The sequence below is a fragment of the Manis pentadactyla genome, chromosome 9, assembly GCF_030020395.1.
Source record: "Manis pentadactyla isolate mManPen7 chromosome 9, mManPen7.hap1, whole genome shotgun sequence".
NCBI classification, from domain to species: Eukaryota; Metazoa; Chordata; class Mammalia; order Pholidota; family Manidae; genus Manis; species Manis pentadactyla.
In genome coordinates, this window is record NC_080027.1 from 126,001,461 (window position 1) to 126,113,966 (window position 112,506).

The 112,506-nt window shown below is 58.7% G+C and overlaps 3 protein-coding genes and 1 long non-coding RNA gene across 9 annotated transcripts; 2 read left to right on the forward strand and 2 right to left on the reverse strand.

The window, feature by feature from the left end:
* The first annotated feature begins 13,880 nt into the window (after nucleotides 1-13,880).
* KIF21B (kinesin family member 21B) lies at nucleotides 13,881-59,978 on the forward strand. Its single transcript, XM_057508141.1, has 35 exons — nucleotides 13,881-14,157; nucleotides 26,717-26,939; nucleotides 27,216-27,398; nucleotides 29,425-29,574; nucleotides 29,654-29,788; nucleotides 30,169-30,336; nucleotides 30,660-30,775; nucleotides 30,999-31,194; nucleotides 32,257-32,446; nucleotides 33,151-33,214; nucleotides 33,309-33,527; nucleotides 33,896-33,977; nucleotides 34,351-34,447; nucleotides 35,176-35,367; nucleotides 36,975-37,174; nucleotides 40,360-40,467; nucleotides 40,995-41,063; nucleotides 41,456-41,688; nucleotides 41,885-42,032; nucleotides 42,275-42,469; nucleotides 42,559-42,660; nucleotides 43,749-43,914; nucleotides 44,100-44,151; nucleotides 44,333-44,390; nucleotides 45,095-45,300; nucleotides 45,378-45,452; nucleotides 47,063-47,176; nucleotides 48,822-48,860; nucleotides 50,686-50,822; nucleotides 51,698-51,878; nucleotides 52,970-53,134; nucleotides 53,441-53,558; nucleotides 54,250-54,420; nucleotides 54,891-55,090; nucleotides 56,097-59,978. Exons 1-35 carry the CDS (start codon nucleotides 14,117-14,119, stop codon nucleotides 56,149-56,151), a joined length of 4,848 nt encoding a protein of 1,615 aa, XP_057364124.1. The 5' UTR covers nucleotides 13,881-14,116; the 3' UTR covers nucleotides 56,152-59,978.
* A 3,145-nt stretch (nucleotides 59,979-63,123) lies between these two features.
* Nucleotides 63,124-88,901, reverse strand: LOC118924595 (maestro heat-like repeat-containing protein family member 7). The gene is made up of 22 exons (XM_036909481.2): nucleotides 87,958-88,901; nucleotides 85,872-85,936; nucleotides 85,426-85,548; nucleotides 85,233-85,312; nucleotides 84,729-84,858; nucleotides 84,083-84,169; nucleotides 81,150-81,257; nucleotides 80,642-80,777; nucleotides 79,888-79,976; nucleotides 78,643-78,792; nucleotides 76,820-76,974; nucleotides 71,425-71,563; nucleotides 70,802-70,977; nucleotides 70,172-70,309; nucleotides 69,960-70,074; nucleotides 68,675-68,839; nucleotides 67,918-68,094; nucleotides 67,442-67,600; nucleotides 66,309-66,410; nucleotides 64,667-64,769; nucleotides 64,110-64,169; nucleotides 63,124-63,400 (listed from the first exon to the last, which is right to left on the reverse strand). Exons 1-22 carry the CDS (start codon nucleotides 88,043-88,045, stop codon nucleotides 63,252-63,254), a joined length of 2,694 nt encoding a protein of 897 aa, XP_036765376.2. The 5' UTR covers nucleotides 88,046-88,901; the 3' UTR covers nucleotides 63,124-63,251.
* A 782-nt stretch (nucleotides 88,902-89,683) lies between these two features.
* On the reverse strand, nucleotides 89,684-108,595 carry INAVA (innate immunity activator). 6 transcript variants are annotated; one of them, XR_005029671.2, is made up of 11 exons: nucleotides 108,268-108,419; nucleotides 102,469-102,617; nucleotides 101,722-101,846; nucleotides 101,190-101,306; nucleotides 100,411-100,630; nucleotides 96,612-96,665; nucleotides 95,548-95,758; nucleotides 95,159-95,332; nucleotides 92,664-93,291; nucleotides 91,175-91,475; nucleotides 89,684-91,064 (listed from the first exon to the last, which is right to left on the reverse strand). XR_005029671.2 is itself a non-coding variant. In XM_036909475.2 (10 exons), the coding sequence occupies exons 2-10, from the start codon at nucleotides 102,521-102,523 to the stop codon at nucleotides 91,383-91,385; spliced, it is 1,677 nt and encodes a 558-aa protein (XP_036765370.2). In that variant the 5' UTR covers nucleotides 102,524-102,617; nucleotides 108,464-108,595; the 3' UTR covers nucleotides 89,684-91,382. The 6 variants fall into 6 exon arrangements, 5 of the variants coding, with proteins under 5 accessions (XP_036765370.2, XP_036765367.2, XP_036765369.2 ...); XM_036909475.2 differs by lacking the exon at nucleotides 108,268-108,419 and adding an exon at nucleotides 108,464-108,595 and having other exon boundaries at nucleotides 89,684-91,475; XM_036909472.2 differs by having other exon boundaries at nucleotides 89,684-91,475.
* Nucleotides 108,596-108,663: 68 nt separating this feature from the next.
* LOC130684988 (uncharacterized) lies at nucleotides 108,664-109,932 on the forward strand. Its single transcript, XR_008999464.1, has 2 exons — nucleotides 108,664-108,919; nucleotides 109,576-109,932. It is a non-coding gene; the product is annotated as an uncharacterized LOC130684988 (long non-coding RNA).
* Nucleotides 109,933-112,506: the final 2,574 nt, after the last annotated feature.

Here is a 112,506-nt window from a genome sequence, read left to right on the forward strand (position 1 = left end):
CACACATCCCAGGTCACGCCACAGCCAACCTGCTCAGAGCCCTCCGCCGCGCTCCGCCCGCGGCCTGCACCCTCCACTCACCGGCACCCGGTGATCACGAGGGCGGTGGCCGCCGTCGCCAAGCCCCTCCTGGGCGCCAGCTGCAGACATGATCCTATGCCGGGGTCTTAAAACCTCCTATTTGCAAAGCACTTTGACCGGCAATGCCGTTTCCCCCTCACTGCAGCCTCCGGAGGAAGGGGCCAGTTTCATTTTCAAGATGGCCTAGTGGAGGTGCAGACGGGTGACACGGCCGCCTGGAGCCACACAGCCAGTGAGAGCCTAGTTAGGACCCCCGGCCCGGGTGCCCTTTCCAACCTCGTGGGTGCTCTTTCCTGTGGTCACCCTTCCTTCCTTAAGCTTTGCCAAGCGCTGGCATTGCTATGGTGACCATACAGTTTCCTGGCAAACCCCGGCGGGGCTCCAGGCCTGCCCCAGGCTTCCGTCGACAGACAGGGCAGGGGGGCTCACGCTGGCTTGCTGGCTCCTGCAAATCCTGGTCCCGGCCTCCACTGGGCCCCCAGGCCTCCTGGGCCGGGTCGGGGCAGCTATTTCAACTCTCCTCTCTCCTCAAACCTCAACACCAGCAGCTTGTCCCCCGCTCCACCCCTCAACAGGGGCCTGGTTTCCTCCACGGAGAAATGGGGGCCGCCCCCCGGACCCACCTCAGCTCCTGCTACCAAGCTGAGGGGCTCACCTGCTCTTGTCTCCTGCTCCCCTCCTTCCTTCCTGCCCAGGAGAGGCTGGGCGTCCCCTCCAGCCAGCTGCTCGGACTACCCCAACCTCGGTGTCCTCTCCGTGCTCAGCCTCCTGCCTCCATCTGCATGGAACACCTCACCGTGTTCCCAGCTTCACGGCGTGACCTGCAGCGGTCCTGTCTGCCTACCCGGCGCCATCATTATCTGCCTATCGATCGATCAATCTGTCAACCTATATCTATTTATCCATCTTCTACCTATTGTCTATCCATCATTTCTCTCTGTCGTTTATATCTATCACCTATATTGTCTGTCTGTCTGTCTGTCTAGTCCGTGACTGAGGACCAAACCCCTTACCTCAGTCATCTCCTGGTCTACGTTTCTAAATCTACTTCCCGTTCCTTGACCCCCCGCCGTCTGCCCGCCGCCCTGCCCTGAAGCCGCGCTCACCAGTATCTCTACAACCTTGCTGCTAGCGCGGTGGCCCCCGGAAGTCCTTGTCTTGGTTTCTAGGCAGTGTTGGCCACAATCACCTCTCCTTCCTTCCTTCCTGACATGCCCGTGCCCCTTGGCTCTCCTGAATCTCCCCCTGCCTTCCCAGTGCCCGCACCTGCCGCTTCCCTGTGAGCGCCCCCTCGGCCGGCCGGCCTCTCAGGCGTGGGGGCCTCAGGGCTCTGGGCCCTTGATCCTTTCTCTCGCCCAGCCTCCCTGGGCGCCCTCAGCCGCTCTCAAGTCTTGCTTTCGTCTCTGTGTTGCTGATTCCCGAGGCCAGGTTGCCAGCCCCGATCCCCTCTAACCTCCAGATCACTGCATCCTCCTCCTAGACGACTGCCTACGTGTCCCACTTGTACCGAACACGCTTCATGTCCCGGTCTGACCTCATTTTCCTTTCCCACAGCCTACTGCTCCTCGGAGACGATCTCAGGACAACTCACTCCTTGTTCAAAGTCTGGGTGTTGTCCTGAATTCTACCCCACCCTCGCGCCCTGCCCCAAAGTTTTGCCCTCCTAAGTATTTCTTAAACCTGTCTTCATGCCCATTGTTACTTTCCTGATAAATTCAGTCATTTCATGCCTCATCTATTGCCACAGCCTCTGACCTGGCCCCTCAGCCTCCTCTCTTCTCTCCCTCCAATCTGTCTCTAATCTTCCTAAAAGGAGAAAACTATTATCTTATGTCCTCACTTAAAACCCTTAGAAGCACCCCAAAGCCCTCAGAGTGTCATGCAAAAACCCTTGCCGCTCTGCTTACAAGTCTTTCCCAGATCTGGCCCTCACGCGAGCTCTGTGCCCACACTCCCACTGTCCTGGGCCCTCACGCGAGCCCCGTGCCCACACTCCCACTGTCCTGGGCCCTCACGCGAGCCCCGTGCCCACACTCCCGCTGTCCTGCCCACCCTGGCCAGTGGGAGCTGCTCTCACCTCCCACCTCTCACTGGAAAACTTCCTAAACCTTCGACTGGGCTGATCCCTAGTCATCTTAGAAGTCTCAGTTTTGCTACTGTTTCCTGCAGAAAGTTTTCCCTGAATTCCCCCAAACTCTGCAGCCTGGCCCAGATAGCACACCTTTCCCCCATTACAGCAGGATCCTAACTGTTGTAACAGCTTGCTTATTGTTACCCTAGCCAGAGGCTAGGCTCTGTGAAAATGAGCAAATCCACCTGTTTGCAGTTATCCCCCAGCACTGAGTGCTTTTCAACACAGATTAGTGGCTCCCTGATAAATAAATGCAGGAAAATGCTGGGCGTGGGCCCTGCCCTTAGCTGGCTCACGGCTGGTGTGGCCTGCTCGGCTGGGTGGTCCCAGCCTCCTTGGCTGGCTGTCTAGGCCCAGGGGAAGCAGAAAGGAGAGCCAGCCTCCAAAGGCAGCAGGCTAGACCCCACCTGGGCTCTGCCCACAGAGCTGCCAATACTCTCCAGCTCCATCGGTTCCCCTCCAAGGGGAGATGGAATCATCCACCTCTCAGGAAGCTGAGAAGATTAAATAATGTGTGTAGAGAAAGCGAAAGTTCCTGTGGCCAGGATTCTTGCCTGACCCTGGTCGGCTTGCCCATTGCACACGTGTGGGCAACACATTATTACTGACTCTATATCGAGCTCTGCCCAGTGCTCTGGGTGATGCGGTGGCATGGCCGCTCAGCTGCAACGCTGCAGGAGAGCAGAGGCTGGAGTGGTGGCAGCACCGAGGACAGAGGCTGAGACGGCTGCGGGGGCAGAGAGGCCCAGAGGTGGAGACCGGCTTGCTGCGTGCAGACGCGCTCTGAGTGGACGGGATTCTAGCGCTTGACCTGCCTCCGTGGGAATAAAGTTGGGTGTAAACCCTTTCACCCCAAGAACATTCCATTGTCATTTTTTGGTGTTACCAAATCAAGAGTGAACTTGCCTGGGGCTGAAACCCACCAGTAAGACCATGTGGTGTGTACGTGAAAGTGCTTCACACGCTGCAGAGATGTAGAAGGTATTTTTATTTACAGGTGGGTTCTGAGCATCTTACATTAATAACTAACACATATAGGATACTAATTATATAGCAGCCTCTATTCCAAGTGTTCAGCATATACTAATTTATTTAATCCTCTGAAGAAAGAGGCATCGCCCTCATTTTGCAAACATGACAGGAGAGGCCAAGTAACCTGCCTGAGGCCACACGGCTGTGAGAGGGCCAAGGGGGGATTCAGCCCAGGCAACGCGGCATCAAGGCCCACGTCCTTAACGAACACTGTTTGCCAGGTGTGTGCATTCCTCCCAGCCTGACGGGCCCATACGGACACGCAGACTCTGCTCTCACCCTCTGGAAAAGTTCAGGCAGCTTCCTTTGCAGCTTGTAAGATGTCCTGATTTATCAGAATGTACAGAATCTTGCCCCTACCGCAGCTCACCTGAAGTAATGGACGGGTTTGTTCTTAGGGGGCTGCTAGGTGGTGCCTCAACAAAGCTTGAAAGGGACGAGTCACGGAAGGGTGAGGGCCCAGGAGGGATTAGGGCAGGCAGCTTTGGGGTGAGACCTGCCCCTCCTCTCTGCAAGACCATCTGACAGAGCAGGTGGTGGTGCCACCTTCTGTCCCCTGGGGGGGGGGGCACTGGTGGGGGGCATTATCTGCTGCTGCCAGTTTCCTGCACACTTGGGCCCAGCTGCTGGCTGGGGGTTCTGCCAGGAGGGGCAGGGGTACAGCTGATGGGAAGGAGGGGCTCAAAGCGACCTGCCAGGCCGCGGGGTCTAGAGGAGCCCTCCCATCTGGAAGGTGTGGCGCTCAGATGGAGGATCTCTGGGAAACCAAGGAGGGTGGGGCCCAGTTCCAGTCCTCCAGAGCAGGGAGGGGCTCCCAGGCCCAGGACTAGTGCCTTTCCAGGCCTGCTGCCCTGGCCGGAGTGAGCTAAAGGGGGGCTCTGGCAGCTCCCTGCAGCTGTTTGAGAGCGTGGTCTTGGAGCCAGACTCATTGGGATCTGATTCCTCCATGCTGTGATGTCAGGCAGTTAACCTGACCTCTGACCTTTTAAGCTGCTGCTCCACTTCTGTACAATGGGGGGATAATTCCTCTTTCTAGGCTGTTGGAAGGTGTGGCTGTGAGACGCTGTTGTTTTGGTTCTGTGAGAGCTGGCCTGCGAGAGCCAGACCTTTAAGACAGGAGGAAACTAACCTCAGGGGGTCCTGGGTCTCTTGGGGACAGTCAGGAAGCAGGGCAGCAAAGCTGACAGCCCCAGGATCTCTGCAGCAAGCTAGGCCCCTCACAGGCCCCACAGGTCCCACCACCAGCTCAGAAGGCACTACAGAAGGGGCCGCCGACCCAGAGCTGACCTTGATCCCTCTAACGTGTCACTCACGCGTCGGAGTGCCAGGCGACCCTCCCCACTCCACCGCAGGCCCTGCTGTCGTTTTACTGATGAGGCAGCCAAGGTGCAAGGTCCACAGCTGGTAGTGGCAGAGCTGGGATTTGTCCCCAGGCTTTCTAAGCCCGTCACGTCCTTCTCCTATGCCACACAGCTGTTCCTAGATGGAACTTAAAATCCAGTTTGGAAAACCAAGGAACAGAAGCGTGTTGAAGGAGATTTGCTATAAATATTGCAGGGGGAAATAATAATCTTGGTGTCACAGAATGTGGAATGTCAGAGCAGTACCTTGAGAAGATACGCACCCAGGTTCAGAGGCTTCAGAGGAGAACTGGCTGCTGTTTGCTTAAGTAAAATGAGCAGAAGAGGAGATTCCCTGGTGGTGAGAAAGGGAACTGAGACCCTGAGGAGGAGACAGCAGTGGACACCCAGGCCACCTGGTCAGTGAGCGGGGCCAGGAGGAGACCCCAGGCTCCCTCAGCCGGGCTTCAGGGAGGAGCCGGTGACGTGCAGGGGACAGCGAAGGGAAGCCCTGGCCTTGGGGAAGACCCGTACCCTACCGGCGTCGGGCCGCGCATGCTTTATAAATGCCTCTGTCCTCGGCTTCATCTGTCCAGCAGTGACAGCTAACATCAGCCAATCCCAGTTCATTTGGGGCCTTGACTGCTATGTCTCATTTAGTCTTCGCAACACCATCTGTAAAATAGGTGTCATTGAAATCCCTTCTGTGATGGACATGGAGGCTTAGAAAGGCTAAGTGCATTGCCCAAAGCCACGTGGCCAAGAAGTAGTGAAGCCAGGGGTCTAACAGGAGTCTGGACACTTCTTGAGCTGTTGACTTCTCGTATTATTGTGAGGATCGCACAACAATATCCTCACCCTGACCCCCCCCCCAGTCCCCACGTTGTCGCCGACTGATCTGGCCCAAGACCCTGTCCACACCCTGCCGAGCACCAGCCCACCCCCGCTCCCCCGCTCCGTCTTCACCCAGGCAGGCTCCCCTGCACCTGCACTCCACCTTTCTGTGCCCAGCGAGCCTCTCCCGGTCGCCTCGGCTCCACAGCGTCTCTGGCAAGCCCACTCTGATGGCCCCAGGAAGTGGGGCTGCTTCCTCCTTGCTCGCGTAGCATCTGCCACTTTCATCAGTGGTCACTGCCCTGTAGTGACTGGGAGGCTGCGGGTTGTTTTTCCCAAGTACCCCATGAGTTCCTCAAGAGCAGTGAGGCTGGCAACTTTGTATCCCCACCAAGGAAAACAGGGAGGGAGGGCAAATGCAAGCCGCCGCATCAGGTAAACTGCAAAACCATGCCTATCGGACTGAACCATTTGAAATTGCCAATATTCTACCCCTTTAGTCTACAAAGTGACGATTTGTGTTATTTAACCTACAATAATGAGGGTGGGTTTCCCCACTGTCCAGGGACACCCAGGCACCACCATGACCCCTCTGGGAGCAGGCACCCTGCTTGCTGTTTGAGGGCAGTTTACACAAATCCTTGTAGCTGGGAGTCCACCCGGCGTGGGCAGGGCTCTCGGGCAGTGTGCGGACCGCAGTGAATGGAGGGCTCCCAGGACCTGTCATCGCTCAGACATCCCCTCTGAGAGGGGACGTGGGATTTACTCCTTGCGGCCATGAGGTGGTCTGCAGGTGGGGGCCCAGCCCCCCAGCACCAGCCACTGTATGAGGTTGACTGTCTCCCAGGAGGACCCACTCATCTCCCCAGGGCACCCCTCATCTGGCCTTTGAGTCTTGGGGTTTGACCACCTTAGGGCCCCCCATTCTCTCTCCCCTTGGCCAGCCCCAGGTCAGGTTCGCAGCGGGGGGCAGCGGTACAGATGTCGGGCCTCTACCTCCAGGCTCCATCTCATCTGGGTCGTGACTTACAATGCTTGGCTCTGCCCGGCCCCGGCCTCCTCGCTGGGCCCTCCAATCCAGTTTGGAAATCAAAGAGGGAAAGAGGGTTCTTCTCTTGCTTGCCGGCGTCCTTTCTCTTCCTGTCCTGTTTCTCCTCAAGGCAAAGCATCTCCTCTGTCAATGGGCACGTGTGTCTGGAAATACGGGGGGTCGGGAAGAGGACACAGATTGATTTTTTTAAGAGATGATTTCACCTCAGGCCAGTGCAGGCTGTCATGGTCAAAGGGCCTTTGAAATTACCCTAAAACTGTCCCATGGGACTCGGTCCACACACTGCCCGTGGTGCCGGCATTCATTACCGCCCCATAAAACCCTCCGTCTGGTTGCATTTTTCCACAGTTGGCACTTTAGAGGTTAATCGTGTGTGCTCTCCCACCACTGCCCCCTTGCCAGTCTCCAACCGCTCCCCTCCCCCCACAACTCCTCCTATTTTTAAAGCGTTAAATGCTCATTTGCTGGCAGTTTGCTCTGCAGGGCCTGGCTGAGACAAGTATCTATTAAAATCCAAGGAAATTATGCATCCTTGGGGACAGAAATCAATAGCTGGTAGACAGGATGGGCCTGATTTTTAACTTAACCAGAGGGAAGGGGTTGAGCAGGGTGGCACATGAAGCAGGAGGAGGGCGGCCTCCCTGAGGCCCCGGCCAGGACTGCCTCAGAGGCCTCCTCCTGCTCACCAGGTCCGGGAGGGTCTCCACCCGCCCCATCCTCTCTCCCAGACCCCAGGCCTGAGGCTTCTCTTTTTTCCTCTCTCCTCCGGCTTTCCCAGCGTGGATCCCCGCTCAGACCTCTCCGTGGGCCTGCCTCTCCTGCTGAATGTCCACTTTCCCTCTCTGCACTCTCTAATTCCCCGCCACTGTCCCCCGTCTGGCGGAGGGAGGACCCTCAAGGAGCCCACAGGCCACATGGGGCAAGGCAGACGGCTCAGCTGCCCCTTAGGGGCCAGGACCCCAGTTGATTGTCTCGGGGACCAGGATAACTCAGCAGACACTCTGAACCTCTGCTGGAACAAACAAGTTGGAGCAAGTTACTTTTTTTTTAAACCCAGTTTACTGAGTTATAACTAATATATAATCAACTACACATATTCAAAGTGTGCAATTTGATTATTTCTGCAAGATGTATCAACCTGTGGACCCATCAGCCCCAGGGAGATAACAGGTATCTAACCACACCAGAGAACGTCTTGGTTCCTACCAGGAATCCTTCCTCTGCCCCTCCCAGCCTGCGGCCCCCGCCTCGCTCCTCCCCACTGCCTCTGCCCTGCCAGGCAGCCAGCGACCTGCTTCCTGACAACTGTAGACTGGTTTGCGTTTTCTAGACTTGAATCAATGGAATCACACAGTATGTGCTCTTTTTGATCTGGCTTCTTTCACTCAGCGTGATCATTTTGAGATTCATCCATGCCGCATCCGTGTATTGAGAGCCCATTTTTATTGCTGCACAGTTTTCCATCGTGCGCTAGACACAGTTTAGCCAGCCATTCATCTGTCGATGGACACGGGACATGTTTTCCAGTTTAGAGCTTTGACAAATAAAGCTGCTACGAACATTCGTGCGCACATCTTCCTGCGGGCCTGTGGCGGGGTGACAGGGCTCTGCTCATCTTTTTAGCTCAGAGGCTGCCAAGGCCCAGGTCCATCCTTCCTTCACTCGGTCCTACACGGGATGAAACAGGACATCAGCTTGCTTGTGTTTGAACTCTCCTCCATCCCTTGTGCAGTGAACCTGGGCAACTTTCCATGTCCTTTGTTTTGTGGGGATGATAATTTTTCCTACCTCCTGGGGGTGTTGTGAGCACTACATAAGATTATGGATTTGAAGCATTTAACACAGTGCCTGGCACAGTATTAGGAAATGAGAGCTGTTATGACTTTGCACATGCCTCTGAGATCCATGCAATCCAAAATTGTCTACCTCTAGGATCTCTGAGAAGTTGCCTGAGTGCTTTGTAGTGGCTCCATTTCAAAGAGGGGTAACAGAGTCCCTGGGGAAAGAGCGACTTGAATAGGGTCTCTCTGAGTTGTGGGTTAACACAGGTGTGTCCCCACACCCAGCTCAAGGACTGTCTCCTAGACAGGCAAAGGGCAGTGGAACTTGGAAGTGGCATAGGAAGGCCCTTGGAATTGTTCTAACTACTTCTCAAGAGTGGATCTTGAGGACCGTGGGGGATGGTCCAACACAGCTGACCAGGAGATTCTGAGCCTCCAGAGGGCTTATATGAAACCATGTTTGTTTAGTCAATGCCCAGGACCCAGCAATCTGGAAACAAGGCAAAGTCTTAGTAAAACTGCAAAGGCTGAGACAGGTGGGGGAGGAAAGCCTGCCTGTCCCCTTCTACCTGCCACGGGGCTCCATGGAGCCCAAGAGATCAGAACCCAAAGGGGCTTCTGGGTGTCTTAGATGGGCAGGTAGAATTCTGGAAGGCACGTGGGCCCTTTGGGGTCTTTACAGACCAGAGCTCTGAATTCTGGTTCTGCTCCTACTAACTATATCAGTTATGGTGGGGCAGGCTATGCCAGGGTACATATAAGCCCATAACTTCAGTGGCTTAACACAGTAAAAATTTATCACTTACACTGTATAAACAATGTGAAATTGTGTGAGGGTGCTAGCTTCCACCTGGAGGTGATATGTCAGCTTTGCATACATCGCATTGGTGGTCACATGACCAGAGCTGAGTCCTGTTGACATTTCACTGGTCAGACCAAGTCACGTGGCCTCAGTGAGTCTTCCTGCTCACATTTCACTGGTTGAAATAAGTCACAGGCCCCCAGCTAACATCAGAGGGAGGACATGCCATCCTGCCTTGTGCCAGAAGGCAGAGAACCGGAAATATTTGATAAACAGCCCTAATGATCACTACACTAGCCAAGTGACCTCTGAGCCCATTTCCTCTTCTGCAAAATGGGGACAATAACAGTATTTAGATCATAGATTGTTGTGAGGACTAACTGAGAAAACTGATAAAATACTCTTGGCACAGTGTAACACATAGGGTGAGTAAAATAAAATTCAGATGCCCCTCAGAGAGCCCCGGCTGAGGCTGAGACCAGGGGTATTTGTGAACTGCAGGGATTCAGCATGAGGCTCCTTGCTGCTTCTGCCAACATTTACCCCGGCTCCCGATGCCCAGCACTGAGTGACCGGCAGAGGCTGGGTGGACTCTCTGCAGATGGGCCTCCTCCCCACTCGCTGGAGCAACGAGGACCACTTGGGCCAGGCAACCTTGTTGCCACACCCCCTCCAGCCTGGTGTCATTCCTCTTCATATCTGAGACTTCCTATCCTTCAAGGGACTTCTTTATTATAAATTCACCCTGCTGTCCAGTTAGGGGATGGGGGCCCATTGAAGGAGGGACAGAAGATCCGTGGGAAATGTGAAGGAGATTGAATTAACGTCCACTTTGTGCTGAGCCTTGTGCAGGGTGCCGACCCAGGCTACCTCACTGCCACCTCCTAACAGGCCTGTGGGGAGGTCTGGGCACTGTCCTCACGTTGAGGTGAGGAAATTGACGCCTGGAGGAGTTAGTTACAGAGCTAGTAAGTGGCAAAGCTGGAATGTGAACCCACATCTCTGTGATTGGGAACACCATGCTTTGGCTTGTGGGCTGTCTTTTGTTCTGTTGCACAGACTTAACTTTTATTCAAACCATGAACTCACATGCAGCCCAAATCGATGTTTATTTGGGTCCTTTCACACTGTTGTGGAAAATTCCCTGCTCTGGGACTCCAGGGACCATCTCATAGTCCTTGCTCTCTAGCTTACTGTCCGACTTTGAACAAGTCTCTTGACCTCTCTGGGCCACAGTTTCTTAGCCTGGAAATGAAGCTGTTGAACTAGAGGGTCCTAGGGCTCTTCTCGACTCTAGGATTCTGTGACATTGAGAATTGCCTATCCCTGCCTCTGCCTTTGGCCCTAATCCTGTATTGGAAAACATCACAAAGTAGAATGTGGATGACGATCCCATGTTTAAGGTTACATGGAGTATTAATTAAGCCCTCATTAACATTTGAAACCAAAAATAGTGTTTTGTTTTTTTTAGACTGATGGGGTGTTTGTGATTCTCAGCAGTTCTCTTCTTCTTTGCTATTTATAACAAATTCTGGTTTCCTCTATGGCTAAGTCTGTCTCCTTTGTAACAGAGGAAGTCAGGCTGAGCCTGTGCCTGAGCTCAGATCTCTGAGGCTGCACCCCAGTTGGCCCCCTCTGACGTTCTGGGCTCCTGCTAGCAGGCAGAACTGGGCTCTATCTCCAGGTGGGCCCTAGAGGGTTTGGCTGGACTATCTGCCGGCAGGATGGGCTGATGCCTGCTCGCCCATGGAATGAAGCACAGCTGCTGGGGTGCAGCTGGGGGTTGGGACTGGAAGTCCAGAACTTTGTACTTTCCACCCCAGAACTACACATCACTGCTCAGATAGTTTCTGCAAATTCTGATGCCTGGTGCTAAACCTAAAGATAAAAGGTCTCAAGTTCAGGTCACTTCTAGAGACATTTCTAAGGCCTAAGGGTATTCTTAGGTGTTTTGACTTGTTACTATAGGGTTGCTTTTGAGAGCTGGCCATGAAGGAGAAAGCTGGGCCAGATGGCTGCCCCAAGTTGCTCCTGGAGTATTTTAACTACAGCAGTGTGGGAGCTTCCTGCCTTGGAGAGGGTCCCCCGCAACCCTCCCCCCAGGTTCCATCTGCCCAGACACCCACAACTCCTGTCAGGAGAAGTGATGGAGGCCTCAGATGCCTCAGGAAAAGAGCCTCAGCTCAGAAGAGTTGGGGCTCAAACTCCAGTCCAACTGGGGGGCTCAGGACCAAACACGGGGTAGTGTGTGTGTGTTTGCCTGCTTCTGTCAGGCAGAGAAGAAAGGGTTGGGCAGGGGGGTGAGGTCCATATAGGCAGCTGGTCCAGAGAAGCTTCAGGGTCAGGGAAGGAAAGAAGAGTAGCTAGGAGGGGGGGAGGGGGGGAAGTGGGGCTAACAACCCGGAGGAAGCACTGTGTGGAAGCTGGACTGAGGCTGAGGAGTGCAGGGATTGCCCCAGGCTTCCTCTGACCCGCCAGCCTAAAGCTCTGCATGCTGCAGATTAAGCATCTTTCCTACCACTTGGATCCCCATGTGACCTTTGCCCAGTAACCTCCTCACATCTGGGCCGCAGCACCCAGGAGTCAGATCCGGGCGTCTAGCTGCCTTGCTGCCCCCTGGTGGCCCAGAAGGGAGCTGCTTAGGTAGCTGCCACAGCTGCCTGGAGAGGCCCTGACCTCTAGGAGGTGCGCCTCGAGGCTTCTCCCCGCCTGGAGGGATGTGGGGCTTGTGGGCAAGGCCTGCAGCAGCTCTGGAGCCATTTCCCAGCAGTAAAGCTGTGACTCAGAGGGTCACCTACTCTCAAAAGTTAGAGGGGACCTCCTGGAGGCAGGAAACCAGACTCGAGTCCCAGAGAAGTCCAGTCTGGTGGTGGGAGAGCAGCTTTGCAAAATGCTGCATTATCACCCAGGAGGCCCAAACCTAAAGCAAAATCCTGGGCCAGAGCCCAGCCCCCTTCCTCCAGTCAGTTGCTTGGAAGTGGTCTGGGGAGTCTGGAACCAGACACATGAGTTCAAATTCTGGGTCTGTTGCTTATATGCTGGGTGAGGCTCAGTTTCCCCATCTGCAGAAATTGAAAAAGAATAACCTTGTGAGCAAGGTTAGAGAATGAAATGAGAATATTCATATAAAGTACCTTGTTTAAGTAGGCACTCCGGAAATATTAGTCTCCTCTCCACCTCTTATTTTGCATGCAAGATGGAGAGAGAATGTCCAGGATCTGACTGAATACTCGGCTGGCTTCCTGCTCTGAGAGGGGTGAGCAAAGGGCCCAGAAAGACCTGCCTCTAGGCTGAAACGATGATGAGAAGTGCAGGATTCCGCCAGGACCTCCTTCCCCTCCTCCACCGTTGGAGCACTGCAGGTAAAGCTCCTATTTTCCATCAGGATCAGGGAGAGGGGTGTTGATTTGCCCTTGAAATTATCTTTGTTTCTTGCTTTGACCTTACTAGGTCAGACCAAACAGGAATCCGGGCCACTGGATGGTCACTTATCTGTGGGGCTGGGTGGGGGAGAGAAGGCAGGGAGGAGGCACCAGCAGCCGCATCCTCAGACCCTAACCCACACCCTTGCCCGAATCTCTGGCTTGGTTTCATCACCTGAGGGTGATGCAAGAGCCCTGGTGTCGGGCCCGCCTTCCTCCCCTCCCCCAAGCACTTGGGTCCACATCTGGAGCTGCAGCTGGGTCCTCCTCCAGGGGAGGGGCTGGGTGAAGTGAGGGAGGGCAGGGAGGGCAGCTGGCGAGGCGCCCTGTGAATGGACCCACTGTTGGGAGCTGGGGGGCAGGGAGAAGGTGTCTGGGCTCAGAGGCAGGAGCCATGCAGCGGAAAGGGGATTCTGACTTCCATCCGCACTGGTGTCCTCCATCACCACCCTGAGTTTAAGGTCTCCGGGGCTCCCCTTGCCCTTTGTACCCACATAAAGGCAGCTACACTCCTCTGCCCCCTTCCCCACCCACCTTATCCGCATCCTCGACCCAGGTGCCTGGATTTGAGTGCCCACTTTGTTCCCTTGTCCCCGCAGGGCAGCTCAGGCCTCCCACACTGACCCTTTGCCCCCCAGGGCCACAACAAGCAGAGCGTGAGGAAGGCGCAGAGGGGTCATCTGTGGGTCTTAAAGGTCAGTGGAGCTGGACTTGTAGCAGAAGAGAGGGGCCATCTGGGCTAGGAGCCTGGTCAGAAACAACCGAAAGATGAACGTTAAAATGCAGGTTAGAGGTGGAAAGAATCTTAGACCCTAGCAAGAATCTCCTTCCAAAAAGGTCGAGAGTCCAGTGGAATAAACGCAGAAGGGAAACTTTCCGCGCGCTTTCAAAATATAAACCGCTAATCGCGGTGAGGTGCTTTGAAATGAAGCGCTCGCACCCGGGACACCTGGGTTCTTAGCCACCCTCAGCCACTGACTCCCCGTGTGACCTTGGGTGGTTCCTCTCCCGCGTCCCAGCTTCCTCATTTAGGAACTGGGGGTCCCATCGAGGCTAGGTTCTGCGACCCCGGGGACCCAGGCTCCGGCCGGGTCAGCTTCTCGGCCTCGTGTCCCGTCCTCCCCAGCCCTCCAACCCGCCAGCACCCCCAGCCGGCGGGTGGACGCGAGCCAAGGGGTCCCTTTAAAGGCCGAAGTCCCGCCCCCGCCGCTGCTTCGCGCCCTCGGTTGGTGGTTCCGAGAGGGGCGGGGCCCGGCGTGGGCTCCGCGGGGCTCGGGGGCGGGTCCTGGGCCGGCCCGGCCCCCGCCCCCTTTGTTCGCGCTGCGGCGGGAGGCGGCCGCCAGGGTGGGAGGTGTGCGCGCGCGTGTGCCGCGCCGTGGGGAGCGGCGGTCGCCCCGCGGGCTGTCAGCTCGCCCTGCGCCGCCGCCCGAGGGCGCGAGGAGGGACGCGGGCCCGGCCCCGGGGGCCCTCCCGGCCCGGCGAGCCCCTCTGCCCGCCGCCCGCGAGCATGTCACCTCCAGCGGCCGCGGCAGCCTCCGCCAGCAGCGCCCGCGCCTCCCGCAGCCGCCGCCGCCGCTGCCGCCCCGGGCACTGGCCCCCGGACCCCCGCGCCTGATCCGCGCCGGACCCTCGCCGGAGGACCATGGCTGGCCAGGGGGACTGCTGCGTCAAGGTGGCCGTCAGGTAGGAGCGCCGGCGCGGGGCGAGTGCGGCGGGGCTCGGGCTTTGTCTCGCGTGGGCGCGGGGCCCGGGGCCGCGGGCGCCCCTCCGCCCGGGCTGCGCACTCCCGGGGGAGCGGCCGGCGTGCGCCGCGCGCCGGTCCCGCTGCCGCAGGGGGATCCCTCGGCGGCCCCGTGGGCCCTGGAAGGTGGCTTTGTTTGGGTGGTAATTTCGGGCCCCACTCGGGAGCCTTTAATGATCAGAAAATCGAATAAACAAGGAAATCCGGTATTTCACACCCAGCCCTGGCCCCGCCGGAGCGTCTGTGTGTTTCCTCTTCGCCTCCCCACGGGGCTGCTGTCTCATACGGGGGTGTTGGAGGGGGGAAATCTGCCCCCATCCACCCTGGTGGGCTAGTCTGTGATCTTGGTCCAGCTAGGAAAGCAGCGCACCGACCCGGGGAGCCGGTTCCGCAGACAAAGATCGAGTGCGGGGATGCATGGAAGGGCTAGGATGGTGCCTGGCCTCCCTCGGGGCGCCAACGGCTTCTGGAGAGCCCGCTGCTGGCCATGCACCCCAAGAGAAGATGGGACTAGTGGGAGGGAAGAAGAGGGGTTTCTGAGGTGTTACCTCTGAGAGGGCAGGAGGGTGTGACACTGAGGCCCCCTCCTTAGACAGACATTCAGATAAAATTGAGTGGGGGAGGGCTGCGTGGACCTGTTTCCGAGATACCCTGACAGTTGAGGTGGGAGAGGACAGGACTGGGGGCTTCTACTGGGAGGGATACACAGAGGGGCGAGGCAGGAAATACTGCAAAGTTGAGCCGTCTGTCGTCTTTGTGTTGGGTGGGGATGCCTCACACCATGTGGCCCCTCCCTGTTTGTTTGGGTCTTTCTCTCTGAGAGGGGTCTGTGAGTGGGACAGTGCCCATCTGAGGCTGGTCGTCAAGGCAGGGGTGGTGGAGAAGACGGACGATCCATGTCTGCCCCAGCTCCGTGTGATGGCAGTGGAAGGGCGTCCAGGTCTAGGGTGGGTCTCTGAGGCAGGTCTCTAGATTCCCTGGGTTGCAGGTGACCCATATTCCAGGAGTCCAGGAGTCCAGGGAAGCCCCTCCAGACAGGATTGGAGGTGGCTATGGGAGAGCTTCTCCTTCCTGCCCCAGGGCAGATGCCCCAGCCACCTGGCCCACCCTCTGCAGTGAGGAGAGGGGGGTGGACAGCTCTGGGGGGAGGCGGGCTGAGAGAGGGAGACGGAGGTGCTTCCCACGCATGCATCCCAGGCTGTGCTCGGAGCATCACTTGAGCAGTCTTGGCCCCGAACAGCCTAAGAGACAAAGAGGAGCCCGCAGGTGCCTGGTGGGCTGGCTGGGGCGGGGCCAGGCTGCTGCTGGGGCTGACATTGCAGCAGGAGCCTGTGGAGGTCGGGGGGAGGGCTGCCCATGGATGGGGGAGGCAGTGAGAAATGTAAATATGACATCTGCAGCAGATTGGAGCCCAAGTGCCTCATAAAAGGGAAATGAAGCCCTGGCCCCCGCCCACTGTGAACCAGGGCTGGGAAGGAAGGGACTTGGGGTGCCCCTCCCATGGGGGCTGTCCTTTAGACTCCATCTTGCAGGAGAGCCAAACAAAGCCCCTCTGCCCCGGCCTGTGTCAGGGTCCCCATGCTGGACTGGGGCATTTTAAAGCGGTGGAAAGCCCCATGGGATGGGCACTTGGTGCAGAGGATTGTGGGAAGCTGGTGTCCCCTTCCCACCATAGCCACTATCACTGGAAGGATTTGGGGACCCGTCCCACAGAGAGGGGATTGTGCTGGCCCGCTGCACCCGGGTCCTCGGGGTGCCGGGAGTCAGCTCTGGTTCCCTCTCAGGCGGCCCTGGTGGGATCTGCACGCCCACTCCTTGCCTCCCGATGCCGACGTGGATGGAGGGGGGGAGATGTGAGCGTCAGGAGAGCCAGGCTTTTGGGGGCCCCTGGAAGGTGGGGACCTCACCCACTGGTCCCCTCCCACCCCAGCCTGAGCATCCAGCCCGGCACACGCCAGACCTCAATGGGCAGCCGGCCGTGGAAGGCAGACAATGCCTGGACAGAACCCAGTTTCTGATCAGAGCCGCCGATAGGACTGGACTAGGCTGGGGCTGGGGCTGGGGCGGGAGCGGATGGTGCCCCTGAAAGACTGGGGAGAGGACTCCCGCCTCACGAGTCCCCTTCAGCCCCCCATCCACACCCCCAGAAATCACTTGTCCCACCTCAAGGATGGGTTGGTGGCTGGAGTGGAGTACAGCCTTGCTGGGAAGAGCCAAGAATTTGGAATTGCCAAGGGCCTTGCCTAGAGCCAGGTTCAGCTGTTTTCCTGACGTCCTGGAAGTCCTTTCTTGTATCTAACTGAAATGCTTTCTGAGCCCCGTGAGCGTGGCTGTGAGCCCTGGGTCCAGCTCTGGAGCAGGAATGAGAGACTTGGTCTCGTGTGTGTGTGTGTGTGTGTGTGTGTGTGTGTGTGTGTGTGTGTGTGTGTGTGTGTGTGTGAGGGGTGTCTAGAGACCGTTAAGCCTAGGTGAGTGGGGCAGGCCCAGGCCCAGGCCCTGTGTTCCCCTTGGGAGGAGGACCAAAGCTGGCTGGCTGTGGGTGAACGCAGGGAAGGCAGGGCTGGGGAACAGCCGGAGGAGGAAACTTTCAGGACTTGGGGCTGTGGGACCAGAAAAGAAGGTCTAGGCCTGAGCAGACCTCCTAAGTCCCACCCCAGGCCTCCCCTGGAGTCTGGGCCATCTGTCCCTGACCCCACCTTTGCACCAAGAGATTCCCAGGCCACCCTGCCCTGGGCTCCCTCTACCTGGGGCTGGGAGTTGGGGGCGGTGGGAGCTGGGGGGAGGCGACGCTGAGCTGGGCCCTGCCCTGGGCTCCAGAAACCCAGGCCTGACTAATGGGGGAGAAGGTGAAGGGGTGGCTGCTAAGAAGTGCAGGCTGACAAAGTTGAAATTGGGGAAGGAAGCCAAGTCATGTGGCACATTCAAGACCCTTTCAAGTGCCTACGGTGAGGGGAGCCCTCAGTGTGGCCTCCTCCCCCCGCCTTATCTCTGCCAGGTTTCCTTAAGCTTCCTTCCTCCCGTCTGCTGGCGGGGGAGGGGCACCTGCAGGTCCCACGTCTGTCTGTGGGCACCACAGGGTTGGGCAGGGCTGGAAAGGGGACGCGGGTGCAGAAGCCCAAGGACCCGCGGGGCAGTGTCCGGCTGCACCCTGCCCTTCCCCGTCTGGGTTCTCTAGCTGCGCTCATTCTCCCTGCCCCCCACCAATGTTCAGGCTACTCTGAGATCTTGGCCAGTGTCTGCTTAGAGTTTGAATCAAGAGAATTGGTGGCTTGGAACAAAGAGACTGAAGAAGACAGAGAAAACTGTGTGAGGGTGGGGACACAGGGAGCCCAGAGAGTCCCACCGTCCGCTCTGACACAGCTGAGGCCAGTGCTGGTCAGTGCCCACGTGTGCCACGCTGCCCAGTCTATTGATCTGGGACACCGAGGCCCAGACAGGACTCTTGCGGGCTGTGCGGAGACCTGAGAATCTTGGTGGTAGCCTCCTGCTGCGCCAGAAGGGCTTATGTCATCACCAGGAAGTGGAGTAGTAACCACAGGCCCCGGAAACTGACCCCCTCCACCACCCAGCCGGCCTGCAGGATTGCTCTGAAGCTGATTGGGTCTCAGCCTCTGAAAGGCTCTCAGTAGAGGTGGGGTGGGGCAGGGGCCAGGGAAGTGGCAGAGGTGACAGGAGTCTGGCATCATTACTCTTACAGCCCTTGGGGCAAAGGGCAGGACTGGGGCCCACGAGACTCATACTGGCTGGGCCATGGGGCCCCTTTTTGGTCTGTTCTTCTGGACCTCGGTTTCACCGGCTGTGGACTATGAAAAGCTGGTTTGTGCTTATTCGTTCATTTGTGAAGACCAGTGGTTTGGGTGACATAAAAGGCAGTCTTTAAAGCGTCAACTCCTGAGGAGTCGAGTGTGGATAAAATGAGACACCTAAGAGGTGTCTCTCTGGCCTGGGCTGTAGTGGCTGTTGGGTAAATGAAGGCTTTGCCTCCAGCCCTCTCTCCTTCCCTTCCTCCCTCCACAGCAGAAAGCACACTGGGATGGAAAGGAGGCTGAATCAGGAGGTGGCGAGGCAGCAAGATTCACTGAGCACTCACTCTGGGTTTGGGGTCGTGCCTACATCATCCCACTGCACCCCACCGGAGCCCCGAGGGGTAACTGATGTCATTCTCACTGTACAGATGCGCCAACGCTCACAGCCAGTAAATGGAGGAGCTGCATTTGAACTCAGCACTCACTTCCAAGCACAGGCCCCTCATACTGCTCTAAACTGCTGAATTACGGGGCTAATTAGCTCTTTGCTGTGAGTCTCCATGCTTCAGCTTCCTTACTACACACAGCGGCCGTGACCGTGAACATGGGGAAGTGCGTAGAGGCATGTGGTGCTGTGCAGACCTGGGCAAGGGGAGGCAGTCTGGATTTCCTCCACGGGGCTGCTCATCACGGGATTGCCCGTCCCCACTGCGGTCCTAGCCCCTCGGCCATGCTGTTCAAACCTGGGCTCGGGGAGCTTCTCCCTTCCTGCTGGATAGGAGCCTCCTCCGGTCTGCCTTTCCTTAGACCCCTGCAGCCAGCCCTGGGGTTTGTTTTCCTGCCTGAATGCTACCCTGCCACTCTCTAGGAAGGAGGTTCTGGGGACAGCCAAGTCTCCTCTTGCTGGCCCTCTCCTCCTTGACCCATGACCCCTGACCAGTTAAAGGGCAGGGCCCCAGGAGTGCTGGGTCTCCTAGCCTCTCATTTGCCCTCTAGACCTGGCAGCCTGTTGGGGAGGAACAAGATGGGGCACCGGGAGGCTGCTGGCTGGGAGGAGAGGCTGCTCCCCTGCCCTGGGAGGGAAGCCGGGCTGGGATGGCGGCTGTCGGGATGGGCTTGGTGCGGCCCGTGGGGGCATGGCCTGCAACTGTATCCTGGCCTCTGGAATGCTCCCCCTTCACCCTGGCTGCTCTGGGGTTTGGAAGGCAGGCGTGCCGCGACCTCTTGCCCCTAGATACCTGAGTTCCTCCCCCACACCTTGCCCGATTGGTCCTACCTGAGACTGGGTCGGGGTGTACCGAGGGGAGCCTGGCAGCTGGGTCTGGGGCCCAGGGCCAGTGTGGCTGAGAGAGGCTCGCTGCCCACCCCTCCGACAGCTGCTCTCTGGCTGGTGCCTGTTGCTCTGCATTCCTCGGCAGGGCTGTGTCCCCAGGGCCAGTCCGCACTGAGCTGTGCCCCACCAGACGCAGATGCCGGTACAGCCCCCGGGCTCTGGGAGCTCCCGGCTGAGCCCTATTCCATGCATCTCCTGTCTCCTGGGAGGTCATGGGAACCCCTGCCAGATGCCCCGAGATGGGGGCGGGACGGTAAGAGCCGCACTGGAGCACAGCTGAGCAGGGCTTCCTGAGCTGCACGGCCCCTCTTCCCAGGCCCTGGTGACAGAGGAGGCTGACCGCAGACCAGGCTGGCTGGCGGCTCTGGAAGCTTCTCTCTGCTGCTCACAGCCAGGCTCAGTGCCCACAGCAGGCTGGGGGGCTGTCCAGCCTGGGACAGGGACCGGCCCCCTCTCAGCTTCTCCTCGGATCTCCATCGGGACTCCCGACCTCTTCCCACTCGGCCTGACTGCTTCCTCCACATGCCCGGGGTGCCCAGGGCACAGCAGAGACCCTGATGCCCTGGGGCCAGAACAAGGCTCTCCCCTGGTGCCCTGCCCTGTTGGGCTGCCTGTGCCTCCATTACTCAGAAGTCAGTGTGGCCAGGACTCTGGAACGAACTGAGTGAGAGAGGTCAAGGACATCCCCCTAGGAAGGAGTGAGGTCTGGGTTGGCACCCCAAGACTTCCTGTGGGTTTTCTCAGAGTGTCTGCACTCCTTCCCTCTGCTCCTGGGAGCGTGTTTAGGGGCAGAAGTCAGGCAGAGAGGGTTGATGGACCCCTTTCACCAGGCCTGCCTTAAACCCATGCCCTTCCACCCAACAATACAAAGCCATCTTGTTTGGGGGTTCAGAGCCAGCCAGGGTCTTTTCCCTGAGGGCAGCCTCAGGGGGGCTGGGCTGGGGGAGGGTCTGAGAGGCCAGGAGAGGATCCCGGGCTGCAGTGGCTCTCCCCACACCAGTCCCCTGCAGCTAAAAGGGCCAGCATCCCAATTTGGACCTCACCACCTTGTTTCAGAGAGGCCTGGCCTCCCTGGGAAGATGCCCTCTCTCTGCTCAGTCAGCTCAAAGGCCCCGGGTGTCTGGGAGCCAGACTCCCCTGAGAGAGCAGGGGTGTTGCTTCACCGCCTTCTCCAGAGCTGGCAGGCTGCCTTCGGAGAAGAGGATGCTCATTAGAGTGGGGGGCGTAGGCGCCCTCCTTCTGGCACAGGAGAGCGGCCTTCCTCTGATGACGGGGACGCAGCCTCCGGGCCCCCGGCCCCGTGCCCCTCCATGCCCCAGGCCTCAGCTTTCCCAGCTGCAGAATGGGAAGCAGGCCTTGGGACAGTGCTGGCAGCTGTTGGTGCCATCAGCCCCGAGATTCTCTGAGGCGTCATCCCCTCCGGTCCGGCCCCTTCCCGCCCTGGAGCGGGGCCCCTGAGTGGACGCAGCAGGATTGGCCAGAGGCAGGTTTGGTTTGAATTTCATCTCCACACCGTTACAAATTGCTTGACTTTGGGCTTGTTAAATTTCCGTAAAATAGGAAAATTGCTTCACAGGTTCTTCAAACCCCACAATATGTGTGTTCATGTATACAAATGAGCTGGACACACAGGTTCTCAAAAAATACTAGGTATCGTCCTTATCAGATGAGACATGGGCGTCGGGAATGCAAGGAAGAAGCACCAGTGGTGTTGGCGACTGTTTCCAAAGAACAAGATTCCACCGACTCCGGGCTCCCCTTTCCAGGGCTGAAGCATCTTTGCAGGCAGGAAATTCTTTTTGCCAGCGTATCTAAATCCCTCCTCTGCAGCGGAGCTCGCCTTTGATCAGCCTCTGCACTGATGAGGAGGAGCTGGCCCCTGGCGGCTCAGAGCGTGGCCAGGTGAGTCTGTGCCAGGCAGACTAGTAGCCATGGGCTCCTCCGTGTCTCCTGCTGCGCGCGCATGTGCGCGCGCACACACACACACACACACACACACACATACACACACACTCTGTCTCTCTCTCTCTCTCTCTGTCTCTCTCTCTCTCTGTCTCTCTCTCTTTCATGGTGGACGCTAACACAGCAGAGCTCCACGCCACCCCTTCTGCCCCAGGCATGCGTACTACCGGCAGGGCACGAGAGAGGAGGTCATGGAAATGAGGCAACCCCAGGCTTGGGGTCAGTGCACCCAGAGACAGGGTGATGAGCTTCCTCACTTCTCTACACCCCCTGAGCTGTCCCACCAGCCTCTGGGGGCTCCTTTTCAGGGTTCCAGAAAAGTATTAGGGACAGAAGGGAAGAACAGATAGGTTTATGCCCTGTGTTCTTCTTGGCGCTAATTATGTCGGTCGTCGGTCTGGCCGTCTGACGCGTGATTCTAGTCCAGGTCTCTGGTTCTTCTCAAAACCTCTGAGGTGGGGCCTGGGCGAGGGTGTCTCCCACCCTGGAAGTCCCCAGGGTGCAAATTACTCGCAGTTGGACAGCTATGCCCACCCCTTCTTCTGAGCTCTCCTTCTGAACGCAGTCTTCAGGGCTGATAGCTAGTAGAGGTGTCTTCCTGGAAGACCTTGTTACTTATCAGCTGTGGGACCTCGAGCCAAGCTGATATCCTCTGAGCCTTCATTTGTAACTCAGGGGCAACTATACTACCTTAGAACTAAATGATTTGTGTAACGATCTAATATGCAAAGCATCCCAGCTCCGGCGTCTAGCAAAGAGGCAGTCTTGCTCCATAAACGTGGGTGCTGTTGCTAATGGGGGAAGTTGAGTAAGCAGACGTGTAATGGGTCCCAGGTACCAGTAGCGAAATGGGTCAGGAACTGCAGCCCATACACTGTAATTGTGAGCATTTTCTAGGATTCCGGAACAGTTCTTGGTTAGTTATTTTAACATCACAGCGTGTTCCCTCTCCTGGGGAAGACTCTTCAAATGGGAAGAGCCTGGGGCTGCACCCTGAGGAGCTCAGGGTGCAGAGCTCCCGACTAAACGGGGGTCAGCTCCGTCAGAGCGCAGCCCGCCGAGTGGGTGGGACTAATTCACCCGAGAAGCTGAGCCAACCCCCGGGAGCTTAAGGTCACTGGTAGAGCCCCTGGGAGTGGCGGTGATTGGCTGGCTTTGTTCACACAAAGGCCACCGAGGATCCAGTGGGGCCAGGAGAGCCGGCCCTCCCCCGCCCCACCTAAGCCCTGGGGTGGGTGCAGGGCTCGGGCCTGTTCCCCTTGCAGTCTTTTCTCCTGGGCAGGCTTTCAGCATCCCCGGGCCTGCCTCCTGCCTGTGTCTTCTGCCCTCCCCTTCCGCCCTGTCCCCCTCACTCCCCAAAGAGCTGTGGCACCGCCGGGCTCAGCTCCTCCTGCAGCACTGCGCCTCCCCTGGACACCGCTCCGGGGCCTTTGTGCCACCCGAGTCTGGGGCGGTGGGGGAGGCTGTGAAACCTAGCGGGGAGCGGAGGGGGCGCGGCGCCCGGCACCCGTGCCAGATCCCGCCTCTGAAAAGCTCCGAGCCTCTCTCTTCCCGCGGCTCCCACCACCGCTCAGCCTGCGGGTTGCCAAGTGGCGAACAGACCGCGCTCTGTTCTGGGAGAGTCTGGGGGCCTTTCTGAGCGGGGCTGTCCTGTCCGCCGCCCCTTCCTCCCCGCAGGCCCTGGAGGAGGGAGAGGGTGTTGGGGGAGCTTGGGCTGAGGTGCCCGCGACTCAGGAGGGCTCTGGGCAGGAAGGCCATTGGATGCTCCCTCCGCAAAACTTCATTGACAAGAACAGGCCACTGGCCCTGGGCCTCAGTTTGCTGATTTGCGTTTTTCAAATATTGCATTGAATTATTATTTGTCTTCATTACTGAGTTTTTCCTGTCCCCGGAAACTTCGCACCTGAGGCCAGTGCCTCACTCGCTCACCCTAATCCTGGGTCTGGTCCCGGGTCAGTGGTTTACTCCCAAACCCTAGAAATGGGTTGCGTCCCTGCGCCCACCCCCAGGTTCCCGGGGGCCACGGGCTGCGAGGGGGCTTCCTCCTCTGGGCACGGTGGGGCTGGCAGAGGGCCACTGCCACTTTGAGGGCAACCCACAGAAGTGACTTCACCCCGGGCGGGACAAGGGCTGCTGACAGCCAGAGGGGGAGGTGATGGAGTCCTTAGAAAGCCAAGGCTGGGAAGGGGTCGCCTAGCCGCACCTGAGGGGGCAGCAGCTCTGAGCCACAGGGGGTCAGGGTACAGGCTTGTCGAGGACCCCGTCCTTATCTCCCTGCCCTCTCACCTCCCACCTGTGCGGGTTTGAATTCTCCACTGGGCAGGGAGTGGTGAGGAATGAGACCCTGTGTCTGCCCTGCTGGCCTGTGAGCCCGAGAAGGCAGGGCCAGCCTGGTGCCCATCTGGCACGTGACAAAGCATAGTGGCAGGACCCCTTCCACAGGGCCTCCCCGGCTCTAATGAAGGGGAAGGAAGTTTGTGGGTTTGGAGGTTGAGGTTCCCAGGTGGGAGGCAGCCGGAGAATGGGAGAACCTGCAGGCTTGTAGCCAGAGCAGGAGCCAGTGCTGGGCTCCAGCATGTTTACCGTGGGTGTGACTCAACCACTTCAGGCCTCCTCTTTCCCCTCTGGAAAATGGGCGCTGAAATCCCTAGCCCATGGCATTGGTGAAATAAGGCCGCCCGCGGCGGGTGCCTGGCCCTGCACTCGCTCATGGGAAGCATCCTCTCTGTCCTCAGTCTCCAGTCACGCGTGCACGTCCACTCCTGGCACTGACACGCTCGCTCCTGCAGGCCAGGTGCTGGGGCATGTAGTGACTCCCAGGGCCCGTGTCCTGTGTCCCCAGCTGGTACCCTTTCCTCTGGGTCAGACTGCCCACACCTGCACCCTACAGAGCACCCGGTGCTTAGACTGGGCCGCTGTGGGCCACACACCAGGATGCGGGGGCCAACGGAAGGTCCCAGGGTGAATGCCTGCTGACCCCTTAACTCCTGGACCCTAAAGCCCTGGAGTCGCCCTCTCTCCATCCCCTCTCCCAGCCTGCCCTCTGCTGCTCTCGTGTGCTGGCAGGTGACTCCACGGTGGCCTGGGGGCTGGCTCTAGCAGAAGAAGCTGCCCCCTCACTGAGGGGCTCTGACAGGGAGGCTGCTGCTCCCCCTCACTGCCCCTACTGTCTCCGGGGATCCTGATCTGATTTCCTCCAATCACCAGCATTGCCATCTGCCTGGGGTAATTAAATGGTACTTGAATTGGATCCAGAAATCTCATTGCAAGCAGCCCACGTGGTAGGGAGGGCATCTCTGATAGCTGACGCTAACCAGCAAAGCTGGAGGGTCCTCGGGGGCTGCCCAGGCAGACCTTCAGTTCACCTGGGTGCACTGGATGTCCTGGGCTGGAAGTGATTGTCCTGGGTCCCACAGGCCCAGGGGCAGAGCCAGGTCTGAGGTCTCAGGCAGCGCCAGAGCTCCAGGTTCCTGCCTGGCACCTTGTACATCACGCCGTGCCCTTCTGCGAGGCTGCTGCCTGCTCTCTCCCTTGGATACGGCACGCTGAGCCCTGCCCCTTAGTGACCCAGTGGCTCTGGAGCATTGAAGAGGCACCGCACACACTGCCGGGGTTCAAATCCTGCTCAGCCCCCGACTGTCTGTGAGTGGCTGGACAGTCACTTACCTACAAACAGGGGCAGCAGTATTCACCTGAGGACCGAGAGCCAGTAGATGGCAGCGCTGGGCCACGGCCTGGCACCCGGCACGTTTGTGTCGGTGGCCGCCCTGGGTGGTGGAGTGGGAAGCAGTGCTGGCCCTGGTGTCTTTCCGGAGGGTCTGGTTTCTGGTCTGAAGGCCCAGAGAACAGAGGAAGAATCGGCTGCCCCCCTCCCGGCCAGAGACAAGTTCCGGGGGAGGCTGAGGGCTGGGTTCGGATTTCAGCTTGGCCTGGGGTAGCTGGCATGGGTGGAAGGGATGGCGGCCTCCCAGGCTTCCATTCCTGTTGGCCTGTGAGGCTGTGAGGACCCCCTGACCTGTGCGGTCCTGTCCACACCCGGAGGAAGCACTTCTGAAGAAAGCCCAGACTGTATACGTGGGTGTGAACTGGGCCCGTGTAGTGAACTGCCCTACCTGACCCCCAGGCCCCTTTGACCCTCCCACGGCAAAGTGCAGGTAATGGGCTCAGGTGAGCACCTCCCCCGGCCTGCAGCCCTGAGTGAGCCTTGGGGCCTGGCGCACCCTGGGATCGGGACAGGAGGGTGCTGGGAGGCCCTGGCTCTGTGGCGGGGCACCTGGGCCCTGGGTGGGTGCTGGCCTGGCCTCTCACTCTTCTTCTTGGCTTAGGAAGCTGACAAGCAGCTCACTGTGGGTGCCCGGCTGACGGGGCTGCTTGTGTGAGCTCAGGAGCATTTAGCGCCTCACCCGTACCCCCTCACCAGCCCCACACCCGCCGCCGTTTGCCCTTTTACTTGGGGCATTTGGGAGGTGCTTTCCGCCCAGGCCTGCAGCGCATGCTCACTGAGTCACTCTTGGTTGCCATGGGGACCTGGTCCTGGCAATGGCTGCTTAGAAGAGGAGAAGGGGTGGCTGGAGAGAGACAGCCCTGTCTGTGGTTGCCTCCCCATCCAGCCCTGATGCCACTTTTCTTTCTCTTTACCAGGGAGCCCACCAGCATCAGGGGTGTGGTCCCTCCAGTGGCTGCCTGGTGTCCCTTCCAGCCAACATTTGGCGTGACACCATCTGGCAGGGCTGTGCGTGCTCAGGTCCCTTGGTGCCTGGGGAGGAGCCAGAGCCTGTGCCTGAGAATGTGCCCCCCCGGCTCTGGCATCCGGGGGGCTCCTGATCTGGAGGCCCCTCGCAGCCCCCCCAGGCCTTGACAGAGGCTCTGGGCTCCTCGGGAACTTGGTCCCACAGGAGCCCCCAGGCCTGTCCCTCTGCTCCCCACCTCGGTCCTGAGCTTTGCCTCCCCAGAAGGGGGCCAGCTGCCTCCTCTGTCTGTGTTGCGGGAGCCTGATGGGCTCCCTGTCCTGTCGGGAGCGTGAGCTTGGGTGCCAGACAGACGTGGGCCTGGCTCTGTCGTGCTCCGTTAGACAAGCATGAGCAGGTCGCTTAACTCTCTCTGTAGTTTCCTCCTCTGTAAAATCAGGCAAATGATATGTACCTCACAGGTTTATAATGATGAATACATTAATTCATTTATGTAAAATACTTTTAACACAGCTCTGATTATATAGAGCGTTCAATAAATGTTAACAACCGCTGCTTTTGGCTACCTTATTGCTGCTATTATCATTGTTGTGTTATTACAAAAGCTGCCCTTGTCCTCTGAGAGGGGCGTCCAAGCTTCCTTACCCTCGTGCTTGTCGGGGCTGGAGGGGCCTGAGGGAGGGGGGAGCTTGGCCGGCAGGGTAAGGGAGGGGGGCTCACAGGCACCCCCCGCGAGGCTCACCCAGGGCTCTCCCCATCCCATCCCGGGCAGGATCCGGCCCCAGCTGTCAAAGGAGAAGATTGAGGGCTGTCACATCTGTACCTCTGTCACCCCGGGGGAGCCCCAGGTCCTTCTGGGGAAGGACAAGGCCTTCACCTATGATTTTGTCTTCGACCTGGATACCTGGCAGGAACAGATCTATTCGACCTGTGTGAGCAAGCTCATCGAGGGCTGCTTTGAGGGCTACAATGCCACAGTGCTGGCCTATGGGCAGGTAAGCCACCACCTCCCCCACTGATGGCCAGTCCATCTCTGGTCTCCCCTGTCTGATGGGAAGGAGAGCCCCACCTTCAGACCAACCGAGGTGCCGCTCTTCTAGTTATCAGAGGGAGGCCGTCAGAGAAGGCTTCCACAGGGTGTAGCTTTGGGGGCAGCCAGGTGGGGATTCAGGCTGGAAGTAAACGGTGGGGGACTTCAGCCTAGGATCCAGGGCTTGCTTGCACCCCCAGAGGGTGCATGATAACACCATCCTTCCATCTCTGCCATGCAGACGGGGGCTGGGAAGACATATACCATGGGCACTGGCTTCGACGCAGCAACGTCGGAGGAGGAACAGGGCATCATCCCGAGGGCCATCGCGCACCTCTTTGGAGGCATTGCTGAGCGCAAACGCAAGGCACAGGAGCGGGGTGTGGCGGGGCCCGAGTTCAAAGTCAGTGCTCAGTTCCTGGAGGTACGTGGCCTTCGGGGGTGGGAGGGAGGCGGGGGACAGCGGGACCAGGGACACCGAGCTCCTCCAGACCAGCGGAATGAGCCTAGGGCGCCACGGAGGCCTCTGAGGGTGAGAAACGCCCTGCTGCTCGCAGTGGCCCAGCAAGAGCTGGAAGACCGCCTGGCAGGACTCTCTGGAGACCTCCTGCCCCAGATGGGGCTCGGGTCAGTGAGAACCCATAGGATCTCTTCAAGCCTGACTGAGTCCCGGCTCTGACACTTAGCCGCGTGACCTTTGGCGTGTCCTGTTACCGCTCTGCAAAATGGGGTGATAACATTCATTTCCTTAGGGGCTTGGGGAGGATGACGTGGAAGGAAGCACATGCCTGGCACAGAGTGAGACCTCTGGTTCTCACCCGTCCTCCTGGCCTCTGCTGGGTCCCCGCCCGGCCTCAGAGCAGCCTGCCCTGTCCCTCTCAGGTTGAGGTCCTTCCCAGCCCTCTCAATCTCCTCTGACCCCAGGGCCAGGAAGGTCCCCCAGAAGGGGACTTCCTTTGCCTCTGGCCCTCCGTCTCCCTGGGAGAGTGTCCGTGAGCTGAGGCCAGGGGCTGTGGCAGCTTGGGGCTTTGGGGGGCAGGAGGGGCCTATCAGGAGAGTCTCCAGGGAGGCAGGGGGACCAGGATGCCTCATGGGGGCCTGACTGGACCAGGCTCCTCCTCCAGGACACTTGAACAAGGCAGCCTCAGTTCCCAGCATCTGAAACCCCAGCCCACAAGCCCTCCTGGCCTGGGGCATTTGCTATGGGGCCACCCTGGGCTCTCAGCCCATTTGCCCTGTGCTCCGACTGTACCCAGATTGTCCTCTAGGGATGGAAGTGGCTCCAGCCCTCTCTAGGTCTTCCATGCCCCACCGCTGCCCACTGCCTGCCCAGTTACTCCCTGCTGTGTGCATAGGGCAGCTGCTCTCCCTTTAGGGGATCCTGTATTTTAGACTTGAGAGTCTTTGGCCTTCAGGATTTTGCTTCTGATAAAGTGACTGAATATGTGCATGTATGTGTGTGTGCACATGCATATGTGTATGTGCATGCATGTATGTGTGTTTGTATATGTACGTGTGTGTGCCCCAGTCTCTATAAGCTTTCTTATCTCTTTGTTGTCTGCCTTTGTAGACCCCCAAATTGCAGGCCAAAGGGTGAGCCACGAAGGGTTAAATGATGCTGCATGTCTGTCCTAACAGACAGACAGACACCATGGCACCCGTGTCTGCACCAGTCCCTTCCGTTTCCCCTTCCCCTTCCTGTGGGGTATTTCTGTCCCTTTAAAGCCATGAAACCTCAGATGTCCAGGGCTGCAGCCCGGCCCTGCCCCCCAGGACTGTGTTGGCCGTGGACGCAGCTGACCAGCCTTCCCCGCTCCCTCCTGTGAACATCCTAGCCCTTCAGCAGGTGACCTTTCCCTGCCAGGGGTGCCAAGGCTGCGGCCATCTGAAACAGGGTGACCGCTCCGGGCCGGGCCACCTCCCCCACAGTGCTCTCCCCAGGGGGCCCGGCCACAGCGGCCGTTCTCCGTGCCCACACCCTCCCTACCTGACTGGAGGCTGTCGCCTCCGTGCCCGGGGGCCATCGGGGTGCCGTCTCCACCGGGCCAGGCCCTTCCCCTCCCTCCTCTGGAGCCGCGTCCTACCCCCGCTTTCCCAGCCCTGTAACAAGCAGGGTCCGTGTCCATTATGGTGGGATCTTCACCTACATCTGCGACCCGAGTCCTCTCGTCTCCTTCAGGCCCCTTGCCCCCACCAGGACGGCTGAGTGCTGGCCCATGGGCTGTGGTGGAGCAGCCTCAGGATAGCTGGCCAGGCCAGCCACCACCCACCCCTGTCCAGGAGAAAGCATGGACTCCAGAACCCAGGGAGGCCTGGGGCCGGCCGGTCAACTCCCAGGGCCTCAGCGTCCACATCTGCAAAACGGACCTGGTTCATAAGCCAAAGAAAGCCCCGTGGGGCCCCCCGCCACGTGCCATACACACCCAGCAGCTGTTTCTTGCCCCGCACAGCTGTACAATGAGGAGATCCTTGACCTGTTCGACAGCACCCGGGACCCCGACACCCGCCACCGCAGGTCCAACATCAAGGTCCACGAGGACGGGAGTGGCGGCATCTACACCACCGGCGTCACTTCCCGCCTCATCAACTCCCAGGAGGAGGTGAGCGTGCCCTGACGGTCCGGGCGGGCGGGGGTGACCCGCAGCCGTCCCCAGCCCTCACACCTGCTCCCCTCCCCAGCTGGTCCAGTGCCTGAAGCAGGGCGCCCTGTCGCGCACCACAGCCAGCACCCAGATGAACGTGCAGAGCTCCCGCTCCCACGCCATCTTCACCATCCACGTGTGCCAGATGCGGGTGTGCACCCAGCCCGACCTGGTGAGGAGCCCGGGGGCCCAGGAGCCAGTGTGTTAGGGGGGCATCACAGGAGGGCAACGCGAGGAGGGGGCTGTGGATCTGTGGCCAGCAGACGTGGGTCTGAGGCTTGCCTCTGCCACTGTGGATTTTTCTTTTCTTTTTTCTTAAGCTTCAGTTACCTCCTCTGTGTGGTGGGGGTAACCCTGCCTCTGTCACTGTGAGGGTTATGCAGGCCGCGTGTAAGCTGTCAGGTGCTCTGCATGTGTGAGGGGCGAGGTCCCCTGCGGCTGTCCTGCCTCTTGGCCGAATCGCGGGCAGCATCCCTGTGGGGCAGGGCTGAGAGCAGAGGGGCAGCAAGGTGGGCAGGGGGCTGGCAAGTCAGACGCCCACCTGTGCTGCAGGTGAGTGAGGCGGTGATGGGGCTTCCTGAGGGCCCGGCTCCTGCAAGTGAGTATGAGACGCTCACTGCGAAGTTTCACTTTGTGGACCTGGCCGGCTCGGAGCGGCTGAAGCGGACGGGGGCCACCGGCGAGCGTGCCAAGGAGGGCATCTCCATCAACTGTGGCCTGGTAGGCACACAGCAGGTCCCAGCCCCAGGGGCCAGCAGGGCTCCACTCCAGACCCCTCTGCGGCCCTCCACCCCATGGCTGCCTGCTCCTCCAGCTGCTGGCCAGGGGCCCCCTGTGCGTCACTGTGGGGCCTTTGTCCTTCACCTGCCCCTTGTCCCCAACTTCCTGACCTCACCAGCTCTGCACATCTGCCTGTAAAGCCTCCCAGGGCGTCCGAGGGCTGCTTGGGTCAGCAAGGCAGGTGCGGAGGGCTCCGGCATTGTCCTGTCCCCACCCCCTCCCTCTGGGGGCGCCTCTCGAGTGCCAGGCTCTGTCTCCTGCAGCTGGCCTTGGGCAACGTGATCAGCGCCCTGGGGGACCAGAGCAAGAAGGTGGTGCACGTGCCCTACAGGGACTCCAAGCTCACTCGGCTCCTGCAGGACTCACTGGGGGGCAACAGGTACCCCCCAACCAACCGCTGGGGAAGGGCCGAGGGGCAGGAGCTTCCTGGGGAATTCCTGTGGGAGGGTTTAGGGCATGAAAGGCCAGTGGACAGGTGGGCCGTCCCGCTCCCCCCCCGTGGGCTTGGGAGATGGGCGCCTTGCGAATGGGGTGGGGGCAGGAAGTCTGCTCCAAGCTGATGCTTCTTCGAGCTAGTGGCGCATTCATCCCTCGCCCCCCAGCCAGACCGTCATGATCGCCTGCGTGAGCCCCTCAGACCGGGACTTCATGGAGACGCTCAACACACTCAAGTACGCCAACCGGGCCCGCAACATCAAGAACAAGGTGGTGGTGAACCAGGACAAGACCAGCCAGCAGATCAGTGCGCTGCGGGCCGAGATCGCACGCCTGCAGATGGAGCTGATGGAGTACAAGGCGGTGAGCTCGCTGCCGGCTCAGGGCCGCCAGTTCCTCAGCATCCTTCCCGCCTCTCCTCCCCGTCCCCGTTCCTCACAACGTCCTCATGCCTGGCACCAGGGGCTCATCTGGGTGAATCGAGCACAGCTGGAACTCTCAGGGTTGTAGAAAACTAAGAGAAAAAAGTGCACTGGGCTTCTGTTGCATAGATTGTATGCACAGGACAGCTGCTCTGCTGGGTGCTGTGTGTGTTGGACCAGATGAGCCTCCTAGACTCAGAATAATTGGTACAGAGTCAGAGTAGTTGATGGGGACCACGTGAGTAGTCCAGTGTGCTGGGGGCAAGGGTCCGGGCAGAGGAGAGAGGGCCTCCTGGAGGAGGGGGCTTTTTGGATGGATTTTGAAGAATGAGTGAGACCAGCAAGAGGAAGTGGAGCAGGCATCATAGGATGTGAACAAGTCGTGGACAAAGGAACAGAGATGGGAGAAAAGAGGGCCTCTTTGGGAAGAACTAATTCCATGTGACTAAGGCAGAAGTCACCAGCTAGTGGCCCTTGGCCTCAATCTGGCACACAAATGGGTCTTGCCCTTTATTTTGAAACTATGCAGTGTAGTTGCCAACCTTTCTGAAAACCAGGGAATTTCAGTTTTTCTTGAAAACCTTCAAGATCCAATAGCATGTGGCACTAACCGGCCGGAGTGGCGTGGTGGCCGCCCCTTTAGGCCAGGTCTGGGACTCTCAGCTCCAGCCGCCCACTCAGTCATCTTGCACCCGGGCTTCCTGGCTCACTCATGCCCACGCCTGGGCCCCTCGGGGCCCGGCCCTTGAGTTAGCGTTTACGGGCACGTGAAGATGAGGGGAGAAAGGCAGGTCAAGACATGATTGTGGGAGCTTGGGAGAGCTGCTCACAGAATTTGGCCTTCTGCGTTGTCAAGGGGAGCCATGTAAGGTTTCTGAGCATTGGGAGTACAGGAGGTGTTTTAGGAACCTTGAGGCAGGGGGACTGGCAGTGCCCACCATTATCCCCCATCCCCTTTCTGAGCTCTGGCACCTGACTGCTCCTTGCCTGCCCCTCTTCCCAGGGGAAGAGGGTGATTGGGGAGGATGGCACCGAGGGCTACAGTGACCTGTTCCGGGAGAATGCCATGCTGCAGAAGGAGAATGGGGCACTGCGTCTGCGGGTGAAGGCCATGCAGGAGGCCATCGACACCATCAACAACCGCGTCACCCACCTCATGAGCCAGGAGGCCAACATGCTACTGGCCAAGGCTGGTGAGTCGGGGTGCGCCAGGCCGGCCCAGAGCACCAGAGGGCTAGGGCCCCTCTCCCCGTACCGACCCTGGGGTATTGGGCGGGCTGGCCCAGCCAGTCAGTTCACAGATCAACTATTTTTATGCATTTTTTTGAATCGATTTTAAAGCTTTTTTCTATGACACAAGCATATGTACAGTAAAGGGTTAAGGTCCCTGTCACTGAACTCTCCACCGCACGTCCTCTCTGCTTCGCACAAGCAGTTGGCTGCGCGTTTCTTCACCCCTTTCCCTGTACATTTGCTCCACATGTGGATACACGTGCTTATATAGTCATGTGTGTGAATACATATAACGTTTCTTTTTCTGTGTATGAGGTCATCTGCTTTGTCCTCTGACTCCCCTTTTCACTCGGCATTAACTTTAGAGATCTCTCTGTGTTAAAACATATAAACCTACTTAATTCTTTTAAACCACAGTGTTACGCAGGTGGTGATGATGAATGATTCATCCTAATGGCCTCTGTTGACAGACATGCGGTTGTTTCCATTTCTCACTGTTCCCAGAAGCGCTTGTACACATCTGTGCGCGGGCACAAGTCTTTCCTTGATTCAGATTCCTTTTTGGAAGAGGCCTCAGTGTGTCCCCCCACTGGAGGCACAGACGCCCCGCCGCGGCCTGTGCAGAGCCAGAGGTGCTTACCGCCGCTTTCCTCCCCGGGCCCAGGTGACGGCAACGAGGCCATCGGCGCTCTGATCCAGAACTACATCCGGGAGATCGAGGAGCTCCGGTGAGTGAGCCCGCCTGCCCCGGGGGGCTGGAGGGCCGCGGCCGGGCGGGCCGAGGGCAAGGCTGGCTCACCGGGCGGCTCGCCGTGCCCGCAGGACCAAGCTCCTGGAGAGTGAGGCCATGAATGAGTCCCTCCGCCGCAGCCTCTCTCGAGCCTCGGCCCGGAGTCCCTACTCCCTGGGTGCACCTCCGGGTGCCCCGGCCTTCGGCGGCAGCCCAGGCAGCTCCATGGAGGACGCCTCTGAGGTGATCCGCAGGGCCAAGCAGGACCTGGAGCGGCTCAAGAAGAAGGAGGTCAGGCAGCGGAGGAAAAGGTGAGCGGAGTGCAGCCCCCTCCCCGAGACCCCACCCCAGGGGCTCCCCCGGAGGCCCCCAGGAGGGTGCTGCCTGTGTCCAGCAGAGCCGCTCAGGGTTCCGGGGACCTCACTGAGCACTCTGCTCAGCCTTTTGGGCAGAAGCCCCCCAGCTCCCTCTGATGCCCTTCTCTCCCTGAGAAGAGGGAGGGGGGATTACACAGGTCAACTCTGGGTGGGGGGCTAAGGAAGAGTGGCTGGCGTCTCTGCAGGCCAGGAACCCATGCAGGGTCCTCTGGACGGGACACTCCTGCCCACGTCTTCCACCCAGTCCCCTGCTCAAGGCGGGCGCAGTCCCCTAACCTGGCCTGTCCTTCACTCCTGCGCAGCCCGGAGAAGGAGGCCTTCAAAAAGAGGGCAAAGCTGCAGCAGGACAACAGTGAGGAGACAGATGATAACGAGGGCGAGGAGGTGAGGGGCCGCCCTGCCTCCGCCCCCGCAGGCTCAGCCCCACAGCTGGCTGGGTGGGGGCCCCATCCCGTCCTGTGCAGAGGGGGAGGGCTTACGTCTGCCTCCCATCGGTCCAAATGCTTGCCAGGGTCTGTTTGCCCTGTGGCCTCCCTCCCTCTGTGCCCACCCATCCCTCGGGGGCTCTCCGGAAGGATCCTGCCTGGCTGCTGGAGCGGGAGGTGGGCGGTACTCCCCCAGGAGGGGTGGGTGCCAACTGTGGCCGCCCCACGCCCCACCCTCCGGACGCACCTGCTGTGTCCTCGGCCTCGCCCCTGCCTCCGGGCTCCCTCCCCGGAGGCCAGGCGCTGCCTGATGGGTGCTTGGTGCCCAGGAGGAGGAGGAGCGAGAGGAGAGCGGCTGCGAGGAGGAGGAGGAGGACTCGGGCAGCGAGGAGAGCTTGGCGGACTCGGACTCTGACCCCGAGGAGAAGGGTGTGTGTGTCGGGCAGGGCCGCTGGGCTGCACTGGGCCAGAGAAGGCTCGGGACACCCCCACCCCCCCGGCTGGGAGGCCCTGGGCCACATGCCCCTGGGGAGGGTCAGGCCCTGCCTGTGTTCTCAGAGACAGTGGACACCCAAGGCCCAGAACTGCAGGGCATGAAAACAATAACAACATTGATGCTGGTGTGGCATCAGACTCTTACGAGCTGGGCACTCACCATATGCCAGGCGCTGTGCTGAGCTGATGCTGGGCCGGCTCGTGCAGCCCTCACTGCACCTCTGGGCCTATTGTTGGGGGCTCGCCCCAGAAGAGCGGCCCAGAGAGGCCGGTGACTCTCCCCGGGTGGTCCCGCTGGTTCCAAAACCCACTCTCTGCATGGGGGCGGCTGCCCACCAGCCCTGCTCGCCGCCGTCTCTGACCCACAGCCCTGCAGGTCCCTCAGTCCTCACTCCCTCCTCTCGCCTGCCGGCTCCCATGTCCCATCAAGACCGGGGGACGTTGGCCTCTGGGCCATGCCGAGACCCCCACCCAGCTCCTACACCCACCCCTGCGTTCTGGGGGCCAGCCTGTCCCTGGGGCGCCCCGCCTGGTAGGACCCCGCGCAGTGGGACCTGCTGCTGCCTGTCGCCTCTGGCCTCTGACTCTCATCCCGGCTCAGCGCCCACCCCCCCACCGCCCCTGGCCCCTGGCCCCGGGTCAAGCCTGTCTCTGCCCCGCAGAGGTGAACTTCCAGGCGGACCTGGCGGACCTGACCTGCGAGATCGAGATCAAGCAGAAGCTGATCGACGAGCTGGAGAACAGCCAGCGGCGGCTGCAGACGCTGAAGCACCAGTACGAGGAGAAGCTGGTTCTGCTGCAGAACAAGATCCGGGACACGCAGCTGGAGCGCGACCGCGTGCTGCGGAACCTCAGTGAGGCCCGCGCTCTGCCCTCTGCACCCCCCCCCCACCATCCCGAGAGGCCCCCCGGCCACAGGCCCCTGGAGCTCCACCTGGGCTCCCGGGCAAAGGCTTCTGGCCATCAGACTGCGACCCTTGACCCACAGTCCAAAGTCCTTCTGTCTAACCCAGTTCTATGCTACATTTTATTATTAATCATCTTAGGTATTAGAATCCTTGTCTCCCTGGGCGCATGACTGATGGTCCTCGGCTTCTTTCCTGCACTCAGCTCCTGGGGCATTTTCCTTCGAACCTAAGTACAAACTTCCCACCCTCTGCCTTCCTTGCACTGGCCTTCAGCCCTCACATCTGAGTGCTCGTCCGTCCGTTCACTCATTCAGGCGACAGCTGTTGACCCCATCTGGCAGAGCAGATCATTCTAGGTGCTAGAGATTGTGGAGCGAGCGAACCCCCTGCCGCGTGGGGCGTGCATTCTGGGGAGAGACAGGCGTGCAGAGATAAGCAGGAGCAGTGGCATGCCCAGTGGGGATGAGCATTAGGGAAGAGACACAGCAGGAAGGACAGGGGTGGGGCTGGCATTTTTAAAAGGATGGTCGTGGAGGACTTCAGCAAGGTGACATCTGGGCAGACGTGTAGGAGACGAAATGGTGTTAAAGCAGAGTGAGTGAGGGGAAGAGCATTCCAGGCCGAGGGAACAGAGGATGCCAGGGCCCCGAGGTGGGAGTGTGCGCAGCGTGTTGGTGCCAGACAGCTGGAAGATGGGGATGGGACAGCAGCAAAGACAGGCTCAGAGAAGAAATGTGGCACCCGGTCATGTCATTGTGAGGACATTGCCTTTCTCTGAGGGAGGTGGGAAGATGTGGGGTGTGGAGAGAGGGATGGGATGTAAACTTTAAAAGCATTTTGGAAAGACCACTGTAGCTGCTGGAGCAAAACAGAAGTAGAAGCTTGAGGCCAGTTAGGAAACTGTTCTAAGGGTTACAGTGGAAGGGCGTTTGGACAGATGGTGAAGCGGCAAGGAGTGGTGGGGCTCCGGATGTATTTTGAAGGTGGAGACATTGACCGGGTGGGGATGTGAGAGGAGAGCCAGGTAAGTCACCTTCTGGAAGGACACTGAGATGGGGAAGACTGCAGGGGTCACGGGGTAGAGACTGGGGGCTTGGTTCTGTGCCAGTTTGAGATGGCTGTTACACATCCGCATGGAGACGTCTGTTGGCAGGTCGGGTAGGAGAGGCCAAGGGCTGAGGATCAGTTTATTCCTTCTGCTCCGGCCAACATCACGCTAGCTCTTGCCCTTCCACTGGCCCCAACCCTTTCCTCTAATCATGGGTCAGAACCAAGCCAGCATGAGTGGCCCTCACGAAGTCCCACGGGAAGCTGGTGCCCTGGGGCCCAGAGATCTGGCGATGAAAATACCCCCTGAAGGTCCAGTGGAATATCAGAGCAGGAAGGGTCCTTGGGCATCTTCTAGTCTGAGCCCTTCATTGTTAAAATGAGGCAGTAGGTGCAGAGAGGGGCGTGGCTTGCCCAGGGTCATGCCCCCCACCTGCCGTCTGAGCCCCCGGCCGCCAGGAGCCCTCGGGGCCGTGGCGCTGACTGCTGCCTCTTGCTGCCCTCAGGCACCATGGAGTGCTACACCGAGGAGAAGGCCAACAAGATCAAGGCCGACTATGAGAAGAGGCTGCGGGAGATGAACCGGGACCTGCAGAAGCTGCAGGCCGCGCAGAAGGAGCACGCGCGGCTGCTGAAGAACCAGTCCCGCTATGAGAGGGAGCTCAAGAAGCTGCAGGCCGAGGTGGCCGAGATGAAGAAGGCCAAGGTAGGCCCAAGGGGGTGCCGTGGGGTGTCTCCTTAGAATCCAGTTAAAAGGAATCACTGCTGTCGGTGTGGACAGTCTTCTTGACACACAGCATTGCCCGGTTCAACCCTGTCCTGGGTCTGGACACCGTCCCTTTAGCCGAGTATGTTGTCCAGGGTGAAGCCACCTTCCCCCAGTGAGGGGCAGGTGGGCATCTCCAGGGGACACTGCTCAACACTGCCCCCTGTGGCGGGAAGCGCCACCACAGTTTCCAGCCTGCGCTAAGGGCACGTGGGTCTCATTTATGCGATCTTTGCCTGCAATAACGATAATAGCGCCAGGAAACGCAGTTTGAGTGCCTACTGGGGCTAGGCGCCTGACACTTAAGATCATGTTCAGTCCTAAGGAGGCCCTCATGAAAGAAGTCCAATCACTCCTCCGGTGTGCGCGGGAAAGCCAGTTCCGCTCCCCGTGGTGGTGCTGGGATCCGCGCCGGCCAGTGTGTGTTGTGCGCGGCGCAGTGCCTCCCCCTTCTGCCTGCTGTCACTCAGTATTCTAGTCTCGGGCGTGCCGCCCACCCTGAGGTCCTGGCTTCTGGGCTCCAGCCTTCCGCCTCCTCACTCCCCGGGTGTGCCTCCACTCCTGCCTGGAGCCCAGCAGGGCTGCTCTGTGCCCACCCTGTGCCCGCCCTCCCGTGGCCTTCCTGGCCACAGCCCCTGGTGTACCCCCGCTCTCCACAGCCCGGGCCAGTTCCCCTGGTAAAACCCAGCACTTGGCAGCCCCGGCCAGCTGGGGCGGCCTGGCCTCAGGAACTGGCACCAGAGAGGGGCACGCTGGGTACTTGGGGGAGGCAGTATGCATTCTGGGCACCACCGGGAGCTGGTCCTCCTTGTGGACTCAACCGGTGCTGCCCAGCGAGTGGGGGAAGGGGGTGATGCGTGATGGTGGCGCAGGTGCTGGGAGGACGGGCGTCCTCGGCAATCGGCCAGGCCCAGCCACCCCTCCTGGGCAGGCTGTCCCCAGCACGCCTGGGCCACAGGTCCAGGGCCTCCGTCAGCCTAACCAGGGTGGAGACGGGCCCCGGCTTGCTGTTCTCAGACGGGCCTGCCTGGAGCTGGCCCCAAACGGCCCGCCTCCTCCTGCTCCTCCCCTGTGTGGTGTTGAGACAGGGCTGCGGAGGTGGGGCTGAAGGGACTTGGGGCACCCTGGCGCCCTCTGGTGGTGCAGAAGGGAGCGACCGGTGGGCCTTTGGCTGGGGGTTGGGGTGGGGGCGCACGCATCTGAGGCCACTTCTGTGGCGGCTCCTGGGCCAGTCCTCACTCTGTGTCCCCTGGAGGTGCCCTGGCTGATAGCTCTGTGGGCGGCCCCTGCCTGTCCCAGCCAGGGACACCCCAGCTGCAGTGGCCCTACCGTAGATCGTCGTGAGGGAGGATCCTCGCATGGCCCGGAAGCCGGATGTCTGAAGGACAGAGGACGCGCGTGTGTCCCTGGGCTTCACTCTCCAGGTGGCTGGCGCTCTGCCCATAGCCTGTGCTCTCGTGAGCCAGGCTAGAGGTTGAAAAGAACCTTCCAGAGGTACCCCTGGGCTTCTGCTGGAAGGACAGAGTGTGCAGGAGCCATGGATTCTAACCAGATGCCATGAGAGCCAGCACCCCAGAGCCGCCACCCCTGCCCCCCGCCCCCACAGCGCAGCAGCAGGGCCCACGGAGTCACGGGACTCTGGGGTGCATCCACAGTCACCACGGTCCCTAGGAGGGGGAAACTGCTTACTTGCAATCCATGGTGGGATGCTGGGCTCACGTGCTGTGGCCCGTTTCAGCACTGTCGGTGCCTGCAGTGTGCCCGCCCTTCCTGAGACCGCTGCCTCTGTGATGACCTCCATAGAGGTCCAGGGCTGATGGGCAGATGGCCTTTGTCCAGGAGGACACAGTTCCTCCCCAGGAGCCTCTGACCCCTGACCCCAGAAGACACCTGCCATCTCAGATTTGCACGTGACATCTCTGGTGGGCTGGGGCTTCCAGTCCACTCTCGGCCATGTTGGGTTGGTGTGAGTCCTAGTCCTTTGGGAGAACGATCATTCTGGACCCCAGAGACCCGGCTGCAGTGGGCCCTCCTATTCTGCGTGGACGCCCCCAGCACAGCCTGACCTTCAAGGAAGAAGCCGACCCCGCCAGACCCCGGCCCTTGGAGCCTCCCTCCCTCCCACGCCATTGCCTCTCATGACTGTCCCCAGGCCATGCAGGCTGCTAACCTTCCTAGTGATGTCTGAGGCCTTGGTGGCAGAGATGGAACCACCCTCCACGTGATCATCACGCACCCAACCAGGGAAAGTGTCTACAGCCCTGCGTACGTTGCACTCTGGTGCTTCGGGCACCAGGACTTGGCGGGAGCACACGCCCCAGGTCCATGGCGCTCCGCCGCGTTGGGCCGACTGCAGCCACACTGATGGTGCTCTCTGTGCCTCCGGCCACCCCACTGAGGACTGTAGGCTCCAGGCTCTCTCTGTACCTGGTCACTCGCTTTGCTCTGAACTGCCATGGTCAGTCCCAGCCCTGGGACTGAAAGTAAGAGCCAGATCTTGGGGGCAAATGACCCGGGCTGGAAGTCTGGTCAGGCAATGCTGAGTCGTTGTGTGACTTTATGAGTGATAGTGTTATGACTCTTAAGTTGGTGTGTCTCTTTGAGGCTCGTTTCCTCTTATGAAACGGGGTGACAACACTGTTCTCGAATGACTGTCACGCAGACCATGCTGGGTGTGGGGCATGTTCTCCGTAAATGGTGCTGGCTTACATTGCTGTCCCTGCGAGCCTGGCCCTGACCTCACCCTCTGGGGGAGAGGGACGGGTTCCATCAGGTGGGATTACTTGCCTCCAGCAGTGCAGGTGGTCCTAGCATGGCCAGACCCAGAATGGGCTTTGGGTGAGGCCACAGGGGCTGAGACTTTCAGGGCAGTGGAGGCCCTTGCAGAGTGGTGGCACCTGCAGGCTGGGCTGGCAGTAAGGCCGCGCCTTCCAGCAGGTGGCCCAGGTGCTGGAGCAGCTCAAGTCTTGCAGGGAGAGGTCAGACCCCTCCCTCCAGACCCCCCGAGCCTGAGCCAGTGCTGCCTGGCAGCTTCCCCCTGCCCAGCGTCCTTGGAGCCGGCCACTCCCCGGAGGGTGTGAGCCGCCTGCCCAGCCCTGCCTCACAGCCGCCTCTGTGCGCCCCAGGTGGCCCTGATGAAGCAGATGCGGGAGGAGCAGCAGCGCCGGCGGCTGGTGGAGACCAAGAGGAACCGCGAGATCGCCCAGCTCAAGAAGGAGCAGCGGCGACAGGAGGTGAGGGGTGGCCAGCGAGGGTCCCTGAGCCTTCAGCCCCCACCGCCAGCCTCCCTGGTGCTGGGCTGCCCCTCCGGCCAAGCAGGCCCGGGCTCCCGCGCTCCTGAGTGGTGGAGGTCTCACCGGGGCAGAGCGCAGCACGGCGCAGAAGGGCAGGACCACTGAGGGTGTCCAGCCCCTGTGCTGTCCGGGGGAGGGTCTCCATCCCGGAGAGGGCAGGACCTTGCCCAGGGTCACCAGCAAGCCAGAGCTAGGACTGTGCGGCGTCCAGCCTTGAGTCCTCCGGTCCAGGGCTCCTTGCTCGTGGTGGGGAGAAGAGGACGGGCGAATTGCCTTTGCAGAGAAAGGGGCCTGCACTGTGACCCCTGGGAAAGGGAACCAAGCCCTTGGTCCCCTCTCATCAGCGAGAACGGCCCTGAAGCCCAGGCATTCACCCTTGGGGCTGGCCAGGCCTTCCTCATCCCAGCCTGGGCAGAACAGGCTTAGGTGTCTAAGGTGGTCCCCGGCGCCCCCTCCCTCACCTGCAGTTTCAGATCCGAGCTCTGGAGTCCCAGAAGCGGCAGCAGGAAATGGTGCTGAGGAGGAAAACCCAGGAGGTGAGCAGGGCCCCCACCTCCCGCGTGCACCTGCCCTGCTCCCCTCTGGCTTCTGCAGGTGGGGGGTGCGAGGCTAGCCTGCAGTCCCAGGTCTGGCTCCTCCGCTCAGCGAGTGGGCTTGTGAGGCCCGTGCAAGGGGCCTTTCTCAGCGAGAGAGCTGAGGCCCGCGGGCCGTCTGTAGGTGCCCGACCCACAGGCGTGAGATGTCACTTAAAAAGGGGAAGTCTCTTTGTGTCCCCACATGAGACAGACCCCTTGGCCCTCGCTCAGCCCCAGGCCCAGGCCGGGTTGGAGCAGCCCCTGTGTGCTGCCTGCCTTGCGCCCCCCCAGTCGGCGTTTCCGTGGGCTCCAGGACACCCCATTCACTGGGCCCCTCTTCTCTTGACCCCCAGGTTTCTGCTCTGAGGCGCCTGGCCAAGCCCATGTCCGAGCGGGTGGCGGGGCGCGCAGGGCCAAAGCCGCCCATGCTGGATTCGGGGGCCGAGGTCTCTGCCAGCACGACCTCGTCGGAGGCCGAGTCGGGTGCCCGCTCCGTCTCCAGCATCGTGCGCCAGTGGAACCGCAAAATCAACCACTTCTTGGGGGACCACCCTGGGCCCACTGTCAATGGCACCCGCCCCACCAGGTAAGGTGGGCAGGTGGTACCCTGGCCTGTGTAGGCAGAGGGGGTGGAAATGTGGGGGCGGGACCTGGGAGAGGCGAGCTCCAGGGAAGTGTGGCCCTGTGATGCGTCCCCAAGCCTGTCGGCTCCAGGTAGGAGCTCCGTGGAGCTGCGGGGGTCGAGACTGGTCCCATCCAATCCCCTTGGCCTTGTCTCCCAGAAAGAAGTTCCAGAAGAAAGGGGCCAGCCAGAGCTTCAGTAAGGCTGCGAGGCTCAAGTGGCAGTCACTGGAGCGCCGGATCATCGACATTGTCATGCAGAGGATGACCATCGTCAACCTGGAGGCCGACATGGAGCGGCTCATCAAGGTGGGCCCTGGTGGCCCGGGCGGCCTGGCCCCGGCCTCCCGTCCCCCCCACTTCCGCTCTGCCTGTCCGCCGCCACTGCTGACTTCTCTGGCTCTTCAGACCCGTCCGTGGCCCCTCTCCCCCTGCTCCCTGTGCCTGCCCTGGAAGCCAGAGGTGCAGGGGGTCCCCAGGGGCCGACCTCCAGGGAGCCGAGGGCGCAGCTGGGCAGCAGCCTGAGGCCTGTCCCCCACCCCCACCCCCAGAAAAGGGAGGAGCTCTTCCTCCTGCAGGAGAACCTGCGGAGGAAGCGGGAGCGGCTGCAGGCTGAGAGCCCCGAGGAGGAGAAGGGGCTGCAGGAGCTGGCTGAGGAGATCGAGGAGCTGGCGGCCAACATTGACTACATCAATGACAGCATCACGGACTGCCAGGCCACCATCGTGCAGCTGGAGGAGACCAAGGTGCCAGGCCGGGCCAGGGCCAGGGCGGAGGCCAGAGGGCCGCGTGGGTGGGCAGGGCAGCCGAGCAACGGGGTCTCCGCCTCCTGTAGGAGGAGCTGGACTCCACAGACACATCGGTGGTCATCAGCTCCTGCTCCCTGGCCGAGGCCCGCCTCCTGCTGGACAACTTCCTCAAGGCGTCCATCGACAAGGCGAGTGGCAGCACCCCCGCCCCCAGGCAGGGCCAGTGGGCACAGATGCCTCTGTGGGCTGCCCTCACGGTGCGGCCAGGGTCTGGTTCCTCCTGGCCTGCGGCATTTACAGGCTCGAGCAGGCTGCCTACCCCCGGGCCTCCTATTCCAGATAAAGCCGGGGTGATGACGGCTTATGACATGACTTTAATGAGATGATGCATGCAAGGGGCTTGGCGTGGCACCTGGCACAGAGCAGGGCTGGGCTTGAGTCTGCTGAATGCGGAGGGAGAAGTGTGTCTGTATGTTGGGGTGGGGCAGAGAGAGAGAGACAGACAGACAGACCGCGTTCCACCCAGAAATGTTTACACAGAACATCGGGTGTCCCCAGGTGTCCCGGGCTCCCCCCTTTCCCCGACAGCTGGCCAGAGGATGCGCCTCCTTCCCCTGGGGCCTGCGGCCTCTGGGGACAGACACCATCAGTGTGCACACAGTGTAACGGGAGGGGGTGGGGAAGCTGCCCTCCTGGTCCCCTCGGTGTCCCAGTGAGCTCTCCGCTCCGCTCCCTGTCTCGGGAGCACGTCAGGCTGCTGGCACGCACTGGGCAGCCCACACAGTGCAGCGGGATTGCCTCCAGTGTGGAGACCAAAGTCCGAGAGCAGGGTCCGGGCAGGGCCGGTTCCTGCCGAGCCCTCTCTGCTCGGCCTGTGCATGACTGTCACTCTATGCGTGGCTGTCCCTGTGTGGGGGTCTGTGTCCTAATGTCCTCTCGAAGGACACCAGTCATGTCGGTGACTTCATTTCACCTTGATTACCTCTTTAAAAACCATCCCCATATACAGTCACATTCTGAGGGCCTGGGGATTAGAGATTCAACATACGCATTTTGGGGGTCACAGTTTGGCCCAGACCACGCAATGTGTCCTAAGGTGGCCTCCACTAATACATGGACAGTGAAGGGGGTGGGAGGGCATCTCAGGTCTGGGCAGGCACAGGGGATGCCTAGGCCCCCCAAGGTGCCTTGCTGCAGGCGGGCTGCGTGGAGCAGTGCTGGGGTGGCCTCAGACCCCGGCAGGAAGGTGACCCTAGGACTTGCTCCCCACCCTCAGGGGCTGCAAGTGGCACAGAAGGAGGCCCAGATACGGCTGCTGGAGGGACGGCTGAGGCAGACAGACATAGCGGGCTCCTCTCAGAACCACCTGCTCCTGGGTGCCCTGCGCGAGAAGGCTGAGGCGCACCCTGAGCTGCAGGCCCTCATCTACAACGTGCAGCAGGGTACGTGGGCATGGGCAAGGGCTTGCAGCTCTAGGTGTCCCAGGCTCCCGGCTCCTCCCTCGGAGACCCTTGCTTCCCCGGAGGCATGCGTCTGCCCCAGTGGGTGAGATGTGGCGGGAAGGCCGTCCCACCTGCCCTCACCCTGCGGGAGCTCTCTCAGCCCTCCTGCCCCCTCCCTCCCACAGAGAACGGCTATGCCAGCACGGATGAGGAGGTCTCGGAATTCTCCGAGGGGAGGTGAGTTTCCCAGCTGGAGTGGGAAGCTGACTCTCAGCATGAACCTGGGGTGGGGGCTGGGGAGTCGCCAGAGGGTCCCAGGGCTAAGCCTGGGCTGGGGGCCCTTTGGGGCACATGCGTCTAAGGCCCAGAGAGCCAGAACGGCGGACATCAGAACCCAGAACCCTCTCTCCTTCCTTAGCTTCTCGCAGTCGTTCACCATGAAAGGCTCCACCAGCCACGATGACTTCAAGTTCAAGGTGAGCTGCTGCAGGGCGGGCCTCCCCACAGCCTGGCCCCCACCTTCCTGTGGCTTGGCCCCCACCCTGAGCCCGGACCCAGTATTGCCTCCCGTGGGAGGAGGTCCGAGAGGGACTTCGCCTGGAACTGGTGTGCTGCAGTGTGACCTGTTACAGCCCGTTCCTTCTGACGTGGGTGGAAGGAGGGAGAAGTGGCCGTGACACCATCCCAGCCAGGGGCCCTGCTTTCAGTAACCCTCCCCTGCCCCAACTCCAGACGCTGCCTTGTGCTGCAAGTCAAAGACCGACTCTAGACTGCTAGCTCTGCAGCATGCAGATCGCTGAGCCAACAGTGTGGGAGTCGGCGGCGGGCAGCTTCCCTACCAGCCTGAACCCAAACAGGATTTATTAGAGAGAGAACGGGAAAGGAACTGCAGAATGGGAACAGCGAAGGGCATGGTTTGTGGGTAAACTGGTTAGCTGGTGCCCGGCGAAGCAGCCGGTCTGGGCGTCCTGCGTTTGCACAGGCCAAACAGCAGCAGAACCATGCAGCTGCCTCGGGGTCTCCGGGAGCTCGAGAGGCGGTCCTGGTGCTGCTTGAGGGTTCCTCCTGCTCGCCGCTCCCCCTGGGCCAGTGGCGCCTTCCCGGGCTGGACTCTCCTCGCTGCCTGTCGCTGTGCATCCTGCTTGGGCAGGCCTGCCTACTGCAGCCCTTCCTTTCCCAGGGCGAGCCCAAGCTGTCTGGCCAGATGAAGGCGGTGTCGGCTGAGTGCCTGGGCCCCCCGCTGGACATCTCCACCAAGAATATCACCAAGTCCCTGGCTTCCCTCGTTGAGATCAAAGAGGACGGAGTGGGCTTCTCCATCCGTGACCCCTACTACCGGGACGAGGTCTCGCGCACCATCAGCCTGCCCACCAAAGGGAGCACTTTGTGAGGAGAGGGGCCAGGCCGTGGGGCAGGGTGGGCAGGGAGTCAGGTCTGGGCCTCACGGAGCCCTTGTGTTCCAGCCCCCGGCAGTCCCGAGGCACAGACACGTCCCCTCTGACCCGAAGGAAGTCGTATGACCGAGGGCAGCCTATCAGGTGAGAGCATGTTCCAGAGCCTGACCGGGTCGCTGCCCGTCCGGTCCCTGGACGCACGATTCACTGCATGTTCACCCACTTCCTGGGGCACCGTGTATGCCCTTTAGTCCTGGCCAGGCTGTCATCGGCTTCCCCTGCTGGTCCCCTCCCCAGCCTGTTGGGTGGGCTCCAATAAGCACCTTTGAACTGGGTGGCCAAGGCTGCTGCCAAAGATGGCCGGCTGACGGGCACCCCACCCTGGGGGCTGTCTTGTGGCTTGCGCTGGTGTTGTACTGATGTGCTCCAGCCCCTTTTCACTTCCACGGGTCCTTGGGAAACTTCAGCCCTTTCCAAAGTCTTGTCTTGTGAGAGGAGCAGAGGCTTAAAGGAAAATGATCGCATATCGGCCAAGCCTGCAGCTGCTCAGCCCCTTACAGGACCAGGCCCACAGAGCCTCTGCACAGCAGCTGGTGCCTCTGAGGGTCCTGCGGCCCCTGCACCTAAGCTTCTGAGAGGTTTGGTGGCTTGCCCCAGGTCACACAGCTAAATAGTGGAAGACCAGGGGCTCAAGATGACCTTGTCCACTGACCCGGCGGAAGGCGAGGGGCAGATGTGCTCAGCTCCCAGCCCAGCCTCCCGTCCAGGGCCCGGGCAGATGTGCATGCCAGTGGCTCACAGAGGGGCCTCTGGCAGGGAGGCCCTGCCAGGAAGTCTGTACACGTGGGGCCTCACGGGCCGTCCCTTCACCTGCTGAGAGAACACGCAAGTCGCGGTCAGAGGGATTTAGGCTGAGCTCCTGATGACTCTCCAGGGCGAGGGGGGTTGCGGCTAAGCCTAGTGATGGCTCTCCAAATAGGTGGATCTCGGGCTCCAGGAATGGCAGTGCGGCGAGGTCTTACACGCTTCCCCTGCGGCACAGCGGGGTCTCTGTCCCCACAGTAGTTCTGTCCCATAAAGTCGGGCTCTTGTGAGCCCCCAACATTTTCATCCACTGGTCAGTACGTGACCTTGTATGTGTTTCTATTTAAAGACACCTTGATATATATATATTGTTGGTTCACTGACATAAACTTGTCGCCAATGGCACGGTAACTCACGCCTGAATGAAGCCTTTCTAGCACGTTTTCTCCACAAGGCACATTGCAGCCTTCACGTGCTCACAGACACCAGATGGCATGTCAGTGCAATGCTTGGCTTCGTCTTAGATGGTGACGTCACCAGGAAAAAGCACAGAAGTGCAAAAAAGTGTGGCACTAAATAGACCACAGAAAGGCCACTTGTTTATAGAATGAGCCGCAGCAAGAGGGCAGACGGCCTCCTCGCTTGACCTTGGGGGGCATGTGTGCATTTGCAGACTCAGCTATTTGCAGCTCTCCTCTTACCTGCAAACGGCCCCAAAGCCCTGTGCGTGTGGTTTGGGGGTCACACCTACATCTCAGCGATCTGTGAATTCCCACCTGGGTCTGTGAACATAAGGGTGGACTGTTTAAGGACAGCCTCTGGGGCTCAGCTGGGAGTTGGGCTCTAGGCCGACCACTGGGGCAGAAGGTGGTGCTGGGAGCTCGGCGTGTGTGAGCCCACGGGGAGAGCTGTGGTCACTAATAGCTGCTGCTCTCTGTCCCACTCACTAGGTCCACAGATGTGGGGTTCACGCCCCCCTCGTCCCCTCCCACTCGGCCCCGTAATGACCGCAATGTATTCTCTCGTCTCACCAGTAATCAGAGCCAAGGGTCAGCGCTGGACAAGTAAGAGCCAGGGTGGGCCGGGGAGGGTGCTGACGGGGGAAGGGGCCTGTGGGCCTAGCTGCAGGCGGGTCTGGGGCAGCCAGACAGACCCTGACTGTGATATTCAGTGCCTCGGAGAGATGAGGCCCCGTGGCCCTGGCCTGACAGCCGACTGTGGACCCCTCCCTTCCGCCAGAGCATGCTGGGACTCAGGAGAGGGCAGAAGGAAGCCGCGGGGCCGGGGGCCAGGGGCCAGGGTCAGTCAGGTGGGAATGGCTGTGCACATCGGGCGCCCCAGAGGGCCACCCCAGAACACCCTCAAGGCCTCTGCTGCTGAATCCTTGATTCTTTGCATCTCCTCTGAGCCTCTTCCTTCCGCTTCAGCCACTCCCTGTCCCCAGCGGCCCTTCTGCATTCCAGCACAAAGAGACCCCCCTGACTACCCTCACGTGGCCAGGCCAGCTCAGCCTGTCCCTACAGCTCCCGTGGAGCTGCCAGGCCTGCAGTGGCATGGTGGACACTCACAGCAACCCACATGCAGAAGGCGCCCTCAGGCCGCACCTGCCTTCACACTGTGATCTCCCTGCCATGAGATGGTCTTCCCTATTTTACAGAAGAGGACACGAGGTTCAGAGAGGACCTGAGGATGGCCACCTAGAAAGTGGCAGAGCTGAGCCCAGAACCAGAGGTTCTGACAGACACCAGCATGTGTTCCTAACAGCAGGACTCTGCTTTGGGAGAGGGGGACCCCGACCTCCATGTGTTCCTCCCAGAGCTCCCTACCCTGCTGGGCCCCACCCCAGCCCCCCAGCTCTCTGCAGCCCCCAAGAGGGCCCCTCTCTTGACTCCCAGAAATCTCCTCTGCCCTGGGGACAGGGCGTCCTTCAGGGGCGCCCAGGCCAGAAAGCGATAGTCCTTGTGCCTGGTGCCTGACACCTGCTCATCCTGTAGAAATATCCCCGCCTCAGGCCCTTTCCTAAGCCCCCCTTGGCTCAGCATCCGTTGCAGGAGGAATGTACCAAGCCTGACCTGCGCCCGCCCAGGAGCGCCCATGACTTTACCTTTGACAGCTCCCTTTTTTGGAAGTACTGGGGTGGGACTCGGGCCTCCTAGCTTGGTGGGCTCCCGGGCCAAGTCCTGTCCAATGTCCAGGTCTCAGAGCCCACGTGTGGTACAGACCCAGCTCCTAGGCACGTCCCAGTAGGCTCTCCGGGGACAGGGGGCTTTGTAAACAAGGCAGTTCCTGAAGAATTGCTTGAAGAAGCCAGCTCCCAGGCAGGAGTCGGACAGGCATGGCTTCCCCTGGCTTTGGGCAGATTTGAGCCCTGCTGGGCTGGGGCCGGTGCCCCCAGCTTGTGCAGTGGGGCAGCCAGAGAGCTTGGAACCAGCTAATGGCCCACAAACTCTCCCCAGAATGTGAGCCCGGCTCACCCACCTCTCCCTGTGGACCCGCCTCCCTCCTCCCCGCCAGCCGAGGGTGTCCCCGGCTCCCTGGCCTGCTGGCACCCACCTCCCCTCCTGCTCCCATCTGAGCGCCCCCCTTCCGCCTTCTCTCTGCCCCTGGAGAGAATAACCCGCCTTCTGCCCCCCTGCGCTGCTGCCCCTGCCGTCCCCTGTGTGTCTTTTCCTCTCTCCCCCTAATCCAGCTAATTCTCTGCCCTCCCAGGTCTGATGACAGCGACTCCTCTTTGTCGGAGGTCCTGAGGTACACGCGGAAGTCTGCTGCTCGCTTCCCTGGTGCTCGCTGTCCTCGCCCTCCTCTCCGTCTTCCCCGCGCACCCCTGCCCCGTGCACCCCGGCCCGCATGTGTGCCTGCCCCGCTCTCCCAGACCTCTTCCTTCCCCACAGGTTCCTCCCTCCAGGGTGGCTGCGTGGCCTGTGCACCAGGCTGGCTGGAGCCGGGGGCTTGGGGAGGGGTGTGCAGTCGCTTGTGGCAGGCCCTGTTCCCTTCCCCTTCGTCACTGGGGAGGGAGGGGCGGTGCATGGGCACTCGGGGCTTGGGCTGGGGCTGAGCTCTGCCGAGGGGACAGGGGCATGGGAAACCAGAAAGGCCCGGGGCCTGCGGGAGCAGCGGGGTGCGGCTCCTCGGGGGGGTGTTGGTGCCTGTCCCCGCATCCCTGTGACCTGCTCAGTTTGTGCCAGTGGGGTATGCGCTTCCAACCTCGGCTCTGAGAAGCGTAGCAAGCGAGGACTTGCCCACAGCCCACCTCTGCTGGCCCACAGACCGGGAGCGCCAGGGAGCCTCCTCTCCCAGCTTGCGGGTGACCAGAGGCCAGGTCCCCCAGCCACCTCACCGGGGGAGCAGGTCCCAGCACCTGGTCAGCCAGAGCCCCTCATGGGCAGCAGGCCAGCCAGGCTGAGGCTCCCCCCTGCTCCCCCACTGCGCCTCCCGCCCAGGGTGTTGATGGCTCTGTAAGCCCTCCTCTGGGCAGCACGGCTTTGCCACTGCGACCTGCTCACCAGCCACCAGCCTGTCTCGCCAAGAGGGGTGTCATTTTGACGCACTTCCCGCAGCAGTCTTGGGCTGCTTCCCCGCCACACAGTGGGGCCCAGCCAGCCTCAGAGGCAGGGAGCCAGGGCTGTGGGGGACCGTTCATGGCTGGGTGACACCTGGCTGACAGCTGGACTTGTCTGATTGCCAGCCGCACGGTGGGGGACAACTCAGTCCGTGGAGCTGTGAGAAACACTGGGTGCAGGGGACGCTGGCCACGTCAGTGCGCCCTGGCCCCAGCGCTGCCGTCAGATGCGGCTGCCTCTCTGGAGAAGAGCTAGAACCTGTTACCAGACCTGCCCATGACTCAGCCAGGGCCTCGTTACAAAGACCCTCACTGAGAAAAAGCCCTTCCTCTCAGGACCCCTGGGGGGCTGTTGCAGAAGCTGCTCTTCCCCAGGATAAGCCTCCTCCCCTCCCCCAGCATGTTCCCCAGAGCCAGAAGGTGCCACCCCAGGTCCACATGCCGCATTCCCCCGAAGGGCCCAGAATTCTAACCCAGAGCTGAGTGGGGGTTCCCTCAAGGGTTTAGGCCTCTTCAGGTGACAGTGGCAGAGCTGACTGTGCTAGTCAAGGGGCCCCAGGGATGCACACGTGCACGCATGCTGGGACCCAGGTGCTCAGGGTGTTGGCCTGAGCATCCCCCCTGCACCCCAACCTCACCCTGGGTTAACTGAAGCAGCTGCAGGCGTGGTGGGAGCTCTGGAGCCATCCTGGCCCTCGGGCCTCCGCCCTGCCCAGCTGGGGCCTGGGTGCATTTACAGTCTCTGGATCTGGGTCAGGCAGGCATCAGATGGGAACGCCCGAGGGCAGGGCCTTCCCCTCCCGGAGGGCTAGGCCCCTCAGAAGTGCTTGGGAGGGCAGCGGGCAGGTCCCCGTGAGGCAGGCCGCCCCCACTGCGTAGCCCCAGACCTTGGTGGCATGGGCTGGCCTCTCCGGAGTCTCCATCCTGGGGCCCTGCACCCTCTCCCTACATGCCCCTCAGCCGGCCCCAGTCGCCCTGGCTGACGGGCATGCCCTCTCCTCTCTCTCCCGGAAGGGGCGTCATCACCCCTGTCGGAGGGGCCAAGGGCGCGCGCACAGCCCCACTGCAGTGCGTCTCCATGGCCGAGGGCCACACCAAGCCTGTCCTCTGCCTGGACACCACGGACGAGCTGCTCTTCACAGGGTCCAAAGGTGGGTGCTCCCTGCACTGGCCAGGTAGGGTTAGGGTCTCCCCTTGGCCCCGGCCTGCTCACTGCCGTGTCTCCTACCTCTGGCCTTGGCTCAGGGCTCCCCATCCCAGGTGTCCCCGGCCACGCCTTCCTGCAGAGCCGCCCCTGGGGGCTCCGTGCAGCTCTTCCCTTCAGACTTCTCAGAAACTCCTGGAAGCCTCTCAGGTGCCCCAGCCTGTCTGCCTATCCCAGCACTTACACCCAGGCAGTTCTCTGATCTCGGCAGCAGGGAGCCACAGAGTCCCCATGACTGGGCCACGGCAAAACCAGAGAAATGGTACCAGCAGAAAGAACAGCTCTGCAGGAGACATGCCAACAGATGAGTGCATGTCCACATGTACATGGAGATGTCGACACATAGGTCTACACACATACACATGTAGATAGGCAGGTCGATAGTTGAGAGAGGGCGTGCTCTGCATGGCGGGAGGGGGCAGATTTGTCAATCTGGGTGCAATCGGTTCATTCCAAGCTACTCCCATGAGATTTGCTTGCCATTTGTTCATTAATTTTGTCATCTATTAGCAGTTGTAGGGCTGGGCACCAAAGGTTTAAGATTTTATTTCAGCTCAGGGCACTGACAATGCATACAGAGCTCCAGTGTTGGCAGAAAGTTTGCTTGGGAAGCCTTGGTCTGAAGTTCTGACCGACGTCCCTCCTGAGCTTTTACATGCACATGTCCTATGAGGACACGTGAGCACGTCTTTCTCTCCCTCAGACCAGGCGCTCCTTCCTCCAGATCTCTCTGGACTCCCTCCCCCAACCTCCCAGCCCCTAGGAGGGGGAGGTGACTGACATCTCTCCCCACACGGGGCCCTCCCCTTCTGCCTCTCACAGACCGTAGCTGTAAGATGTGGAACTTGGTTACGGGGCAAGAGATCGCGGCGCTAAAGGGCCACCCCAACAACGTGGTCTCCATCAAGTACTGCAGCCACTCGGGGCTTGTGTTCTCCGTGTCCACCTCCTATATCAAAGTGTGGGACATCCGGGACTCAGCCAAGTGCATTCGGACCCTCACGTAAGTACCCGCTGTCAAGCTCGCAGTGGCACAGCCCAGCTCAGCTACGTGAGCACAGAGACCCGAAGGTCCATGGCTTTGGCTTGACTCTGAGGGACAAGGTGAGAGCCCCGGGCGGGGGCACAGTGCCTGGGGCAGCAGCGTGCACAGGCCTTTGGCCTGCGTGGCCCCACCCTTGCCCCAGCCTCCTAAGCCCCTTCTGGGATGAGCTGGACATCACCCTATGAGTCCGAAAGCGGAGCTGGGGAGCAGGTGAGACCCACAGGCTGTGGCCCCCAGCGCCGTCACCTGTCTGCAGCAAGTCCCCTGATGGGGCCTGGCCCTGACGGCCTCCGGCAGACAGACACACAGGGCACAGAGACAAGGGCTTCTTCAAAATGAAACTGTTTCCTAGCAAAAGCCACGCGTCGTTCCTGTGCGCACATCGTCAGCTATCACCCATTCCTTAATCCGATCCTCAAGAAAGAGTAAACACTGGGTTCTGAGGCCAGTGAAAGTGCTCTAAATGTCACTACCATGGCGGATCCGGGTCATTACAGATTTATCTATAGTAGGGTGACCCTGGTGTCGGCTGTGGGCTGGGGGTTCTCAGCTGTGACGAGGGCACCGTCTGGTGGGGTTGGGGTGCAGCGGGGGAGCATGTAATAATGCCCCGGGGGCCGGGGTGTGGGGAAACCTCTGAACCTTCCTCTCAAGTCTGTTGTGCACCTAAAATTGCACTAAAAAATAATATATTTTTATTAAAAAAACAGCAACAAAAAATGCACAGAGTAAAGAGAATGGGTTTGTCACCTCTTCATAGAAGAGGAAACTGGGACTCAGAGAGCGTAGGTGACAGTCCACCAGGGCCGAGTACAGGGCAGGTGCAGGGACGTGCCTTCTGCAGGTGGTGGAGTGGGGCTGTCACCCCTGGTCCCACCCTCATCAGACCAGAAACTTCCGGGAGAAGCCATTGCTTTTCCATCAGTCAGGGAAGGAAGGCTTCCTGGGAGAAGTGGGTGATCAGGCCCCGACCGAGAGGGATTTGATGGCCTCTGTCCCTGTGGCTGGGTCGCTCTGGTCTCCATCCCTGCCCGTCTTCGTCACGGCAGGTCCTCAGGCCAGGCCATCGTGGGTGACGCCTGCGCGGCCTCATCCACCCGGGCCGTCACCAGCACTCAGGGGGAGCACCAGATCAACCAGATTGCCCTCAGCCCTTCGGGCACCATGCTGTACGCCGCCTCAGGCAACACCGTGCGCATCTGGGAACTAAGCAGGTCAGGGGGAGGCCTGGGGAGGGGCAGAGGGCCTGCAGCGGCCCAGTGGGTGTCGGCGTGGGCTGCTCCCCCCCGGGCGGACGGGACCTCAGCTGCCCCTCTGTACCCCCGTGGGGCTGGGCTTGTGCCCCCTCTGAGATGCAGGACCCACTTCCTCCTGGGACAGGGCGGCTCATGTCTAGGTTCTTGATCTGGCTTTGAGGGAGAGTGTGCCCCAAGCAGGCCTGTTCATCCTGGGGTACACCCCCAGCCCAACCCAGGGTTCCCGCTGACCCCCGGTCCCCACCAGGCCTCTCCCCGCCACAGGTTCCAGCCCGTGGGCAAGCTGACAGGCCACATTGGCCCCGTGATGTGCCTGACTGTCACCCAGACAGCCAGCCAGCATGACCTGGTGGTGACGGGCTCCAAGGACCATTACGTCAAGGTACCTGAGGGGCCTCGGCTCCAGGGCCTGGGCGGGGGGCGCCCCCGGAGGGCTCTCGCTGTCCCTCCCCCACCCTCTGTGGCCTTGGGTGCACTCATGGGAGGTAGGGAGGCTGCTGGGAAACCACCCCGGGGAAGCAAGGTGTGCAGGCCATCAGGGAGGCAGCGGTGTTTTATAAACAGTGAAAAAGTAGAAACAACCTTAATGTCTCAGGGTAGAATACAGTGAGGTAAACTAGGGAAAGCCCACTGGGCAAAATGCAGTGTGACGGGTACAGTGACGAATATAAAACAAGACACGGGGGCGCAGAGCCACACGGCCTTGTTCGCTTCCTGGTTACGTCACTGGAAACCGCAGGGACGGGATCGGAAACTGGAAGGCCGGCTATGAAAAGGGAAATAGATGGTGGTGGGATCATGAGGACTTTTTATTTAAAGCACAAGTAGTGTTATATTTATTTATTAAAAAATAAAATAATTTTAGGGGGAGGTTCACACCCCAAACCCAGCTTTCTCCGTTAGCAGCTGTCTGCTGAGCTGTGGGGTGTCCCCAGGCCCTCCCTTGGGGACACTGTTCCTCCCAGGGCAGCCCTGCTGCCTCCTAAGCACCCTGCTGCTTGTCCCAAGTGGGTGGGCGGCCCTGCCCTCGCCCTCCTCTCTCGGGCTCTCCCTACCCACCCATCACCCCCCAGATGTTCGAGTTGGGTGAGTGTGTGACAGGCACCATCGGCCCCACCCACAACTTTGAGCCCCCGCACTACGACGGCATCGAGTGTCTCGCCATCCAGGGAGACATCCTGTTCAGTGGCTCCCGGGATAACGGCATCAAGAAGTGGGACCTGGAGCGGCAGGAGCTCATCCAGGTGGGGGAGGGAGCGGGTAAGTGGCCTAGACAGAGGTGGCTCCCAGCCCAGGCCGCACCCCAGGGACCCGGGGCGCCCTGCCTGTCCACCCCCCGCTCACCTGCGGCCTCTCCTGACACCCCGCAGCCCACGGCCCATGCCGCTGCTCCCGGCCCCAGGGCTGGGCTGGGCTGCTCCGCCACCAGGATCCCTCTCTGGGACCTTTCACATTTGCCTTCACCTGTCTGAGGGCTGAAGGGCTCTCTCAGTGAAGGGTCTTAGGTTTGAACCTGAGTGGCGGGACCACAGGACCCTCATCTGGGTCCCTGCAGTTCCCAGCACGGGTGGCCAGGCCTGGCTCCTGGGACCTGGGGCCTCTAGCGGCAGAAGGGAGCCCGGGACAGCCCTGTGCCTGCAGGGTCCTCTCCCTGCTTCTCCCTCCTTGGCACTCCGCCCCACCCCCAGCCCTCACCAGCCTGCTCCCCCTGCAGCAAATCCCCAACGCGCACAAAGACTGGGTGTGCGCCCTGGCCTTCGTCCCCGGCCGCCCCATGCTGCTGAGCGCCTGCCGTGCGGGCGTCATCAAGGTCTGGAACGTGGACAACTTCTCGCCCCTCGGTGAAATCAAGGGCCACGACAGCCCCATCAATGCCGTGTGCACCAACGCCAAGCACATCTTCACCGCCTCCAGGTGGGTGCTGGGCACTGCGGCCTGCCCGTGCTCCCCACCCCCTCCTTGTGTGGGCAGGGCAGGCTCATGGGCCTCAGAGCCCCTCAGCTCTCCTGGCAGGCTCAGCTCCCAGGGCAGGCCCACAGCCAGCCTGTGCCAGCCTTCACGCAGTGCCCACCAGGGGCAGGGGAGCAGGAAGGCGCCAGGCCCCAGGCCAGGACTCACCCCCTTGTCTGCAGGCCTCTCCTGCCCCTCCCAGCAGTCCCCAGCCCAGCTGTCATCACCCTGTGCAGGTGTCTCAGCCCAGCTCTGGCCCCCATCCAGGGGGTGCCAGGCCCTCTGGCCCACGGGGAGCCGCGCAGAGGGGCCTCTCCTCCCTGTTCCGACCGTGTCCCTTCTCTTCCTCTCCCCCCTCCCTCTCCTGCTGTCCCTCCGCCTCCCCGCCTCTCTCCCCACACAGTGACTGCCGGGTAAAGTTGTGGAATTACGTCCCTGGACTCACCCCCTGCCTTCCTCGACGAGTCCTGGCCATAAAGGGCCGGGCCACCACCCTGCCCTGACTCCCCGCCCAGCCCCTCTCACCCCCCACCTCTTTCCTCTTCCTTCTCTTTCTCCACTTCGGTCTGAGCGGCTTCTTCACGGTATGAGCTTGTTTTACTCCTCCACCTCCTCTGCCCCCATACGTGCCCAGCCAGAGCTCGCCCCTGCCTGCCCCTCTGCTCCCACCCTCCCTCCGAGCATGAACAGCGGACAGATGCCCAGGAGACCGGGGCCAGGTAGCAGAGCGTCCAAGCCTAGACACAACACCAAAGGGAGCCCGGGATAAGAATCCTTTGCAACCACAGACCCTCTCCCTCTGCCCGGCACCCCTCGCCCGCCCTGCAGTCTACCCTCAGCCTGAGCAGTGCTTGCCCCTTGGCCCAGCCACATTTGGGGAGCTTGGGGAGCCTGGCCATCCTTTGCTTTTGGGGGTAGCCAGCTGGGCCCACTTCCTGAGCCGACCATCCCGTTCTGTCCTCCTCCCCAGTGACCTGACAGTGAAGTTTTGGAGCGCACGGCGGGGAGCTGGCAGCCCCCTGTAGGAGCGGGAGCGGTGGAGGACAGCAGAGACGGCCCAGAGCCCCCACAGCCTGTGCAACACAGCAGGGAAGCTGTGGCCCAAGGGGCCACCACCTGGGGACAGAGGGTGTGGGCAGTGGGTGGGCCCCTCCTCCCCCTTGACCTGGTGGGCGCTGTTCCCTGTCCCTCCCTGCCTCCAGGGGAGAGAGGTGGGGAGGGAAACAAGCTGTGAAGCCAAAGGGCATTTTCCCCCCTCACTTCTCCCCCTGCGGCCCCTCGGCCTCCCTCCCCCACTGGCCACACTGCCTCCTGCTGAGCCGGCCCTGTGGCCTGCAGTGGGGCCCTGTAGGGGGACAGCCCCGCCATGCCCCCCACTGTGCTGTGAGGGGGGCCTCCCCGGGTAGCCCCAGCCCAGCCTCTGGAGCCACTGCACCTGCCTCTGAGCCCAAAAAGCTAGTCCTCAGGTAACCATGGAAACCAGGAGTAGGCAGCTGGGCCCTGCAGCTGACCCTTAGCCCTTGGCCACCAATGGCTATTCCTCGGTGACCCCAGTAATTTCTTAGGGTCCCCTTCTGATGGGGCCAGGGTGGAGCTGCTAGGATGATTCAGAAATATGTCAGCTATTTAATTTATTGTTTTATTTTTATTTTTTGCTATTGCCTCCTGGAAACTGACTTGAAGTTTCTTCCCACACGTTCTTACCCTCAGCTCCTGGGGGCCAGGAATCCCAAAGGGAACCTGTCCTGCTGGCCCTCCAGGGCCGCCTCCCGTTTGCTTTACAGAGGAGGGAAGTGCCCCCTGTGACTGCAGCTCAGTGCCGCCTGCCCCCCTCACTGCCCCGGGGCCCAAGCACACCCCGACCTCCGGCCACCTGAGGCTTCAGTGCCTTCCTCCACCTGCCGGGCGGAGGCGCCACGCGTGGGGCCTTGTGCCGCTGTCCCCAGAAGGAGGGGGAGCGCCCCCCCACCCCTCCACGCCCAGAGTCCTGAGCCGGCCAAGGAGGAAGCGGCCCAGAGGACTTGGACGGTGAGGCTGCCTGGCCCTCCCCAGGCCGTGCACATTGCCCCCCGACCGGGCAGGAGCCCCTCCAGCTTCTTGCTCCCTAGTTATTCAGGAGACACATTTCAAGCCTTAAAACCGGCATGTGGCAAGGAGCCCTACCTTTTAGGTGATTCGCAGTGAAGATGGAATTTCTCTTTCTCCTTGGGGCTGTGGCCTCCCAGCTCCAGATGTGGTTAAATCCGCATTCCAGGGTCCCTTGTTGGGGCACCTCTGAAGTTACAGGACTGGGCCCTGGGAAAGGGTTCTGCCCCGTCCCCCATCCCCAACCTGTCCACACTGCTTTTCTGATGCTTAACTGGTCCTGTGCTTTTTGGCCTCAGTCTGGGGGCCTGGAGCCCCGACTCTGTTCAAAGGACAGTGACTTCTGGACCTTCTGGAGGTGTCTCGGCATTGCTGCCCTTTCCCCATGTGGCCGGGGCTGTGCGGGCCCCTGTGGAGTGTGCCAGCACCCAGGGCAGAGGGGGCGGCTCGGCTGTGAGAGGGAGAACACCTGCTGAGACCTGGGTGTGGCCACCGCCCGCCCTGCCCAGAGCTGTCCCCCAGGCTCAGAAGGCTGCCCTGCTGTGCTTGGCCTCTGCCGACTCTGTGGTGAGGTCACCGCCCATGGGCTGATGCACAAGAGGGACCCCGGGGGGAGCCTGGGCCAGTCTTTGCCGTGCCTGGACAGCCCGCCTCCTCTGGCCATCCCTGGGGGCTGGGCGAGCCCCTCAACCCCTCCAAAGCGAGTACAAGTCTCTGGCCCTCCCCATCTCTCTCCCTGCCTGGACAGACAGCTTCAACCCTGCAACTTCATAAGAAAGAATCTTGCATGGCTGTTTATGAACTGTAGAAACAGAAGACTGCACTCCAGCTGTGGGCCCGGGGTCCCCAGCCCAGGACAGCCGCCCTGTAGCTGGGAGGCCTGCTTTTGCACGAAATGTAACCTGGCGGCCTGCATGCAAGAGGTGCTCAGCATCGGTGCCCATTTCCTGCTGTGTCTGGCGGGCCAGCTACCTCGGGGTGGGCCGGATCTGCTGCCCTGGTGAGCATCACTGACTCTGAACTTGAAGTCCCTCAGCAGCCCTGAGCCAACCAAGAGCTGTGCTCCAGGAGGGCCGGGGTCTCTGGAGCTCCTTCAGTGACGCTGCAGGTACACGGTTAGGGGGCAGGCCCCCAGGATCTTAAATGTTGGAAGCACAAAATGGTTGTGATTGAGCACAATTGCAGGGCTCGTGGTGGGCAGCCAGGCAAGCCCGGGCCCAGGAGGCTCTTCCAGCTTGGCTCTGTCCAAAGTTAGGCTGGGGATGCCCTGGTCGGGGGGGCCTGCCCTCGCTCAGACCAGGGCGCGGCCCAGGTCCTAATACTGGGACGTGCCTATTACTTCTTACTCTTTGCCCGTCTGAAGACTTGAGTCTGTGCCACTGCAGGCCAGGCCACATCAGAGTGCCGAGGGCCAGGAGTCATGCCCTCTCTCCACCCCATGCCCTAAATCTCCGAATGCCTGAGCCCAGCCTCAGTCCCAGTCTTCTTGAGCCTAAAGATCCCGGACCCACAATCCCTGTACTCTGGGCTGAGCCCCACAAGCACTTCTGAAGCCGATGGGTGAGCTCCCTGGCTGGAAGGTGTTTTCCACCCCGCCACCCGCGTGGCTCTAGCAGTCCTGTGCCGAAGCCCGGTCGTTAGCATCCCCAGGCCAGCGTTTGCTTTCATTTGAGCGACTGACTCGTCCAAGGCGGCATCTGGAGATGCCTTTGGAAACTGCCAAGGAAGGAGGAAAGGCTAATAGGCAGAGGCTGGCACACCCCAGCATTTGAGGGGGTCGGGGTGCCACCATCTACCCCTTGGGAAGGGACATCTGTGGATCCGGGAGTGGGCTCCCTGCCCACCAGCCCTCACAGCAGCTTTAAACTAGAGAACCTCCCCCCTTGAATGTCTGGCCTGCTGCCCGCCCCCGGTGCGGCGGGGCTGGGCAGAGGGCAGCTCAAAGCACAGAAGCGCCCTCAGGAGGCTGCCATCCGGGCCTTCCTCGGGCTGCCCGGTGTGGGGGAGATGCAGACGGGCGGCTGCTGTGAGTCAGAGGTGGCCTGCTCCCTTCCACCACAGACTGTGCCGACTCCTGGGGGCTTCCTGGTGCAGCCTGGCTGGGCCGGCACTGCGCGCTCGGTCGGCCCCTGCCTGTGCCCCGTGCTGGCTGTGCTGTGAGAGCGGTGAGCTCCTTCCCTGCGCCTGGCCCACACCTGTGGCGTGCGTCCTTTGCCCTCCCAAACAGGAAGCTGCTGGCTGCTCTCTCAGCCTCCCAGTCCGGGCTCAGGAGCCGGCGCTTGCCAGTGACCCCACAGGCCATCCGTGGCCTGGCCCTCCTCTTCTGACCCCAGACCCCTCGCTGCCCTCTATGTGCGAGGGCAGAATGTACAGGGAAAGTTCTGCTTCTATGACATCTTGTTCAACCCCCACCCGCTGCCCACCGCAGATGAGCCCCCAGCCCCACCGCTCCTGGTCCCATCCACTGAACCCATGTCCGAAGGGCCTTGCAGGGAAGTGAGAACGGCTCCCTGAAGAGCCGAGGGCCAGAGGAGACCCTTGCCCTGAATTGGGGCCCTGCCCTGCCCACCACCAGCCCAGGCTGCAGGGCCCCTTTGGCTCAAGCCCCCCTCGCTTTGGGGCTCACTCAAGGTGTACATATGTTTTGTACCTCTGCCGACGACTGTACATAGTGTTTGAAAGTTATTTAAGCCTCATGTTGTACATTTCTGTTCCTAGACTGTGTGTGTGTGTTCTAAGAAGTTGTCATAAATAAAACCTGAATGACCATTGTTGTGTGGTGGGGGGGCCCCTGGGGGCTGTCGGCGTTTGGCTGGTTTCCCTTCTCTGGGGTGGGAGGCCCGTGGCAGGGCCCAGGCTCACGGGCATTTCCCAAGCTGTGAGCTTGGGGCCTTCTGCATTTCAGAGCGCCTCCCGACGCCGTACGCTGCCCCCTGGGACAGGTGCAATAGCCGAAGAGAGGGCACTGGCCTTGGCGGGCACCTACCACATCCCAGGCAGTTCCAGGCATGTTTCACCGGCTCGGCACAACTCCGTGTGACAGGCTAGTGTTCTCATTTGTTCTGAAATGAGAAAAATCTCTGAGAGGAAGTGACCTGTCCAGGATCAGGCTGGCAAGGCCTGCCCGCCACAGCATCCAGTACCTTCCCAGGGCCTGCAGACAGGTACGTACCGACATGTCCTCCCCTCGCCATTTACAAAGGTAGAATATGAAGGGTTCACATAAGAAAACAGCTCCATGGTGGACTTGATTTGTGGGCCAAGATCAGTTCTTTTCAGTTTTTAAAAACCCATATTCCCTTTTTGCCACTGCCTTAGAAATGCTCTGTGTTCTGCCTGCGTGTCCTGTTATCCTTAACGTGAAAACATCTTAAGTCTGAGGCAGCAAACAAGCCTCTAACGTGTTCTTTGCCCTGGAAGACACAGTGTTGTTTCTCTAAAATTGAGCTGCTCTCCTGCTTGTAACTTGGTATATTTTGTCTGTTGACCCTGGTTTTCAGGAATCAAGGACGCGCGTAATTTTAGATTGTGCCTCAGAATTCACTGTTTCTGAAGCTGCACGGTGCACTGGCCCTCCATTAGCTTTGTCAGGTTTCGCTCTTAAAAAGACATTCTTTGTAACACTTTTATTGAGATATAATTCCCATACCGTAAATTCACCCCTTTTTTGGCTAATGGTCTTGTTTATCCCTGTGTGCCCTCTCAGGGCCTTGTGGCCCCTGATGCCAAGCAAGTATTTAATAAGCAAAAGAAACTGATGTAAAGAAAGAATAGGTGATTTTGGAGGGTTGAGTGACGAAATGTCATTACGTACCTGCACCTGTTTCCCTTTTGCAGCAGGCACGTTCCCTTTGGGTGACCACAAATGGCCGGGCCCTGGGGATTCTGGCCCACCTCCCAGGCTTAGAGGCCTCTGGGGAATGACCTGCATCTTTATCACCAGCCAAGACCATTTTGAAAGCTTGACTATCTGAGTTTTGTATTGTGAAGTCAATAGGGCCTCTGCTTTGTTTTCCAAATAGAAAACTAGGTGCTTTGTCAGCGCACAGTCCCTGCTGCCCCCATTGACCTGCAGCTTCGACAGGTCAGCCAGTGAGTTCGGAGCGTCTGTAGGAGGCAGAGTGGGTCGGAGTGGGAGGCTGCTGCCCCTCCAATGGAAGGGCCCTGGCAAGTGACCGGGACCCTGAGCCACAGGGGGAGACCTAAGGGGCAGAGCTGCCCCGCCTCCCGGAAGCCCTCTGGCAGTGCGGGAGCCTCCCTAACCCCTACCCCCCAACCCCACCCTGACCTGGGAGGTGGCACATAGTTTCCAGTTGGCTGACGAGCCCCACCCCTGGCCGGGCCTCACCCGCCCCGTGGGACAGAGCCCACTGCTGACCGTGGGGGGTGGCACCAGGGCGTGGCCAGCTGCAGGCCCGTTGAGGGGGAGTAAGCCCGAGGACACGGCCCTGGCAGCTGCCAATCGGGGCCGCTCCAGCCAATGGGTTCTTCCTGCCACTGTGCCCCCCGGTCCCCAGAGGGTTTGTCATGAACGGAGGTTTCCCCAAACTCAGGTGGCCCCGGTCCTGAAGATGCTGTGCCACGTGGGGTAGGGAGGCAGGAACACCCGGTGAAGGGATATTATTTTTTACTCCTTTAACATGGGATGTTACAGGGGATTTTTTTTTTTTTCCAAATTACAAGAGTAGTATCTGCATTTTATAGAAAATGTGGAGAACAGAAGTTTGAAGAAGAGAAATCCTGTTCAGAATATGTTAACGAGGCAGCTTTCCCAGATTCAAGGGAACGGCGCTTCTCAGATTCTGATGGGAGCCCATTGCTGTCAGGGCTGGGTGGCAGCCTGGCCCTGGAGACAGCTGGGGGCCGCTGGCCGAGAACCCAGGGACCGGGTCTTGGGGAGCAGGCGAGATGAGCCCCTGGCCAGCCCAGAATTAGCGTGGAGGTTAGTGCCACCCCTGGGGTTTGTCAGCAAGCGTGACCAAGCGGCTCCAGCTGCTGTGCCCAGGTGAGGAGCGTGGTCACCCCCAAGAGGCAGGGGTGGAGGTGGCGAGCAAGGGGGAGCTCGTGTGCTCCCAGGTCCTGGGTGCAGGTGACAGAGGCCAGGCACTGAGGCGCGAGAGCCAGAGGTCCACCCAGTCAGAGCCGGGCTGGCCATGGGGGAGCCTGCCTTTCAGGGCACTGGGTTATTGTCCCTGCACCAGAGCTTTGCCTAGGGCTCAGGTAACTGAAGGTCAGGTGTGGCACCCTGGTTTGGAGGCAGGGGTGGGTGGGTGGCACTGCGAGCAACAGATGAGCCTGCACAGACCCTGAGAGTCAGCTCCAGGGACTGTCAGAGGGCCTGGGTGAGAGTGATTCCAAAAGGAGCCTGGGGGACAGGAGGTGTTGACCCAGCTCACCTCTTGGCATAGGAGGAGGAAAGGTGTGGGTCTGCATGGCAACAGTGGCCAAGTTTCTGGTTTCCAGGCCAAAGTGTGGTCACTGGGCTGCGCCGAGGGGCACCACAGTGGTTTTTACAGGGCAGCCCTGTTCCTGCTGGGCAGCACGCTCTGATCTCTCTGGGTATCTTATGAGCTGACTGAGGAAGGCCCTTTAATAACCTACCTTCAGGCTTGAACCAGCCAGACTGGACTCTGTTGCTGGCCGCCGGGAGCCCGGCCCTGTGCATGGACTTCAGAACACCTCCTCTGTCCCAGTGCCATTCTTCCCAGTTCATGGTTCAGGTGGATGTTCAAAAGATTCTGCATGATCTGATCTCAGATCACTAGGCTGAGTGGGAGAAGGGCACAGGGGCAGGGCTGGGGGAGGCGAGCCTGCACCCAAATGTTGGCTGCAGAGACGGCAACTCACAACAGATGGCTTTACCCCACATGGCCGAGAACTGAGTGGGAAGAGAAGAAAACGCCTGCACCACGTTTGTGCGTGCTGTCTCCTTTTACTATGAAGCTTTGCAGGGGCACACCTCCATTTCTAGGGCAGGGCTCAGGAGTCTGGCGCCATTGTCACGGTCTTGTTTGCCTGGCTGGGACCCCAGAATGCAGACTCAGAAGTAGCTCCTTCGAGGTCTCCTACTGCGGAAGCAGGAGGTCGGGGTGTCAAGCAGCACCTTCTCCTTGGCGTCCAGGATGTAGAAGATCTGCATGGCGAGGCAGCTGGCCATAGGGTCGGGGTCTTCCCGCATGCCCCGCAGGGCTGTAACACAGAACAGAGTCACGCTGCTGGGCCGGGCAGGAGGCCTGGGTCTGCTGGGAGGCCCATCAGGCGGCTATGCCGAAAGCGGTAGAGCAACGGGACGGGACTGGCAGCTTCTAAAACGTGTGCAAGAATTCCTTCTGGGGGCCCACACTGTGCAGTGAGAAGAAGCCGATGTAACCGCCACAGGCTCAGGGGGGGGCAGCCGGCTGCCCATCCCACCCCGTGGGCCTCTCCACCTCCGCGGCTCTGCCTGCCCCCGGCCCAGGGAATGTCTGAGAGCGAAGTCCCCTGCAGGGACTCAGCCAGCACTTGGGACCCCAGCAGGGGTGAGATGTGGTGCTGGAGCCAGGAAGACGGAAGAGGGGAGCCAGGGGAGGCCATGTCTCAGAGGGCTGGGCCGAGGGCCTGTGGCCTGATGGCCACGGGGCAGTTCTGGGGGCTCTGGACAGAGGGGCTGGAACCCTGTCCCTTGGAGGGCGCGCCCGTACGGAGTTCAAGGAGCTGCCCTGGCTGGATGGTCTGGAGCTCAGTGGGAGTGAGGGTCAGTGAACTGGGGTGGCCGAGGGGTGACCAGTGCCTGGACACGAGCTACCTCTTCGCTTCAGCAGTGGGGTCTGTGGGCCCAGCCGCCCGTCTCCCCTCACTCCGAGCCTCCCCGCCAACACCAGGGCAGACGATGTGAGGGGGGTGGCCAGGTGCCTCTCACCTGCAAGCGCCTCTTCCATTTCCTTGGCTTCCTCCACATCCAGGGTTTGGAAGATCTGGCCTACAGGGTACACAGAGCTCCTCAGGGGCCCCACGAAGGACCGTGTTCCTGGCTGCTCCTGTCCTGCGCCCCTTCCCAAAGCACCCCCACCCCTGCTGTTCTGTCTTTCCCTCCCCACGTCTGGCCTTGGTCAGCAGCCACAGGCCCAGGTTTCCCCAGGACGTTAGAGTCCCTTCCCCTGCTTCTCTGAAGGGTCAGAAGCAACCTGGGCTGTGTGAGGGGTAGGGGACCCCTCTGCTCTAAAGATGCTCGTCCTTGGGACCCCCGAGTCCCTGAGCTTCCCCGCAGAGCAGCACCCTCATGCTGTGGCCCACCCTTGGGGGCACCGCTGGCCCTGGATGCCACCCACCCTGCTGTGGGAAGGGGGCCCGAACCCCCCAGGAGCTCCTACAGGGCCGCCACCCAGCACAGCACCGCGAGGCCCCTGCGTGGTCCTGGGACTCGGGCTGTCTGAAGGACCCCAGGACAGGGACACGGGCTCCAGGGAGAAAGCGCACCTGCAAACCACACTGCCTGCTGGCGGATGGGGGCCTGCGGGCTCTTGAAGAGGGCCACACACTGCTTCAGGAACCGGGGGCCTTTGTTGGCCTCCTGCTTCAGCTGCAAGAGCGGTGCTGGGTTAGGGAAGGGCTCACTGCCAGTTCTCCTGCCCGTTCCACAGACCAAACCAGAGTCATTCCTCGGGGAAGAATCTATCAAAACGGTCTCCATCTCCACCCCCGTCCCCTGCCCCCCAGCTCCTGTCTTCTCTAGAAACCCTTCCTGGACTGACAGAGCCACGGGGGTCGCTTTCCCTGTGGGAGGCATGAAACTGAGATTCACCCCAATATTTGACTAACAGTGTTTTCCCTCCTACTCCCAACAGGAGAGGAGGGAGCCCCATTCTTTCAGTATTGCTCATTTCCATCTCAGCTTCAAAACCCTCAATCTCACGGTCACCTCGTGGGCTGTGGGAGGACCGGCCCGGAGCCTGCCTGTGTCCTTTATAAAAACACAGAGGATTTTTTCACAGCTCCCAAGCACTCTGGATTTTCCAGAGAAGCATCTACGATGCAAATCAAAGACACGCTGTACTTCATTTTGTTTAGAACTTCACTGAAAACTGTCCTGTCACTTCAGAAGTCATGTCACCAAGAGGAACACCTGTTGTGGTTTGGGTCCCCGCACACAGCCTGTACCCCCCTACTTAGGCACCTGGTCGTCTGCAGGGATTCCACAGAGAAGGACAAGGAACCACGTATCTCACTACGTCTTCTCAGGGGACTGGGCCCAGAACTTCCATATATGATTTATATCATTATGTAACAACATGGTACGGCGTGTTATATGGTGCTATACATGTATTTATACATACTGTTTTATTAAAAGTTGCTTTTAGGTCTGGTTGGAGTTAGGGCATCATATTTATTTATTTTGGAAAACTGTCCAGTTAAATCCTTCTGCCACCTAATTTCACTTGAGGACAGCAAAGGGCTGGGATGTGCTATGAGAGGCTGTGCCGTGCCTCACCACGCCGAGTGCGACCTTGGCTGGACCCCAGGACCTGTGCTTCTCCTCCAGGCCCACCCCGTCTGCTTCTCTGGCTAACATTTCCCACGTGGCCTTGTAAGCATTTGAGTTTTCTGCCCCTGCTCTAACGACTCCAAGCTGCTTTTAGCTCCCCACACCAGGCTCCGCTACCCTTATTTCTCAGGATCAAACTATATAAGATGAGGTGTGCAAAGCCCAGAACAGAGTGAGAGCTTAGCTCCACACCGGAGTAAGGCAGCACCTTGGGGGCACTCCCGATCCCTTCCCTTTGCCTGAGTGCTACCGTGCCTTCCACTTCCCCCTCCACCCAGACGACACCTCTTCCAGGAAGCCTTCCTTCAACAACCAAGAGCAGGCTGGGTGCCCTCCTTCCTTTCAACTATGAAGTGCGTTCCTCTCCTTCAGCCCTTACCAGAGTTTCCTGAAATGATCTATTTGTGCGCCCAGCTCCCAGCTTAGACAGGAAGCAGTGGAGGGCAGGGACCACGTCTGGGTGTCCCTCCCTGAGCATCTCATCGCTGAGCTGCTGGTGCAGAGCCAGGAGCCGCAGGACGGTGGAAAGCCACCCTCCCGGCCCGGGAGCAGATCGGCGGGACGCTGCGGGCTTACCAGGGCTCCGAGGATAGTCCACACGTCTTTCTCAGCAAATACTGCTTTGAGCTTTGACCAGCCCAGTATGGTGGCCACGTGGCAGAGGGCAGGCCGACAGATCTGGGGAGACAGGGGGGCTCAGGTGGGGAGCTGGGGTGGCAGGGCTCGGAAGGGACACGGAGGGGCCCGATAGGGGGACAGACAGCAGGGAGGCCAGTGCCGGCGGGGTGGAGGACTCGGGGGACCCAGAGGCACCCTGGAGTTAGGAGAAAGGCAGGGTCTTCTAGGCATCTTGGCTATAGCTACACCCCTTTGCCCACTGATGAGATGCTTAAAACCTATGGGTATAATGACTTTCCTAGTCGCCATGGCGCTGAGCTGAGTCCCAGAGCTAAGAAGCTGCCTGTCCGATGTTTCCCACCACCTGATACAGACCCTGTGGAAACTGATCTCCCGGAAGGGCTGGCTTCCCAGCGGAAGTGGCCACTCCTCTACATCAGGGTGGTTCTGTCGGGAATGTCTGCAGAGGCCCCCGGAAGGGACCCCACCCCGTGAAGACGAGACCCTGGTTCAGCCTCTGGGCTGGCAGCACCTCACAGGCCTGTCTGAGGCCTCACAGGGCGGATGGCCTGATAGTGGACACCCGGTGTCCCGCTACAAACAGATCAGCCTCTTCTCAGGTGCAACTTTTCTCAGCTGCCGTTCATGTCCCTGGCCTCTGGGGCTCAGAGCTAGGCCCCCCCATTCCAGACCATGGACTGGGCCCGCTCTGTTCTGCCCACACGCTGCTTCTGGTGGGACTCCCCTGGCCTGGTAGCCGCATCTCCATTCAAGGCCAAAGGAGCACGCAGGCAGCAGCTTGGAAGGAAGGCCGCTGTGTCAAGGGCCCGGAAGCCAGGGAGGAATGGGGGCCAGAAGGTGGCTGCCCCGGAGGGTCGTCTGTGCACTGGCACCAGCTGGGGGGTGCCAGGGGCTGCAGAGCACCCGGCTGTGTGCGTCTGGCCATCTCCAGCCTCTCACGTGACTCCCCGAGGTCAGAGATGGGGCGACTCTCCAGCACCTTCCAGGCCTGCCCCGGCCACTTCCCAAGGGCTTGCCAACCTCTTCACATTTTCCTCCCATGTGAACGCAGGCCAAGGCTGGCCTCTTACCTGAGCCACGCTGACACTCACGTCCCCCAGGTGGAGCACAAGGGGGACCGTCAGGTTGAGGAGCTGGTGCCTCAGCGGGAAGACAAGGTCTCTCCTCTTGACCCTGGCCAAGAGGCTCGCACAGACCTCGAAGGCTGTCAAGCGCAGCTGCTCCGACTCCTGGGTGAGGAGACACACCCGGGGAGTGGACCTCTGCCTCCGCCCAGTCCCCGGCCCCCGTGGCCCCCGAGCTCCACCCCGCCAACCGCAGGCTCCCCGTGCACCCGCCCCCCCGCAGGTGATCTGCTCCGAGGCCCCGTCAGCACGGTTCTCCCGCGCTGCTCTTTCCGCTCTCCCTGCATTCTCACCCGTCTACAGCCGTAATGCAGGAAGGCATCAGCCCCCGGCCCTACAGAACCACGACACAGACGCAGTGCCGCCCCCTCCCTCCGTCCACAGATTCCCACAGACAGGAGATGACCCCCAGAGGACGTCACCTCCTCCAAGAAGGGCCCCAGCATGAAGGTGAGCTGAATGAGGAACGAGGAGTTGTGCTGCCACGTGAGAGTCTCGGCGAGACCCCTGAGCACTCGGAAGGCCTCCAGCGCAGTGTCCCTGTCCGAGGACGAGCAGCAGCTGAGCACGTGGGGCTGCAGGGGGTGCAGCCGCCTCGCCTGTGGGGGGACAGCTGCTCAGGAAGGAGGAGCCAGTGGAGAAGTTCTGGCCCAGTCGGCGACACTCACTCTGGCTCAGTACGACCCCCAGCCCGGGCCGCGGTCACACCCACTACCCCCTGTTCACCCTGGAAGGGAACTGGTCCTGTAACTGGGTGGCAGGCAGAGGGCGCTGCCCAGGAGGACCCTTGGGCAGGGACCTCCTGGCCTCATGAGGAAAGGGAAGAAGACAGAGGAGGCCGCCTCCTCCCTCCGCCTGCACACGTCCCCCTCTCTGTGGCCTTCATTGCCCCAGGGTTGACGTCAGTCTCTGGGAGACCTGGAGGGTCAGGGATCCTGGAACTGGCTTGGTCTATACCCTGAAATGACCCACGGAGAAACCACCTCTTTCCTTTCCAGGGAGGGAGAACGCATTCACGGCTCAAGTGCCTGACCCCTGTCCTCAGTGGGCCAGCTTCATGAGCACTTCCTGTCTGACCCTGAGCGTACGGTCCACCCCGGCTACAGCCGGATGCATGGGGCCTCCAGATCTCTCCGTTCCTCCCCCAAATGACATCTCTCGGCCCCCGTCCCATTTCACCATGTCTCCGTGCTTTGCGAAGACCTCCACCAGCTGCAGCAACAGCTTCACAGTGGCCGGCTCCTCACACTGGAACCGCTGGGCCAGAACGCGGACAGCGACTTCATCCACAGTGACCGCCACCTCTGGGCTCCGGAGCAGCTGGTGAAAGGAGACCGAGAGGGGCTGAAACAACGGGGAAGGAGGAAGAATCCTCAGCGACTTTGAGCCTAGGTGCCCACTTATTAGCCAAATGTCCAAAAGGGTGTGGAGGAACTGGTGAAGAGGCCAAAGCTCAGTTGGAGACATCACACTCCACCATTCCAGAAGTCACGCGTTCATTCTGCAAGTTTTCCTCAGGCGTATTTGATAAGGGAGCTGTAGGGGATGAAAATAAGAAATGCAAAGTAAAAAGAAATATATATGTTTGTGTGTGACTGTTTAAGCATGGAGAAAACTACAGAAGGCTACGTATCTGGCTGTTGGCGTATGAGATGCCTGGGAGACAAAGAGGCGTGTGAAGGACAGAGGCGGTAGGGAAGAGAAGGCAGAAATGGGAAGGAACAAAAAGGCTGCAATAAAAAAAATGGCATTCATGATTTCATTTGTATATTTATGTAAAATAATACATGTATCTATGTTTTTCGAAATTAAACTTTAAATTAGACAAATGCTGATTCAGAAACGTTTGAACTAGATGCACGTGCTTTTGTGTGCATGCCTTTGTTTCCATGTGTGGCCCTAACAGCAAAGGCGTTTTTGTGGACAGCCCTGCCGTTTTCGCCTGCCTTTGAGCAGCGGCCGGGCAGACCCACCTGATTCACTTCCAAGCCGAGCAAGCGTCCTTAAGTTCCCTGAGCCTCAGTTTTATCCTCCACAAAACAGAGGTAATAATACCTTTTCACAGAGTTACAGTGAAAATCAAAGCAACAGCGCTCCCCTGGCCCCTGAGTAGCCTGCAGAAAGCACTCAGCCCACCTGTTTTAAACAGGGAAACGGGCGAGCGGAGCGAAACAACAGCCCGGGGCCTGGAAGGGCTGCGAGATGCCGGACAGCTGCAGCCTCTGCATGCAGACCTTGGAGGAACAGGTGGTGGTGTTCCATAAAGTCAGGTCAGAGTCGAGCTGCCCTCAAGGAGGAACCAGACCAGGTACATTCAAAGCCCGTGACTCAAGGTAACCTTGAATGTGTCATTAACAAGGTCGCCCAGTCCTTCCGTGGGGGAACCGGCTGCAGGGAACCCGACCTTCCCTGAGGCGCCCCTTGGGTACCTGCCCTCCAGGGGGTCCCGCCAGGACCGGCTCACCTCAGTCATGAACACAAGGGTCGTCTGGTGGTTTGCGTGGTCCAGCTCTTGGAGAAACCTGACAGCGACGCTGAAGAGGGGGCGGTTGTGCCAACAGTTCTTGGAGACCATGGCCCTGCCAACGAGAGCCTGGCCCTCAGGATCAGGCCTGGGCCCAGGGGCCACCGGCAGGATGGGAGGGCCTCTGGCCAGGGGCAGGGACAGGCGCATACCTGGCCAGCAGAGTGACTCCCTCAGAGTGTCTTTCAGGGCTGGTGAGCAGCTCCCAGCCCCCCAGTTGCTGGGCATAAGACACGTGGTCCCCGTAGCCGGCGCTGCACATCAGGGCCTTCAGGGCCTCCACGGTGGAGCTGGGGAGAGGCCAAGGGCAGCCAGGAGTCCTCCTGCGTCCGTGCTCCTCGGCCCTGGCACGCCTCCCAGACTCCCTGGGGGCCATGGACTGCGGGGGACGCAGTAGCCCTGAGACCAGGCTGCCATGTGGCAGGCGAGGTGCCTGTTCCCAGGGGGATGCAGGGAGCCGGCAGCGGGGAGGGCGTGGCGGCCGGGGGTGTGGACGCGGGTGCGTTGTCTCGTCTGTTGGACTGACCGCTTTGGTACAGACTCTGCGTCACCCTCGTGAGCCGGAATTCAAGTCTTTTCTAAAAAGCCCAGTGAGACGTTTTGGAAGGCTGTGTGGGGAACACCCTCAGGGGCCTGGCTGGAGGCCTGAGGGGTGTGTTGGGAGCCACCGGGCTGGGACCAGGGCCCACGAGTGGCCAGGAAACGACAAGGCCCAGGCGCTCAGCGGAGGGGCCCTGGAGCTGCACGGTCACTAGCGGCCGCAGCCCAGGGACCAGACGTACCTGACAGGGTCCACCCACTCGGCCCCAAGCTGCTGTTCCTGGATGACTTCAGCTCTCCGTTCCCGCACGAGACAGGACACCTGGAGCAGCAGGGCCATGAACAGTGGGCAGAAGAAGGACTGCACCTCCATGCGCCGGCTGGGTCCCAGCAGGAGTTCGTGAATGGCCCTGGTGGCCTGGGGGGCAAGCAGGGGCGTTAGCATCTTTACCTTCAGCTCCTGGGTCCTGCCACCAGCAGATCTGTGCCCGAGCCCATCACCATGGTGGGCTGGCCCAGAAACACTCAGGATGCCAGGGCGAGTAAGGACCAAGTTAGTATGAGCCAGGAAAATAAAGGGCAGTTCCTAGAATGTTACCATTTTAAAGGGTTCTTATAATTGTGCTGGTTGTTTAACTTCTTGCCGTCCCTGAGAGTTAAGGCGGGGCTGGGAAGAGCTAGAAGCTGGTTCTCTGTCCCGCTATGAGGCAGAGTCACTGGAGAACCCTGCCTCCTCCCAACCCTGGACTCTGCCATGGGAATACACGACCAAACCCTGAGGTGTGAGGAGCAGAGGCCCAAGAACTCAGGACGGCACCAAGGAGCCCCTCCCAGCACCCAGCACCCTCCGCGGGCCCCTCCATACAATCAGCGGAGAGATCTCTCTTCTGCTGCTGGGCTCTCCGTATTTCGGGTGTGCAATCAGCCTCTGCAGCAAATATTCCATGATCATTTCGTAGCCTTTGGGGAATGACGCCAGGATTTCCCAGGGCTTGCAAGCCCCTCTGCAGAGGCAGAACCCCACGGGCAAGGTCACCTCCCTGGGCCCTGGGCGCCTGCAGGGGGCGCGCCTCTGGGCTCTTTCTCCCAGGGCTCCAGCCCCCTCCCTTCCTGCTCCTTCCCTCCTCTCCCTTTGCCACCCCCTCTCTCTTTCTCCTTTTATTCTGTTCATCTTTTCTTCACCTCCAGGTATATCTGAAAATGTTCACTTGGCCTATGAAACTGATATGAGAAGATACCTGAGGCCAGTTTGGCCAGATGTCAACATGTCACATCAGTGAGGAGAGCTCGTACCGATTTCCTGTGCACAGCTTGTCCGAGTTCTCGTCACCTGCCCAGCCCCGGAATCTGGGCGCTAGTCTTCCTGACGCCCGCCCCCGTCCACCGTACCCAGCACCACTTCCCACATTCCTCCCCTTGGGATGCCCTTCCAGCCTCGGCGCGATGCACTGAATTCTCCTCTGTACTTTGACTTAGATCGTTCCCTTTTCCTAGAATAGCTCCCCTTCTCATCTTTTTTCCTACAAATAACATGATTTGATTTTATACAAATCGGCTTAGTGTACTCAAGAAGTCATGGCCTTTGTGAGACAGGAGGAGGGGGCAACGAGGAAAGGCGAGGGGGCAAAGGGCAAGCTGAGAGGCGGTCTCTGCTGGATGACCCTGCAGCTGCTCTAGAGCAAGGACAGACAGGCACTTAAATAATCCAAAAAATAACGGGTGTTCAACAAAAGAATGGCCGTTAGACTGATGGCCAACTTCTCTACAGCAACAGTGGAAAGCGGAAGACAGAGGATGTGCTTTCCAAGGACTGAACAAAAATAGGTGCCAACGACACTGTTTCCCAGCAAATCTGCATTTTAAGAGAGATTTACTTTATTTGTGGATGAACAAAAAGAAAGGTTTTGATCAAAAGATTCTCACTAAAGCATAAACTCCTACAGGGCTTACTTCACGGAAGAAGAAAAATGATTTCAGAAGGAAAGTTTGAGATGCAAGAACGTATAGTGAGCAAATAAAATGTAAATGGACCTGTGAATCTAAACACAGTGTCAGTGTAAGAATGTTCATAACATTATTAATAACAGCAAAAAAACTGAAAACAAATAGCCAGTGACAAGAGAATGGATAAGATAAAGTATGTGATAATCACACAATGGAAGATTATAAAATGATTAGAATGGTCTCCAGCTCTAATTATAACATGGATGAAACTCAGCAACTTAGTAAGAATATGACAGATCAAATAAACACAAAATAAATTCAGATATGGAGGATTTACTAACAAAATTAACAAGCCCGATTTAATAGATAATTTTGCACATAACAGTGAATGCAAATTTAGTTCAAATATCCATTAAACATATAGTAAAACTGATAACCATAATCTTCCTACACACACACACACACACACACAAACTCAATGCCTTTTTAAAAGATCTGATTTTAGATCATGATCTCTAATTACAACTCAATAAAGCTATAAATACATGACCCAAATATCTAACCTACTTGGAAATCAAAAGGTTAAAGAAAGAAAAACTATAAATCTGTAAAATTTTTCACTGGAGGTGAAATTCAAAGTCTATTACTGATTTTTTAAAAAACTCAGCAAGTATAGAATGGGGAAAAAAAGTCCTAATCATGATAAAGGGTATTTATTAGAAATTAACAAGTGATCTTAATTTCTCTCCTAAGAAAGTGCATTCTTGAGCGCTACGTTGGCCAAGAGAGGGCAAGCCCGTTCCTGTCTGTCTCACCCACTGATTAACACTGAGAACACCGGTCAACTACTGCTTGAAGATTCTGAAAATTATTAATAGCAGGTGCATTTGGGGAAAGAAAGCCAAAATTTGGAAAACAGCCCTACTGGGTGGGTCTCCCAGATTATTTTTCTCTTTTATCTCCCAGTCGTGACATGAAGGTGGCCCCAGGGCTAAACTGTGCAGCAGGCATAGGAAACTAAGCCTCTGAGTAAAACCACCATTCTGGCAAGAGGACTGGGAAAGCGGGACCCTATGAGAATACGGCTGGGCTCTCTGTGTCTTTTCTTTCTCTGTCTTCTGTCTTTCCCGGTCCTGACCTCAGGACGGCTCTGGTGGCAGAGCTGCACAGTGCAGCAGGGTGACAGCAGCCCTGACATGCCTAAAACAGGGATCTTAGGACCCAAAGAATGTTGTGTGTGGGATGGGGAGAATCTTTTTTCTCTCTCTCTTTCTTCTACTTTACTGCCCTAAAGATGGACCCAGTTGTGTAATTCTATTGGCACAAGCAGTAAACTCTGAGCAAAGTTCAATTTTCTAGACAGAAGGTCCCTGGGAGCCAGAAAGTGGGGGAAATCTCAAAGAGATGAGAGCTAGAGAAAGAAGTCCCTTAATTCTGTATGAGTCAAAACCTACGGCCTGGGATCACTCCTGAGCTGCACACACACAGGACAGACCCTTTGCACCATAGCAAAGACTTTAAAAACTTGACAGACATTGAAATTACACCCAACAGAAGGTGAGACAGAACTTAGTCTGAACCACACATAAGGTTGATTGTCTGTTTAAAAAAAAAATCAACATTCTCCAGAAGAATTTAACAGGACCAAGAGTTTTACAACATCATATTAAAAATGTCCAGACTATACCCAAATTTACTTGACATACAAAGTAACCAAGAAATGTGATCAATCCTCAAAGGAAAAGATAATCAACAAATACCAGTTCCAGATGCTGGAATTATCAGTTGAAGACTTTTCTTTTTTTTTTTTTCAAATAAAGACTTTATGCAGACATTAAAAAAAAATGTTCTGTGACTTAAATATGAATGATGAATGAAAAGATAGATGTTCTCAGCAGAGAAATAAAAGCTATGAAAAAAGAGAAACAGATGGAAATTTTCCATTTGAAAAATACAGTATCTGAAACAAAAGTCTACTGGGATCAATAAGAGTGGAGATGATGGAGGAAAAAGTTTGTCAACTTTCAGATATGTCAATAAAAATTATACAATCAGAAAAACAAATAAATTAGAAAAAATTAACAGAGCTTCGGAGATTTGTGACACCATTAAAAAGCTTACCATTCATGTCATTAAAAGAAGAAAGGTATTGGTACAAAGTATCTGAAGAAATAATGACCTAAAACTTCCCAAATTTGGTGTGAAACATACATCATCAGATTCAAGAAGAGTGACAAAAGAAACCAAAGCAGACCTAAATAAATGGAGAGATGTATACCATGTTCGTGGATTAGCAGTCAATATTGTGAAGAAGTCAGTTCTCCTCACACTTACCTATAGGTGTAACACAATTCCAATAAAAAATGTCATCAGCATATTTTTTAAAGAAGTAACAATGCATATAAATTTTTTAAATTATATGGAAAAGCAAAGGAAATTGAAGAGCCGAGTTTTGAAAAAGAGTTTAAAAAATTGGAGGATTCATACTATGTGATTTCTAGACTTAATATAAAGTTACACTATTCAAGAGTGTGGTATTGATGAAAGAACCGAAATGTAGATCAATGGAACCAAACAGAGAGCCCATAAATACACCCACACAAATAGGGTCACTTGATTTTTGATAAAGGTGGAAAGGCAACTCAATGGCGAAAGGCTAGTCTGTTCAACAAATAATGGGAGGACAGATGTCTATTGCAACAAGCTAAACCTAGATTCATTCCTCACACCTTATAAAATTAACTAAAAATGAATCATACACTTAAATATAAAACACAAAAGTATAATATTTCTAGAAGAAAACATAGGAAAAAGTCTGTGACCTTAAACACAATCTATGAGAGAAAAATCAAGATAAATTGGACCTTATCAAGTTAAAAACTTTGTTTTGCAAAGGACACTCTTAAGAGAATGAAAAGAAAATCCAAAAAATGGGAGAAACATTTAAAGATCATATATATGACAAAAGACTTGTATCCAGAATATATGAAGAACTCTCAAAACTCAACAATAAGAAAACAAGCAACCCAATTAAGAAATGAGTAAAAGATCTGGACTCTTGACCAGAGAATACATATAGATGGCAAATAAATATATGAAACCATGCTCAACATCATTCATTGCAATTAAATTAGGGAAATACAAAGTAAAACAACAATGAGATACCATTACACTTTTAGAAGGGCTAAATTTTTTTCAATGATGATACCAAGTAGGGACAGGATGAGAATCACAGGAACTTTCATATATTGCTGGTAGCAATGCAAATGCTATAGTAACTGAGAAAAAGTATTTGACAGTTTCATTTAAAGTTAAACATATACCTCCCATATTGCCCAGCAATGGGATCCCTAGGAATTTATCCAAGAAAAGTGAAAGTTAATGTTTACACAAAAACCTATACACAAATATTTATAGCAGCAGTTTCTTACTGTTACTAAAAATTAGAAACAACCAAATAGGTAAAGGGATAAACACACTGTGGTATATCCATTCAACAGGACACTCTTCAGCCATGAGAGGAGTGATTAGTGACACAAAAACTTGGGTGAACCCCAAATGTCTTATGTTCAATGAAAGAAGCCAGACTCAAAAGTATGATTCTATTTTGTACTGTATGGATTGTACTGTATGATTCTATTTACATGACATTCTGGGAAAGGCAAATACGATAGGAATAGAGAACAAATTAGTGGTGCCAGTGGCTGGAGCAGGGAAAGAAGCTGATTCCAAAAAGGGCAGCATGAGGGAATTTTTTGGGGTGATGGAAATGCTTTGTATCTTGATTGACGTTGTGATGGCTATGACTGTACATTTGAAAAAACTTGTAGAACTGTATAGCAAATGGGTGGATTTCACTGCATAAAAATTAAAAATTTTTAAGTTTCAAAAAGGAAATTATAGTGTAGCATACCCATACAATCTAAAATCAGACAGCTACCAAAATTATGTTTATAAAAAGAGTTTTAACTTGGGAAAACACGATGATAAAATGTTAAAGGGAAAATATGCAAATTGGTATATACAGTATGAAATTGATTATACATTTTTAAAAACCATTTTTTAAAGTAGACAAATTACAAATTATACCCAAGTGATAGCAGTGGTTGCCTTTTACTTTGAATGGAATTAAATTTTTCTTTGTTTTCAAAATTTTGTATGCTTTCCAATTTTCTGCAATCAGCCCACATTACTTTTATAATCACCTTACCCCAAATAAATAAGGAACTTACATTAAAAATTGGATACATTTTAAGAATAAGCAAATTAAAAGACGATCAAGGGCTTGTCAGTCTGGGGTTTGCAGGGCCACCCACCTTTGTGACTGATCTTGCATCCTGAACAGTGTCAGGATGACGTCCTCGGTGTGGCTCTGGGCGAGCAGGTGAAGGACCTTCCTTATGGTCTCTTGGGCTGTAGGCTCAGTGATGCTGCTCATATTGTGGTAAATGTATTGGATGATTTCTGGCACCTGAAATGGGGAAAACAGGAGCGAGATTCTTCCTGACTCTAGAACCCAGCTTATCAGGAGCCATGTGACCAGGCACCGCACAAAGTGTGGGGCCGCTCAAGGAGGCGTATGTGGACGTCCAGACCAAAGGCCCTGCCGGCTGTGCTCTGCCCTGGTCAGGCCACATTGGCAGGGCTGGAGCTGTCCTGTCCCCCATATTGTAAGAGGGACAGAATGTGGAGCAGCAGAGAAAGAAACAGGAGGCACATGTGGGAACCATGTCACACAGAATGAAGCAAGAATCTGGGGACGCGTAACTGGAGAAGAGAGGACAGGCGGCGTGAAGCCCACCATAGAGAGAGGGGCGGCTCAGCCCTCCCTGCTTCCTGGCGGGGCTGCCGCGCGGTGAACAGCAAGGGCCCTGGAGTCACACGGCCCAGATGTGTGCCTCACCTCCTTCCTTACCAGCTGTGTGGCCTTAGGCAAGATGTCCATCCTCTCTATGCTTTATTTATTCATACAGAAAACGAGAACAATTTTATGCACCCCAGCTGTTCAGAGTTGGCACGTCTAAACTGGTCAGAAAGGTGTCTGTCACACAAGTGCTGAATAAACCCGTTATTAAGACTCATGGCCTCCTTGAGCCTTTTCCCCATTTCTAAAGAGAAAACAGTTACTTCCTCACAGACCCATTGTAAGAATTAAATAACACGTGACTGAGGCTAGCACAGTGCGTGCATCTAGCATTGGTAAAACCCAAATATCAGTTGAATTTTGTATCACCCAGAAAGCAAACTTGGGCTAGGAAACTACGAGAACGCAGAATTCAGTTCACTGTAAGGTAGAACTTTCAGAGAGTTTGTCCCACTCTAAGGTGATAATGAAAGTGGTCCACAAATAAAAACAAGCGATGGCTTAGCAGTGAGTTTCCCAGAAGCTCTCTCAGCAGAATCCGGCTGCTCGAGGGTCAGGGCCTCCAGAAGGGATTCCAGGCATCAAGTGGGAGGTTGGCAGCTTGGCCTCTGGGACCCTTCGCCTCTAGGGGCTTATCCAGTCCGCTCGGAGGCGTCCGGATGGCCCTCCAGGCCTGAGAGCCTGGAACCGTACTGCTAGCCGGACCTACTGTGGGAGGCGTCCGGAGCCGGCTGGAGCGGGTTAGACCGCTGAAATGAGAGTGACTCCATCGGTCCACAAGATCTTTTCAGATGGCATAATGAGGACAAATAAGGATAGACTGTGCTGTCTCGGTTTTCCTGAGAACCAGTCCCACCTCTGACAACAGCCTCCGTTTTCCATCTCTGGTTGTGTCAGGGACTCCCAAGTCCATATATATAAAACCCCGTCTTGGCTGCACATTCTCCCACCTGAGTGAAGAGGAAGGCGCCCACGGGCCTGACACTGGAGGCAGGAGGGGGGACAGGTGGTGCCTGGTCCCGGAGGCCCACGACAGGCCCTGCTATAGCTGTGACTCTACCCCCTTCCCTTCCCGGGGGAGGTGGAAGCCAGGTGGTTACCCGACAGTCTTTCACACACCTGCAAAAAACTCCATCATTAATGTTTCCTGCTCTGGTTTAGTTGAAGGATCAGGATTCCTTAAACCCCAACCAGTAGGAAATGAAACAGGACAAAATCCAGAACAGAACAGAAAGGGAGAATCCTTAAACTGACCCTGAACAGTGAGGTCCCTACCTTCCCAATCTCTGGCACAGAGCACTTCAGGATCATCCTCAACAGCTCGGAAGCCGCACAGACGTCGTGCCTGCTGTCTCTGCTCATGGCCTCCACTGACACCATCATCAGATCTGCCCTCTCCTCGGGGGTCAGGTATTTCTGGAAGAACTGAAAAGAGAACAGAGAGGTCTCTGTAATGTCCGCTTCCCGCTCTGGGGTTGCCCTGGGCTCCAGAGACCTGGCAACCAGGGTCCTGTGGAGGCCGTCTGTGGCCAGCATCTGGCTATGCCACGTGTGAGGTCAAGCTCCAGAAGTCCCCAGCTCTGAGGTCCCCAGGCAGAACAATGGCCCAGACAACACGGTACAGAGAGCGCCCCGAAAGGCATTTCTCTTCTGAATCTGGAATGCAATGAGGTGATTCCATTTGGAAATGAGTTCTGATGCTTAGTGAGTTGACAGCATTGCAAAGCGAGAAGTGGCCACTGTGGCCCACATCAGCTGGGCCTCGCGTCCGAGTCCACCTGCACCGCTTGCTCGCCCAGGGCACTGGGTCCCGGCTCTGCGCCTCCACTGCCGGGAGCTGGGGAAGCCCACCCACAAGGCCCCCGATGCTTCTGCCCTCGAGGAACTCAGGGCCAAGGTGGGGCAGGTAAGCAGGCGGTTCCGGTGCAGTGGGAGCCATGCAGGTAAGGGGCATGGGGCATGGCTGGCAACGGGGCTGTCGGAGGAGGCTGGGCAGTGACCCGGGAAGCGGTGGCTGCGAACTGCATCAGGACCGCCCTGCTGGGGCTGGGGCCGACTGGATGGAGCCAAGAGCTATTTAGGAGCTAGAGTGGACGGGCATGGGACTGCCCTGGATGTGGGCAGCGAGGAGGAGGAATGAGCAAAGGATGATGCCGGGTCTGTGGCTGGTGAGGCTGGAGTTGGCTGAGCCCCGGACACCATACCTGAGAGGTGGTTCGCCTTTGCCGAAGGAGGGAGTTAAAGCTGAGGCCCGCGAGGGTGCAGGGGCGCCGTGTGCATGGGCGGTAGGGCTGACGAGGCCTTTAAAACTCTCTCAATGACCTCAAACTTCAATCAACTGGCGCGCAGCTAGGGGAGGGGCCTCACTCCTCAAGCGAGCGGCCCAGGAGCCCCTGAGCTGGTACACCCCCCGTGCGCGGGGCCCTCTCTGTGGCCCCAGCCAGGCCTCGGCAGCCTCTCCTCAGCCTCCTGTCCCCCAGCCAGCCCCCTCGGGCACCGTACCCGGGACAGCTGGCGTACCATGGCGAGGTCCTGAATGCTGGCAAGCCACTCCCCGCGGAAATGCTTCTGTAAACCCTTCAGGACAGCCTCGGTCTTCGGCTTCTCACCTCCATCCCGAAACAACAATTCAGGGGCAGAGCCTCGGTGGGAAGCACACCCTCCCGACTTCCCCTCCAGGCCTTGGGGAGCACCGGGGTCCAGCGGGGGCAGGGACCTCAGCCCAACGGAGCGGGAAGTCCCCAGCGCCAGGCCAGAGGAGGGGGACTCCACCGGCAGCTGCTGCTCCCGCACCAGACGCCCCCCCAACCCGGACTGTTCCCAGCACCCCCGCCCTCCGCTGAGGGGACGCCCCCACAGGGGCAGGTCTCAGTGAATCACTAAAACCTAAGCTTTCTGAAGCTCCCTCGGGGGGATGCTGGCAAATTCCTGCAGCAGCCCGGCAGGTGTGAGTGCCTGTCTGTGTCTGCTTCTCCTGGTGGGGCAGAGAAGGTCTACACCAGGGATTCCTGTGCGTTCCTGAGAAAGGAAGCGCGCTTCCCCAGTGTGACACCCAGCAGGGGCGTGGGCCGCTCCAGAACGGCTGCAGGCCTCGCCCCCTGTCCCAAGAATGTCATCGAATCTTCCCAAAGGGAGCACGCATCAGCGACGGGGGGAGCTCTCGCAGAGGAAGCATGTGTACCCAGGGCCCTGCACCCCGGGGGGCCCCCAGTGACTGGTGCTGCTCCGGTCCCCACCCTGCAGCCACACGGTCACCCAGCCTCACATCACTCACTCCTATGAAGCGCAAGGACTTTGAACAAGTAGTGCAAGGCCTCCGACGCCCCCGCGCTGGTCTCGCAGCTGGAGTTCATGCAGAAGAGCCCCAGGGTGCCCATGAGGGTCCCGCTCGTGGAGAACTCCTCCATGCGCTGCCGGGGAGGGGAGCTGGTTCCTTCTCCATCACCCGGAGCAGCAACTCCCACCCTGAGCTCCGCACCCTGAGCACGCCCTTCCCACCGTACCAGGTCAGCGGCCTGGCTGTGACCCCCACCTCACCGGCTCCACCTGCTGCCCTGGCAAGGGAATCGTACCCAGACCCCTGAGACGTGCTAGCCAGCTGACCAGGCCAGGGTGCCCCCCAAAGCTGAGATGGGTCCAGTCATTTGGAGTTCACTGGGCGAAGGGCAATGTCCCTTAGGGGTGGGGTCAGGCCACCCTCCAGCTACCCCCGGCAGGCACCCCACGAGCAGAGGAGCGGGCCCGCCGGGTCTGTCTCCCCCGCCCCCCACCCCCTCACTCACCGACAGCTCAGGGAAATTGCAGATAAACCTCAGCATCCTGGAAATGGTGCCCGCGGCCCGCGACTGCTCGTGTGCTTTCTCTGAGACTGTTAGCCAAGGCAAGATGACCTGGAGAGGAGCGGAGACCCCGCCCACCCCTGCGTGGGCGCGCTGACCCTTCCTTTGCAGCCTGAGTCAATATCCCCCCACTGCCCCAGAGACGAAAGGTGCTGTTTCGGCAGCACTTGCTCCGAGGGACAAACGGGTGGGGGCCTCAGCGGGCGCCAGCCCCGTGAACTTGGCAAAGTGTGTTTCAGTCTCTAGCTTTTCACCTCTTACCACCTGAGTCTCTCCCAAGAGGAATGTTTAAAGCCGGTGCGGCACCTTGGAGGTAGAACTGCCAAGCAGAGGGCGAGGAGGGGTGGGGTAAGGTGGAGAGAGGGCCTTCTCTTTGCTGCATAGCTGTGCAAACTCCCCCAAAGCCAGGGCCAGAGCGGAAGTGGCATCAAAAGGCTGAGATTCAGAACATCAATTGCTGGAGATTAATAGCAATACTCCTGGTGACCACAGGTACGTATTCTGTATATAATAAATCACTTTATCCTCCCATCAGCCCCATGAGATAGGTATTATTCTTATTATAACACAGGTTGAGATCCCACCAGGTGGGAGAGGCCTGTGTCCTGCTCGGTGCAAACATTCGGAAAAGTGTGTCCCGCCTTCATAGCTGGGTAGGTGCCCTCCAGGCAGTCCTGCTGCCAGAGCATTATACCCTATTGTGGACGGTGCAAAAAAATTAAAATTAAAATTAATGAACCACCACACATTTCTGACACCCAACACAAAAATTAATTCAGAATTGATGACAGACATAAATTTAAAACCTATAAGCTTCTAGATGAAAATAGGAGAAAATATTTGAGACCTTATGTTAGGCAATACTTCTTGGATAAGATGAAGTCCAAGTTAATAACTTGAACTTCATCAAAATAGATACCTGCTGCTTGTCAAAAGACACTATTAAAAGAATAAAAAGACAAGCCACAAAATGGGAGAAAATATCTGTAAATCTCATACTGGCAAAAGACATATCCAGAATATATGAAGAACTCTCAGAACTCATAAATTAGATAACAACCTAATTTTGAAAAAGGGCAAATGATTTGAACAGACATTTTACCACAGCAGATATACAGATGGCAAACAAATCCATCAAAAGAGCTCACCATCATGAATCTCTAGGAAATGCAAGTTAAAACCACAAAGAGATACTACTCTGCAGCTATAAAAATGACTGAAATAAAACATGCTTATGACACCAGGGATGCAGAGACATCAGAACTCTCATACATGGCTGGTGGGAATGCAAAATTATACAATCAGTTTGCAAAATCCTTTGGAATTTTCCTAGAAAGTTAAACAAACACGCGCCACACAACGCAGCAATTCCCCTTTAAGTATTTTCCCAAGTGAAATAAAGAACCTATGTTCATACAAAATCTTATATGCAGGGATTTATAGCAGCTTTGTTTGTAATCACTCCAAACTGGAAATGGCCCAAATTTTCTTAGCTGGAGAATGGATATATAAACGGTGATCCATCCAGACAGTGACGAAAAGGAACAAATTAGTGATACATACAACAGCATGGATGAATCTCAAATACACTCTGCTAAATGAAAGAAGACAGACACGAACTGTATATATGATTCTATATACTATATAGTATATATATATATATATAGCTATACTATATGATTCTATTTACAGGACATTTTAGAGAAGGCAAAACTATAGGGACAGCCAGGGTCTGCAGTGGGTGGAGGGGAAATCTGAGGGATGGCAGAACAGCTCTGTAGCTTGATTGTGGTTGTGCTTACATGGCTGTATACATCTGTCAAAACCCACAGAGTTATTAACTAGAAAATGTGAATGATACTGCCTGTAAATTATACCTTAATAAAAATATGAAAAATACAAAGACCAAAAATAAATACATAAATGAAGAAGAGCCCTTGGGAAAACTGTTCAGATCTTACATATTTTTGCAAAGATGACCCTCTTCCTGACCCTGCTGTGCAAAGTCAAATGTGAAATAAATGATCTTTTATTCTTCTATCATGTAATTCTGTAGGAAAATCTATGTCAAAAATACCCACGCTTGATTTTTCTTGAGAATTACCTCAACATAGAAAATAGAATCTAAATTTTATTGTATGTAAATATATCTTATTTTTATCAGTGTAATTTCATTTATCATGTAAACCAATTTTCCCGACTATTTTATATGAAAGTGGTGATTTGTGTGTGTATGGGCTTGGGGGGGGTACCATCGATCTTTGGATAACGAGGACCCCAGTAATGGATTCCCTGAGGACCCCACCTGATCCGGGACCAGAATTCAGCACCTCCCCTGCCCGTGAGCTCCCCTGACAGTGCACATCTTCTGACACACCCACACACAGTCGTCTACACAGCACAATGCCTCTAAACAAACACACCAGAATTGGTACAGTCCAAAGGAACGACGTGACGAATCCCAATACAGACACATTTCTTGGCTAGACAGGGCCCGCGTCCAGGCTTTTTGTAAGCTATCTCTCCCATCTGGTCTCCTTATTTGTAGTCACACCTAATGTTTTATCCAAAATTAATTACCCTAATAATTTTCAATTTGTTCATGAAAGTTGGTTTCAAGTGACCTTCAGCCATTTCCCCAGTACAAACTCACCCCCAGAAAATGACAACTTATCATAACTAAGAATATTTGAAAGGCTCTAATGACAGAGGGAGATGCAGGAATTTGTCTCCAGGTTATTGTCACACACACCAAGGGCAGAGAACCTGGGCTTCAGGCTGGAATGACACCCATGCTCTGCTAATATTCCTTCCTTTCCTCCTGACAGACCAGGTATGCGCAGGCTTTGGTTTCCCTGGTTTCCACAACCACGTACCTCCAGGACGCTCTGCAGCAGGGGCATGTCGGGGTACATGCCGTCCATTATGAGAGCTTGTAACATGTCATCTAAGGCCTGGACAGTCTGTCAGATGAAGAGACCAGGGCCCAGGAGCACCACAGCCCGACGCCGGCAGGGCTCCCTGGGGCAACCCCCACCTCCCTCGGACCCTCCCCACGGGGATGGGAAGTGGGGCAATCAAGCCCTGCCGCCACGTTCCCATCTACCTCTCCTGACCTCACTGAGCAGGACCAGCCCCAAACTCTAGGCCAACAAACGCAGCCCCTGTGGGACTCCCCCTTCTGTTGGATTAAGGAAGCTTCTCTATTTAAAACTGAAAATTCTGGAGGAGATTGCCTGTCTGTGGTCAGTTATGTGATGGGATCTGTGGGTTTCTCCTCCTAAGACTGAGGCTGCCTTGGAGCTAGAGAACCGAGAGCCTGGAGAGAGGCTGTGGCGGGGGAAGCAGGGGCCACTCCCTGGGGGACAGGAGGCTGACAGGGCCCAAGGGACTCTGAGCAGCACGCGGCTCTGGGGCCAGGGGCTCCTGAGGTGGGGGCAGGGGACGGAGAGGCCAGGAGGAAGCCGCCAAAGGCCTATCGTCGCCTTGGAGAGCTCCAGCCCGGGCCCATGGGGGGATTACCTGGATGTAGAGACTGGCGCTCTCCTTCCGGTCTAGGCTGGGCATGATGAGTGGCAGGGAGAACGTGCTGGAGACGCCAGCGTTCACCAGGTCCAGTTTCTGGGATGAGCAGAACGGTGGGTTCACCTGGCTGTGGGGAGAACGGAGGAACCACGGAGGACCTTGGAGGACATCTGCGGGAGGCTAGGCTTCCTAGGGAAGAGACTGCTCTGCTCCACTCTCTGGGGCGCAGGGAACAGCAGGGACCTGAGCCCCAAAACATGTCCTGATGGCCCCCTAGCCAGGGAAGGAGGACCTGGCTTCTAGGGAAGCCTCCCCCACCCTGGAGGTCCTAATCGGCTTCTAATAGCAGAATTGGGAGATACGCCCACTGCCCCAGAATGTGGTGGTGGCAATCATGGGGCCCTGCCTCTCGCCCCAAAACCAAGTCCCCAGCCCTCCCCCTTCCTCCCAACCCAAAGGTCCTCAGCAGCAGAGACCCAGGAGGGGCCAGCAAGGAGGGACCTCAGGGCCACGACGCAGAGCATGGCTTGCTGACGAACATAGCTGGTCAAGACCTCGGTGGATTCTTCCAGGATTATCGTCTAGGAGGGCCGGGAAGAAGCAAGAATTCCCTCAGAGAGAGACGCCAGCCCTCCGGTCTGTGACTGCCATCTTCATCCGGGCGACCAACTCCCAGAAGATAGGTCTTTCTCACCTCGATTTTCTTGGCCAGAGTGATTTTGGGAAAGTAGTCGTTCATACTGCCATTTGCCTGGGCACGGACGGCGCCACTCAAGGTTTCCACAGCCCTCAGGAACTTCAGCTTGTTGGAATCGGACTAGGACAGAACACGTACGCTCCGGCGCATGAGCCGGGCCTCAGCCCTCAGCTCCCACCGCAGGCAGCGCCCCAGACCCTGCCCCGCAGACCCAGCCCAGGCCTCAGCGCTGCCGGCGCGCAGAGCCCCCTGGGTCCCCGCAGCGCAGTGCCCCCATCCCCTGACGCTCGCCGCTGTCCCAGCCCCTCTGCGGCCCTCTGGGGAGGACTGCCTTTCAGGTGGCCCCCAAGCTGGAGCTGGTTTTTGAAACCCAAGGAGGTATCCACGGTCATTCTCTCTACTTCCTTCCTCCGCCCTCAAAACTTTCCAGGGAATTTCCTTACCACCTGTTCTTGTTCTAGAAATTCCTGCACGAACTTGTAGGCTTCTCTTTCTGACTGGCGCAGTCCTGCAAAGGGATGGAATTTGGTCGATTCTCTCAGATGGACTAGGAAAGTGGGGCCACCTTACCCTCAGCCTTCTTCCCAGAAGGCTTGGCACCCATCAGGGGCCTGGAGAGGAGGGGGTGTCCCGGCGCCAAGAACCAGCTTCTCCAGGCCTGTGGCCCAGTGTGGACTCAGCAGCCTGAATGGAAAGGAATCATGTGGGGACTCAGTCAAGAGATCTGCTTCGGGCATGGCCAGGGCTGCAGGGGCAACTGGAAAGAGAGAACTGTGAGTCCCGGGCAGCGACCACCCCTGTGGAGCCGTCCTGGAGAGGCTTCGACATTCTTGAATGCGACTGGACGTGAAACCCCACGTCAGCCCTGGAACCTCCTTTGTCGACTGGGCTGGGATAGTCCTGAGGAGGCCCCCAGGTGTGGACACTGAGGCTGGGGGGTGGGGCTAAGCGTACAGCCTGTGCACCCCAAGGGTGTCAGGAGGGGATGAAGCACGATAAAGACGTGCAGCGCTCGGGCCGGAGCAGCGCGGGCCACAGGCCTGAGTCCAGGCCGTCTCACCACAGCACGGCAGGCAGACATGGAGCCACCCGAGTTCAAAGCTCAGCTCTTCTGCCCTGTTAGCCCCGGGGGCTCCAGCAATGGAACTCCCTCGACTGCACAACGGGAAGATGATAGTGTCTGTTACTGTCGTGACAGATGAAGGAACTAATGCGTGTCAAGAGCAATCTTAAGAAACTTAAACGCACCCAGTTTCAGCTCTGTCATCTTAACATGTGGATAATAATCATAGTATCTGATATTGTTATGAGGTTTAAATTAATTCAGTCACAGAAGAAATTAGAATAAGCCCTGGCACATGGTAGGAAATCGACCCGTTCACCTGTCAGCGTACGCTGATCGGCACCTTCTATGTGAAGGCAATCTGGCAGAGCTTACAGATCTGGAGCTCCCACGCCGAGGGGTCTGCACAGGAACTACTATCCCGGATCCTTCTAAAGGAATTATTTTAGCGTTTGCTCCTAGAGGTTTGTATTTAGACATACACAGGAGGTCAGAGAAAATCTCAGACGGAATCTGAGAGGTCTTGAAGGATATGAGGGACAAATCATACAGATATGTGGGGAAAGAGCTGTCTAGGCCCAAGAAACAGCACGTGCAGAGGCGCCAAGGCAGGACCGTGCCCGGCATGCTCACAGCAGCAGAGGCCTGGGCACCTAGAGTGGGAGGAGCAAGAAAAGAGTGCCAGGTGATGAAGCAGGGTGGGACGGGACGGGTCCCCAGGGCTCTGTCAGGCCTCCTGCACGGACCTGGCTCTGCTTGGATGGGGCAGGGGCCCCGAGTGGGCTCTGAGCAGAAGCACGGTGGGGTCTGACTTCCAACACGACCACTCTGGCTGCCCGGCTGAGAACAGAGAGGCATGGAGGTGGGGCATGGTAAGGGCTGCCTGGGAATAATCCTGGGGAGGGGCGGTGGTGGCTCGTAGTAGGGAAGGTAAGAGCTTGTGGTCAGAGTCTGTGCCTGTTTGGAAGGCAGGCCCAGTAGGAATAGGGATGTGCAAGGTGCATGAGAGAAAGGGAGATGTCAAGATTTTTGGCCTCAGGGTCCAGAAGGATTGAGTTGCATTCATTGAGATGGGGAGCAGATTTGGGGGAGAAGCAAAGCTGGGGGCTCAGTCTGGGGCATGCTCAGTTTGAGATGTCCACTAGGCTCCTAAGGGGGGTATCAGTCAGCTGGATTTAAGTCTGGAATTCAGGGATAGGAGCTGGAGCACAGAGACAGCCTGGGCGTGGCGGGCGTACGGAGGGCCTGGAGCTCTGCTTGGGCTCTCCCGGGCAGCTGTGAGCTGGGCAAGGGGTAACCAAAACCCAGACGGGGTCCTGCGTCCTGCCCAGCTCCGGTTCCTCACAGAGGCAGGTTTAAAAAGGGACAGGCGTGCAGAGATAGAGCTGTGGAGGGATGCTGCAAGTGGCAGGCTCAGCCCCTCCATGACCCCTGGAGCACAGGCAGGGCCGGGGCCAGCTGCTCACCCGTCAAGTTAGGACTCCGAGGGTCATGGTCAGCTGACAGCACAAAGGTCACTCTGTGTGGTTTCTGCTTGCGGGGATCTGGGTCCATCTGCACACCCGGGGCAGCAGCCCGCAGCTCGCGATGAGAACGGGGGCCAGGCCAGGTGTGGGGTGCCCCTTCCCAGGACTGCAGCTTCCCCACCTGCCGGCAGAAGCTGCAGGAGGCAGGCCCTGGCCAAGTACGAGAAGAGGAATCGGCTGAGCAGTGCCACGTCAGGTCCCGCCGTGGGCTTCCCTTTCCCTCCCCTGGGAAGAGACAGGACCCTCGGCCGAGCCCTGCTTCACCCTGACGCACCTACGAGTCTTCCTTGCAGGGCTCTCCCTGTGTGGGCAAAGTTCAGACCCAGAGGCAGCCTCCCAACTGTCTAAAATACAAAATCAAGTTCCCCATGCAGTCCATCCCTCTGCCTCTGGGAGTCTCGCCTCTAAAATCCTACAGCCCCTTGTACCAGAGGCTTCTGTCCCCGTTCCCCAATCCGGAATTCATTCTGCCCTACGTTTGGGGAGCTAAGAGCCCCCAGATGTCTTACCTTCCCAGACACGGCCCAGGAAAGTCCTGCCTGGCCCAGGTCAGGCACTGCCCTGCACTCCGGGTCCCCAACTGGTGCCTAGGCCATTACTTGCTGCTCTTAGGAGCCGGAACCCTGGCCCCTGCCCTGCCTCCTTCTGTGTCCCCATCCTGTTAGCTAGTCGGCTTTCTCCCCAGACAGGAAGCCCCCTGGGAACTCCCAAATTTGGTCAGACTTCCCCTGGGCCTAACTCCTCACAATTGTCTAAAACACAGAATCAAGAGCCCCATTATCTGTGATTCAGTGAAAGTGAAGATGTTTGGGTCTGAGGTCAGGACGCCCACGAGTTCTCCAGGGATCCCTGGCGTCCTGTCCCCACCCAGCCCACTTCTACCCAGAACGGCGCAGGCCCAGGCCTCAGCGAGCCAGGCCCCCGAGGCCCAGGTTCCCACGGTCCCAGAGCGCAGCCCCAAGGCAGCCACCTGCCCAGGCCTTCAGGCCCTGCCCCGCCTTTGCTCTGGAGGGGCCCAGGCACCCCTTACCTGGCACGCTGGACGCCTCAGACCCGGGGCCCACGCTCCTCCCCGGCCCTGTGGCTCCAGGGGGCGCCGTGCTCCCAGGCCCCGGGGCGGCCCCTGCAGGGCAGGCGGGGAGGTTCTCCGAGTCGAGCTTGTCTCCCTCCCCCAGGGGTCCCTGGGTGTGATGGGGCTGGGGGAGATCTTGCCGCAAGGTGCAGTAGAGGCCTGGTGGAGGGCCTTTCCTCACCCCCGGAAGGGGGCTCCCCAGGTGTCCAGCTTTGGAGAAGGCACTGCTTTCTTTGCATGAGAGCCTTCACCCCGGGAGCCAGAAGTTTCAAGGAGCAGCTCTTAGCCACACTCATCACTACCACTGCCTGGCCTGGCTGAGCACAAGCCAGACCTCCTGAGGCCGCCACAAAGTCCCCTGTCCTTGGGGAAGTGACTCTCTGAGCCCAGCTCCTCAGGCCCCAGAGACCTAAGCAGCTTTGAGAGGCATCACATCTGCTTCCATCCTGTCAGGGAAGCAGAGAACCAGAGAGCCTCCCTCCGCCAGGCCAGCCACGTCACCTGCTCCTGGGGACCTGGCCAGCCCGGCTGGAGAGCCCGGCATCCTGGGGGCTGGGCAGAGAATGAGCTGGCATGGACAAATCCTTCATCAGCTTGGCCAACCACAAAGAACAGACTTTATTGAAGTATTTGGCTCTAAAACCCACAGTTCCAGCCCCGGAGCTGAGCACAAGCCACTTCGCAACTGCACCGGGCATCACAGAGGACCAATAAGTTAGCATACGGGACACTCGGGTGTGTGGGCGGAGCAGGCTGAGCAGCTCTGGGCTCCCGGGAGGACCCTGGGAGGGGAGACAGGTGGTACACCCTGGGGAAAAGGGCTTGGGACAAACTGGAAGACAACAGCATCCAAAGTAGGGCATTCGGACATAAAAGGGGGAGCACTGACCCCGTCAGTGGGGGGAGGCTCTGGCTGCCCTTCCCGCAGCACCCCTGTGCTGTCTAGCCGGTGGGGAGAGCTGGGCCTCTTCTGGGTCAGGTGTCAGGGTTCTTGGAATCCTAAGCTGTATTCGTAGTCTCCATCCAAGTGCAGGGCACTCGGACAGGAAAGGGCTCTGCATGGACAGACCAGGACTCAGCTCTCCCTGACCCTTCCCAGCCTCAAGTCAGCTGCCCTCTTGTTGAAGCAGGGCCCCTAACTGGGTGCCTGACCTGGCAGCAGGGGAGGCCCCAGGCCAGGAACCTGGGGTCTCTCAGACGGTCGCAGCATGGATGGCTTCCAGGCAGCTCAGGTCTCAGCAGCGGGGACAGTCAGTTAACACCCTTACGAGTAGTCCCATGTTTGTCAAGATAGGGACTTGCCCTCTTTCAAGGAAATCCAGGCTCAGAGCAGAAGCACAGCTGGGGGGGGGGGGATAGAGGAGCCAGGACCTGCCCATCCCTCCTACAAGTGGTGCCTTCCCCAAAATATTTGTAAGACAGTGGTTTTGAGGACTATGATGAGAAGACTTCACAGAGCAGTAGGATGGCAAGCCCTCTCGATGCCCAGAGAAGGTGGTAAGAGGCAGCCGGTCTCCCCCAACCAGCACCACAGGTCAGCCCTCCTGATGTCCCGATCTGGTGAGGCCTCACACTCAAGGCCTAGAGGTCTGGGCAGATGCTGGAGTGCCCAGGGCACAGAACATGGAAAGCATGCGGGGCCTGGGGGCCCTACTGGGGGCTGATGGGGTCAGCAAGATAGCTGGTCCAGGAAGATGAGACTCCATCAGGATATACTGACCTTAGCCTACCACCCGGTGTGTGCATCACAGAGCACGTTATAAAGGGGGAAGGGGATTCTTCCCCTGTCCAGGCACCACTACGGACCCCGAGAGCCAGGAAATGCAGAGCAGCGGGCATGAGTGTTCCATGGCCAGCCTCCAGCTGCAGAGACGGGAGGGCCAGGAGCCGTTCTCCAGGGGAGTCCTCAGACCAGGGCAGGGGGTGTGTGAGGAAGCCCCACGTGGCCCTGCTTCGTCCATCACCTGCTGCTTGTCTGGCATAAGGAGACAGATGCTGTAAGTCCGACAGGCCAGGCCTCAGGGCCAGTAGACTGGTCTCCGAGGGATGAAGTATTATCATATTACAGGGATCTTAAGGACCAACCACAAATAGAAATCCTCAGGCCAAGGGCTTCTGAATACAAACTGGTAAAAAAACAAAAGTCTCAGCTCCGGATCATCGACCTGCGATGGGGATGAGGCAGCTGAGGGCAGCCAGGCTGGGAGTTCTCGCCCAGCCCCGCCGTGGAACAGTCTTTCCCAAGAGCTGGGCAGAGGCCTTTGGGGCATGGGGTTATGACCCCGGGCCTTGGTTACACCTGGCTGATGATCTCTCCGTTCTCAGGTACAAAGACTTGCACAGGGACCCCCTCAGGCGACCTCCGGAGCACACACACGGTGGGCACCTGCCGGGTCAGGAAGGAAGGAGAGGCTGTGAGCAAGCCCGGTGGGGGTTCCCAGACAGCAAGCACAGCTACACTCTCCTTGTCCCTTAAGGATGATGACTGGCAGCAGCAAGGCCGACCCTCAGCCCGGGCCTCCCAGGAGGCTCTTCACCCCAGGGGTCACCTTTTATCTATATTTTCCACTCCCGCTTTCTTTGGGGTGTGACAGGCACCCTGACTTCCTCCCCCACCCTCTCCCAGGGCTCACGTCTCATCACCCTCCCTGTCTGGCAGGTCGGGATGGGCTGGGCCTGGGCCAAGAACAGGTCCAAGCATGTCAGCTGGAGGGTGCGGCCTGGGCCTGGGCCAGGGCACTGCCAGCCCAGAGAACTGGCGGGCGGGGGAGGGACATGCAGCTGGGCCTGCTGGGAATCGTGGGTCTCAAAGCAGCAGCCTGTTGGTAAGTCAGGAGCACAGCCCCTGCAGAGACGTCTGTACCAGGGAGGGAGCATAAAGCAAGGACTCACGCATGCTGTCCCCACTTGCAGAACAAAGAACCTGGGCCACCCTACCTTGTGTCAGAATGCTCTATCCTGTAAGCTGCTCCACACCCGGGTTCCTGGCCTCTGCACTGCACCCTGCCTCCCGGGGGCAGTACCACCGACCTCGTGCTTTGACGTATTGCTCTAGTTTTTTTACTTTAAGTTCTTATTGGCCCTAATATATAGTAAGATAGGTACCTTACTATCCCCATTTTACAGCGGGAGTAACAGCCTCAGAGGAGTTAATTAACCTGCCCAATCAGACTGCTCGTGAGTAGCAGGGCTGAGGTGTGAACCGGAAGTCTAACCTAGGGTCTGTGCACTTAACCTCGGTGACGGAGGAGGTGGGCGCACAGGCGATCGCGGGCAGGCAACCACACTTCCAGGCTCTCCCTTCGTCCTGGGCCCTCAAGTCGGGAAATGGGGCGGGTTAATTTGGATTGGATTTCGGATTACGGCTAGAGGCTCATCCGCTTTGTGGATTATCTGCGGAGCCAGGAGGGGCCGCGCCGGCTGCCTTGGAGGACAGTGTCCACCGGGTGTGTGGGCCCCCTGCTCCCGAGCTGGCAGGGCAGGCCGCATTCAGCAGCGCCGTCCACGGCGGAGGAGCCCCGCCAGGCCTGCAGCCCCCCGCCGCTGGGGCCCTGCTGAGCCTCGGGGGGCCTACCTGCGCGCGGGGCGCCAGGGCGCGGCCGCAGCCCTCCCTCCCGGGCGGCAGGCTCCGCACGCGGAAGGCGCCGTGGCGGTCCAGCGAGTGCGGGCGGGCGCTGCGGAGGCGGGCGCGCTCGTGCCAGGACTTGAGCTCCTCGGAGACGGCGGCCCTGCTGAGCGCGCGGCCGCCCGGGCCGTCCTTCAGGGAGGGCGTCCGCGCCAGGCGGCCGGCGGGGGGCGCCCGCCGGGGCAGCAGCAGCGCCGCGCCCTCGGCCTCCAGGGCGGCGCCCAGCACCGCGGGGCTCAGCCCCCACTCGGGCGCCGCGAAGCCGGCGCGCAGCAGCAGCCGGGGGCCCCGCGCCGCCGCCTCCCTGCAGGCGCCGCGGGGCGCGGGCGGCTCGGGCGGGCGCAACGGCCGCAGGAAGGAGACGTCGGGGCTGCTGCGGCCCGGCGAGGGGGCGTGGGACACGCTGGACACGTCCGAGCCGCTGTCTTCCGAGCAGGAGTGGTAGGCGGGCCGCGGCAGCGGCGGCCGCGCAGCCGGGAAACAGGAGTCGGGCACGGTCACCGTGTAGTGGGTGGGGCGGCGGCGGGGGAAGGCGCTGCGACCTCGGCCCTCGGGACCCAGGCGCGAGGGGTCCACCCTGTGGGGAGGGAGACGCGCTGAGTGTGGGAGGCCCAGACGCCGCAGGGAAAGGAGGTGAGCGGAGGGGCTGGGGTCGCGCACCTCTCCTAAGAAACAGGAGGCCTGCGGCTGCCCCCGCCATTCAACACATTGCCCCGCACATACACATCCGCCTGCTCCCATTCACACGTTGGGTTTGTATGAAGTATGCTACATCCATGTCGCTATTTTCAGCCATGTTAGGTACCCTGTGTTCAGAGGCATTACATGCACAGAATCAGCTCGGGTAGACATTGTCCCATATCAAAGCTGCATGCATAAAGGCAGGACCACGGGGAAGGGAGAAGACTCCCGCCTACAAGCCAAGGAGCGAGGCCTCGGGAGAAACCAGCCCTGCCCACACCTGGATCTTGGACTTCCAGCCGCCAGACCGTGAGACAATCATTTCTGTCATTTAAGCCACCCAGTCTGTGGCATTTTGTGAAGTAGCCCTGTCAAGTAACACACTGTGGCTGCATGCAGGTCGGCCCTCCACAGGGGTGCCAGCCCAGGGCCAGCAGGGCTGAAATCCAGCCCCCACTCTGTTAATCATGGGGTGGGGCCTGCCCAGAAGTGGCACCTTTCACTGATTTGCACAAAGGTGCTGTTTGTAAAATGGCCCTGGCAATATGAAAAATATAAAATTGAGAGTGGTTGTCCTAAGCTGCACCCAGTCCAGAGCTGCCTGCCGGACAGGCACATTCAAACTGACACATTCAACTGACAGGAGAACCCAGGGGTGCCTTGATGGTGCCCAGGGCTTTTGTGTGGTGTAGCTAACCGCCTGTCCTAACTTGGTCCCTTAAAGTATTACCAAGTAGCAGGGACTTGGAAAGTAACATATAATTGATTCTCATTATTTGCAGATTCTGTATGTGCAAATTATACCACAGCTAAAACTTGTTTCTAACTTCAAAATCAGTACTCACAGACTTTCGTGGTTATGTGCAGACATGTGCAGAATGGTGAGAATTCTTAGTTGCCAGGAGGCATGTGCCCAGCTGAGACTGAACGAGGCCAGGCTTTGTCTTCCTGTTCCAGGTCTTATTATAAGCAAGCATCCTTTCCAGTCTATTTAATGTTGCACTTTTCATATTTTTGTGCTTTCTGTTTGTGACTGCACTGCTTAGAAGGGCCCCAAAGCATAGGACTGTAGGGTGGCCTGGAGTCCTAAGCACGGAAGGCTGTAAGAGTGCCTTATGGAGAAAATAGGTATTAGATGGGCTTCACTGGGGCATGAGTTGTATGAGAGCTACTGGCCATGAGTTCAAGGTTGAGGAAACAGTGATATATATTAAATAAGGTGTCTTTAAACCAAAAATACAGTAAGGCTGTGCTTTGATCAGCTGACAAAAATGCTGGGATCAGAAGCTCTCAGGAGCCTAGCCCTGTATTTCTTCTAGGAGCGATGGCTCAATATTCTCTAATTCAGTGTTTGTGGTGACCTTACTGGACAGAAAACTACCACAAATCATGAGAATCACTGCACATCTATTGAAAAAGTCACCTGTCCATTGTCAGTGATCAGCAGTGAAACTATCACAATCACAAAAGTGTCTACAAAGATACATACTCTCTTGCCATGAGATACAGCAAGCAAGGAAACTTGAATCAGGTTGTACAAATGTGAAGCTGGAGTCTCTGGAAGAAAACGTGCTTCCCAAATGACCTGCCTCTGGCTTGGTTGGTCGTGGTGCGGCCTCTATTAAGATGTACCCCAAGGAGGGATCCTGAGAAGCCCTGGCACTAGTCATGCGTCACTACTGGTGTCCCACCTATGCCCTAGAAGCCACTACTCTCCTCTCCATGGCGGGTTCACCTCCCCCTGCATCCCTGGGGCCTCTTACCTCAGAGACTGCGACTGCCCCCTCCTCCCCTGCATCTCAGGGGTGGCTGGGGCACTGGTGCGGCCCTGCCACTGGCCAGGAACACCGCGGATGGGAACCACGTGGTAGGAGGCAGGCTCCAGCAGCCACAGGCTGGAGGCACTGGGCCCCTCCTGTGGTGTGGTGGCCGGGCTGCTGCAGAAGGATCAGAGACTAGTGAGTGGCAGGAATGCCTCCATTCAGGGGCTCAGGTGGGGCAGAGGAGGGGGGGGCGCAGTGGAAAGGGGCCCCCACCCCCCACCATCACACAGCTCAGGAGAGGGGCAGTCTTCCAGGCCTTGCCCTGTCCGTGCCCCCGACCCCCAGCGCAGCTCCCACCTGCTCCCGGCCCTCCTCCTCCGCACCCTGACCTGGACTCGCTATTGGGTTCAGAAGACCTCCTGGGCTTCTCGTAGGGCTGGTCCAGGCTGGTCTCCTTCCAGGGGCTGTTCTGGATGGGGGCCCGCTCCAGGCCCCCCACCTCAGGTCCTGCTGGCTGCAGCCCCTCAAGGCTCTGGGGCGGGAGAGGCCGGGGAGGCGGAGCTGGACCCTCTGGGGGAGGCTTTGCTACCTGGGACTCCTCTGCAGGGGTAAAGAAATCCGGGCTGAGGGCGGTGGCCAGGGGGTGGATCCCACAGAAACCCATGGCCTGTGCCTGCCTGTGGCCGCTGGTCCAGCTACTCCAACCGTGGCTCCAGCCCCAGATGCTCAAAAATATTTTCTTTTCCTTTGGGATTTACGTCTCCCCTCACAGCTCTCTATTTTATACCTGTCTCCTTCAAGGACCCTCCCCCACCGCCACCCACCAGACTGACTCCCCTTGGTTCTCATTAATCCACCTTCTAACCAACCTTTGCTCCAGGCACTATGTCTGCAGCTGACCTGTTTGCCTTCTGTTCTTCGTGTGGTGCCCATGTGCACTGTGTCTCTACTGGCCTGGGGGCTCCCTCGGTGGGACTGTGCCACCCTCCTGGTCTGCTTGACCCTTACAACCCTTAGTGTTTGAAAACCGGGTTCTCTTATCTATGGCCAATCTATGAACCTCCCCCAGTCTGCCATCTTGTCAAAGGGGAATGACTGTGGCCAGAGGGCTCTTAGGCTCTGACAGGTGCATCCTGGAATCAAGCCCAGGGCTAAGGCAGGGATGCCTGGGGCCCATGCTTTCTGCTAGAATTCACTTTTCCCTTTTCTGTAAAATGAGGGAGCTTCCAGAATGGGAAAGGGTCAGTGTATCTCCACCGTCAGCTGAGAAGTGCAGGAGGCACGTAGAAATCAGAATCAGGTAGGAGTGGAGACCCCGCCAGCCTGGCACGCCCGCCTTCACTAGCTCACTGAAGGCCTGTTCCCATTTGAACCATCAGTAACCTCCGCCAGAGCCCCAGAGTCTTGCTGTGGGAGCCCAGCCCTGACAACCGTCCCCAAGCCGCCCTCTCACCTTCCTCCAGGAGCAGGCCATCCGACAGGGAGCTGTCATCCGAGGCACTGAGCTCTGGGAAAGCCAAAGGGGACAGCAGGAGAGGATGTCACCCGCAGAGCCGGAAACCAGCAGTGACAGCAGCCCAGGCCTGCCCCGCCCCTTCCTGATGGCATCCCTTATCAGGAAATGCCAACTGCATGCTAAGTACTATCCTGGCTGTGAATTTACTACCTCCAAGTAGAAAAAAGTTCATTAGTTAGGAGTAAGGAGACAGGAGACCTGATGTTCATCCTGGCCCTGCCATTAGCCTCTCCAGTTTGAATAGTCTGTTCCAATGCTGTGGGCCTCAGTTTCCCCACCTGTCAAAAAAAAGCCAGGGCTTCCTCTGGCAGGGTTTCCTGGCAGTGAAAGGACGGGCAAAGAGTCATGGTGGAAAGGCCTTGGGATGAAAAGAACTCTGATAATTTCTATAGTCTTCTGATACCCCAAGTGCAGCTGCACCCAAAGGATTCCAAATTGGGTCAGTCCGACATTACGTTACCAGCACCAAGAGCAGTGCTGCGCGGGGCACTGAGCTGCGGGGTCGTGGGGCCAAAGCAACTGAGGGTCTGGCCGGCTGGATAAGGAAGGTTCCCCAGTGGGTGATACGGGAAGCCACCCACAGGAAGGGGTGTGGTGTTGCTGCCTGGGACAGCACCTTCTCTCACCCAGGAAGCCAGAGGAACTTCTATTTGCATCGTCCTCGGACAAACCGAGACCTTCCGATTTTGAGGATATACCTAAGTGACCAGGATGGAACTCACAAAACATTTTCAACTGTCAAAGATGAGGGAAAATTAATATTAGCTGATATTTCTACTGTGCCAGTGCTTTTCTAAGCACTTAACATATGCTAATTCATGTGCTCCTCAGAACAACCCTGTAAGGTGAATACTATTACCATGTCTGCAGACCAGCTGAGGAAACTAAGGCTTCGGGGAGCTGACAACACGGCTTAGGTGGATCTGCAGAGAGGCGGTTGGGTCAGAGTTCACTCCCAGACAGGCTGACCAGAGTCTGGCCTTTCACCACCACCATTTATCAGCTCTCCTATTAGCTGGCATCTAATGCACGGGGCAGGACCCAGAAGCTTCTAAGTAAACAATTCTAGCCATCTTAAAATCCTTTATAACAGGGATTGGCAAACTACAGTCCTGTGGGCCAAATCTGGTTAAATGTTTTTATAAATAAAGTTTTATTGAAAGTACAGATTTGTTTACATAATGTCTGGCTGCTCTTGTGCTAAAATGGTAGAGTTGGGTCACTGTGACAGAGGCCATATGGCCCACAAAGCCTAAAATATTCACTATCTGGGCCTTTATAAAAGCTTGTCAGCCTTTGCTCTGCAACTTAAATGAAATACAATTTTACCCAAAGCAGTTCTTAAACCTTGAGAGCTTAAATACTGCGCAAGGGGCTGGACCACCTCCCCAGGAGCCGGCCAGCCCGTGTTCGGCTTGGCGCTCTCTAACCTTTACTTTGGGGTTCAATTGAGGAGACACCCTCTCATCCAGTTCTGGCTTCCTGCCTCTGATATTTTACAAAAACCTGGAGAATAAAGTGTTTTCTTTTTCACAAAGGTCAAGTTGAAGCAGCTGCGGGGCTGTTACTCTCATGACCCAATGACGAACTGGAGTTAGTTTATGTTTTGGCTTGAATATATGGCCTGGGAAGAAAACCATCATTCCCCACCTTCCCTAATCTCCATGAAAACAAGCAGATCAGAGTTTAGAGGGCCAAGAAAGTACAACCCAAAGAGGGGCATCTGGAGACCCCCTGCCCTGGCAGAGGTAGGGTGTGCACTGGGCACATCAGCCAAATGCAAGCAGATCCTGGGGGCTGCTCACTGCCTTGGCCACAGGGCCCCTGCCAAGCCCCGGCTCCTCCTCACTGGGGCCCAGGACACCCCAGATGGAGGGGCAACAACCAGGATTATATGAACTCTGAGCACCCATCATGGCAGCCACTAGCCGCATGGGGCTATATTAACTAAAATGAGGCAGAACTGAACATTGAGTCCCTTGGTCACACCAGGCACATCTCAAATGCTCAGCAGCCCCACCTGGCTAGTGGTCACCATACTGGACAGCACAGATATAGGACATCCCCATCACTGCGGAAATTCTACCGGACAGCATTACTAAAGGCAGGCGTTGTCAGTCAACAAACGTGTTCTGAGCACCTGTTGCATTAGAGGTGTGTGATGTGGGTATTTCTCATCAGGTTCACTGTTGTAAATTAGTTCAACACCTGACTGCTCCCTGCTACCTGCAGAGTACTAATTACTCTCCCCTGGCATAATTACTTTCCCAAACTAAATAAGCCTCATGTGGAGGCCAAGGGGACAGGGTGGTCCCCACACAAGGCTTATTCAACTTGGGAAAGTAATTTCTTGTTTTATTTTTGGTTCACTTGTTTGCTTTATTCCCCCTTTTTATTTCAACACACTTTTGGCTACTAATTATTAATCCCTCTCTACTTCCTCCCAGGGAGAGCAGCGCTGGGCAGAGGAGCCAGAGAACAGGCATTACCTGCCTAGAACTGCCCCCTCCTGTGCTCCTGGGAGGAACATTAGAACCCAGGACCCAGGTCCCCAGCAGTCAGGGTCTGAAGGTGGAGAGAGCAGGGTCTTTCTGGTTTGGAGAGTGAAAAGCCCCAGCTCTCCCTTCCCCTGGGCTGAGTGCCCCGAGGTTTCAGAAGCTTGCTCAGTCTCCTACCTGGCCCAAAGGGCTACCCAAAGCCCCAGGCATGTCCTGGCCTGCTGCTCCCCACCCCCAACACGAAGCGTCATCGGTTGCAATGGCGGCAGCAGAGTGACACCCCCACAGCACCCCCGCATGAGCAGACCTGTGGGCAGATGAGGCTGCAGGACACACAGGGGGTGCTGAGCCTGCTTGGACAGGGGCCCAGAGGGAGTGAGCCCTTGGGGACCTTCATGCCCCAGGCGGCAGCTGCCTTTCGCGGGGAGGACAATCCGGGGGGCCTTGTCCGAAGTAGAGGGAGGATGGGGAGTTTTCTTCCCAGCAGAGCCCTGGAGACCTGGGTGCTGCCCTGCGGCCAGGCCAGACAGAGCCAGCCGAACCGAGAAGCCCGGCCATCTGACCCTGAGTCGGGCCCACCATCTCCTGTGTTCACCGGGTCGGCTGTCACATGGGGCCCCCTCCCCCCTCCCCCTCTACTCATGGCTACTGGAGGTGACTGGGAGGTCTCTGGTCATACCCTTTCTGCCCTAAATTAGAGGGGATATGGGAGCACAGGACCCGTGCTGCCATGACTGCCCACCCAAGGGTGGGCCACAGCCACGGGGTTCTATACAGATGTTCAAACAGCCAAGCCAGGGGGCAGGGGCAGGAGCCCGAGGGTGTGGGAACAGCAGACGGGTCTCCACACGCCGCCCCTAGGCCTCGGAGTCCAGTCCTGCCCCAGGGCCCCGCCCCAGCCCCCACTCCGGCTCTGACAGCCGTGGCCCCGGGGAGCTGGGACCCACGGAAGGCCTGGAGCCGAGTGAGCCGGGGCCGGGGCGCCCTGGGGGCCGGGAGGGAGGGCTCAAGCCTGACCTGGGTCAGGAGAAATAAGAGCGGCCACACCGAAGGGCTCAGAAGCCCTTGTTGGGAGGTAACCCGGGCTGGACACACTGATGTCAATTTGGCAGCCAATTTGGAGCATCAAAGCGGAGAGGGGCGCGCAGGCGGCTAACCGGGGGCAAACGGGGTGGCGTGGCGGCGCGCGCGGATGCGGGAGGCCGGCGGGGCCCGACGGGGATGCGCGGCTGGCTCACCTCGGCCCAGGGGCAGGGCGGCGGGAGGGGGCCCGCTGCTGCGCCGCCGCTCACCCAGGCAGCGCTGCAGCTCCCGCAGCCGCTGCTCCTCCTGCAGCACCGCTCGCTTCCGCTGGCGCCGGGCCTGCCGGCCGATGTTCTCCTCGCGGCACAGCCTCCGGGCCGCCTCTGCGATCTGCAGCTGCAGGGCCAGCTCGCGCTCCAGGCCGCCCAGGGGGTCCTGCCGCGGGGCGGCGGGGTGAGCGGCGGGCCTCGGCACCGGGAAGCGCCTCGGCCCCAAGCCCGCGGCGGAGGCGGTGCGGGGAGCGCCCCGGGAGCCCGTCGCCGGAGGGCGGCAAGCGGACCCGCCCGCACGAGGAGCCCAGCAGGGCGGGACCCGAGCGGGACACGTCCGTGCCCGAGCCCACAGGGCTGCGCAGGCGAGCCCGGGAAGCGTGCCGCCTTCCGCTCCACGGGAAAGGGACCCGGCGCTCCGGGCGGGGGGACAGCCGGGGGCCGGAGTAACCTGTCTGAGCAGGCCGGTGCCTCTCCGGGCCGGCGGCCGAGCAATGCACTGATCTGCCCACTGAGGACAGGCAAGGCCAAGCCCGGCGTCCTCCCTAGAGCTGCCGGGTCCCGGGTCCCGGTGGCACGCCTTTCCGGGTGCCCCTTGCCCACGCCAGCCGAGCCCTCTTCCCGGGCGTGGCGGAGGCCCTGGGCCTTGGCAGCCCTCCCTCCGGGGGCGGGGCCTCGCCCGGCCTCTGGGGAGTGAGGGAGGCTTCCCGCCGCGCTCAGCTCACCTCCGGGTGCAAGGCCCGCTCGTCCAGTCTGTAGGCGGCGCCGACCCTGCGGCGGACCTTGGGGGCCTTCTCCCCTGGCCTGAGGGGGTACTCCTCCGGCAAGGCACCCGTCAGCTCCTGCATGGAGGCGAGGTCAGGCAGGGCCCCGTCCACTGCCCAGCGGCCTGACCCAGGCCCCTGCCCACCCCGTCCGGGCCACCACCCAGGGGTGCCTCACAGCACCTGTGGCGCACGGGCAGCAGGCCGTCCTCTTTTCCCTCAAACCTCCTGCTCACCTCCTGCGGGCCCCTGTTGACCCTGGTCCCGATCCCCACCCCCAGCGGCTCAGCCCCCCTGCAGCCCCTTACCCCGTGCCCACTTCACACCCCAGGTCTAGCTCGCCCCCTCCCTGAGGGCAAACGCTGCACACACAGGGACTCTGAGCACCAAATCCCTGTCTGATTTCCAGAATTCTCCCAGGAGCCAAGTGCCCCTCAGCACCAACACCCCAAAATGTGGCTCCAGGTGAACCCCAAGTCTGCACGGCTCTCACCGCCTCCCTCAGGCAGAGTCTCCGCAGCTCCTCCAGGCAGGCCTCCAGCCGCTCTTCCAGGGCCCTCTGCTGCTTGCGCACAGCATGCGTCAGCTCCTTCACCGGGGACACCGGGCTGTCGGGGCCTGGGGAGCAGCAGGGAGCTCTCTCAGGGGAGCCGAGCCTTCTCGCAGGTGCTCGGGGACCACCCCCAGCGGAGCGCGCCCTCACGCTCTCGCACACATGCACACTGCCTCGTGCCTGCCCGGATGGCAGGCCAGCTGCTGTGGCCGGTGTGGGGACCACGAACATCACACCTCCCCGCTGCCCTGGGCGGAAGGCGGGCACAACTCCTCCTTTCCAAGCACCGCTCTGCCCTCGACCATCAGCTTCTCCCCACTCCGTTCTCCTCCTTCCTGTCATGCACACACACGTGCCTTTCCTCTTGTTCTGCATCAGGAAGAGGCCAGACTAGGCCCACAGGCTCCAGCCGGCCAGTGAGACAGGACCTCTACACCACACAGATAGGTCATCACCGGGGCCAAAGGTGACACTAGACTTGCCCCAGATAGGATCAAACCCGCAGGCCAGCGCCTTCCAGGAAGGGAAACTCCCGGGCCTCCAGTACCCCCACCCCCAGGCCTGGCCTGGGCCTCCCACCCTGCCCCCACCCTAGCCCTTGGGCACCTCTGCCTGGCCGGCCCTGGGGCTGGGGTCTCAGGGAGTCAGGGCTGGGGGCCCAGGCGGTGGGCCTCCCGAGCCACTCACCAGACTGCAGGATGATGCCGCTGTCAGTGTCGCTGGCCTCATCCTTACTCTCCATGGTGGACTCCCGGGAGGAGGGGGCACAGAGCAGGATGGGGTGGCCCCGTTCCCACCCTGGGCCAGACTGCGTAGGTGGCCTGGAGTTTCCCCAGCTTCCAAGAGAACAATAAAAAAAGTTACGTGTAACAAACAGCCCTTGGTTCCAAACAGCTTCAGAATCAGACGTCTGAGGGCAGAGGGAATGGAAGCGAGGACCAGGCTGGGGGTGCTGCTCTGGGGAGGCCTCCCTGGGCCCCCAACGCCTCCCTCCTAGACAGAGGTCTCTAGGCCCAACGGGGATGACAGCACGGGGGGGCCACAGGGGCCACTGCAATGCAGGAGAAGGACATCAAGGAAAAGGACAGGAAAGAGGAAGACAAGGAGAGGAGAAAAATGGGTGGGAGGGCGGAGCCAGGAGGCAAGGGAAGCAGGAAGGATGGTGGGCCTGCGGCCTGTCCTCAGCCTGAGAGTCAGAGGCAGGAGGCCCATCCCACCACCCAGGGGGCGAGGCTCTGCTCTGGGCCCCAAAGCTCAAGGTATTCACCCAGGTGTTCATCTGAAGGCAGGTGCCAGAGAGCTGTCCCAAGGCCCCAGAACACCTCCTGGACCACCAACTACACCCATGAGACTCCTCAGGGGGAGTGGGCCAGATCCCTGCCCCACAGCCAGGACAGGTCAGGGGCGGGAGCCGGGGGGAGGGTCAGGCTGCTGGGAGTTGGGGGGCCGACACCCTCCTCTGCTTCCCTGGGGCCCGAGAGCACTTGGGTGGCCCGGGTACAATCCCAGCTGTGTGTTGGCCCCTCCAGGCACTAAAACACCACCTGCAGCTTGTCCCCCTCTCCTTTCCAAGCCCACACCCCTGGTCAGGGTCCCAGGGGCCAGCGCCTGGCAGCTGCTGGCTGGAGCAGGGGTGAGGGGGCAGGCGGAGCCAGGCAGGCGGTCTGGAAGGACAGACCAGCCACCTCCTCGCTGAGTCAGCCCATTGAGCAACCACCCAAAAGTCCTTCGGAGTTTCTGTCTGGAGCTTATCCTGCCTCCTCGGGTCCCAGGGCTGCGGCGGGAGGAGGGGCTGCCACATCTCCTCCACCCGCCCCGCCAGCAGGGGAGAAAAGCGGGCCTGTGAAAGCTGAGCATAAGGTGAGGCCGAGAGAGGGCACTCTGGCAGCCATGTCCCCAGGAGCACCTCTAGAAGGGCACCTTTTACAGACCCCCCCCAACAACGCGGCCCACCAGAGGGCCATGGGCGACAGCAGCTCCAGACACCCATGAAAACAACACGGACCGGCACTTTGGAATCTATTCTCCAAGGAATTCTAGAGAATGGATGGTAGATATTTAAAAAAGTGTACATGGGGCCTTTGCAAACATGCATAAGAGAGACTGGCCGTGTGTTCGGGGCTCACTTCGGATGAGTTAGCTCCCCAGTCCGTCCCTCCAACCCTGATCAGGACAGGGGCAGGGCAGGACAGAGCAGGCAGCCCACACCTCCTCCCACCGCCCAGCCCTGCCGTGCACCCACCCTGGCAGCCACGGACCCCCCATCCACCCACCTCGGCCAGAGGCAGGGCCCAGTCAGGGCCTGGAAGCAGTGAGGTTTTGCTTCTGATGAGGGAGGAGGTGATGTGGGAGGGGAAGCCATTAATTAGTCACACTTGCTATTTAATCATTAACAACTAAGGAGGTGACTTGGGAAGTTGTGACCACTCAGCCCCTGCTTCTCAGGGGCTCCTTGACTTGCCAAGTGGGGGCCACAGGGCCAGAGGGGTGGGGCACACCTTGTCTTCTCCAGCACCCCCTGCCAGGGCAAGAGGGAGGCACAGGCTTTCAGTGGTCTCCACCGGACGCTGGGTGTGCTCTGGGCGAACGCGCCCCCGAGCAGGGCAAAGAGAACAGGACCTGAAACCAGTGAGGGCTCTGCTGCTACCCGTGTTCAAGCTGGGCTTCCTCGCAGGCACAGGTCAGGCCTGGCAGAGGAAGGCCCTTGCCAGCTCCCATCTGAACCTGGACCTCTTGGACAAAGTCAGGCTGTGCAGGAACCCCACAGACGTGTAGTGGTCTACCTCGTCCGCCACACCTTGGCCGCCCACCCTGGGGACCCTGCCCCAGAGCCCAGAGGCTCTGCTCAGACCCCACGTTCACCCGGGAGGACAGGACGCCTCTCTCGGGTGTTTCAGACAATACTTTCAGATAAAGACAGTTCAGGGAACAGCCACCCCCTCTTCCCAGCACAGGAATCCTCCCTGCCCTGCAGACCCTAGCCCCAAACAGGGCCCTAAGAAGCGGTCCACCCCATTGAATGTCCCCAGAAGAGGGGACAGGAGGAGGAAGGGGCCTAGAGGGAAGATGGGAACCACCAATGCGCCGTCCCTCAGCCTGAGCCACTGGGGACCCGCCTCCATCACAAAGGGACCCCCAAAGCCAGGTGCTGGGCCTCTCTCCAACCTGCTTTCCCCTTCGCCCGTGGAAACTGAAGCCTGAGAACAATAGCGATGGGCTCCTCACCAGGGCCTGCCCCCATTATCTCTGTGCCCCAGACCCGAGGAGAAGGGGTGGGGTGACAGCCACTGTGGGAGGGCTCCCCCCACTCCTGACCTTTGGCCCCAAAGACCTGCTCCACCCTGTCCTGCCCTCACCTGCTTCTAGGTGTTAGTCCAGGAGTCCGGGAAACAGCCCCTTTCCCAGGTCAGGGGGCTGAGGGGCACCACGTGCTGTCTCCCGGGGTCCCCGGCCTCCAGTGCTCGCTCTGACCTGGCTCCCCAGCCACACTCTGATGGCCGCCCCTGCCTCTGGCCCCGCCTGCCGCCCGCTGCCCCTCCCAGGCTGCCTGCCGGCCCAGAGCAGGTTACTTGTTGTGACTTGAGTCAGAGGGGAGGAGCAGGTGAGCAAGTCCTTCCCTGAAGTAATCCTGCGGGCGCAGGGAGGCAGCTCCTGCCCTGGGCCTCCACACTTCCGGGAGCAGAGAGAGGGAGCAGGGAGAAAAGGGGGCTCCCCACGGAAGACCCCCAGGGCCACAGGGGTCATGGCTTCAAGGGCCCCTCGGTAACGTGCTGAGCTGTAAGCTGCATGAGCGCCTTCCCACCCCTGGGCGTCCCTTCCCAGAACTTGAGGCATGCACGTCCCCTGGAAGCAGGGTGAAGGTCCACTGTCCTTGGGGATCACCAGCAAGAAATTTACAAACTAACCAGGATAGGTCATTGCTTGTCCCAGAATCTGAAATGGAGACCAAGGCCTGAGCTTAGTCTTCCCCCAAACCAGATTTTTAAAAACTTCAGGCAAGGCAGTGACCCTGGAACTCCATATACGGAGGTCCTAGGGCCCCAAAGAAGGCCGCCATGCTGTTCTCGTTTTATCCCAGTCATTTCCCCCAGGGATCATCACGGCCTGGGTATTGCTTATATCTATCCCTCAACAGGGTCCGTGGAGTGCTGACCTGAACCCCAGTCCCATCCCCTACTCCATGGGAGGGCCCCTGTGACCTCGGGCTCTCAGCCTACTCCCCAAACACACGGGACCAGTGACCAAAATGGAAATTGTTCCCTACAAAAGTAAGCCTCCAGGCCTCCCACCCCACTGACCTTCAATAAACCAAAAACTACCTAGAATTCACCCTCTTTCACTGGAGGGAGCAAGAGCCGGTCCCCCCAGACCGGGGGACACAGAGATACGCTGCAGATTAAGGGCTGTCCCCCTTGAGGCTTTACCCCACCACCTCTGGTTCCCCCACTCTCTGATCCTCCTACCACACCCATTCTCTCTGAGCTCCTGGGCCCCAACATATCTCTGCTTTCCTCCCCCTGCCCCAAACGACCCCCTAACTCTCAGCTGACTCTGCATACAGGGGCAATGGCAGAGGTCTGCTCCTGTCATGCTCTGCAGAGCAGAGCTGTGCCCCATCCCCTTCGCCAGCACCCCTCCACACACCCAGCTCACCTTCACATTCCTGCACACACCCTCTCTCCAAACAGTGCAAGCCCCAGAGCTCCTCCAGGCTGACCACCTCCTCCTCTCCCCAGGCTGAGGCTGGGGCCCCAACAGGGGCAGCCCCCCTCCGTGGTGAGGAGCCCGCCCTGGGTCTCCCTAAGAACCAGCAGCAGCTCTTCTCTCCCCAACCCCCATGCGTTTGCCCCATTCTTCCGGGGACAAACAGGACTGCGTAACTGGCACCCTTCCTCCACCTTGCCCATCCCCCAGCACCTGGTGGGAGTGATGGAAGTTTCTAGAATCAGCTCATAGCATATTTCTTAATGCATAAAATAAAGGGAATCACTCAAAGAGCCAATCACACTGAAATACCATTCTAAAAAGAGAAAACATAGTAATATATATGCTTCTTCATTATCCACATTAAACAGGATTTGCAGTGGGTAATCTCACACAGGTTGTATGTGTGACAATACTCTGAGCCAGTGACACCAGCTGCAGTGGGACGGGACACTCCCCGCAGGTCCCACGAGTGACCAAGTTGCAGGTACCACCAGTGGCCTCCGACCTTAGGCAATGCCAAATTGCTGCTAAAGGCTGATGTAAAACAAAGATTGTTTTTTCCCATCTAAGGTCCAGTCCCTCTGAATTCTATCCACAGATGCTCTGGTGCCCAGGGACCCGGTGAAAGAGCCCCTCAGGTAATCCCCCACTGAGTTCACGGGAGAGAAGTACAGAGGTGAACTCAGCGCCCTGATCCTCCAGAATTCTCAGAGACTCCTTGCTCCCCCAGAGGGGCACATCGCTCCCCACCCAGCAGAATCTGAGGTTCGGAATGGGACTGGCCAACCAATTCTCCAAAGACGCCCCCAGACCCATCGATAGCACTGTCTGCCCAGTTATTCCACGCAGCCTGCCAAGGGAACCTGGGGCTCCGCACCCCGCTCCCAGCCAGTCTAGGTGGGGGAACTGACGGATGCCCCAGCCCCAAACCCCAGAGCATCACCACCAAGGCCACCAGCTGGGGCGGAAGAGGTTTCCATGCATATTAGTGGAGTACTTGGAATTCCATCTTTGAAAGAGAAAAACTGCATCTCTTTGGGCTTTTCACTTCCTAAGGAAAAGGTCTGAATCAGAAAAGTCTTCCATGCCCTGCAGCCATCCACTCTCCTGTATTTTTTAAAGTTCCCTAAATTTCTCCTGGGGACTGGAAGTTCTTTAAAGCAAGGGCCTCCCCTCCCATCCCCACGTCCCCACCAGCGCCCCGCAGAGGACAGAAGCCTTCCTCAACTTCCGCCAAATGAATGAACGCATCAGTGGTTCGCCGCCGGAGCCAGACGCGGAAAAAGAAGGGACATAGCCCGGGACCCTCCCGGCCACCGAGGGCGGGAGATGGGGCCCAGTTCTTTCTCCCCTCTCCCCGCTTCCCACTGGCGAAGGCGCTCGCCTCCAGCAGCGACGGTGGGGTGCGCTGGGACGGGGGAACCCCACGCCAGCTGGAATGCGCCCTGAAATCAGACCTCCAGGCTTTCCCTAAAAAGCCCCTTTGTCCGGTCCGCCCTGCGCCCCTCCCCCACGCGCCCTCCGCATCCAGGCGGCCCAAGGCTTTGCTCCTTTTGTCTCTGCTTTCTGGCTTCCCGGAGCCTGGGCAGGGGGTCCACGGGCGTGGGGCAGGTCCCGGGAGAAAGGCTGAGGAGTCGGAGAGGCGCTTTTTCGGTAGGAACGCGGAGCTCCCGCCCCCTTGGGAAACTACCCCACTCCCTCCGCCAAGGCCGAAGGCGGCGGGTCCCGGGGCTCGATCGCCGCGGTCCGCCCGCGCCGCGGCCCCGAGCTGCCCCTTACCTGTCCCGCGGAGCTCCGGCGCCGCCCGCCGGCCCCCGCGCCTGCCCCGCGGCGCTGGGACCTGTCCGTCCGGGCCACCCCCTCCCTGCCCGGCCCGCCCCCCGGCCTCCCCTCCCGGGAGGCATTTCATTTAACTTCGACATTTGCAGCATCCCAAATGTTAAAGATCCCCAGACATCTGTCCCCTGGGGCATACCAAGGCCCAGAGGAAAGAGGGGACAGACGCCGGAAGCGGTCCGGGGTCCCCAGCCCAGGGCCGGCGCGGGTCCGCGGGTTGGGGCGCCGGGGCGCCCGCAGGGCGGCCGTCCCGCGGGGACGCCAGCCGGAGCGGCGAGGCTGTGCCCGCCCCCCGCTCCCGAACGCCCGCGTGGCGGGACCCCCCCCGCGCGGCCGGTGCCGCAGCCCAGGCGGGAGGCGGCTCCCCGCCGGCCGAGGGCCGCCTCAAATCCGCGCGCTCCGGCCCGACCGGGGCAGTTTGCACTCCCGGAGACCCCGGTGGGGGGCCGAACGCGGAGGCGGAGGGCGCGGCGCCCCCCCCAGGGCTGCGCCGGCGGCCGGCCGCGGAGCTCCCGCGCGGGGCGAGCCGGCGTCGCCTCCCCGGCAGCCCGGGCGGCGGAACTCGGGCGGGGAAGGGCGAGGGAGCCCGCGCCAGGTGACCGCCCCCTACCGCCCGTCCGTGCCTCCGCGCTCTGGCCCTGGCCCGGCCGCACTCGCTCCCCGAGCTCGCCTCCGGCCCCCACTAGCGCCCAGCACGCGGATCAGAGTTCAAGTTCCTTCCCTGGGGGGGGGCTTCCCCGAGCGAGACAGGTCATCGCCCAGCCAGAGTATCCGTGAAGTGAGGTCCCTGGGGCCGGGAGAGCGGCGACTGACCCGAAGCCGGGCGCGGGGAGGCAGGGCCAGGGGGACTGGGGAGGCACAACCCCGCTGCAGGGACAGGATGTGCACAAGCATATCGGCAAAGAGCGCAGTGGCTTCTAGGAGCTGTGGGGAGCTGGGACATGAGGGAAGAGCGGGAGATGGGAGAGCGACGAGGCCAGTGTCAAGCAGGGCCCGTGAGAGGCACGGTTGCTCTGGGCTGTTGTCCAAGTTGTGCACTATAGCAAAAGGGAGGGTGCAACTGCGCTCCACCCGCCAAGCTGTATGCCCTGGGCAGCGTGGCATCTGTCTAGAGACTGTGGCTTTTAAAATTTGTACAAAGGGACTATATGAGCTAAGCTGACTGAAGAACTGCTTAGGCTAGCTAGGTAAGGATGTAAGGACTTAAGATTTTTATCCTGAAATTAAGGAGACACCACTTGTATTAGTCAGGCTCCACCAGAGAAACAGAACAGGAGGAAGAGAGAATGGAAAGAGAAGAGAAATTTAAGGAAGTGGTTCATGCTACTGGAAGGCTGACAAACCACAAAGCTGCAGGCTGGGCCGGCAGGAGGGAGACCCAGGGATGGGTGGCACTTTGAGTCCAAAGGCAGCCTGCCTGCAGCATCCCCTCTTCATCAGAGGAGGTCTGCCGTTTTTCTGTTAAAGCCATCAACTGACTGGATGAGGCCCACCACAAAATGGAAAGTAATCTGCTCTACTCAGAGACTGCTATCATTTATATGTTAATCTCATTTAAAATATTCCTTCACAGAAACATCTAGAATAACATTTGACCAAATAGCTGGGTACGATGGGCCTAGCTAAACTGTCCCATAAAATTAACCATCACACAATACTGAAAACTATCAATCAGGAGGTGGGCAAACTCACATGTAAGATCACTTTGGTGTGGGGAGTTTGGAACCAGAAACCCCCTGGGGAGTCCATAATCCAGGCAAGGAGGGATGGGGCCTAAACTCACCGTGTGGCGCCAGGGAAGGGTCGGGGGTGGGGGGGAAGACAGTGAGTCAAAGGCCTGGCTCTGTGACTGACCAAAGATGAGGCAGGGAGGGAGGCAGAGGAGGTGGGGGCTCCTGGGTTTCTAGCTTCAGAGTTCAGTGTGGGGTGTATTCACCTTTGGACACTAATGGTCCTGTCCAGTGAGCAGTCTGGCTGGGGGCTCAAAGCACAAGGCAGGCTGGAGAAGGCGCTTGGTAGCCAGCACAGAGCGGCAGCTCCAGACTGGATGAGACCGCCCGGGAAGGTGTGTAAGACGGGAAAAGGGCCAAGGTGGAAGGCTCTGGGATCATTTGTTGAAATACTGATTTGTATCCCTTTCCCCACGGTTGCACCCCTCCTGTTGCTCTGGGTCAGAAGCAGAAGCTTCCGGAAGGCCTCAGCTCTGCACCTACAATGCCAGGGGTTCTAAGGAGCAAGGGCAGGAGTGTGGCTTTGTGGGCCAGGTGAAGAGTGAGGTGGCCTGGGAACGGGAAAGGAATTAGAGCGAGTCCAGAGCGGAAGGAGCCCGGAGCGCCGCAGCCTGCCGTGCCCTCGGGAGCAGGGTGGGAGTTGGGGCGCTGGGCCCGGGGGTTCTGGCCTGGACAGGTTCTTGCACTGCATATGCCCGGGCAGCAGGAGCCCCAGAAAACAAGAGGCCCAGGGGACTAGTGACCAGGATGCCAGCCCTGAGGCAGGGGCTCAGGATTCTGCATGCGGAAATGGGATTTTTTGCCATTACAGCAGGGCCCAGGACAAAATCAGATTGATTCGAAAGAAAGTGGTGTACACCTTGCAAACCTCAGTTTGTAGGTTGAAGTTTGCAGCAATACTATAATCTTCATTTGCAGACAAGTAAACTGAGACCGGGAGAAGCTAAACAGTTGGGTTAAAACCAAACAGGAAGTGACTAGCGTGTGGTTGGAAGGTAGATCTTCTGATTCCATAGTTCTAAACCTGTGGTTGAAAAACTTCAAACACAGAAAGGATCAAACACATAAAGTGAGGGAGAGAGGAGTGTCAGGCGTAAGAATTCTGGTGTTCCAACATGGTGGTGTCTGTCGCGGCTGGCACCTGGCCTTGGTGTGTGTGGCTGGGGAGGGAGAGAGCCCCAAAGAGTAGGATGCAAAGAATGGCAGATGCAAAGCCTGCAGCCTCGGTCTCAAGGAGACCATCGCTGCAACTGTTGTCACAAGAAAAAAAACCTTCTATTTTAAAAACAAAAGCTGGAAATCCCAGTTTTTATGTGGAACCTTCCAATTTGCACACTTTTGATTACTTAATTAAAAAAGCAAAGGGGTCAAGTATAATGTGTCTACCTTCCTCGGGCTGCTACTCCAGGCCCTCTGAGCGCAGATCTGAACAGGTTTGGGCAGGGCTTCCCCAGAGCTGGGAAGGTGTCCTGGGCGCAGGAAGCGGCCACTCCCCGGGGACTGACTGGCCCAGGCAATGGAGGGACAGGAAGAGGCAAATTGCAAGAGGCTACCAAGCCCGCGCACAGGCTTCTCCTGGGGCCTGCCCTAGACCTCTCCCGCTGGCAGCCGGGGCTGTCCCGGTCCTGTGCTGACGCAAGCACCCTCGGGCCCTCAGGCCCAGCGGAGGATGAGGCTCGCCTTGCCTCCCTGCCAGTCTCTTGCCCCTTGCTCCGGGCCTGCCGAGAAGAGTGAGATCATTCTTAGTGGCCCAGACGTGCCCTGTCGGTGCCCTCTGCAAGAAGCTCTTTGGAAACCCCAGAATGACTCGGAGCCGAGGCCTCGCTTCCTCTCGACCGCATCCTGCAGCTCGGAGCCGGGGAAGGGGCAGGAGGGGCAGGGCCTGTGGGCCTCCAGCTGCCAGAGGCTGCTGGACTGGGGCAGGCTGGACGGCAAACAGGTGAGCAGCTATGCAGATGCACACAACCACCGGAGGGGGTCAAGGGGTGAGAGCCCCCCGCCGGCACCAGGACTCCGAGCCTGAGAGCCGCTTGCAGTGCGGCGGCAGACCCCTTGCTGGGGCCCAGACTCCGCAGTTGCCTGAGACGGACGGCACCCGCTTTCCCAAGACACCCCAGCACCCTCAGCCCAGCAGCTTTTGGCTGGTTTCTAAGTGGCCCGGGGCCTCTCCAGAGTTCAAGGTCCCACACTTACCCTCCTCGCCTTCGCTCCTTTCTCCGCTTTCATTTTTCCTTCGCCTGCTCCCGTGCATCCTGCCCCTTTCCCTCCAGCCCTCCACCCTGGCGGCCCGCGCTCCCCGGGACGCCCGGGGCCGTGGGCGGTGTCTGAGCCCCGCCCTCCTCCCCGCGGCCCCGGGGCAGCGCGCTCTCCCCGGCACGACCGCCAGGGGGCGGCAGTTGCCAGTGGGCGGCTCGTGAGTCCGCGTCTGCAGTCGGCCGCACGCCCTAGAGAA

Excerpts from the sequence above, each read along its gene's own strand:
- KIF21B (XM_057508141.1), top strand. The coding sequence starts at position 14,117 with ATGGCTGGCCAGGGGGACTGCTGCGTCAAGGTGGCCGTCAG. Across the intron at positions 41,064-41,455 it reads TGAGGAGGAAAACCCAGGAG|GTTTCTGCTCTGAGGCGCCT; the intron begins GTGAGCAGGGCC and ends CTTGACCCCCAG. Across the intron at positions 54,421-54,890 it reads AGCGGCAGGAGCTCATCCAG|CAAATCCCCAACGCGCACAA; the intron begins GTGGGGGAGGGA and ends CTCCCCCTGCAG.
- LOC118924595 (XM_036909481.2), bottom strand. The coding sequence starts at position 88,045 with ATGGACCCAGATCCCCGCAAGCAGAAACCACACAGAGTGACCTTTGTG. Across the intron at positions 78,793-79,887 it reads GCATTCAGGACCTCGCCATG|TTCTTCCAGAAATACCTGAC; the intron begins GTACGCCAGCTG and ends TTCTCTTTTCAG. Across the intron at positions 67,601-67,917 it reads TGGGGCCCTTCTTGGAGGAG|GAGTCGGAGCAGCTGCGCTT; the intron begins GTGACGTCCTCT and ends CTCCTCACCCAG.
- INAVA (XM_036909472.2), bottom strand. The coding sequence starts at position 108,419 with ATGCTGCAAATGTCGAAGTTAAATGAAATGCCTCCCGGGAGGGGAGGC. Across the intron at positions 101,307-101,721 it reads GACTCTGCCTGAGGGAGGCG|GAGCTGACGGGTGCCTTGCC; the intron begins GTGAGAGCCGTG and ends GCCTCCATGCAG. Across the intron at positions 95,333-95,547 it reads GAACCCAATAGCGAGTCCAG|CAGCCCGGCCACCACACCAC; the intron begins GTCAGGGTGCGG and ends ATCCTTCTGCAG.